At 38.1% G+C, this 144,179-nt stretch overlaps 2 protein-coding genes across 2 annotated transcripts; one reads left to right on the top strand and one right to left on the bottom strand.

Moving 5' to 3' along the window:
* Positions 1-18,995: 18,995 nt before the first annotated feature.
* Positions 18,996-24,917, bottom strand: TDRD15 (tudor domain containing 15). Its single transcript, XM_074153948.1, has one exon. The coding sequence runs from the start codon at positions 24,903-24,905 to the stop codon at positions 18,996-18,998; it is 5,910 nt and encodes a 1,969-aa protein (XP_074010049.1). The 5' UTR covers positions 24,906-24,917.
* A 47,301-nt stretch (positions 24,918-72,218) lies between these two features.
* On the top strand, positions 72,219-108,998 carry APOB (apolipoprotein B). The gene is made up of 29 exons (XM_074153297.1): positions 72,219-72,276; positions 73,921-73,959; positions 76,628-76,743; positions 77,602-77,747; positions 78,735-78,888; positions 79,071-79,226; positions 80,224-80,348; positions 80,536-80,621; positions 81,405-81,624; positions 82,617-82,844; positions 83,030-83,147; positions 83,270-83,416; positions 84,478-84,689; positions 85,045-85,282; positions 85,833-86,009; positions 86,234-86,425; positions 87,140-87,307; positions 88,499-88,710; positions 89,255-89,437; positions 89,664-89,785; positions 90,380-90,590; positions 91,875-92,050; positions 92,186-92,373; positions 92,639-92,784; positions 95,089-95,465; positions 96,377-103,957; positions 104,733-104,847; positions 105,674-105,857; positions 106,995-108,998. Exons 1-29 carry the CDS (start codon positions 72,219-72,221, stop codon positions 108,819-108,821), a joined length of 13,902 nt encoding a protein of 4,633 aa, XP_074009398.1. The 3' UTR covers positions 108,822-108,998.
* Positions 108,999-144,179: the final 35,181 nt, after the last annotated feature.

The following is a 144,179-nucleotide window of genomic DNA, read 5'->3' as shown; positions in this document are numbered from 1 at the left end:
GATTTGGAAAATCCGAGTTAGTCATCTTAGGCTCCAAATGTAAAGCTACTTCTGAAGAGCAGCCCTCGTAGCCTGCACACCGACTGTGGAGCTTTCTAGAACTGGACAGTGACTAATCGTTCTGTCTAACTCAGGGCTATATGCCAGAGATAGGATACAACTACCCTAACTTCAGGCATGTAAAAGTCAGTTTTCTGTCTCTAGGCTACCTCTGTAGTGCAACCAGAAAAGCAGGATGGTTAAATCACCTGCCAGAAGACCTGTTGCAGGAGATGAAGTGTTCCCCTAGATGTGCCTATTTGTCTCCACTGGCTTAGGCTTACACAGATAACTTTTGAAGGTGCACATTTCAGAGAGTTGAAAGTCATCATAGCTGTCTTAACCCATTTCCCATCAAGTTACGTAAGTGCATATACACTTATAGTACTATGAGAAAGATGTCACTTATTTTCACTGACTGGACCATTATGGGAATTACTACTGTTCCATATTTGTCTATTTATTTATCTGTCTGATTATTTTTTTTTAACATGAACCACAAGAAACAACCTGTGGTTTGTGTAGTTGTCAACGAAGTTCTGCATTCCTCAAAGTATGTCACACTAAGAGAAATCCTGACATTCCTGAGATCACAACTCACAAGAGATTTCTAACTTAAGAAAGCAAAAAATAAGTATTTACTTATGTGAAGCATATGACTTTATCCCAGAGGCAAGTTTAAACCAACACTTGAATGGCTATGCTGTGGGTCTTTTCTCTTCTTCCCCTCCACCCCACCTAAACCAAGATCTTTACTAGAAGTCAGTACATCATCTTGCAGCCTAGTTTTCAGAACTATCTTATGTCACAGAATGACTCACCTTTCCTATTTTACAATTTATGTGTATGACAAGTAATATTATATCATACATCATTACACATATGAAAACATGAATACGTTCTACTTACAAATCTTAACCATGAAACATGAAACCGCCATTACCCCAGTTTTCATTTCTGAGACAGACGATAGAGAAAGCCTTATTTGATGTGGACTGCTTAGACAGGCATGTAAAGAAAATAATATTTTTAGATTTAAAGAAACCCCCTGAAAAGTTTCCAATGATCTTAAGAAAAAAAAGTCTTGCTTCTAGTTACGTTAGACCTTATAGGAACAGGAAGAAGAGAAGACTTTGCTTGTGCCATTACGAGTACATCAGGAAGATCAGTGTAAAAATGTTCCCACTTCTTTGGATGACTTAAAAGAGCTGGAAGATGAATTTGATGATCAAGGAAGACTCATTCAGTCCATGTTTGCAGGCTAGCCTGGCATAGAATGAAATATGGGACCTGCTCTGAAACTCTGAAATCTGCCAGAGTAAATCTGGGAGGATTTGCAACACTCCATCACCCATCCATCTCTCTGTCCTTGCCCCAACAGTAAAGCCTCCTCAGGCAACTACCTGAGAAGCGATGTAGAGACCTATATAAACTGGGTATATGGCCAATATTTTTTATTACCTCTGCTAACAAAAATTTACACAGACCCAAGCCCTCCTCACATTTTTCCATGACTGCTCACTGCAGACCACATGGGATGCACTTACACTGAATGCTATCACAAGCTGTATGAAATCCAGAGGCCCCTGAGATCTATCCCAAAACGTCCACAGTGTCCTTAGAAACAGTATACATTCACGGTCACTCAGGAAGGCCAAACAGGCAGCTCAAGATCTCCTGGGTGGTTGCAAGACCTCCTAGCCACCTTTCAGGCTATAAGATAGAACAACCAAAAGCTTTGTAATATGTTGTAACTACCCCCAACACACACACATGCACAACGTAAGCACCTACCGTTGTCCCCTTGTCTGCAACTCCATTACTCAAAGGCAATTCTATAAAAACTACTGTAGATGGGCAATTCTTACCACCCAGAAGCTGCCTACTCAGCCAAGTATGACGTAGCCAAGCACCTCTCTCCAGCCACGCACTTTTTGGTGGTCAAGAAGTATCTTGCATCAATTGAGGAAGAATAAACTCATACACAAAACACCCTCTCCATGCATAGATGCTGTTGTTTACGTCTCATGCCTCATAAAGGTTTATCTTGTTCTCAATGAGCCAAGAAAAAAAATCTGCACACAAATGAAGCATATATGTGTACCTTTGTAATACAGATCAGAATATCCTTTGTGTGAGTCAAGTTTTGTCCTGTAATATAGGAAATAAGAGCCTTCCCAGAAAATCGTGTCATGCAGATTTCTAGTATTTATTATCCCAAGTGAGATGATGAAGTTACTTTTGTTCTCCACACAAAAGTAGGTGCAGTGAAAATTGTGTGTGAGTTGCCAGCACATTTGTGTTTTGAAGGGTTATTGATGTGAATAGCAGGTGAAGTGTAAAGAAAAGGCTCCAGCTGTTTCTTATTTTGAATTCTTCCTTGGTGCAAGCACCAAGAGTAAATACTGGAATGGGAAAAGTTAAACTCATAAGTGTCCCAGTTACACTCAAAGAGAAAAGAATTAAAACCCTTTTTTGTTGGTGTGCTATGCAGTTCTGCAACATTGATTTTATTCACACATAGTGCACAGCTGTTTATTGAGTCTGACCCTTGAGGCGACGCTGAAGAAACACTGGAAATGAAACCACTCAGAAAAAGACAGTTTTCCTTTCCTGTTTATTTGATAGATGTTTGATATTTAAAAAAAAAAAAAATGAGAAAAAGAAGGAAGCACTTCTTATATAACAGTGACTTGCAAATAATTGTTTCAAATATTAGCACAATTATTCCAATACTTCTGATGTTTCCCTCATTTTGTTCTCCAGAACACTTGCTTTCACTAAAAATGAAAAAAGTAGAAAAGCTGCTGTTATTATTGTTCAAGAGACTGTAAAATAAAACTAAGCAATGCCATCCTTTTTTAGAATGATTTAGTAACCAGACCATCTCACTTTTTTATACCGCCTTAAACGCTACTATAACCAGCCTTAAATATGTCATTCCTATTCTGTTTGATTGTTTTGTCAGAATAAGAAATATAAAATACATAATGGATTGAAATAAAGAGAGATTGAGATGCGGTGAGCACATTCAAATCCCTGCAGATCCAATTTTGTAGGTAGGGAGGATGACTGGGAAGTTGTTGCCTGAGTACTTTTAACTAGGCTCCTGCAGAACCTCCCTTACTTAATACAATTCTTAAATCAAACAGTACCATTGCTGGAATATAAAAATGGAAATAAAAATGTGAGCCATCATTTTGTAACCGAAACTTTTCTTTAAATTAATAATACTGAAGACAATAAACGTAGAAAAAAATTATGCCTTCAACCCTCCTTTCTCCTTAGGTGCCTCCAGCCTGCCAGTGGCAAGACTTGCACAGCTGAAAGTAATTTCCACAGCCACCAATTCTGTATTCAGTGCTGGGTGATTCATCATAACACGAGAAAGGTAAATTCTATCAACTTGAAATGGTAGTTATCTATACTTTGAGACTTCGGGGGGGATTCAAATTTAAGAATTCCTTTTCCCTTAGTTTACTTTATATTGCTATAGACTCGGTTCTAGTATATAAGTCAAAAATTGAAATTCTAGGTCTTTGAGTAAAGAGAGATGAGTGGTCTACTGAACAGAGAAAAGAGAAATGTTCTTCTCCTGAAGGACAGTGTGATAAAATCATAAACTACTGTGAGGATGCTACCAGCAAAACTAGTGTTTCAACCCCTGGAAGATTTAAAGAGCCAGGTCAAGGGGACTTGACAGAACACAGAAGCTGAGATGCAACCAGGGACAGAGCTGTCAAGAGCTCTGAAGACAGTTCAAACTCAGTGTTGCTTAAAGAAAGAGACAGTAGAAGATCCAAATGACAAAATGACTGATAGATCAGAAAAGCAATTTCTAGATCTTTGGATTAAGAATACTGAATAAATGGAAAACATTATTACTTTCCAACAGGACGATCATAGGAGTGATATGAAAAATGCAGATATATGCAGATATTAATTTAAAAAAAATATATTTGGCGTATCCAGTTCAGACTTAGTGAGAAATGTTTCCCAGTGTGTTACTTTCAGACTACTGCACCAAGACAAAATGGCTACAGGTTTTTCTTCTTCCTTTTTAAGCCATCTAAGCTGGAGGTCAAATGTTTGGATAAAAGTAAGTCAATGCAAATTTGCCTTTTGTTGTATGTGGACTATCTTCTCCTATTATATTATTTCTGAGTTTTATGTTAAAGTTATAATGCTCTTAATCTTCTCTTCTGTGATATCTACAGGAACAAGGACAATGGTGGAAACCTTCAGCCTGAATAGTTCAGCAGCTTAGGCCAGCACATGTATTCATCAAATGCAAATAATGTCCATGACAGTCTGTGTTATTCTGATTTATTTCAACAACTCTCAAAGGCTGTATTTAAAAAAAAAAATAATCTCAATAAGGGGTTTAATATTTTGCTGCAATTAATGCTCTTCTTTGGCTTAAGCATAATGTCCAATCATTAAATAAGCTCTCCCAACCTCACTGCCCTTTCAAAGTCTTTTCCTCTGAAATACACAGAAGAAAATAGTGTAAATTTAAAAAGAAAAGAAAAGAAAAGAAAAGAGTAAGCTACCCATTTAAACCTGCAGATTATGTAACAGTCCCCTTTTATAAATCAAACCTCAGTATTATAGAGTCAAAACCTCACCTTGAAGAACTATGGATTGCATCATCATAGAAGGTCTCTACAAGCTAATGTAGATAAGAGAATGAACCCTACAGATGTGAGCACAAGCTTTTTCCCACTTAATATTTCACAGTAACACTGGCACCAAATGAACTGCTTTTGACATACAACAGTATGTGAAAGTCAGGCAATTTTCAGATCTTATTTTAAGGCCTAGATTCTCCTCCTTCTAAACATGTTGAACTGTTTTATTGCACAAGTGGTCCACTCTAAGATACTGATAAAGAATAATTAAAAGCAGGAGAACCTGACCTTAGAGTGTTACACATCGCTCCTATACAAAGGGCATTAAAGCACATGGTTTTATTGTTAACTGTGTAGCTCTGTTTTTATTTCAAAAGTCTTTAGTTATTTTTCTAATTATTCATAACTAACTCCATAGACCGCCAAACTGTCAAGCACCAAAGACCACCAATGGCTGGAAGTTAAAAAAGGCAAATTCATAATAAAACTAAAGATGCACATTTGTAATGACAAATGGTCAATTAGCCATACTGAATGATGTCATGTGATAACTTCAAACTAAGACGCAATACCTTTTCAAAATTTGTTCTGAACCTCAACAAAAAATCAGAAGATTGATGTGGATAATACAGAAAGAAGTCGTTAGTCCCGTACTGAAAACTGAAAGCCCATCCTGACCTAGCTGGCCTAAGGCTCTCCAGCTCTTTTCAAAGGCACACAAGGGATGAATGTGACCTACCATCATACTTAGATGCAGTAGTAACCCCAGCAGAATTCACTGGTTACCTATTCACAGCTTTATAAGTAACTGCAGGTTTCATACCAAATCTAGAGTAAATCAAAACCTGTAGCAAATTCCTTAACTGGCTGGCTACTATGCACTGGAAATCTAACTATTTGATCATGAAAGTCCTTTGGGATCTTTAAAACTGATTTTCTAGTATTTATTTATTTAACTTTCATATTCCTTCTATTGAAACACTGCCAGTTACCATTTTTCTACCAGAGCATCTCCTTCCATTCCACAGCTCCCTGTTTCTGCTACAGCCAAATAGAATGTTTGTCCCCAGGCACAAAGCAGATGTCACTGGCCCTGGCTTGAGCCTTAGCTCCACTTATTCATTCTTTCAAATGAACAGTTTTTAAATGTATCTGCTGATGGGATATGGCGGAAGAGGCAACAGGATTGGCATCCCCTTTTTTTTTTTTTCAGGATGAAAATTGGGGAATAAACTAAGCACACTAAAGTGCAGAATAACAGATTACTGCTGTAACCCCCATGAGATCCCTCTGCTCCCCATTCCTACTGCAGCCTCATTCCTCACCTGCCTGCAGCTTTCATTGCTCTGTCACCCCACATGCACCCTTTTAAACCATGTCTGTACGGATTTTTTACCTATCCAAGATCAAGTCCATCCTCATTTTTTCAGCTAAGCTTCTGCACAAACCAAATCATCTGATTCACAGTTTCAGGCTTGCATTCCCTTTATTCACTTACAACTCAGCATCCACATTTACCCACTTTACTCACTTATAATCCCTTTCCAACTAACCTGTCCGTAGCTGAAAAATAGTATTATTGCTGATCAGAGAGGAACACAACATGTTTATGTTCCTGCCCCACTACTGAAATTCTGCAGCCAGATTAGTTACAGGGCAATGGATTCTCACCTCTTTCTGCGTCGTCTTCATTGCACGAAAGTGGAAAGAAAGATGGTGGAGCTCCAACTTAATATTATCATCCTCCATATTAATAAATAGCTAGCCTGGAAAACCAATTTCCTCCATAATTTTGCAGATGGTTATAGATGACACTGCCTATTAGTATTTGCATTTAGAGACTTCCACTTACAGAAAAGCATGCAATTATGTCTTTGCTATGAACTATGCTACACAAAGATAAATGTTATTTCAACCTGCTGCAAATTCTAAAGGCCAAAGAGTCTTTTATAACTAGGTCATTTTTAATGAAAATAATTCGAGATTGGTCAATTCCCTGCCACTTGAAAAGAAGAATCAGGCTGATAGAACATATTTAACTTCAGCAAATTCCATCATTTCATGAAACAATTCAGCATTATGTTGCTAAATCTTACACTGTACACTTCTCTTTTTTCAAAGAATTAAGACTTAGCCTCCCCAGATCAGCTTGGGAAACTTTTCATTGCAGGAATTATCTACAAGAAGAACTGAAAAATAAATGGGATTATTTTATTTTTGTGCAAATGGCTTCTTACGCTGATATCTTCTTTTGTCTTTTGTAGCTTCAGTTTAGGGAAAGTTAATGCAAAGTCTCCACCTGGTGGCCAATCGTATTTTGGTGAAAGCAAAACATTTTGGTATCTGCTCAACATAATATTTTAATCTCTCTCCTACTTAGTCAAGCCATTGCTTCAAATTGGTTGTTATCGTTAAATAGGGGGGAAAAATGCATTTGCAGAAACAGTATCCCTGCTACTAAGTATACAATGCTATTCATAGGTAACTCCCATGTTTGTAATTTTGCACAGATTAACACACTATTTTTATCAGTGTCTTGTTATTGTCTTGTTACACACAATCCCCAGGGAGCTCAAGCAGGTGGAGAAAAATGTGGGGAAGGGTTTGACAAGATAATACATAATACAAACTGAAAAACTCTACAGGTATCCCCTGTCAGAAATCAAAAATTTCATAGCACATTTGGAGATAAGGAATGGGACACCCTCTGAGCTAAAGGAAGCCCCCCCAAAAAATTATGATTAGAGTAAGGAGGCAGTTGGTCAAAGAACAAAGCTCAGAAAACTCATCTAGCAGTATCATTGAAAGTGGCAAAATTTAATCACAATTTTAAAGAAACCTGTTTGTGCACTCCCATTTGCCATGCATGATGGTTGAATGGTCACTTAGCAGTGTTGCAGTGGATGATCATATACCATCTGGCAATAAATACATTTTTGTATTACAATATTGAAGTTGCATAATTATTGGCCAAAAAAAAAATCTGTTCTAAGTAAAAATTTTAAAAATTATAATCATTGTTTAAATGTACTATAAACTACAGTCTTTTGCTTGATGAAAGCATTGCAACTATATTATAAGGTTAATACAAACACTAGATAAGTATATTTCAAACAACAACTTAATTTCTCCTCTCTAAAACTTCCTTGAAACATTCCTGTGCACGATCCAGCTCTTCATCATTAATCTTCTGTTTTGAGCATTTCTGGTCAGCTAAGCCCATCACTAGTACAACTGCTCATTGGTTTTGACAGGGACAAAAATAATAGCATGCCATAATCACCAGGACAGCTTTGGATCTAATGATCCAAAATTAAATGAATGTCTACACTCCCTTTGGCATCAGCTATCAAATCATAACTTATTGGAGATGATACCGTGGATTCACATTGCCGAATTGTAAATTTATAGGCCATTGGTCCTTTAGTCATTCTGAGAGTTTGCACCCTGATTGAATACTTGCATAGAATGCTATAAAGACTAGCAAAAGTTTTTGTTTAATATAAAATATTTTCTAAAGCCACTATAGAAGAGAAACTGTTTCTTCTCATGGAAGTAAACATTACAAATAAGGAAAGCTCATATCATATAATGATATGAGTTTATAATGAACACTAAATCAGAGATCAAAAAAAAGAACACGTTGAAGAGTTTCTATGTGAACGGGACAGAGAACATCTGTGAAATTGTGCAACGCTGCTCATTCTAGAATAGCAAGTGAGAAAACAGAACATCGATCTCAGATCCACGGTCACTAATGCCAATGTAACCATTCTCCTACATCCTTTTCCTTTAAGGCCGTTCCACTTTGTATGAAACACCTTTACAGCCACTGAGGCAGAGAATAGCGAAGTCTCAACAAATATATCTGGACTTTTACAGAGTAGCTTGAAGATTAACCTCCAGGCTCCCTCCTGTACCCATCCAACTGTTGGGTCAGCCCCAGGTATGGCCAGGGTCACCCTCCAGCACGCACAGGTCTGCAGTCCTCAGGCAGTCTGGGCTCACCTCCAGCAGCATTACTGTGGACAGAGGAGAGCATTGCAACCACAGCAACCTTCAGGCCACCCATGGATATGTAGAGTCAAGGTTGTAAAGACAATCACCTTAACTGTAAATTTTTAACTCTGAAACCAAAAAGAAAAATTAAGGCATTTGTGGGGTTACTTCTACCTTTGTCAATTTAATTCTGATGATGTATAAAAAAAGTATGCATCATTACAAAGACCTATAAACTTCTATTATGAGAAAAAAACCCTTTATTTTAAAAATCACACGGAAGTATTGTAGAAACAAGAGCACCTACAAAACATTCTCATATAAGAATGAACAAGACTTTTCCTAGATGCATCATATCACAGAATAAAATAATTCAGAATAAAAAAAAAAAAAAAGACTTCTGAGGTCATCTCCTCAGCCTTACAGGAAACAGCCCAAGCTTGCTCCCTTTAGGCACTTCATCTAATCTAGTTTTAAATAAGCCACATAATGAGGCTTCTACAGCTTCCCCTGGGAACTTATTCTACAGTCTAATAGAACTCATTTTCAGGAAGTTTAAATTATTTTTAATTTCCTCCCATTACTTCTAGTTATATATATCATATTATACTACATACAGTAAAACTTTCTTTGAAATACAATAAATAGTAATTTTTCTTTGTAAAAAAGTAACCATTAGCATCATTAATAAGCTTACAAATTTCAACAAGGTTTTCTTTTTCAAATGAATTTAATTCTGCTGAAAGGTTACAAAGTAAAAACTGAGTAAAAATTTCTCTGTTTATATATATATCAGGTATAATAAAGTGGTAAGGTATCCTAAAAAATTTTTGACCCACTCAAAAATTAGGGATATTAGTACCAAGGAATTATGTTAGGTGAGCGTCTATTCCCTTTAATTGAAAACCTCCATATTGAAAAAGATTTGGAGTGTAAGAATGTCCTGAAAAATAAGAGGGAAGGGGCAAAAACTCACTGTAAGGATGGAACAAAGTCATTGACAAAATAGGATCCCTGCTTATTAATAAGTCCTGTTTAGCTCAGCCAAATATACACTCCTAACCACATATATTCATATAAGACACTTGCTGTGTAAAAGCTGTTACACCAGAAGACGCCTAAGTTCAACAAAAAGGGCTTTTCGGTACTATAGTATCAGTCATCATTAAATCACATAATGGCTGTGCCCTATTTCTGATACTTCCAGTAAAGGATATTTGCTCCTAGTGGCATGTAGGTAATTAGGTGTGCCTATACTACATGTACACTATATTACCATGTATGTATGTGTGTTGCTATAACTTAAGTAGCCTGAATACGATAGGAAGTCGAGTATTGAGCACTAATCCAGTTGCCCAGATGGGACGAAGCTCTTCGTTATCACAGAGAAATCATCTGTTCCCAAACTGAATCATCTAAAACTAGTTCAGGTACATCTACAGTACACTGTGCATAATCCAAGAAAATAATAGCTATCAAGGAGTAACTAAAGTTTGAATGGACCCCTCAATGCCATTTGGTCTGACCCTTGCTCAAAGTGCAGGGGTGACCCGTGAGGGGCAACCTGTACCCAAAGCAGGGGTAACATCAAAGCCAGGGCAGGTTCTCTGGGGCCTTGCTCAGCCAAGGTTTGGTATCTCCAAGGAATGGAAAATCCACAGCCTCTCCAGGCAAACCTGTGCCAGTGCTTAGCTAGTCTCACTAGGAATCATTTTTTTTTTTTTTTGTATCTGACTGGAATTTCCCTTGCTGCAACTTGTGTTCATTTCTCTTCAGCCTTCTACTGTGCACCCCTAAGAAGAGTCTGGCCATGTTTTCTCTGTACTTTCAGTTCAGGCAGTTGAAGACAGTGATTAAATCCATACCTTCCTGGTATGTGGGTAGACTTCCTCACTACACTACTTGCTCCCATTCAACCTGCTGTCCATCAGAAGAACAAACATCTGCTATCGGATACACCCCTTCTGTTCTACAGAGTTGTCTTCTAGCCAGTCAGTTCCCATCTTGTACTCTTGTAGAGGGTTGTTCCACTCCAGGTGTCCCTCCCTTGGACTTGCGTGTGTCCAGTTTGCCAAAAGTGGTCTCTAGCTCCACCTTCCTAATCCATCCTCAAATATGAGAAAGTGTCATTTTTTGTTGAAAACAAAACACCAGCAGTAAACTGAATTTTAAAAAGACATTAAAATATTTCTGAAGAAAACTAACAGCAAGAATTAGGGTGCATGGACTAAATCTAATGAAATCTTACAGCGAGCGCTAAGCAGAATTTTACTGTCCAGGTTCAAATTTGTTATTTAAAACACCTTGCTCAGCAGCTGCTGTACCTGCAGGCACCTGCAACTACAAGCTGCCTCCCTGTCTGATTTCCTGCTTCCCCAGGCTCCGGGAACTGTGCTCCCCAGCATGCACTCGACTGCTCCACTCTCAGCACCTCAGTGCTTATCTCCCACATACACCCAGCCAGAATCTGAGCACGGGCCTTTTTCAACCTACATCGAAAAAGCAGATGTTCTTATTTTCTAGCCCTTAGGGGTCTCCAATTATGAAAAGGCTACTCGGAGAGACCGCTTCGTATAAATCATGGGGCAGTGCTCTTAACCTTTTTTTTTTCTTTGGGTTTTTTTGAGGTTTTTTTAAGAGTTGCCAGAGAAGACAGTAGCAAACACTTACTAATGAACAGCTTCATGCTTAAATCATTCATCTAGAAAACGAGAGATGTTTTCAGCTTGAGAGTGTCCAAACATACCTTCTACTATAGACAAAACAGTGAACAGGTCACAGAAGCAAGGCTTTAGAATGCGTATCTTTATCCCTCTAGCTACAAAATCATATCCTTTTTTCTTTTGCACAAGGAATCCCAAGTGCCTTGCTGTACTGCTTAGGAAAGAAAAGAAACTGCTCTTTCTGAAATGCCACACAGTCTGTAGGTGCCTTCCCCGGGTTGTGGCTATGGGTTTAATAAGAACTTGCTCTTGGAACACCTAGTAGCTGTGCAAGTGATATAAACAGTGAGTATCATATGAAAAACCAGTATTCTTTCTTAACTGATGGATGTGTTTTATGAATGACTGTTCAACGTGTTCAATGAGCTATTTGTAGACGTGTAGCTCAGGGAAAGACACTGCACAGAGAGAATTGCCTACTTACACTAGAAAGGTGTAAAATTTATAATACATTCTCATTCTCACAGTTTTCCATGCACAATACGTAGATTGTCTTCAATCCCACATAGACAGACCAGACTTTTCCCCCCATACAGTCTACAGGAAGCCTTGGAATTTCCCAAAGGTTTCTGTGCCTGGGACAGGAAACCTGAAGATCATACATTGCCCAAGTGCTTTGCTTGATCTAGTGCTGTAAACTTTTTGTAAGGTGTTAGTTCTCAATAAGCACAAAATAAGGCATACTGAGTTTCAGTCTGGCTCTCAGAGGAGACTCCGCAGCCCACACCACGGCAAGAGGCAGACGTTTCAGGATACGCTCTAAGTGACTCGTGAGTCCGAAGGGAGAAATGCCTAAACCAGCCAAGCAGAAACATTGAGTACAGGCACCTGAGATGCCACCCTTCTTTAGCCAACTTATACCGCAATTAGGTTCTTCCATCCACTCATTCACAGCCCTCTAACTCCTCATAAAATTAGAAGTCTTAATTTGTCTCATACTCTAATGTGCTTTATCTTTTAAAACACAAGAGGAGGATCACTCTATTATGAAGTAGGCTGGTGCATTCAGTCCAAGTGAAGAAAATGCAAAGCTAATTCTCTATTTCAGACCAAAGTTTTTGGTTTTTTCTTATTTTTGTTTTTAACTTCTTTCAGGTGTGTGCTTTAATCCCAGAGTTATCAGTCATTGGATCTGTCTTGCTGAAGGTGTCCTGCTTTGCAGAAAAGGATCCAATATTAATTAGGGAAAATAAAGGGTGCAAAACTCGGGGAACATAACTGGATTATGAAAGTCCTACCGTCTGCTCCCAAAGTGGTTTCATCAATGAGTGTTTCATATAAAAATGCATGAGAATTCCTTTGAGGAGAAACTGGAGCATAGGTTTCCCCCCGCCCAAGAAATTGTCTAGCTCCTAGACTTGACTCCTGTGGCTAGAGAAAGAGAGACGTATCACAGCTCTTGAATACTTTTTGTACAGTAAAAAGGCTTCAAGGGGGTAAGTAGCAAGTTTATAGCTTTTAGGTGGGAAATGAGAGATGAAGGTTTGAACCCTTGGAGGCAGAAAGGGGCATACAGGCTTAATGCAAAAGTAAGTGAAATTCCACATTATATGGAATGTCAGATTAGAGGAGATCAATGGCTCCATGGCTTAAAAGAAAATGAACATAATTAAAGAGCTTGATCATCTATTATGTGTTAAGTTCAAACTCCTATGAAATCAGAGTGATTAAACACTAAAGAATTAATCAGAATCAAAGTCTGTCAAATAATGTTTTCTTCTCTTAACACCTTGGTATTCCTTTAAAGTACAAAAAAAAAAAAAAAAGAACATTAAACCCCACTTTCACTCCATTTATTTTTATTTGCAGCAAAAATAATTTCACAGAACTAGGTCTAGTTATATTTCAGGGTCACCCAGTTGGATTTGAAATGTTTACTTCTCACTAAAAATTACACTGCAATCACAATTTTAATTCCTTCATTATGCAGATCTAGACATGTTAGTCCTAGAAACTTTCTTATTAAATCTGCAGGATCGAGATAAGTTGTCCCTAAAGTCAGTTTAGAGCAGAATAAATATTTTCATTATTTTGTTTTCACAATGTTTGTTATTATGGAAAGAATTGATTCTTGAAGAGAAAGAAATAAAAAATGAGATTTTTAAAATGTGTCTAAATAATTAAGAAATAGAAATTTACTGGACATTAATAGGAATGTGCATTTTTAAATGCTTTTGATATCCAGTCTGCAAATATAGTATCTAAGTACCTACAGAAATCAGGAATTTGCCACCAAACATTTTCTTCTATCAGGCCTCCCTCGAAATAGCATCTCCAACCTTTTCCCTCCTCCACTCTGCTTATTCTAACGTTCCCCCTTTTCTCAGAACAAAAGCAGGGAGATCATCACTTAAAGAAGGTTTAAGGAGGGGGTAGGCGTCCTGCAGTCGTCTGCCAAGAGCCATGCCCGGGTGCGCAGAGCCACCAGGTGTCAGTGCAGCTCACAGGACTCATGGAAAAGCAGCATCCTCCTGCAAACGAACGGCAACTCATCCCAAAGGATCTTTAAGAGGCTTAAGATATTAAGGTAATATCACAAACTCCTTCCACGTCAAGCGTTTCCTCCTGCCCCGCACACGCTGAATGCTAAAAAGCATTCCCAGCTGTAACTGGAGCAGCTCTCCCAGTCTCTGCTATTCCCTCTGCTAATCAGCCAGTAAAGCTCTTTACAACAGCAGAGCTGTTATTTCTGGGAATCCCTGCTCCCCCAGGAGTACTCAAAGGGTATCACGACATTTTGTTGCGGCAGATTGCACTGTCCTCCCCCTTACAAACAACTCCTTGAAGAAGTCTTTCCTCCCCTCTTCTCGTACCTCCATGTGTTTCTGAAGCCCATACACTCTGCTATGTCTCCACTGAACCTCATATTTTATATCAATGTATAAATTATAAAACATAGCTGACACAGGCCTTCAATAACTATGGCATGGAGTGTGAGATCAGATAAAATGGTGATGGTTACACTATCTTAAAGCTCCCCTGGAAAAACAAAATAGACAAAAGTACACACACACATCTTCTCCTCCCTCCAATAGCCGGTAGCTTTATGGAACATTATGAAGTGTCAGAACATTAGAAAAACATCTAAACAATCTTTTTAATACAGTTTAAACGTTCAGTGATGTACATCTTTAAAAGTAAAGAAATGCAAACTGTTTCTCAAAGTAACCGCATGCAAATATATAAAAAAAAAATTAAGTAATGCTATTAAAACCTACTAAAACCCTAAATATTAAAATGCCTATCTGGCATGTAAGGCCTGGCTGCCTTTATAGAGTGTGCCAGTGAGAGTACACCTGACCTGTACAAAGCAGATGAAGGTTTGAGCAGAGCCTGCATCTCACCTAGAAAGCCACACGAGGGAGTAGGCAGAACCCCTGTGCCATTTTCACAGCATTCAAAAGCAAACCTTGACACACTGCAAGTAGGTACAATCCATTCCACAGCTGCTGGCCTAGAGGGCAAGGATTGTTCCTTGGCACTATCCCACAAAGAACATATCGATGTACCTTCAGATTTTTTTTTCCAGTGCATTCACCAACCAAAAAGGTCTCAGAAAGCTTCAAAATATTCAGAATCACAGGATATTTTGGGTTGGAAGGGATCTTTAACGGTAATCTAGTCCACCCCCCCTGCAACGGGCAGGAACATCTTCAACTACATCAGGTTGCTCGGAGCCCTGACCAATTTGACCTTGAATATTTCCAGGGATGGCACATCTACCACCTCTCAGGGCAACCTGTTCCAGTGTTTCACCACACTCAGCATAAAAAATTTCTTCCTTGTATCTAGTCTAAAACAACCCTCTTTTAGTTCAAAACCATTACCCCTTGTTCTATTGCAACAGGCCCTGCTAAAAAGTCTGTCCCCATCTTTCCTGTAGGCCCCCTTTAGGTGCTGGAAGGCTGCTATAAGGTCTCCCTGGAGCCTTCTCTTCTCCAGGCTGAACAACCCCAGCTCTCTCAGCCTGTCCTCACAGGAGAGGTGCTCCAGCCCTCTGATCATTTTTGTGGCTCTCCTCTGGACCCGTTCCAAAAAGTCTGTCTTCCCCGTGCCGAGGGCTACAGAACTGGAAGCAGGACTCCATGTTGGGTCTCATGAGAGTAGAGTAGAGGGGCAGAATCACCTCCCTCGACCTGCTGGTCACACTTCTAGTGATACAGCCCAGGATACGGTTGGTCTTCTGGGTTGTAAGCGCACATTGTCAGCTCATGTCCCGCTTTTCATCCACCAGCACCCCCAAATCCTTCTCAGCAGGGTTGCTCTCAATCCCTTCATCCCCCAGCCTATACTGGTATCGGGGGTTGCCCTGACCCAGGTGCAGGACCCTGCACTTGGCCTTGTTGTACCTCATGAGGTTCACACAGGCCCACTTCTTGAGCTTGTCCAGGTCCCTCTGGATGGCATTCCATCCCTTAAGCATGTAAGCCACACCACTCAGCTTGGTGTCATCCGCAGACTTGCTGAGCATGCACTTCATCCCAGTGTCTATGTCACTGAAGATATTAAATAGTACTGGTCCCAGTACAGACCCCTGAAGGACACCTTATCTCTATCTGGATATTGAGCCATTGACCACTACCCTCTGAATGCAACCATCCAACCAACTCTTCATCCACCAAACAGTCAACCCATTAAATCCACCTCTCTCCAATTTAGCGAGAATGTTATGAGGCTCTGTGTCATAGGCCCTACAGAAGTCCAGACAGACGACATCTGCACCTAGATAGACGACATCCATAAGAATGACTTAGGCAAGTTACACACAGAAGATGAGCATTTTATTACTCATGACAAAAAGGTGGAATACTGAATATATCCATCAGTATACATGGGAACATTTTTAATTCCAAACAAATGCAACCAGTTGTTTATCACTTTCATGGATTAAAAAAAAAAAATAATAATCAAAGTAATCAATGACAGTACAAACAAATACAGAAATACATTTAGGAAATACAACCAGATGAAAAACACTATTTTCCAATTAAATTTTACCAAATCAAAGTAGTGGCTTTGCTCAGAATTATGCTTGCCCCAAACCAAGTAGGAAAACACACCTAAAATTCCAAATCCTAAATAAATGACACTTTCTTTCAACTATATTAAAAGTTTAGCCTCTCCTACTTAAAAGAAAAACACTGTTACAGCTGAGCTTGATGGCAGGGGAAGTACCCACTGAAAAAAGAAGACTGGGAATAAAATCTATAACCAGACATCCCAGCAACTTCATCTAACAATCATAACATAACCTTACAATGCACTTTTGAAAATCCATATCAACAATGGCAACAAAAGACATTCTCTATATTTACAGGTGCAGCATAATCCTGAAAATATTTTCAATTATCTAGTTTTTACCTTAAGCACTCTGAGTATCAGACCTTCAGAAAAGGAGTTACTATCACAAGCTAGACTCATTATGAGTTCAAAATAAAAAACATGTTCTTGCAAATAAATCTAACATTTTTGATTTGCAGAACATAAAAATAGTACACACACAGCTTATTTTTTCTTAATCATCCATCATTCCTAGGCTCCATTTTGCAACATTAGGTAAGCAGTGTTCTAAAACTACACACAAATCAAAGCACAATAGACTTTACACCAGAAAAAAAAAAAATCTAAATTAAAACATGCAAGTTGTGTACTAATACTACACCAAGAGGACTGGCGTTTAGGGTATCCGGATGATCTTTAAAAAGAGAAGACACCCAAACACCTGCTGTTCAAACTGAATGATAGCCAAACTGAATGATAGCCAGAATATAGAATTGGAGTTAATTAATCCTACCACATCAGTGCCCCTACATGAAAATTAAGTATTATTTGGCACTACAATGAATGTAGTCCAGAGAAGTAAATTAAAAGTTATTACTCAGCCTGAGCAATGTTGCACAATACAACCTTTGCGTTTTATCCTAACAGCAAGCAGTATGTCAAACTATTGACAAAGAACATACCAGGTAAGCTTATAATTTTAACTAGGAAAAACTTCAAATTCTGCAATAATAAAAGAGTTAATCACAAAGGGTTACAAAAAAACCCTTTATTTAATCACTACATTAATGTAACACTTCTGATACTTTAGCTAATACTTACTTAAGAAATTTTATTGCATGCCCTTTCTCATTCGTTACTAGTGAGCATCTTTTGCTTGTGTGCTGAAAAATATTTGCACGCTTTTTGAATAATTCACCAGCAGAGTTAACTTTGTAAAGATCAGCTAGCATTGTCTTATCTCTTATGTATATGAATTTCCTGGACACATTTCTTGTCCTTTGCATACAGAGATGCATTAGATGTATTGCCTATAATTACGGATGTATTCCTTTTTTCATTTAAATTCAAACAAACAATCACAGGGCATACAAAGAAAACCCCTCACACTTCAGGCCTCTTCATGCTTTATCTTTGTCCAAACAACTGAGGAAGGAGGCAGAGGGAAAAAGTTTAAAAAAATAGAAATTAAAATATATCAGAGAAACATGTTACAAATTCTTATAATTTCAGAATTATATAGTAATATAAATATATTATTATATTATATAATAATATAATTTCAGAACTGAAAAAAAATAATTCTAAGACACATACAGCACTTTTCAGTTCTCCTGAAATTTCCTCCTCCTACAAAGAAGAAAAAAAGGAGAAGGTTCTGGATGCTTCCCTCAAGATACAAACAGACTAAATGTATGGAGAAAACTCCCTCTCCTGATTTGGACAGATGGGTGGGGAGGATGGAGGAGAGATCAGGGGAACAAGCACACAAGAACCTTGAGACACGTTCATGGCATCTTTCTACCAAGAGCTTATTGAAAACAATTCAATGGGGGTCTCTCCCATAAATGGGGATCCAAGCTTTTGGCTTATTGCTAGTAAACCTTCTCCTAACAAGAGAAAGATACATGGGAAATTTGGAATTAGAAACAAAGATGATGCATGGCACCTTCGTTTTCTGAGCATTCAAAACAAAGAGACAATTACACTGTAAACTAGATGTTACTGCAAATAAAGTTTTTTATATATACACATATAGATTTCAAAAGCATTCTGACAGAAAAGTTTGCCAAAAACATGATTGTCTAAATAAATATAACAACAGATCTTGAAGGAAAAAATATACCAAAAGCAGTATCTGTATTTTTTTTTTTTTAATACATTGAAGAAATACTCTCCTAACTGCTGTCTACTTACTGTCAAATATAATTATTTTTACAGTATCTTCACATCATCTTTCTGGACTGTGGAACATCAGAACCACAAGCCTCAATCAGTGCTTCTGGTAGCAGTTTTACACTGTATTAAGTCAATTTTACTTTCCTTATCACAATGCTGAAAAAACTCCAACTTCTCCACAGTATTGTCCATCTTCTACAGTTTTTCTTTTCCTTCAGTGTTACATGAACTCAGATCCTTTGTTAATGATATTCCAGCACCTACTGTACCAGACTTCCATATGTGAAACTTTATCGCACATAGTCCTGTACTTCAGATATTTTGTTTCACTTTTTTTTTCTTTATTTCTGTCATCAAAATAAGAGTTTTCATCATAACTATAATCTGATTCATAAAGGGAAGCACTGTAGCTAGAAGCTGGACACTAAGGCTGCAAATCTGTTTTTTCTGATTTAATTCTGCCAACTGGAATGAGGCAGCACCTACTTCTAGAGCAGACTGCATGGCCAGCAGCAATTAAGGCCAGAGCTAGATTGCTCTCCTCGTACAGAACATCCACCTCTAATTCCATTTCGGAGCCATAGTGTCTAAAATGAAACGTCAGTCCCGGTTTACTAAGAAGCTTCTGAAACAGAAGTTTAGCTTCATCACTCCAGTATTGCCCCTTGGCAGGGACTATATCATGTAAAGAGCAAGGGTGTGCCAACCGTGGTAAGAAAGACAGACTTTCTGGAATAACTTTAAGTTTATGGGTATCAGAGTAGGGGATGACCTTCAGAAAGCCATAATCAATAAATGTAAGAACAACAGACTGACTTGTTACTTCACTAACTTCTGCCCTGTTCCACTGTCCTTCCAGTCCAAACTTGATCAAGCAGCTAGTACCAGGAGCCACAAGTTCTTTTGGCAAAGCTGGCAAGTCGTCAGGAAGGTCAGAGAGCAGCAAAGACAAGTTTTTCATGCAATCAAATAAGACTTCAAACTGGATGCAGAAGTTCGAAGGATCAGTAACTGCAGTTACAAACCCAGGATACCTTCTGCCACCCTGCATCAGCGTCCACGTGATGGAATTTATCTTGAATGATGTATCAGACTCCTTACAGTCTGTATTACTGGATTTTTCTGGTCCAACAATAGTCTGACAATGACTTAAGACTTCATTCACATACTCCTGAAGCAGAACTTCCTCTATTAAAATATCTACTTCCCAGATATGAGAGGATTCCAAATATCTCAAAAACATGATCCTTATTTCACGATCCAGGACTGCATTTATTACATGGACAAACTGAATTTTCTTCATTTTTTTAAACCAAACACATTTACAAAACACAGCTTGTTTAGGAATACTTTTGGTCTTGTCACTGAGCATCCTTGCATTATTTAAGGACACCATCTCACACTCACCATAATCCATGAGAAAAACTCGCATTAACTTCTCCCTGACAAACTTCTTTATCACTTTTGATCGATACCACTTCAAGTTCCTTTCAGATTTTGTCATGCACTCCAATCCTTCTTCAATGTCATCCACTCTAAGCAAATCACTTTTTTGTGCTTCTTTGAGGAGCATTACATTTAACTCATGTAGTATTTGCAAATTTCTACATAACTGTACATGAAATTCTCCATTCTCTGAAATATGAATTACTTTTGCTCCTTCTACCTGTCCAGAATTTAGATCTTGAGGAAGGACATTTAAAGGTGTTTTGGAAGCATTTTTCATCCTAACTATCTTAGTTTTACTTAGATCATCTAAACCATTCCTAGATTTTCTATCTGTAACAAGAATTTGCTTTGGCCTATTTTCCCAATTACACATTGGTGTGTTTCGCCATGTTGTCCTGCCTTTTTTCTGCAGGTCTTGAGACATAGACTTTCCATCACAAATTACATCTACTTCCCATCGCTCTCCATGTTGCTGTATGAACTTGCAAGTGACTTGCTTGTTATTTGTTTCGCTTAGAAAATAGGAAGTACTTTTATTAGTCCAGCCTTCATCAGGACCACTTTTTACTCTGCTAAGGAAACAATGAACACTGAGTCTTGGAAAAGTTAAGAACTTTTTCTGAACCCTGAAGATTTTTGAAGGACTTAAAACTGCTGCATTACCATAGTCAATGAACTCTACCTCAAAGGAGTTTCCCGATTTCAGAGTTTTAATAACTGCTCTATAGTAAAAACAATCTGTGACATGCTCTGCTACGATGAGAGCCCCTACCGTGAGATCATCTAAGCAGTTTTCATGATCTGTATTCACCATGCTTTTGTTTAATTCTTCTGCTAGTTGTGTTACTAAGTTTACATCCTCTGCAAGCTGAACATAGAAACTTGAAGGACTATTCATATGAGAAATATACCCTGCTACTTCAGAATTCACCTGAATATCACGTTTAGGAAGACTAATTAATTTAGGTATATTTTCATTACTGCTTTCCTGCTGACCTGTATAATTTAGTCTTTCATTATGAGATTCAGAGTGAGCATTTACAATTATTTCCTTTGAATTTAAAGCTGGATGACAGAGTGAGTGAGAAGCAGGCTCTCCAACCGGAGTTTCCCCTCTGCGCTCCAGAACAGCAGTGACAGTATTTCTAAAACCTGGTTCTTGACTGTCCTGTAAAGTTAGCAGTTTTGAGGACCCACTACACAACTTTTGTGTGCTACATGCAGTTTGCTCTTCATCTCCAAAGTTCTGTTGACCATCTCCCTGATAATACTTGTCATATACTTGGCATTTCACTTTAATTTTCAATTTAACTTTTTCAGGACTTCTGCCAGTTACTTTGCTAATTTCTTTGTCGTCTTCCATGTGACATATCATTCCTCTATTACTTCCAACAAGTTGTTCTGCATAATTTTTTGGTACCAATTCTTCCAACATTTTTTCTTTAATTTTCTGACTGACTTTGAGTTGTCCATCATACAACTCCACAACAATCTGTCCATCTGATTCTCTGGATACAATTACAGCCTTCAGCAGTTTACCCAGGAATGTTTCCTCAAACCATCTAGTAACTCTTGCTGGAATTTTTGACTCCCTAAGATCTGACAGACAGCATTTAATAGCTTGCATGGGTGTGAGTATTAGGTCAGTGGCAGAGTCTGGAATAGGTATCAACTGGTCTCTCTCTACCATATTCTTATTTCCAAAATCCACAAAGTCAGCGCATACATAGGACGTTGATTCCACAGGAAAAGCCAAAGCTCTGTAAAAGAGACCATCTTCAAAATATCTGGCTAAACATAGTCGCGTATTGCTGGTATCATATTTTGCATTATTTGACATTTCACTTACAACACTAACTTTCTTCGTCAATGCCTCTATAGTTTCAGTGTTTCGATTAAGTTGACAATAGAATTTTGAAGGACTATGTATGTGAGTTATATAAACCTCCTCCTCGCTTCCGATTTTTATGCTAAAAGATGAGTAGCAAAAACTGTACAGAGAACTCAAAGATGCAAGGTTTCTCAGACCAATATATTCAGACAGGGTGAGACCACGCTCTCTGAGGAATTCCTCTGCACTAATAAATGGACTCTGTAAGTCAACTATATTGCATAAACAGTTGGGGCTTACAAGAATAAGAGCATAAATGATGCAAGTCAGTGGTCCTCCAGAAGCAGAAATGAAGTCTTCAAAGTGCCTACTCGCTTCAGACCAATTAAGTGAGTCAGCCTGAAAGGGTACATTTTTAAGTCCACATCGAAATGCTTGACTTTCCAGAGTTAGGAAATCTGGAACAGCAGCTTGAAGATCTTTAAGTAAAACTCTTTCCTGATAACCATAGTCTACAAACACCACATCAACTTCAGTTGTGGATACTTGCTGCAAAACAGTTGCTCTGTACCACTTCCCATCTTTGGGACATTTAACAACACAGGCAACCTGTCCAGGTTTGTAAGGACTGGTATGTTCTTTATAGTAAGTCTGAATTTGTTCCATTAAGTTATTTAGCTCTGGCAGTTTACTTTGCAACTGACATGAAAAATGTGCTGGAGAAACAATGTAAGAACACACCACTTCAAAAGTAGCTCCTGGTTTAAACACACACTCTTTATAAAATATTTTTTTCTCATGTACCGATTTACACCTTTTAGAGATAGCACCTTTTCCAAAACAGGACAGCACAACAGACTCTCTCAGCACTGAAGGCACACTTAATGATTTTTCCATCTGAAATCTCTCTCTATTTCCAGATATCTTATTTTTATGAATATTACAGAGGCTCTGTGCATTTACTTTTTTTTTTTTAAATTTGTGGCGATTCGGGCGTTGACATTTTTTCCCTAAATTTAGAACAGAATCTAGTGTCTTTTCCCAGTATTCAGCATATCCAGCTTGAACCATGCATGTGGCAACATTTCCTTGCTCCAAACCATTCCTGTACCGCGCATTAACAATATACTTGTTGTTTTGCCTTCCAATGACTTGAAGCTGGAGTAGTTTGTTAAACACAATGTGTTTGAAGAAATCAATTTCCCTTTTAACCCATATATCATCAACAGGAAACGTACAAGCAAGTGCACAACACATAGCTAAAGCTGGTAAATCAGAAAACTCAGGAAGCAATGTTTTCACATCGTAACAGGGTACAGTATCTGTGTTTCCAAAGTCCAAAAAAAAAACAGTAATATTTACATGAAGCACTTCAATGACAACACCCCGATAATAACACATGTCTTTGCTATACCTGGCACAACAGAGCAATCCAGGTTCTGGGTTTTTAAGGACCATTTCATCAGCTCTACATTGGTTATATGCATCTGCAATATTTTTCATCAAGGCTTGAAATTCATTCTGATACTCATATGTTTGAATCCAGAAGTCAGATGGATTTATGACATATACTACAAAAGCAGTATGGAAAGAATTCACTTGCATTTCTACTCTTTTGCAGTGGCTTGACAAAGAAATATCCCATTCAGGTAAGCAGTTTTTTGTATGTTTATTTCCTGTACAATTCTTAAATGAATTGTATCTCTCATCAGATGGTTTGTAGTTTACAGCAATACTTGTGATTTTTCTTTCCAGAAGTGATACACATGATGCAGCTGCCTCATTCAGGATTTCTGGATGCTTAGCATTAATTCCAAGATTTTGACTTTGCAGTGTAACATAATACAAGCGTTTAATGTCATTGAATAAATCAACATAGACACACACAGAAGTTTGTCCTATCAAGGCCTGTACAAGTTCTTTCAGCTGAATTTTTATTACTGCCTCATCCTGACTACGAAAACAAGACAGCGCACACGGAAATGAAATCATTGGTAATGCCATGAACTCAACTCTAAGTTTCTGAACACAACTAGATGGCACAGCTTCAATAGTGCCAAAATCCATAAACCAGACTTCCACACGGTCAGAAAGAACCTGTTTTATCACTCCTCTATGCCATTGTCCGTTTTGCCCTTTGGCAGCACAGAGTAGCCCTAAACTATCAAAAGATTTATTACTTTCTGTACTGACAGCTTCATAGTACAAATGCATAGTTTCTGTCAAATATTCCAGCTCTTTCTGCCATTTCTGTATCTGACAGTAAAATTTATTTGGGCTTACTGCAACAGTTATTTTTACATTTTCTCTACTGCCAACAGGTAGACATGGAAAGAGAGCATCTGGAACTGGCCAAGAATCTGTTGGTTTCTCAGAATTAATGTAAGTAAGAAACTCCTTGACTGGATACTTCTGTTGCAACAATTGTGGCACTCTTTTACAAAGCACTTCTTGGGGAAATGCTCTTAATGTTTCTACAATAAGGCAAAATGAATCTCCATCAATACACTTTCCTAACTTCAGTTCAAGGACATCACTAATGATCTTTGGTACTTCTACAATGAACAGTTGGTACGGTGTAACAGCTTTCACATGACCTGTAATCTGTAATCCTACCAGAGATGAAAAATAGTTAATGGCTTTTGGACTCCATTTTTCTCCCAAAGGAAGTATGCTTGCAAAAACACCCCAAACGACCTTTGGAGGCAGGTGAAACAATTCATCAGCAGCAGAAGCAAGATGTGTTTCCTCAACCACCAGCACTTGCCCAGTGTCTATAAGAAGAGCCTCACAAATACTCTCTCTCTTCTCCAGAACTCTTCCTCTATGCCATTTTCCTTCTGTGTCTTCCACCAAACAGGATCCACCAATGTAAACATTACCTTTTACTTTGAATACACGTTGTATTTCATTTTGTAGTATGTAATAGTCAAGCTCACATCCTGCCTTGTATTGACCCTGGAACACTATAACCAAACATTTGGGATGGCATTCTATACTAATTATCTTCAGATTCATATCCACTATGTTTGGCGAGGGAGTCAGAGATTCCATTCTATCTGTAAAGAAAAGGAGTAAGATCAGCCTGATAAGTTCCCTTTTTTTTCTAGTTTGTCAACCTATTCCTCACATTAAATTTGTTTTCAAAACGTTCTAATAGTATATTATCACACTTATGCTTAAAATGTATACTAAACATTTAACAATGTCATGTTTTATGCAACTAGGATACACTTGACACAACTGTCTTTATAAAGACATGCTCATAACGTGAAAAAAAAAAAAGGTACCACTGCACTTGCTCCTGTGGCTAGTCTAATTTTATCACTTGAGAATAATTCGTAATCAGAGATGTGGAACAGGACAGACAACCACAAAGATAGCTGTATTTCTTCTCAAACAAAAAGAAAGAGCGGAAAGCAATTAATGTCATTTAGACAATCTCTGCTCATCTCACAAATGTTGCTTACATCCAGTAAATTTACCTAGTAAATCCACTAAATCTCTCCAAAGGAGATCCAATACAGTGTTTCATTGCACTGGACTTGCAGTTAAAGTTACCTGCAGAAGCACTTCCAGTCTGTTTCTGTTTTTCTTTTTAATATGTGCATGATAAAGGACACTTACCCTACTCGTCCTGCTTTTTCTGTGTTAATCACTCCTTCAAATCAATGACATCTTGCAGAGCTGTACTTTACCATTTACTTAATCTGGCTGTCTATATACTATCAGGTAAAACTGTAGCCTATTTTAAGTTTTCACAGTTGCAAGGACATAGAGAACACATTATCTAGGTCCATCATTTTTGAACTGCCCATCAACTAATGATTGTGCCAGGTGTCTTTTTTTGTACTGTCTCAACACTCCTTTCCTGACAGTTCAAGTACCCTCAAACCCTTCAGATACTTCTCTGACCTTCATCTATAATCTGGTCTTCAAGATCAGCTTCCAGTTCCATTCAAATTTGTCAATGGATCTGTGACTTCACGTTGTTTAAAAGGCTGTGCATGCCCACAATTTGACCAAGCAATTCTATGGAATAAACTGCTGTTCTAATAAAGTCATTAAGGGTAGACAACATCTGTCAAAGACAGTGGCTGAACACAGAAGGATAGACTGGAAATGCACATGCTCAATTTATGAATTCTTAAGTGAAGCTGAAAACAAAACTTCTCGCTTCAACTACACGTTATTAGAGCAAGACTGCCATTGTAGTTTTTATCACAAGCATACATGAAGTAGGTAGTAATAATACAAACTGCCTTCAGATTACATACTGATTCCTATCATTCTAGTTTCACAAAAAAATAAGAATTAATAAATAAATGAGTACTCCTACTGTAAAGCTTACTAGAACATCTCGGGCAGGAGGAAGAAAAATACATGACTTCTTAAAAAAAAAAACCCAAAACCACCAGCCACACAAGAAAACCTCCTAGTAAAAGCAGTACCAAATACCTTCTTAAAGAAGGCCCCTAGGGGTTCTCCACCTTTCCCTGTAATAAAACAGAAAGCTAAATTCTGAGCGCTTTCAATGAAAGAAGTCAGCCTTCAGGAAAAGGTTCTGTCTGCCTGGAAGAAACACCTGAACATTAGAGAGAATCAAACTTTTGAAGGTATACCACTGATGCTTCAGGCCCTCCTGGTTTATTTGCGTTTTGTTTTTTTTTTTTCCTCTCCATTGAAACAAACACTGGTTACAGAAACACATAACAAATGAAAACAATTTGTGCATCAACATTTGCTTGCCCATTGCCACAGCTCAAATAACTGCATTACACCAGTACAGTCACATTTCAACAGTTTAAAAACAACCTTTTGCTTTTTACTCACCTATAAACTAGTTAGGACTTATTAAGAACACACCTTTAGAAACCTCAGCTCTCTTTTTAACAACTCTGCATCTCCCTACAAGGAAAGATGATAGAAAAATCATTAGAAAAATATACATACACTAAATTTTTGTACTACATCTCTAAATCCTCCTCCTGCCCAACAAATGCACCCTGAAAGAGTTCCTCCTATCCAGTTTAATTACAGTGTTAAGATTTCACAAGATAAAATTACAAAACTGAATCCACCTTCCTAAAACCACGGTGAGACAATTTTCTCTTCACTGCAGCTCAACACACATCAGAACATCACACAAATAATCTTCCACCCACTTTTTAAGCAAGGCTGGTCACACATTTGCTTCAACCATCAAAATATATACTCTTACCATGCACTACTACCATACAAGTAAACTTGTATGATAATAATAAATGGGCCTTTAAATGCAGCCAAATGCAGGACACAAGCGACAGCTTAAGGTATCTGCGCTGCTCTCCAAAGCCCCTAGACCGGGGCTGTTTGATGCCCCAGGCAGCACTCGCCTGAGAGGAGCAGGGCCGGGCTCGACTCCACAAGGCGCGGACCGCCGGCAGGACGCTGCCGCCGCCAGGTAAGACCCGAAAGCGAAGACCGTCACCCTTCAACAGCAGCTTCCTTATCACTTACAAGCGCGAAAAAGACACGAGAGAACCATAACCGCAACAGCACGATCATTTCACCCCACACCGAGCCGAGCACTCCTCCCTGACAAAATGGCGGTGCGAAGCCCGGCCCTCACACGCTGCCGGGCAAGGCGCATGCGCGGTAACACCACCGCGGCCTCAGACGCTTCTTGGGTGGAGAATGGGGCTTAGGATTGATTGGCGGCAGCGCGCAGCCAATCGGCACGTCCCAAGGGCAATGGTCCCGCCTCCTCCGGGGCTGAGGGTGAAGTGCTGGGGCGGGGGCCCATGTCCCGCGGTTCGGTGGGTGGCTGGAATTCGTTTTCCTTTTAGAGTTGTGGTTTTTTGTTTGTGGTTTTTTTTTTTTGTTTGTTCGTTTTTTGTTTTGTTTTTTTGATTGGTTTGTTTGGGTTTGTTGTTTGGTTGGTTTGTTTTTTCCTTTATGCTTGTATTTTGCAGCTGTTATTTATGAGGTGGTCTCTAAGCTTTAGAAAAGGTGCCTGTGGGTCACTGAACCTTCTGGAGCCATCTAAGGAGGATTTGAGAGCTCGTATTCTTTCCCATCATCAGGAAGAAATCGAAGAAATTCTCCAGGCTATGAAGAGTACATCTCAGCAGGGTGTAAAGTGCTGCCCTGCTTGCTTTTGCATGCAAGTCTGGCTTTTTCATTTTTATTTTTTTTTTTTCTTCTTTGGGAGGAGTTGTATGGTTTTTTTGCTAAGAATATAAGCTTAGTGAGGTGGTCATGACAAGGAAACTTGGTACAATGATACAGTCCTACAAATATCAACAGATGCTGGCATATCTCTGACTGATTTAATTCTTGGAAATGAGTTCATGCGTGTGTAATAATTCCTAAAGGTTTGCCTTCAATTTTTATGGTTTGTTGGTTTTTTTGCCACAGGTTAGGATTGCTGCATCATAGTTCCGCTTTGCAAAGTTGGAAGAGAGAAAAGTTGCTTGTGCAATTCTTGGAGATAATAGTAGTCTCTAAATGCAGTTATTATATTGAAGTCTGGATAATACATGTTCAAAGTGGTATCATACCTACTTGAATTAACCCTAAAATTTACAGGAGTTATTAATTTTACAGGTAATCAATCATGTTTGTTCCGTTTAAGCTTTTTTGAAAGAGCTACTCAAAGGCTGTACAGGTCTATCACTAATAGACCTTTAGCTTTATATTTTTAGACAAAATGTCTAGTGAATTCTTGTCCAACATAATTCCACTGCTGGCTAATTACTTGGGAAGACAGAGTTTTGCATGGTCTGTTTCCTCCTTAAACAGAGTGTAAGAATACGTGCTCATTCTGAATGTAAAGTTTACTTTCTGCCACAATGTAATGCAGTAGTGTCCTGTGCACTCCCTCTGTACCCCAGTCTTCCCATTTGGGACTTCCCCCACCAACCAACACACTATTAAGCCCATATCAATGTTTTTTTTGTTTTTGTTTTTTGGTTTTTTTTGTCCCTCCTAGGTAACAGCAGTATGCTTCAGGGTTTAAACATACGTACCCTCTCTTCAGGCGCTCCTCCAGAAAGGCCTTCCCACAGGAAGCATCTCACCCTCACCAAGTACCTCTTGCAGAAAGTGCACACTTCAGGAAGTTTATCAAGTCTTAAAAGTAAATGAGTCTGTAACATAACAAGTCTGGGATAGTAAGTAATTTAGCGGCTTAGTATATGCCATGGTTTTCTTTTTTTTCCCCCCATATAACTGTTTACTCGCAGATACTCTTCAGTAAGCTCTCTTTTAAGACTATTCTAAATTTATACGTCCTTGAATATACAAGAGAACTGTTTTAAGGAGATGGATATCCATTGTATCTAAAAGCCTTGGAGATGCTTACAAAACACCTGAGGATATTTTTGTTACTTCTAATAAAAAAGACAGAATACCAGTATATTTAACATAATAATAGACTGATGAAAACAGTGTAATACTGAATTCTTCCCTCATCTAAGGTGTTTAGACACTCTGACTAAATTTATTTATGTAGTATTACTTTGTTAGATGATCAGATTCCACATCTATAGAAACTCCACTAGTATAATTAGGCAGAGTTATATAAGAATGGACTTACTTACAGAGGGGAAAGATAAGACCAAATATTTTAAAGAAGTTACATTCTTGCAAGATTCAAACCTCAGACTGAAATCTAGAACCATAGGTAGGCATCTTGGCATCTTCTACAGCGTGAAAGTGCTGCCTCAGAATGGCAATTCAGAAGAGTCAGGTACGAGCTAAGGAGCAGTCTGGAGGTTCTGAGTACTAAATATTACAAAGGGATGCAGGATATGGGAATGTTTTTCCCTGTAATTTAGACTGAAGTCAGTCCTGTTCTGACTACAGTCCAAAACTCACTCCTGGAGGCAGGGTGCTACCACTGCTTTTTTTCTAGTCAAATTACGGTGTTGATGGCAGCTGTAATCTTACGGTTAGAGCCGTCAGAAACAGGTTCTTGCAGTGTGAGTGAGTTTAAAAAATGCGTACCACTTCCTTGCAGCGTGCCTTAACCATGGGCAGTTACACATGGTGGAATACAGCATGTCCCTCGTTTGAAGTTGTGTTACTGTGAGTTGGGGGCCTTGGGAGGAGGAAAAGCCAAAGGTGTGACCAGACAATTTGTCAGGGCCGACTGGATGCTGGAGCTTGCTTGCCTTTTTCTGGAAGGAAAGATGGGCTTTTTTCTGTTTGTGACTTTGTTACAGAATTTCTTTGCAACATCAGAATGTTACAGAATTTCGATGCAAACATCGTTTCAGGCAGTTAAGGAATTATGTCTTTTCTGACATAGTGTGGGGGTTTTGGTAGGTCTTTGGTTTGCTCAAGAGTTGTATATTTTTTATTTTTTTTTTCTCACAGGCTTGATATTTACATTGGAAAGTGTCAGGTATGCTTAAAGCACTGCCGAATCTCAGAAGCGATCTCCTCCAGTAACATTTGCGACTTGAGTCACTATAGGCCATTGTAAGCATTCAGGGAGCACGCAACAGCCAAAAGCAGAAATAGCAGTGTTGCGCTGTCCCAGAACATCCCTGTAGTGTACTTTTGCAAACTTGCAAAACCTATTCAGTGTTTACATTTGAATTGCAAATGTTATAAAGTATTGGTGAAACTACACATTCCACACTGATTAGTACTAAATCTCAAGGGGTTTTCCCAGCTTTGTTTACCGTACAAGTAGTACAACCAACTCTGAGTTTTCATCTCTTCCACTTTATTGATCTTGACAAATGTTGTGTTGCTGTTGTTCCCAGAAAAAGCTACATTTTCCTTCCTTGTTGTTATTGTGAGGAAGCCATTAAATGTTTTTTGCAGTTTTTTCCAGTAAGGAAGGTTAACAAACCATAGCAAGTTTATTTATATTCTATTGGCAGAAATGAAATACAATTAAAAAATAATTGTATATCTTTTATATGGCTTAAAAATAGTTAATGAAAACTTTTCACTGAAAAAGCCTTCTGTTCTCATGAAATGAAGTGGCTGTTTATACCACAGATTTTTATTCTGTAAGAGATGGTGGTCTGTTTCTGAGTTTGACTACTTTCAGTACACTTCCATATGAGATTCCTTGTGAAGTGATCGATACTAGTTTTCCTTGTGGATTCAAGTGTTGTATAAAGAAAGTAAAGTATTCTTCTAGTACAGTTTAACAGAATATCGTAAATGAAGCTCTGCTGTCAGCTGTCTGCAAGGAAGTAGAACGTAGCGCTGTGTGAGTAAGCACCTGTGTTGAAATCAGATAATGAATAACTAATCACAGTTATAGCTAACTTCCTGCACTTACGAAAATTGATTTTGAGTTGTGGGAATGTAAGACAAAGCTATCCTGTGTTGTAAAAACTAACAGGGATACTGAAATCTATTACCCAAAGGATGGCTTTTGAATAACACAGACATTCCTTTTCCAGTCTGAACACCAACAGTAGTCTGCAGCCTTCTTAAAGTATTCTTGGCAGCTGGTAAATATGTATTTCTTTGATTTGAGCAGTGGAAGATAAACAGAGAAAGATTGCAATCAGTAGGATACCATAAAAAAAAGAGATGAGAGGAATTATCAGCATCTTCTGTTCTGAGTTTTAAAGTAAGTGAGCCTTACTGAATTCCTTGGAGGAAAAAATACTGGGTAATCACCTACCTCCATGGAAGGCAAGAGGTACAGATTACGAGAGGATGGGAGTATCTCCCCAACAGAGGAACAGAGAAGGATTTCAGACTTAATCTTCTACTTAGGTGAGAAGATTCTTGGGTGACTAAATAGATGTATGCTTGTGGTGCTAGTTCTATGTGCTGTATGCTGACTGGAATGAATCCCTTTCTGAAGCACCTGACTTTCATGAAGAATTATATTGAGATCGTAACTGCTTTGATTCCACATGGGGCGAGAAGCAATGTATATCCTGCTTTTAATTCCCATGACTGTTTTGGGATCTGTTCTTAGTACTGCTAAGATTGTTTCTGAATATTAATATCATAAAACTGTTACTAAAATAGGTAACTGTTACACTTTATCATTTTTTAGAAAGGAAAGTCTGTCATAACAAAGTACTTTGAAGTTGTCTCCTCTGGGATTTCATTAGGTCATGACATGCTTAAGGGCATGGGCGAAGGAACTTACGCTACGTGGCTTAGTTCTATCCCTCTCCAGCTTGTTGTCTTGTGGAAATCTGAAAATGTATCAGTGGTTTTTGATTGCCAGAAACACTTTTTATTCCATATAATCAAGTTGCTTTTCTAAAAGGCGCTTCAGCATTCCTTGTAATAGCATTTGTGTTTTTATTTTAAATAAATAGCTTTGAAAGGGAAGATGTATGTAACACAGAAGTATGAGTGAGTGGCAGCAGCAGAAATACAGGACATTTCAAAGTTCTCAAAATGAAGAGTGAAAGCATCTCCAGCTAAGTTAAATCTCACAATAAATGGATCATTTTTTAAGCCCTGATTTATTGTTTAAATTATGACATTTACATTAGAAGTAAGGGATATAAAAATAATCACATCAGCTTTTCCTGAAAGCTAGTGTCTCAAGAACCTTTGACACTGCAAGATCCATATAACACTTTTTTTTTTCCCCTCTGAAGTCAGTCCAAAAGATTCGATATTTTTTGTAGTAGTCAACAAACATGAAAATCATCGGGACTCAGAACAGTCCTCTCAAAACAAAAGCTTGTGCACTTTTTCCTATTTTTGTTTTTGAAAGTGGGTCCTCAATGCGTTCCTAGTTTGTGTTTCTGTTAAGTTAAGCGATGGCCACTAGGTGGCAGGAGCAACCACAAGTTTAGCTGGACGTTTGGAAATGCGCTTGTGCTACTTCAGTAGACGGACAGAGCACAGGAGCGATTAATGCAGTCTGACCTGTAATGAAATATGACGGTGCATGTGCTGCAGAGTTTCACTAGAAGGGTCATCGCATTAATCACAGCATCTGAAACCACTTTAAGTGTTTTCAGGTAACCTGAACTAACTCTTGAAATATTTTTCACTCTATTTACAGTACCTATTTACATAATACACAGTCAAAATTCCATTTAAATGTTTTACTAGATCACGTCAATCTTACCAACATTATATTTTTTTAAGTTATGTTGATATCATAATTTATATGAAATTAGTCATTAACTCAGCAGCTTACATATAAAAAAGCAGAGGGTAGAAAAAGCTTTTACGAAATGGCGGTAGACAATAGTTATTGTTGCTTCCTAAATTACACATTGCACATTTCAGTGCCACTAAGTGTCAGAGCAGAGAGAAGATATGCCTATTACATCAGAAAATATGCCCACTTTTTGGGTGAAAGAACAAATTGAGACAACTTGTTAAACAGTGGAACAAAGCAGAAGGTAGAATTTCTGTTAATAGGAGCCTCCCAAAATAGATGAGTTTTGCCATACAGACTACACCATGCCAGTACGGCTGGGCAGATACAGGCCCACCATTAGTGGTGAGGTTGAGTTTCTCTGCTGTGCAGTTTGTACGGTGCTGTGTGGTAACGTCACACCAATATGTCATCTTACAGGTCAGTTAGGCTCATAACACAGAGCTGTGCATGAGAAGGCCCTGCGCTGCAGTTTTACCTCGGGTACCTGTATCTGCTATGCGGGATGAGAGAATGTCAGGCTCCATCTACGTTAGCAATTCCTTTGGCACAATCAGAGTAGATCTGCAAAGTTAAATGATTGGTGCTGGTGACCCAATATCCAAGTCAACAGGTTTTAAGGGAGAGAACTATTTAAGACTAGCTTTAGTGTAGTCACATTTGCTGGATGTCCACTGGCATTTGAAAAGCATTTTTTGAGTTCTTCCAAAGAATTTGTTTGTGCTCTGTGGAAAAGGTGTGCTGTGCTGATCGAATCAGGGTAAGGGGAATGCTAGGGAGATTCACCTGCCGTTCGAAACTAAAACTAATGTAAAAGCACCCAGAGGGAAGCTATACCTTGGTACTTTGTGCGTAAATTCTTCAGCATGGCGGTGGAAGAGTACGGCTAATGGAGAGGTTGAATGACTATACAGGAAAAGGAGTAACCATCTTCCAAATAGAGCTTTAATAATTTCAGTTCTTTAGATTCAAATAGTTCCATTTTGCTTAGCAAATTCTATATTTCTAAAGATCTAGAGATGAAAAACTTTGTTATTTCGTTTTTTGGGTTTTTTTTAGTTCTGAGTTAATTCTGAGCTCAGTTTATTCTCAGGGGGAAAAGGACATTGCATCTGCAACAGCAATTCTGTTGTTAAAATATTGAATAATGTTTCTGATGAGTGGGGGAGCGAACTGTTGCATGTAGTGATGGTGGGTGAGTTAACTGAATTGGGAGTCATGAAATCACTGGAACTAAGAGATGGAAAAAGACCTGTTAAAACATCTAGTTGTTTCTGAAGAGACAAACTGAATGTTTGAAGTGGCAAACTGGATGTTCCAATAGGTTTTTAACATTATTCATTTCTATGGTCCATGTCGATTAACTAAATTCTGACTCCCACCCTACCAGCTGTGTGTGAAGAAAGGACCACAGCCTCTTGCAGAGTTTAGTGAACACCGTGGATGTCTGCAGAGGTACACATGCGTATCTGACAACACTTGTGTGGTCTTAATTCATACTCAATTAAAATTTTAGCAGACCTGTTTGTGAATTTTACACATTCAAATAAAAATCAAACTTCCCGCACTCTCCATGAAAGAACTTTGTTTTGCTCAGACGTTCTCTACGCATATGTCCACTGGATGCATAATGTTTAAGGAACATAGTTTTTCCTGGAATCTCTATTCACAATTTTCATTTAAATGTAAAATCGTATGTCAGAAAAGAAAAAAACTGTGGTTGCTTAGTTTCTCCATCTCATGCTTCAGGTTTATAATCTGTAAAATTTTTATTTAGGAATGTTGAACATCTCTATTTCCCACTGTAGCAGTGCTCAGCATCTTTCTGAAGCTGGCATCTGTGGTTTAATCTAGTCCCATGTTTGTTTGTTTTTTCTTAAAAGCCTTACAAAGTTAGACTTCAGTGTTAATCATTATATCCGTCTTGTTAAATATTTTACATCTTGTCTCTGTTTACAAACAGAATGAGTTCTTTAAAACTTTTCTGGCATTTGTCATTGGCCATTTGTATGAAATTTGAAATCACAGTGCAAACAATAGCGATGTTCATTACAACATATGCTTGCTTTTTATACTTTCAGCACGACCTGTCCTTTCATACTAGCACTCTCAGATGTTCATATGTATGTGTGTGGCCTTTAGCACTCATTCTGTTTTTAATGAATGACTAAATCCTACCTTAAGATAGGTAGAGGAAGTTTGCTGTGTACTTAGATATGTGCATACACAACTTCATCCATTGAGAGATGAGTTGAGAAATGGATTTTATGTTAAAATAGCTTAAAACAACTTTTGGGGGTAAATTTTAACTATCTTTACAGCATAAAGCAAAATATTTCTGCTCTGTGGTCTTTCAGGCAATATACTGGAAAAGTATGATATACTACAGCAGTTTTAATTGCTGCAGGGTGCTGATCCATCCTTGGAATTGAAGTACAGGATTTTGTCATCACACGTATTAAGGGGGCAAGAATAGGCTGAAAATCACACCAGCACTGGGAGAAAATTTTGTCCTTATTGAAGTCAATGGCAAAACTCCCATTGAATTCACTGCGGCAAGGATTTCACTCTATATGTTAAAGCAATAAGAAAAGTATTACATGTGTAACTAATACTGTGCGGAAAGTAAAAAACAGAAAGATTTTCATTATCTATTTGGCTTTTCATTGTTCGTGCTGCAGATTGGTTTTGATTTTCGAGTTCTCTAAAGCAAAAATGGTACCTCGGTAGTTTTCACTTTAAGGATCTGCTTGCACAAGTGGATCTGTGTGCCTGTCAGCATTGCGTTGAATTTTTCATCTGTGGATTTGATTGTAGGATCAAGACTCCAAAGATGATGGTACCACAACTAAAAGATAGAACGTACTCAGTAGCATGATTTTTCATGTGAAATTCACTCCTGCTTAACCCAGAGCTTGGCCACATTCAGGAAATTATTATGTAAGTCGCACCTCCCAATCCAGACTTTGTGCTAAGCTCTTTTCCCAGCATTCAGTCTACTCTTAAGTTTTCCCTTCTCTGTCATGTAAAGTGGTATTTCTGGGCAGGTGGAGATTTCTGCTTCATATACTTTACTTTTACTTGCAGTGTAAGCCATGTAAAACACATTCAGGCCTTGTACATAGTAGATTTTTGGTACCAGCTTAACTGCCTCTAGTGCAAAATCTAGTCCCCCCTACACTCTACACAGATGTGCTGTGACGTTTACCAGTGCATCGTACCTTGGTTTCAAAACAGCAACATCTAAATCAGTGGCTAAAAAGGCTGAATAAACATGGTTCCAAATATTACCCTATGGATTTCCATATAAATTCTTATAACAATACTTTTTCTCTACATATTTTTTTTTATATGGTAACAGGGAACGTTCTAAACTAAGAAGTCATAAGGCATTACTGGATGCTGTTACCAAAGTGTTTCACTTGTACGTTAAGTGTAGATTGCAAATACAAAGACAGTCATCTTCAAATGAGCACATTTCCAAGGGGCAGTTATTCACAGCTCATGTATAACCCATGTGTGCTCAAAATGAAATTAGCTCTCTAATTCCCACATACTGCTGAACACAAATATCACCAAAGTGTTTGTACTCGTGTTTTATGTAATGCATGATCTTACCTTGAAATACTTAATGTGGTGAGACCAGGATTTAAGATAAACAGCATGCTCTTGAGTAATAGATGATGATGACCTGCAAAGATTGCTACTGCTGTATCTGCAAAATACAGAGGTAAATATGAGGTCAATGAAAGAAACCTCACACACAAATTACATTTCTACTCTATAGGGATTTTTTCTTTCTTCTTGAATGGAGAAAATGTAACACTGGTAATTAGTGTAAAACCTGAATGCTTTTGAAAGTAGGGGCATGTCATAGAAAGGGATCTCCTGATCCATCAAATCTTGTCTGTTGTTTTCACCAACTGTCTTACACTTGACGGAGTCACAGCTCCCAGTTAATAGAAGATACATTATATTGTTCCCTTGGTCAATTCATTTGTAAGTTAGCACACAAATTAATGATACTTAATCTGTGTAGGAGAAGGAGGACTGTGTTTATTACAAATGGAGATTTTCAGGTCTAAATCCTTCAACTTATTGTTGATAACTGCTGTGACATTTTCCATTTTTGAGGATGAATATAACGTTACAATGTTCCTACAGAAACTTTTTTTAAGACCACAAATTACGAATGTTTGATATTTAATCTTATTCATAGGCCTCTAAGTTGCACCAGGGGAGGTTTAAATTAGTTATTAGGAAAAATTTCTTCACCAAAAGGGTTGTCAAGCATTGGAACAGGCTGCCCAGGGATGTGTTTGAGTCACCATGCCTGGAGGTATTTAAAAGATGTGTGGATGTGGTGCTGAGGGACATGGTTTGGTGGTAACTTGGCAGTGCTAGGTTAATGGTTGGACTTGATGATCTTAAAGGTCTCTTCCAACCAAAATGATTTTAAGTACAAAAATCCCGAATCTTTCCAGAATATCTTATTTCCCAAAGAATGCCACTGTGAAACTGAAGTTTATGCTTCAGACAGTTCTCGTAGGTTAGAAAGTGAATAAATGATTTAACTAAGTTAAAATAAAAAAATATTAAGCTCTAATGGTCTTTTTCTAGTTTGAATTTAATCAGATGTTCGTATTTGTGAAGCAAGTTGCTCAATCTTTAGTAGATTTGCAATGTGTAAATCACAATTGACCCCCCACAATCTTCATAAAATGCAACCTGTTAATTCATTAATCAAGCTCTATAATCTGTGGACAGAACTTTGTCAGTTAAAAACAAGACACAAACAGAAGGAATACTTCATTACTTCTACCGTGTTTTAATATTAAGAAGTTATCTCAAGGCTAAATTTTTAGATGATGTGCAAATTTCATAAAATATTATTTTTAAAATAAAGAGGAAAATTTACCCTTAAGAAACTCAGTGACAGATTCACCATTGAATTTGGAAAAGTCTAGGCATTTTCTTAGCGGCAAGTCTGCTTATTTTATGTAAGATTTGAGCAAAAGGGAGACAATTCTTATGTATAGAGTGCTCCTTGGCATGATTTTATCATGAGCCAACGCACTCTTCAAAAACATCCTGGGCATGATTATAGACTCATCTTGGATCAGGGATTATTTTACAATAGAAGACTTGAATGCAGTCACCTTGTTTTGGAGAGTAAGGAAGTTTCATGTTGAGGGTGCAACTGGATTATACCAGTTGAGTGAAGGGGCAGAGAATAATCCCAGGCCCTATGTGGCACACCTGGGGCACAGATGTAGCCTCTGTGTATTTCTAAGAACCTGACTTCATTCCCACTGAAAAGGATACTTCATTGGAATAATGATATTTCAGATATTTCATTGGAAAAACTACATTGTCACTTCCCTAATGTAAAAGAAAGCTTATTAAAAGTAGAAATTACTCAGACTAGTCTGCTTGTGCAGAGAGCACGTCCCTAGTAGAGGAAAGAAAGCAATTTCTGTGATGCTTAGCTGACAGGTTGTTACTGCGCTTTTCTTTGTTACGTGGGATAATGCAGCTTACTGGAAAAGGTAGGAGGAGCTTGAGGGTCACATACATTCAAATGGTCATAGTGGTTCTCCTTCATGTGTTCTGTGTCAGGGCGCTCTTTCAGCTGAACAGGTCGGTGTGATCTGAAATTGAGCATTATCTGTTGATCTGATCCCTAAAATGTTTGCTTTGAATAATTCTTATCATTTCCCCCCACCCCAAAGCATTACACAATGTGCAGTACCTCTAAAGGGCTTTATCAGGAATCTTTTGTAGCAAGAATACTCAAACCTTAAAATGCAAAAATATTGACAAAAATTGACAAAATATAAAATTATTCAAAACTGGGAGTTTTGAAAAATTATCACTGGGAGTACATATCTAGCAAAATAAAAATCAGAATTTAAATATGTATTGAACATAAGCAAGTCTATAAACAGAGGAGTTCTGAACTGGCCACTATGGGTAAACAGTAGGAAAGAGGCGATTGCACAGACTTCACCATGGATTGTGCAATCACGTTGGGGAGCTTAGGCATATACTTTAGTTGCTTTCCTGCTCTGACATCTGCAGTCTTCAAGTAATGTATTTGGTGCTTGCTGAAACCGTTCTGCACTGCAGTCACACCTTCAGTTGCAGTGTCAACGTGCATCAGAGAAAAACTGCTGTGAATTCTCGCAAAATAGCTAGACTGAAAGTCAAACTATGTATTAGGTTCTTTGAGTTTCGGTATTCGCAAATGTGTGAAAATAAACCCCTAAAAATAATAAAACAGTTGGATCCAAAGATTGTTTCAGTGAAAAATACTGTTTTGAAGACTGATGCTTTTCTTAACAGTTTTGGCATTTTTGGGACACCCCCACTCTCTCCCCATCCCCCCACCCCCACCCCCCCAAAAAAAAAGAAAGAAAATGAAAAATACATATAATACATATTTGGGAGCAATTAAAACATTACTAAAAAACTGGAAATCAAATACAAGTATGAAAAATAACTCTTCTTTACAATCCAGAAACTTGCTAAGAGCTTTAACAGATTGGGGAAATTTTCTGCTAAGTAAAAGAAAAGTAGCCTTAGTAAGACTTTTCCAGTTTTAAATTTTCCCTGAATACCAATAAATATGTTTCTGTCACATTAGCTGTGAACTTCTGAGACTCATTGAGAACTCTGTCCTGATCTGCCTTTGTCCTTTGCTTTGATGCTTACAGTGAGACCAGGACATTTCAGGACCAAAATGTACGTAATACGCTGACACAGATTTTGAAGTTGCATAAAACTTCACAACTTAATGGGTTTTAAGGTTCTATAGCCTTTCTAGATTTCTCTCTTAAGCAAATAAATCCTGCCTTATTTGCATTTTGAATGCCAAACTGTCTTCATTGTATCTTTTCTTAGTTCTTTTTAAGCAGACTTATGTTTTGTCTCTTTACAGTGCCACATCAAATGTAACTTATTTACCACATTATTTGCCTTAGAATAAGAGTATTCACATAGATGCTGTTGAAGTCACAGGTGTGGAGACAGCCCAGTCCTGATAAATTTCTTTTCATTTAGAGTCTTAATATCTATCAACACTAATTATACTTGGAGCTGAATCAGAAACCTGACTCTCAGTGTATAAGAAATTCATAGCTACTTCTGAAGTATGTATTTATCTACTCTTTTATTTTTCCCTCATAGGAGATGGTGAAATTTAATGTGTGCTAGTTAATCAGATGGACTGAGCTCACGTTTCAAGAGTGATCTAACACGTGATAAAACAGTGACTTGAGAATAGGGTCCTTGCAAGCAAACCTGAAAGGTAAGGATGTTTTGAGAATTTTCAAGAAAAAAAATCATTTTGCAGACAAGCTTCACAGAAAATAGGCTAAACGGTAATGATTCTAGTCTATGTGACTGCTCACATGAACCTTTCCTTGGAATCAATAAATTAAGTCAGAGTCATGGTAATTTCAGGGAGTGAATCACTGGAGATAAACAGTATACCTGCTGTAATGATAAAGCAGAATAAATGAGGATTGTTCAATCTCCAAAACAGCACCTTGAAACTTGGGAGACTGTCCTTTGAATTTGGTAAATGAGTACACTGTAACTATTTGTACTAATTCATATTAGAAATTGTGTGTATCTAGAAATTGCAAATGTTGAATTTATCTTGAAGATATCTATGCTCCTATTGTTTGTAGATTATTACCATGCAATTCATGATGCTGTTAATTATATTCATTACTTTCCTTGGCCTTCGTAACCGCTAGTTTGCATTTTTCTTTTTCTGGATCAGGGGTATAGATACTGTCTTTTATCATTCATTTTATTTGACTTCTTTGCTCTTTGTTTACCAAGAGCACTGGTCCAAGTCTTGGACTGCTAAATAATTCTTATTAATTACAATACAATATTTCTGTTTTGTCACAATTGGGTATAATGGAGCTAAAGAACACAGGTGTTGCCCTAAAAAAAATTGCATATTGATATCATGACTTTGACCTTACAGATGTGAGTACTCCTTATTCACACAGTTTATCCTACTAATGCCAGATTTCTTGGCCTATGTATTTAATTGCCAGTGTTAATTCCAGGAGTGAGAATAATGAAAGGAACTGAATTTAATCAGTTGATGTTACTGAAACCTGGGAAGGTTAGAGTTAGTGGGTTGTTGTTTTTTGGACTATGGTAAACATTAGGTAAACGAAGAGATAGTTATTTTTACTTCATATACAAAATGCGGCTATCTCTGTGCTGCCAACAGCTCTGTAGCAAGTGACAATGATTGCTTGTGGATGGCTGCTCTGGTTGCATTGTGCCTAAATGTCATGATTAGGTACTTCTTCCTCGCAGCGTCCCCAGCTATAAGGTGTTATTTCTTTTCTGTCATGTGATCAGAGGTACTGCAAACACAGAAAACTGGTGCATGTCCAGTGTTATTTCTGAGTGCTTCTCTGAAACAGCTAATTTTTTGTGATGAATGGCTCTGCACCATGACTGTATAACACAGGCACATATTCTTTGCCCATAATCTACTCCTGCCTATTCCAGAAGAGCAACTTAGAAAGATGGTGACTGGGAGGGAAAGATTTCCATCAGCTCAGTTGAAAATCAGGGTAGAGACAGTCAGAAGTCTGCATGAGCTGTTCAGATGACAGCATTTCTGTTCCTCGCCTTCAGTTGCTACTGTCTCAGTACCTCACTATCTTCAGACTACCCAGATGCCTGTTACATGACTGGAAAGAGAACTTCAGTCACCTCCAATAAACAGCAGATAAAAGTTGGCCGCCCCTGCCGGCACATCCAGCCTGCTGCCTCTGTGAGAGCTGGGAGAAGCGGAGGCAGTAGAAGCAGATCACATAAATAGTCACATAAGGATGTTACAGCCCTTTATCTTCAGCATAAGCTGTCTTCATCTAACCATGACAGCAATGATTGCTGCCTTCCACAGAACTTCTACTATCAGTGGAGCTTAAAAAAATAGCCCTTCTATTCCTCTTTTTAAGTCTGCTTAAGGAGAAGAAAGCAAACTGTACTTTTATGAAATTTCAATATAAGAATAATACAGGAGACATCATTCCACCAGTATTAAAGCATCCTCATAATGTCTTAAAATTAGGGAACAGTCATGAGCCAATTAATTATAAATTTAGATAGGAGAGTGTTAGTGGTAACTGTTATTTTTTGATAGCTTACTAGGTCCTGGAAAACCAAAATACAAACAATCACACAGAAATGAAAATATAAGGAGGGGGTGAATACAATGGGATCAAATATGCAGAAAGCAATGGATTGAACTGAATGGTAAGACAGTGAAGAGAGGTTATAAGGAAAGTAAAAAGACATAAGGAGAAAACCATGTTTGGAAGACAAAGACTATTTTAGAAGTTTTAACTATATCAGGAATAAAAGGATTTCTGTTAATGGTTTTTGTCTGTTTTTAGGAATGCAAAGATATGCTGCCAATAATCATGCAGAATAGGCAGAAGTCTTCTAGAAATATTATTTTCTTTTTGGGAAAGCATATTAGGTGACTGTACAGTAAGGTCATGCCCAAATATTTTCCATTTCAGCAGTAACTAATGAAGATATTAGATGTTAGCCTTTATAATGCATACTTTAAAATAAGCATATAGAGATAATTTGCATCCAGATGTGTTTTGGTTGGGGTTTCTTAAAAAAACCCTCCTGCCAGAAGAGCCCTCTGAATATGTAATACTGATTTCAATACGTCTTCAGATGCTTCTTAAGGACTGGAAGAAAACTCTCATTGTGTAAGCAAGTGCCTGTTTTTTATGCAGACTGTAGCAATCTTTCAAAATAGTGTTTCACAGCATCTTGAAACCAAACTGAGGAGGTGTGTACTGGGTAAGGTGGGACTAGACTAGCCCAGAAGACTTGGCTAGACTGTAGTGCTTCAGAAAGGAGCAGTCAGTGGTTAGTAGCCTAACTGATAGTCAGTTACTAGTGACTTTCCTTGGGACTTTCCAGGGTTCCTTTTACTTGGGCGGAAACTGTTCAGCATCTTTATTAACCTGGATGATGGAACAGAAGGCACTCTTAGCAAATACATGAGTGACAACACATAGAGGGGGAGTGATAGATATGCTGGAGGGCAGGGCTGCTCCCGAGAAGGACTTTGACAAGCTAGAGAAGTAGACTGACAGGAACATTTTGAAGTTCTACAAAACTAAGTACAGGGTCTTATACCTAGAGTAGAATAAGACCATGTGAGAACAAGCTGGGGACTGACTTGATAAAACAAAGCCTTGAAGAACAGGAACTAGTAGACAAGTTGAACATGTGTCAGCAGCATGCCCCTCTGGCTATGAAGTCCTACCTTCTAAGAAGTTGTATTAGCAAGAGAGTAGCTAGAAGATCTAGGGAAGTGATTATTCCTCTATATTGAGCCCTTAAAACTGCTTCTGGAATACTGTGTGTGGTCATGGGGCTCTGAAGTAGAAGGAAGACACTGGCAAACTGGAGTCTGGAGGAAATCTGACAATATGGTTAGGAGGCTGGAGAACATGATGTATGAGGTGAGAGAGCTGGGTTTGTTCAGCCTTAGAAAAAATGAGCTATAGGGTGATCTTGTTGCTGTCTCCAGCTACATTATAGGTACATCTTTGAGGAAATGGAGCCACACACTTCTCAGGGATGAACAGTGAAAGGCTGAGGTAGATAAAGTGCAACAAGGTAAATTCCAGTTAGATACAAAAAAAGAAAGTCTTTTGTAGAAGGGGGTGATCAAACAATAGCACAGGTTTCCCAGAGGGGTTGCAGAATCTCCATCCTTGGAGATTATTCAAAAGTCAGCTGATCTAACTTTTGTCATCTCTGGTTTGGAAAGTGGTTGGACCAGATGGCTTCCTGGGATCCCTGCCTGCCAATTTCCTCCGTGATTCTATGATATAACCAGTAAAGGGGATCAACCATTCAATGCTCCTCTTCCATAATTTATGGACTTTCTTGTACATTGTTTGGATGCTAGGATTCTGTTACTGCCACAAAAATTAAAATAATTTAGCTTCTCTGTGAGAATAAAGGAAAACTATAAACTCAACTACACAATTACCACAGAATCCCTCAAATATGTGAAGGAAATGTAATGTTAATGGCACAAATTTACATAACTTTTTACCTAAATTTGTATCAAATAAGAAAGAAATATCTTTTATTTGGTTCAATTTGAAAGATGCAGATTTTGAAAACATTCTTCAGCTATCTCAGTTGGATGCTTTTAAATTCCTGTAATGTCACAATGTCTCTGTATTCTGAAATAATTTTTAAAATGTTTCCTTTCAGAACAAAAGGATATAGTTCAGTCTTGAAAATACCTTCACACCTTAAGTAGCAGTAACTCCAGTATTGCTAACAGCATTGTCATTCATGTTGGTGCTTTTTAACTAAAATATCCCATGTAACATATTTACAGTGATTCAGGTACCAATTGTTCTTAACTGCCAGTTCCATATAGAAATAATAAATAACTGCCTGTCATAGGAATGAGTTCTTGAAGAGGAGGTAATTTTGGCCCTTTCCAATAGCAGTCAATTGCGTGATCCTTTGGTAGGGTGGAGTGGAGGTTTTCTTACTCTCTTTTTTCTGTTTATTTCCTTCCCATCTGAGGATGAAAGAAATGAACGTGCTCTGAGCCTACCTGCGTGTAATGCAGGAAACCTGATAGTGGGGCAGAAACAAAACTGAGATCTAGTTAGGCCCTATCATAGTCTTATCCATCAACACATATTTGAGCTATGAAACACATGGGCAGAACCACCACTGTATCACTGTATCACCAGCTGCCATAAGAAATTAAAGGGAACCTATTCTTTGGAACTGGAAAGACTTCAGTACCAATCACCTGTAGTGTATAGTGGCCTTGGGGGTAATTAACAGGCATCACAGTGAAACCTCTGAAAACTGAAAAATGGACACAATAATAATGATATTTTAATAAATTTGTACTGTTTCCTGGTAACACTAAGACTATTATCTGGGAGTGGAACATAAGGCATTTGTTTTCTCAACTGTCTCAGTCAGGAGTGTGTGTATTAAAACAGTTGATGAGTGTATACTTGCTCACTTGGTTGTCTCGCTTTTCTGGCTAGATTTTATAACTCCTTCAAAGAATTTTTTTCCTCCTCGTATTTTTATCATCCAGTGAAGAACGAGATGAGAGGAGTACTTACAGTCTCCAGTCAATGGTAGAACAATGAAATTGCCCTAGATATAATGGTTCAGATTCAGTTTTATTGAAGAGACCACAACACTGTCTCCTGGTATTTCCTGTCTGCTGTATGGATTAGGAGGAGCTCAGATAGGCTAGACTCTGTAGATGCAAGTACAGTATAGTAGGTTCTTAGCCAAAACCAACTTTGACAAGCATCTGTGAGATTTTTTTTTCAACTGCAAGACCTGTGCAGTATTTGTGCAGAGAGCAGGAGTCTTATCAATAGTGCTGACTCCACCGCTGTTTATCAGTATTGTGCATGTAGGTTAAAACTGGTGTCAGGGAGTGAATGAACTCAAGCCTGAAACCAGTGTCTGCCTGAACCTCCTGTTTACCCCAGCCCTTATCAGAGAAGTTATAAAGAAGCTGTTCTACCTGAACCCATTTGGATTATAAGAAGCAACAAGAAACACCATGCTTTAATTACTAAGATCCCAGATACCTGGACTTTGCACATAACAAATCTCTGTTGGCTGCAACCTTTGCACAGCACAATAAATACGTCTGCTGCGTGGCAGTGAGCTCATTGAGTTAGTAACAGAAAAACAAAGAAATGGCTTGAAGTTAGTCATGTAAAAATATTCTTAAATGCAGAAAGAGCCACTGCTTTACAACAAATGTATTCTCTAATTTATTTTAATAAAGAAATTACCTTAATAGAGAAAAAAAGTTTTTGTCTTTCAGTAATGTTAATTAATCATAGTTTTATAGCAATATTTGAATTTTACTCAGACACGGAAGTCAGATATAAACAAACAAAAAAGTACTGTTTGGGTAGAAAACCAATTTAATATAATCCAACTGTAATGCCAGGTGTAATATAATACACTTTTTGGAAAACTAAAATCAGATAAAATAATTCAAATTTTATTGTGTTTATTTTGACCTAAACTTTTTTTCCCTGGGGAAAACAGGGAAAATACACATGATATTTTTATAAATTTCTCCTTTGCGTTTTTCAGTCAAGTAAACAGACCTACAGTTATAGTGTTAAGAGTTGGAATTTTTAAGGGAATGGGGCGTGGAAGAGAATTTCTTAAAACGTCCAGGCAGCAAAGTGGCATAAATGGGATTGCTTGAAGTAGTGGCATATATGGAAATCATAAACTGATGTTCCCATTAGGTGCTTTTCTGTATAACAAGATTCTTAGATGCTTTTGGAAAGCTGGCTCTAGCCATTTTATTTTCACTGGTTTTAATTGTTTTAGATTAGAAAAAGAAATGCAAGCTATTAGCAAATCAATATTCTTTTTTCTTTAAAAAAGCAATCCAGGTGTAGATTTCAGAAATATTCATATTTTGTTAATTCCGAGTATTCAAACTTGGTTATTTTCAACATGTTTATTGTTTTTCATGTTTTATAGGGAGATAGTGTAGAATACTGTGCGTGGAAGTTCATTGGACTAACAAAAAGCCCAAATTTCATCCATTTGCTTTTGAAGGGCAAGGTAAAAAATGCCTTTGGGCACATGAAATTCAATGCAGTTTGGATTTTAGGCAACTGAGTTCATTAGAGTTGTTTATATAAATCTTATTTGGGCACCTAAGGTTTTTTGGGTGCTTATTATTTTAGTGAAGACTTAATTTGGTGCCAAGAGTCTTTTATGTTCCCTGAAGCATCACTGTCTTGGCTTCTCAGTGCTGCTCTCTCCCCTAAGACTGTTTAAGATTTACAAACAAGGCATTTCAACGTCAGCTCCTTTAGGAGGTCAGTTCAATCAGTGGTCTCTTAGCAAGTCTGGACACATGGACAGCGTTTATTTCAACACAAAATGCAGCAGTCACAGGCAGTTTCATCCAAAAGTACAGCTGGAGGAAGCATCAGACTTGTGTATAACAGTCTAGAGAGTTAAACCAATTGTTCAGGAAATGGAAATCAGGGCTTCCAGGCTCTCCTCAGTCCAAACATGTTCTATCTGACTTTGCTCAGCTTTCAGATGACTACACTATTCCTTAGCTGATAGAAAAAATCCAATGCAAGCCAATCACCACTCTTCTTACTAGATAATTTAGTAAGTAAATTTGAAGAACATTTTATTTTTACTTTTACACAGATATTTTATCTGTGTAGCATAGCCCAGCATTTCATGATCAGTCAAAATTCCTACTTAGATAAGAAGTCCTGAGCAAGCAAAGAATACAAAGCTAAGCTCTGTTTCTTATAAAGGTAACATTGACAAGGTAACACTATCTTTTTAATTTCTAGGGAAATGATAATAATAGTGATAACATACTGATTCCTTGAATTAACCACAGCTTAAAATACCACTTTCTGAGAAGTGATGCTTAGTCTTATGTGTTCTTTAGTGGAAGAGACACTGTAACCCTTTTGCTTTCCAAAGTATGCAGAATAGAAACAAAGAAATGAAAAACAAGCAACCAAAAGAAATTAAAATAGAAGCATAGAATTAATTGAGCAATTGAGGAAGTAGAGAAACAGCTAAACATTTTCAGTGAGAGCTGACAAGTGTTGCTGGGGTAAGAGGAGATACACTCCTTCAGGTTATTATTCTAGATATCTCTATTATGAGGGGGAGACAGGGGAATGAGATGTAGGTTGTGATGTAGGTATGTACTCAAAAAAGGAGTGAATTACTTCAGGTGATATGAAGATCACTTCTTAATCTGGATCCAGGACATGCTCCTAAAGCAAACCTCCTGCTAACTCTGCTTTGATTCACATTATGGAGCTGTCTTGGAGTGCACAAACTGGATTCCTTTCAAATGAGATTAAACCAGGTGTTCACCTTAAGCTCTCCAGTCCTAACTGATAAAACCAGATCAAAACTAGTCTGAAGTTCAAAAAAAGTGTATACTATGGCTAGTAGGTCCTCAGCATGAACAGTTTTGCTCTGCATGTCCACTCCTTTTGATCTGCAGTACTTGCTGGTGAAGATGTAGCATGGTTAATGCCCAGGAAGAAAGTGTATCTTTCTACTGACTACGTGTGATCCTGGAAAGATTTGCCAGGTCAGTGCCTAAGAATAGGTGGCTGAATAAGCTCGGTGAATCTCATCATTTTTTTCTAGCTTTGCCGTTAGCCACCATGTAAGCCTCCAGCTCCTTATTGTCAATGTGTGGCAAAGCCAAAGTTCAGTTCCAAATGACTACCATAGTTAGGGATTATTTGAAAATTAATACCAAGTTATTTCCTTCCTCAGAATTCATTGTGCACTTACATATTTTTTCCCTGCTAGGAATGTGTTGACCATTCGTTACCACTTCCATGGCTTCCTCAGAATCTATTCTGCCTGGGTCAGTGGAGAGAGCAATATGCAGTTTTTAGCTCTCCCACAGTTTTCAAGTGAATCCCCAGAGAAAGATTGGTCAGAAGACAAGATACGCAGAAGGGAATACAAAAGTGGAAAAAATATGCCAGCTGAAAATAATAACCTCGTATGACAAGATAGGAGACCAGTGTTAGGTAACTGCTGACAGTAGGCAAAGTAGAGAAAAGCAAGGTCTGTAAGAGGTGCTTGAAGCAATGTCAGAGAGAACTGACAAGAAAGGCAATTTTAAATGGAAATTTAACATATATGACCCAGATGTGTTTCTGTAAGCAGAATACCCTGTAACACAGAAAAAGACAGAAGTCAGACAGAGTGAGCTTTGGACAATACCAGTAGTCCAAAAAGGTTAAAACCTACGCAGCTTTGAGGAGCAGTAGATGTGAAATCCAGACAGATCATAAGGGTTGTAACCAAATGCTGGTCCATTTCAGAAATCCATGACCAAAATACTAGATTTATTCAAATAAAAATAAATAAAAACTAAATATTAGCATTCAACTTTCAACTCAGATATAAGCTCAATTTATTCTGGCTACAGAAGTTATTTCATGTCGGCTAAACTGGTCTAGCTGTTGACATACATACGATTAACCCTAAGGAGATGTGAACTTAACCTGACATTGAGTTTCATTTGCTGCAAGCTAGGAGTGAGCACATGGAGAATTACTCTGGTAACTTGGCTGTTCGACTAAGCCTTCATTCTATTCCTAGTGGATAAGCATTCAACCATATGAAAAAAAAATACAAGCATGTACCTTCTATATTATTATGTCTTTTCTTTGGGGTAATGGGATTGATATGTTTTATAATTCACTATAGAGCAGTGGGAATGGTTCATGACCTAAATTATACAGAGCTGCAAAACCCAAGATTTTGAACCATGAAAACTAGTTCCCCAATTTATCTTTAACAAACAGTATTTCCTTACACCTCTTTGTAGATGAATAACGTGGCACTTACTGGCATTCCGAGAAACAAATGGTTAATGGTGAGGATAGCAAAATAACCTTTGTAGAAACAGTGACCACCAATAAATGTTTAACTAAAATAAATTTGCCCTAGATTTCTTTGGCAAAATAACCAGGGCACTGAAAAGTACACAGAAGTTTTCCCAGCCCTTTTCATTCCCTTTTCATGGAAAACAATAGTTTAAAATTAAAGAAAAAGAGCTCCATTCTCAAAATACTTTGCTTTCTATTAGCATTTCTTCATAAGAAATTCTTAAATCTGTGGAGGGTTTTCTAGGAAAAGTTTTGAAAGCTCACAAAATACGTGATGAATCTCAGTTTAAAAGATCTGAGTTCCGTGATTTTCCTTTTTTTTTTTTTTTAATGCTGCATCTTTAACTATAAATATTTGTGGCTTCCACGTAGTGTTGGAAGGGAGCAGAAGTGCAGTCCCACCACTGGGAGGGTCAATGGCAACATGGCACATGACTGCTTTTAGCAAGAGGGATCCAATAGAGCTGTGAACCCAATAAACCTGTAATTTTGGGCCAAGAACTTCATATTTTGGTAGCCTTTACCTGCTGTCACCTGTTCTGTGTGTGGTTTGAGAATCTCAATCTGAGCATGTTCCGTGCCAAACCTTGTCCAAATCGGAGAACTATAACTGTGCTGATTATATAAAGACAGAGCAACCAGGATTTTTCAGCTTAACATCTTTTCTTAGGAGATTTTTTTAATGGATTGAAAGATTTTTGAAGAGCCTACCTAAGGTGAGCTCTGTTCCTCTCTGTGAACGAAAAACTCAAAGGATGAAATCCTGGCTCTCCTGTAGTTGATGGCAAAACTCCCATTGACTTCAATGGGGATAGGATTTCTTCCAAAGTGCACAGAGTATTCCCAAGTCAAAATGTAAGCACACCAGCTTATTAATAAATGCACAATAACACAGCAAGCCAAGGGCAGTATAAATACTTAGACGGAGTGTGATTCAGTTTAAATGCCAATAGCAGACTTACTTTTGGAATCTGTGAAGGATCCAGATGCCACAACTAAGATCTCTCACATTCAGACATCTGGATTCACTGATTGCTATTCAAAAGGAAATAATTAATAAAGAAAAAGTGGCAGAGTGGTGCTATATATCTAATGGCACAGGACTTTATAGTGATTATAAGCTATTTTTTAATGTTTAAGTAAGTGAGAGCTGGATTCTTGTTGTACAGTCCTTATTCCACCTTTTTCCAAGAGAAAGTGAAAAATAACAACTGGAGTTAACAGTGCATATGAAAGTGTCAGGAAATTTTGAAGATGTGATTCAAAAACGTGAGAGAAGATGGAGATGTTAATTAGTTTGCTTTCCATTTGATAGCAATCTCTAGAAATTAGTTGGCATTTGTGTATATGTTTGAGTTAGAGAGGAGTATCCCACTATTGACTGCTTTCTACAAAAAACCCAATTAATATGTGCTTTGTAGATTTGTTTTAGTGTGGGGACATCTTTTCTGTATCCATTGTAACTGTGGCTGACTGCAGTGATCTGTTCATTTTCTCTGTGCTGCAAATGAACACCTCTGCTAATTAACTTGATGCAAATGAGAAAATTGTCTTATATAATAGCTGAATTTGCATGTTACTTTTCAGTGTCATCAAAGAGGAGTCTTGAAATCATTCTTCCTGCCTGCGAAGGCCACAGAAAAGATGCTTCATGCCTTAAAAGAGAGAGAGGGGGAGAGGGAGAGGAGAGAGGTATTTTATGTAAGTTGCTTTTTCTGGGTTTTTTTATCCTATCTTTGGAGGACTGGTGACCCTAACCAGGGGTTGCAGCAACAACCTTTTAACACAGGTCTGATAAGCCTGTGAAGTAACCACCTCTTGTCTAATCATTCCACTGCCATGTCTTATACTGAAAGCATTTGCAAGTCAGGGAGGGAGGTACTCAGTAAAAAATTTTTTTTTGCACTCATTATTACATGACTTTTAGTTTAAGAAAACTATTTTTTCACAGTTTGTAGACTCGTAAGAAGATATATCATGTATATATGACTGCCACTTGAAATTCACGTCTGCTTGTGACACTGAATTGGAGCAGTGCTCATTTTTAAACTGTAGGTATCTAACATGAACAAATGCTGACATCCTCCCTTTTATAATTTATGTTAAGAGGTGGGAGCTTTACACATAAAGTAGATAGTTGTTTACGGTGAGTTCATTGTCCTTGATACAAGCAGTGCAATTTCCCTTACACTGCTTTCCTGAAGGAACGGGTAAAGGATCCTATTTCAGGTTATAAAAAGCAATTTATATTTTATTCAGTCTCCGAAGTAGTAAATATTTTATTATTCACTTAGAAAGAACTGGGAATGGTGACATAAACATAGAAAGCATATAAGAAAACAACTTAGATATCTGTGGAGCAGTAACTTAATCTCATGTTCTATAGCTATAGAACTCTGCTCCTCTGTAGGAGGAGGAGTAATAAAAGTTTAGACTATGTAAGAACACCTAGAGGATGAAATTCAGCTCAGTTAATGTAACTTAAACATACAGTCATTAATTATCTATTTTAAGTGAGTCATCAAAGTTAGACTAGGTTAGATGCACAAAATTAGACGAAGTAATTCTTAGGTAATTAAGGCATTTATAATCTCATTTAATTTCAGGAAGATAAGACTCCTGAGGGATGCGTTGTAAAAATTCTTAGACACCGAAATAAGCAAATAAGCACTTTCTGAGATTTTATAACATCTCTTTATACTTTGGAATTTAGGAGACTGCATCTTATAAATATTTAGTGTGTAGCATTAAAATCTGAACCAGCTGTCCAAGATAGGTTAATATTCAGTGGAAATAAATAGGCACGTTTCACACGAGTCACCTGCTCTATTTTAGATTTAACTTTAGGAGGAGATGAGTTCTGCCTAGAGGTCCCTTTTCCTCCCATTAGTTATGGGAGGAACCTAGGTTCTAGATGAAATACATATATTTGTATTGGAAATGTTTGGTCAGATTAATCTAGATGGCCAATTTAAGAATATAGATACCCAAAGTTTGGTGAAAATAATCCCACTTAATTCCATAGTTGTCGGTAACTAAATGCCATTAACATGTTGCCTGAGGATGTAAGTCAAGAAAAAACAAAACCAATAGCAAACTGGAAGTGTTTTAACATAAAACATCTTGCTATAATGAATGTGGAGTCTTCTGGTGCAGGGTCTCCCTTTACAAGCCTAGGAAGTTTCAAGTAGTTGAAAGTAAAATATTAAGACTTCAGCAGGAAAGTACCCTCCCAGGTTAAACAGGGGTAGACTTCACACACAAGTTAAAAATTTAGTATCTAATGTACACCTAAATGTTTTTTGGAATGAGGTGGTTAAATCAGTAATTTCACACAGAATTTTTTCTATGATTTGCTTTACTCCTTTTTCTACTTGTAACATTGATTAGAGCATCTACTCGGTTTGTTGGAAGAAATGGTCAGGTCCCTTCTCTGCACATAAGGAGATTAAAATATACTAGTAGTTGTTAGAGGAACCAGTAGGCTTGTGCAGCACATCTATTTTAATACTTTCATTTGCATGCACCCGTTCCATTTTGTGTGCTCATTGAGAGGAAGAGATTAATTTGAAAACGGGAATCTTCATTTTGTTCCTTCAGTATGATGTTCTAATAATTCAGCATTTTCTCTGGCCATAACATTTGTAATGGGACTGGTCTGCCAGCAACTGGTTATCTGTGGATGAACTCTGGGTTTGGAACCCTGGAGGAGATCTATTTTTATCCTAACTAGAAGACCACAAGGACTCAGGGCACTGAAGAAACTTAGGAAATATATACTTTAAAAATGAGAAAAGAATAAAAAAGAAAGCAAAAAGAATGGAAATTTTGATATAACACAGCTTGCAAACCTTATCCTAATGGAAGAGATGTGGTACAGAAATCTTGCATAGGTTTTACTGAATTGAACAATTAATACTACTTTGGCTCCGTATCATGTTATTTCACTATGAGCCCACTGCAGTCCCCTTACTCACACATACTTCTGCAAAGCAGGCAATAATCTTTGGGGAATTTTTGTGTTCCTGTCCCCAAGATGCTGAACATCATTTCCTCAAATGACTATTTGCTTACTCCTCGACTCTGAAAACATCATCTGCTGTCTTCAGCTGGGCTACCAAAGAAAGAATCAGCATGGAAGCAGCGGTCACATTTGCTGGCTTTGATTCGTCTATGTCCTCAGGTTATGCTTTTGTCAAAGGACAACCCTGTAGTCCAGAAAGGCACCAATGTCCAGAGACTTCAGTAATGCTTGCAGTGCATTTGACAAAAATCAGTATAGGAAGAACCATAATAAGGCATTTAGTTATCCAGGTTTTTTAGGACACAAAACATCCTTGTCTGCTTCCATGTAACATACTGGTGGTACTGGTGGTGCCATATAAGGGTGATGAGACCATGTCAGCTGTAATGGAGCCTGCCCTGATAGCCCTTGAAGTTTTTCCATCGGGGCTGGCTCTTTTTTATCTAGTAAAATAGATTCTGTCAATCAATCATATTGTGGCAAACACCCTCATATCAAAATATTTTTTATTTAGTTTCTTCTTTTTTAATGCCTTCATTATCTGTTAGGTTAAAAAAATTATGCTGAGTTTCTTTACTTTGATCTTTCTTCTTTTTATCCCATGCACTTTGCTCCTTGACCCCTTCCTCAGTCAGACTGAGCTCGGCTTGGCATATATCTGTGTAGTGAGGACTGCAGTACATGGAGGTGATCTTGAACTTGGTGATAGGGGTTCTGCTCCCCAGCAGAGCCAGAGCAGGGCAGAGTGCAGCTTCAGTGCCCAGCCATTCACCCAGCTTCTAAGGTGGATTTTGCTGCTTTCCCTTAGCTTTGTTATCATGACTGGTAACAATCTAAAATTGCCCTTCCTTCTGTTTTACTGTTAAAAACCAAAATCGATACTTGGATTGTAGCAAGACGCTACAAAACTGTTATCTTAGCAGCTTTACTGATGCAGAAATAATTGATGCTGTGCATTTTTTTAATGTCTATAATTGCAGAAATACATTGTACTAAAATGAATGCAAATTCAAAGACAAAGATTTTTTGGTGGCACTGCTCACTTTCTCTGAGATGTGAAGCTACTGCTCTGTCCCAGAAGCAATTGTTCTGAACGTGTGCCTTTCTCCAGGTTTTCATATGAATTCCCAGTCAACACAGGGCACACATTTCACATGCAGTAAAATGGAACATCAAAAATTATTGCCGTTAAGCAATTTCAGATACTTGAAGAAATTTCACCATTGTGGCCAAGAAATAATGTACACCACAGTTTTCCAAATTTGTTAATGAACACAAAGTGTCTCACTAGTACTTTTAAAAATCCACCACAAAAAAAAAAAAAAGAATGAATGGTACCACTGAGTGGAACTAAGTTATTAGTCTAAGAAGGCCAAATTTTTTTAGAGTTAGGATTCCAAGTCTGTGTTTAGTAGTGGAAACTAGTAGCCTGATTTTCACTGCAACTAACTTTTTAACCAACTTTATAAAATTTAATGGAGGCTACTTGATTCTGCAAAAAAACTCCATTGTGTTTTTTTTTAATCGGTTAAATACGCACTCATATTTAGCACAGTTGGCAGCCTCATTTTAATAATTGCCATTTCTCAAAATCTTGGCTCAGATCTTTTCCATCATTAACTTTTATGACTATATCTATATCAAACACCAATAAGTATGTAATTTAAGAACGTCTCTCTTTTAATTATGTTCATGACATCATGAGTTTTTCACTGTTGAATTTATGCTTGTGCTAGTGAAACAAAATGTACATGTTGTCCCCCACATCACCTGGAAATCATTCCTTGGCTGACATAAGTAGCTAACTGTAAGCCAATGGAAGAAAAATCTTTAAAATATTCATAAGAATTATCATGGCTAATGACAGCATAATAGATTAATAGACTCCCCCTGCAAATATGAGAATAGTCATTACTTTCTACCAGTAAAGTGTCAACATTCATTTACAACATTAAGTGCTTTATGAAGCTCTTTGCATGGCCATTACATTGCCAGAATGATAATAGAAAGATGAATTAAAGTTCAAAGAGAGTTTGATGAGTTCTGCTGTCATTCAGCAGTTCATTGAAATGCCTTCTATTCCTCATAATTCTTTTCTTGCCACAGAATGGTACAAATTATCAAGCATACTCTTAATAAACAGTAATCTAAGAGGTTGGTTTTCTTAATAAAAAGCCCCACTGTTGGAAAAAAAAATTATAAGCATTTTGAGAGAAAAGACAGTGAAGGGCAAAATGGGACCTGGCAAGGTGTGACTCTCAATAGAGGTGGCTGACCCTCCTGCTAAAAAAGTTGGGACGATCCATGGGTGGCTTCTTACAGTGTTGAAATCTACATCTGTGGGAATGACTCTCCATAAATCCTGTCTACCACTTACTCCAGACCTTGTTACATAGTTTAGAGGAAATATTTTAAACATCATTCTTCTAATTAATTAATGCTATGGAATGTTTCAGTGTTTTATATAGAGTTCTTGGGAGCAGCTGGCAAACTTGTGTTTATCAGATAGTTTAGAAGAATAACACTGTCACACTAAACTAGGTACCTTCTTGAAAACTGACTGTTCTAGTCATGTGAAAAAAAACAGGTTTGTTTTGATACTCTTTTGCATTATAAAAGCACGGATTTTTGTCTGAGGTGCGATGAGGCCAATTTCTTTACTCAAGGCAAAATTCAACTGAAGATTTTACGGGAAAGAATCTCAGTGAATGTGTCCAATTGTAAAGTAGTTGCTCTGGCAGAACTCCCAGATTTATTACTATGATTGCATGCATTTTTGCATGTACTGATAGCCCAAGGTACATCATTAATTGTAGAGATTATGGAATCTATATGCAAAGGGGTAATACCCCTTAGGCACCTAATTCCCATTGATAAACTGTTCTTGGTGCCTTTGAAAATCTTGCTTTTTGTCTTTCTCTCTTTTTGAGTATTCCCTGACATAATCATGCATCTAATAAGAAAACGTAAAAAGTGTAATACTGGCCCTGAGTATTTCAATGTCATAACAGTTTAATAATGTGTGTTCTTCTGTGTAGTTGTCAGCCATTGACACTAGACACAGTTCTTATTTTAGAAACAACATTCCTGAAATCTTTGGTGTAGGTTTTTAGTGGGATTTTTTGGCTTTTTGTTTTCTAAAAACCCATTAATGTTTGAGGAAAAATACCATCTGATGTTGCAATGAAGAGCTTCACCTTTCAGGCTAATGTTTAACCTTCAGTATAAATATGCGCAAACAGAAAAGTCTTTCTGTAAGAACTCTGTGGATTTAGTCTACTGATCTTGTCAAAGAAGTAACCGCTGTGTATTTTCATCATTCTCTTAATTAATTTCTGCTTAGCAAAGTTCTGCAGCATTTCTAAAGCATAAAACTGGAAATGACTATTGAAATCCTTAGGATCAGAGTCCTACCCACCATCACAAGAAACTGTATTTTCTTATGCTAGTCAAAATGTATTAAACTAGGCTCTAAAAATATGTAATTTTGGCCCCTTAGATACCACCATTCCTCTGCAAAGGCTTGTAGATTGATGCATAATTTCCAGTCTTTAGCCTTGATGTAACTTTGACTGCTTTATTTTGGGCCTGTAACAACTTCATCCTTAAGTTTGTGTGAGTCATCTCTCTTCCTGTGGATTTACAAAGATCAGTCATAGCCCTCTCAGACTTTTCTAGGGTAGAAGTGTCAGGCTTCTTTGTCCCCTCTTGAAAACATGCTTCTTCTTTCCATATTGATTCTAATAATCCTTCCATTCCCATCTAGGTTTAATTCATGTTTGCTGAATACGGGTAACAAGAAGTGCTTAGAATGTTCTACATGCGGTCCCAGCAGTACCAGGGAAAATAATCAGTAATTAATGTCGTATTCTAATGAGTAATAGGTAATACATCTCTGTCACTAGAACAAATACTTTTACCGGTAGAGCCTAAAATGGCAGCTGCTCTCCACTTGTGCCATACCTCAATATTCACAGTTATCCTGCCCATAAACTATATATATAAATAATTCACTTCCTCTTTTTTTCCCAATATAGAGGTTTCTAGCTTAAAGCAGAAGTTCCTTCTATCTGTTCTTAAATGAATGACCTTTCCCTTTTTACTACTGAAATTCATTATATTCCTAATGTTCTTGTTCTTAAGATCATTTAGTTCCTTCCTGGGTAACCATCTAATCTCTTCTGTGTTGACTATAGGCTAGATCCACGGAAAGATTTCATAGGATTCAGTCAAATTTTTTAGGTTTGCTGCTTTTGCCGAGTAGCTCACTATCTCTAATGGCACTGTCATTGCTGAGTACCTGTATCACTAGAAAGTTCCAAAGCGATTCTGTTCCTGCATGTGCTCCAAGCTTTGATAATGAGAATTGAGGTTGATGTCAATTTAATTTTCAGACCAGGCTTAACAGCATCTTTCTATCAGCTCCTTTCTTCCTGTCCTTCCTTGGCTTTCTTTTTTTTTACAGTACTCATACTTTCCCTCTGGAGTTTTGGCAGTTCTCCCTTAACCCTTCCAAGATTTAATTTTTTTGCTGATCTGCTCCTTTTTCTTATTCATTGTTAGTGTTCTGCTTATTTTAATAGTATTTTCTGACAAGGTTATTTATTCAGTTAGGCTTGGAGTTCTTCCTTTCAAGTTTCTTTCCCTTGTTTAATATGGAAATTCCAAAGTGGTATTGCAGTAAAGAAGTTACATTCTTCTTCCACATACTTAAGATCATGCTCTTCATTTGATTTTTTTCTCTGAGAGCAATTCTCTTTTCGTAAATGCTTGTGGGTGGCTGAACATTTCTGTTTCCTAGGAATACTAATAGTATAATCTGCTATTTTCCTTCCCTCAAATCTTTATCCTCCTCGTTTGGAAGAAAAAAATCTCTGAAATTCCACTAGAAGAATCACTGGAAATAATACCACTTTCTTGAATGTTTTCCCTAAACTGACATAATCTAGACCTGTTCCAGTATGAAACCAGCAGAATCATTGCTTTCCAGCGTACCAAAAAATTAATAGAGAGTTTTTCAGACTTCCTCAGATTCATATTTCATATCCTTACTTTTGGCAAACATTGCATACTTTTATTCACTGGATACATTTTGATAACAAAGTATAATGGCTTTGATGGCTTACTAAATATTTCTCGGTAAGATGCTTCCCAGGTTTTTAGACCTGACATCTCCTGGACTTTAGAGGAATCCCAGCATTTTTCCTCCCTGCTTTTCTTTGGTCCTCAGGTCATGGCATTCTATTTAATCTTGCAGTTCTTTGTACATTATCTTCATGTCTCCTTGGACTCTACTCTCCCAGGCTAGTAAACCTACACTAGTAAACTAAACAGAACTATGGCAACTTTTTCTCACAGCTAAATACCACAGTCAACAGCATGTTTTCAGACCAGCCCAACAAGCACTTTCCCAAATAATGCCCTGGCACCACTTCAAACTTAAGTCAGGAACCATTCCCAATACACATATTGCATGTAAGCACCTTTTTGGTGATGGACATGGACTGTACCACAACCCTTGGCCTCGGAGCCGGAAAGTGATCCTTGGCCCATTTCATTTTTTAGTATAAACAAACCCAATAGTCCTCATCACCCTTTTCCCCTGGAACTAGTTTCATTTTTTTTCTTCTTTACCAGATATTTTCTGTTTGCATCTCTTTCTTATTCTCCACTAGAGCAAATCTGTTTGTCAAATCAGTCTTTCTGTAGTAAGTGGGGTCTTAATTTCTCTTCATGAAATTTACTATCTACATTTCTGGGCATCTTTAGGTGTGTATATATTTTAGTGACGCATTTGCTCTCCTAACTTCTCTGTTCCATCCTGATTTGAACACCACCTTTCCACTCCTCAGATGTCTTTCCCCTTATATTCTATTTCTTAAAATACATAGCTTCATTCAGGTCCCCATCCAAAGATAATATACATTCTAGCTTTCCGAACATACCCCCTCCTAACCATCGTCATCTTCTCTCTTTGGACCCTAACTTTAAAGAAATAGGGAAAAATTCCCATCCAAAGTAGCCTGTTTGTGGTCTATTTGACTGCTGACCATTTGGTGTTTCAATCAAATTCTTATTTCTGTGCTGTGGCTGAGTTAGAAGTCCATCAGCAGTGATTAAAGGCAGAAAGCTTTCAGCACAAACTCAGCTAAGAGCTGACATGGAAACGTTAAGCCCATGTGTAATTTCATTTCAGAATAATTTTTTTTGCCAAAGTGTAAAGTCAAGGGAAAATTTCAAACACTTTCCCAATGTAAATCTCAGATAACTGAAATTCAAAATTAGGCTTTAATATTAATCCTATGAAACTGAATAATAAAAATGCTGACTTCTGAATTTCTGAACACAACTGCCGTTTCAAAGAATTGGAGTAGTTTTACATTCTCAGCTTTACCCATTTCGAACTCTACCATCCATCACCAAGGAACATGATTCTACATTCTACAATCTTGCATAATCTACATTCTACAGTCTTACTTGGGTACATCGGGAATAATTTCACTTAAGGTACAAGAAAACAAATGTCTGTCAATGTAAGTCTGTTGAGAGAAAATTTTATGTGAGATCATAATTGAATCTTTGAAATTTATTTTCGATCCCTGCTAGAATCATGCCTCTTGAATTAGTATTCAGACTAAAAGGTGGATTTCTATAGAATATAAAACAGAAAACAGAAACAGCTACACTCTTTCCCCAACAATGTCAGGTGATTCAGAGAAATGCTGGAAGTTCTCAGGAGTTATAGAATTACGTTCCTCTGAAGGAACCTCTTAGCTCACATACTTAAGCATGAAAATTTGGATCATTTCAAAATTAATTTTTCTGTGATGTAGGTGTCTGCAGGTAATCTAAATGTCTACATTTTCATTACAGTCAGTGTAAATCTACATGCTTAATAAGATGACTAATCATGAGTGTCTGATGCTATTTGAGTTTCCTTATGTTACTGAAGTAATAGCAGTTTTGATAAAGTATCTACAGGATTTTCTTACCCTTTTGAAGAGGCAGCTGAAAACCAGGCAATGTACTATAGTATGTGAGATGACTTAAGATGTCCAAGTTTTGGCAAATATGTAAATTACATCCTTCCTATATCCTTGTATCGTTGTATCTGACTGTTTCGGTCTCTTTTGTTTGTATTTAGATCACCAGTTCAGTCAAGGAAAGAAATATTCTTTTATGTCTTTGTAAAACATTACTGTGATAAGGTCCTAGTCTAGCTAGAATAGGACATCTAGCAGATAAGCTAAACCGAGATGTACATAAATGAATAGACTTAAAACAGAGGTCTCCAAAGCTACCTGTGGATCATGTTTTATACTTTTTTTTTATTTAGTTCATTTAGGTTTTATATTCTGATTTATTGCCAACATTCAAATTTGATGAAAGCAAGATTAAATAGACTTGAGCATCTAGTACCATTTTTTACTCAGTGGATTATCTTCTCTGACCTTCAATTGCTAATCGAGGAGGGTGCAAATCTTCTGTAAGATCCATGTCTTCTCTCAAACGACCAGACAGATGTCCTTGATATCCAAAGAGTCGAAAATAAAATTGGATGGTTATATTTCAGGAACTGATTCCACACACAAGCACTTTCCAAATGTCTTCTAGTACTGGAAGAAAAGGAGGCTCTCAGTGCTTTTCATCTTTCTCTATATTTGTAATTGGTTTGTGTGCCTTTATCTTATCTCTTCTTATCTCCTTTTCAAAGCAAACAGTTACAGTCTCTTCAGTCTCTCAGATTGGAATATTTTCCATGGCTCTGACTATGTCTGATCCTTCTCAGTTTCCACTATATATTCTTTGAACTGGAACCACAGGAACTGAATAATAGCCCTATTGCTTCTATTATTATTGTTACTGTTGAGAACATACCATTGTTTGCATTACTATAATACTGTTATAATATTTTGACACTGTTCTCCATTCTCTTCCTTTGTTATGTTACTGTTTTCCTTTTGCCCACCTCTACACATTGACCACCGCTCTGAATTGCTCACAACTATGTGCACATTCTCTGGCCACCAAATCCTTACCACTACAGTGGAATACATCTTATCTAAGCTTACCCTGAAGCCTACACTACACTAGGAAATGGTGCACAAGCATTGCCTCATGAGCTTTGGGAATGGGCAGAGGGTTATTTCAGGAAGCCACAGAGTAGAGCACTCTGAGGTTATGTGTAGTTTAATGCAACAGAAGTTGCCATTTTATGGAGCTGAAGTGGTGTGTGATGAGAATCTGCTAGATTGTTCTCACAGAGGAATTCTCGATAGGATAGTGAATTACAAGGGCTTAATGAACAGGAGGATAAAGAGATGATTTCAGCAATCTAATGCCAAAGCAAGACTTAGCAAAATGCTAACTAGGAGAAAGGAGAAGTAAAGGTAACATTGGAATAGTGTGGGGTATAGGTGATGTCCTGAAACAGAGAAGATAGGAAAAAGAAATGAAAGAATAACACTAAAAAGTAACATTTTTTAAGTACAGTTGTGGCAATGAAAAAATCAAACAGAGATGCTGGATGCAAGGGGAAAGATGGTGAAAGGTCAAGGAATAGAAAGGCAAATGGTGGAGCAGTCAGGAGAGAAGTCGCTGCTGAGAACATCAAATAAGAACAAAGAGGCAGCTTCAGAACTGAGCCAAATCCTTATATCCGATAGAGTATCATAACTCCATCATTGTCAACCAATTCATCCCTGCAGATAAAGTGACTCTTAGTGTTACATTTCTCAAAGAAACCTGTCATTTTTCATTAAAACTATCTCATAATTGGTGTGTTGATATGCTGGGGTTTTATGCCAAAAAGTATAATTCAGAAATCTTCATTCTTGCCAACTAAATAAATATTTAGATGTTTTATTTAACTTGATTAAGCATGTTTTCAAAGAACTTAAAAAAAATTAACTTCTGGAAGTTTTCCTTCTGTTACTAAATAACATCTGAACTAAATAACATCTGAACAACAGGATGTTCCCTTTTCTTTTCTGAGCCCCAGCTGCTATTGAAAGATGAACTTTAACCTATTTTTGCAGCTTATACCTTATCTTAATGTTAAATGAGGTTTGGTTTCGTTTGAGCGAGCAGCATAATGAATCACTACATTGTTGATAGCAGAGGTGATTGGACAGTCATACACAAACATAAAACAAAATGCTCCACCTTCACTGAACCTTTTATGTAAAGGAGTTTTAGTTTAAGTGGTGTTTGCAACCCGTTATTATCCAGAGACACACATTTTTCAAAGATATCATGGACTGATTTTCAAACCTTCAGACCCCAGAACAGAAGCTGTCTACAGAAGGAATTCAGTGCCCAGTAATTCAGTGATAATCTGACCGCCTAATTTGATACTTAAAATTGGAATCATGATACAAAGTCACTCTAGCCTCTGGAACATCATCCAATGTGTGGTCATTGCCATTAAGGGGTAGTACGCTTCTTTCTAACACGATTCTTTCTGAATGTAGTAGAGTATACAAAAATAACATGATTTTACTGATAAAAATGTATTAATATTTGACATAAGTTTTAACCAAAACTTCAGATTTGGAACCCCCTTGATTTTGGCAGAAGTCCATATTAATCAGTGCACGGAAGTGTGTATCTATAGGCAAGTGAGGAAATAAGCATTCCACATGCAAGATGTTCACAGTAGAACTCCTACTTACCACGTGAAACAATAGGGACAAGTTAACATTCTGAATAAAGACACTTCTCTCATACTGATTTATATTCCATCAAGGTCATATTCCATCAAAACTGAATTTCAGTTACAAATGTAAGTCTTATTAATGTGGGTTTTAGGAGAAACATTTCCTTCTTCAGCAATACAATAACAACCAAAAAAAAAAGTCTCATCCCAGTTAGAAGACTGGTAATTTTTTCTTTTTTAATCCAAACTGATAACTTCCATATGCCCAGTGCAAGTTGTTGAACTCATTGTGCTGAGAACAATGAATTAATTTTTTATTATAGCCACATGCAGGGTTGGATTTAGGTATATGTGCTTCACTGACCCACCACAGACAAACAACAGAAAGTATAGATGACAAAAATAGCCTTTCCTCTTTCCTCCCTTCCTTCCTTCTTCCTCCCCTCCTTCTCCTCTCTCTCTTCCTTGCTTTCTTCTTCCCTTCCCCCCTTCCTACTTCCTTTTTTCCCTCCTTTCCTCCCTTTTGCTTATTAATGCTATATTTTTACCGTTATCTATTGGTGGCTTATCAAGCACAGAGGTATCTAGTATGGCAAAGTTGTATTCTTAACTGAATGAAAGGAGTGCAAGAGCACTCAGAAAGAAATAACAACTCATATATAAGCTTGATATAGGGGATATAAAGTCCTTAAATAGATAATACAGTAGAACTGACAGTAAGGTGACTTCAAACAGGGATTTCTGTAATAAAAGCAATATATGAAGAAGATAATATTTGTCACCGTGATTTTTCTGGATAGAAAAGGAGTAATAATAAATTAACAAGGACAGAAAAGAGGATACTTACTAGTAAAATGAAAAATTGGTGAAGTACAGACAAATGCTTTACTTAATGTCTAAGATTTGACAACACATTTTAGATGAGTTGTACTTGCAAAGAGGAAGCATGTAGTATTTTTCAGCACCACGACATTGCTCTAGGTAAGTAAGGATATCAATGTTTAATGTTAAAATATCCCAAATATCTGTCTTTAAAATAAGAATTTGATTCCTGTCAGTTGTATGTTAATCAAGGCTGATATACTGAGTTTGGAAAGGAACCCAGTCAGAGGGTAAAAAGGCCTTTTTTCTCAGAGGAGTTTTCTAAAGATCAAGAATTTTGGTTATTAGTAGTATTTTGCTGTTTAATCAAAGATGGGTATGGTGTATGTATGGGTGAGCTGAAGATATTTCAGTGATACAATGAAAAGCCTCTAGGGATAAAAGGCAAGGTTTTTTTCTCAAATCTCTGTGACTCTTGGCCTGTCCTAGAATTTAAAATCACAACCACTAAAATAATGTTTCTAATTTTGAAAACATTTTTACCCTGGGAAGGAAGTTGAACCCACTGCTCATTAAGGCTATATTTACAAAGGTGACCAGAAAGTGCAAAGCCTTTGATGTCAGTACCAATAAGCTGAATGACATGTCCCCTTCCTTTCTAACTTTTCAGAGCCTCAAGCCTAACAGGTGCAGTTCATCATCCAGTAATGAAATTTATAACCTGGTCCATATATAGATTAAAGTTCAGTCCCCACCTGACAGACATATCTACTATCACTCTCGTGGCTTCATGTGTTTCGTTATCGTTTCTGGTAATGTCATGCAAAAAGTACTGACTCATTTTTTTTTCTTCCTTGTATAGCATCAGCGCCTTAGTAAAATGAAAGGAAAAAAAATAATCTCTTTCTCCTCCTCAGATGAGCCATTGGGTAAACCTATCTATTTCCTTAACTATCATGTCTGAGTTTAGTCCGCAGAGCCTTCCTTGTGGCCTTCAAGCAGCTAGTATGTCACAGGGGCATCTCCCGCAGTATTAATTCTCTAACATTAGGAGAAAGCTAGTGGTGAGGGCTTCTTATGCTCTGTGAGTCAAGCCAGTCTGTTTGTGGACTGTTCCCTATTGCTAACATGAAGACAGAATTTTTTTCCTCAAGGAGAGCAGTGCCTTGAAAAGGCTCAGGAATGATCTAGTAAAATTCCATGTAATATCATGTAGAAATTTGTGTCGCACAATACCAGTCAGTTAAAACTATCAAATTGGTGGATCAGCTCAGACCCTGAGTGAAGGTGACCTGTCAGGCTCCTTGACTTTGAGTGATTATTGAGCAGCTCTCAAAAGCAGAAAGAAAAATGAACTGCTCAGAGTGGTGGAAAAATGAGCTCCCAAAACAACTGGAAAAGATTTAAACATTACTCCTCAGTGTATTTGTGAGCAGCAGAAGCCAGCAAAAAGAAAAACAGCAAGGCAGTAGTTCTATAAATGATAATTCTTACATTCAAAGCTTCCATTTAATTTAAGGGTAAGTATTTAACTGTAGTGTGCCTATTTGAGGAACATGGTATTCTGTAGAAAATTAACACGTGACAGAAATATTTGAAAAGAAATAATAAATAAAATAAACTGTTTCTGTGTTGATGAACTCAACTCCTAAGTCTGGAAAACAAATTGAGTCTCCTGAGAAGTTTCCAGATGCAGAGGAAAAGCATCATAGAAAGCACAGAGGTGTGTGACTCAATTTTGGGAAAGCAGCTGGAATTTTGCAGGCAGAGATGGCATCCTGGGTACATGGAAAGCCTGTGGAGACAGCATGAGCTCTAGCAATATGAAGATGATGGAGGGTTGAAACCATGGGAGAGCTGAAGCAAAAAGGTGCACAGATTTTCAACTCGGAGTTCTCAAAAACCATGGTTCACTGAACCACTTATGTCATGATGCTCCACTGGAATATGATATTTTGGCAAGGCTGGCAATACTGGAACATTACAACCTGCACAAAAAGGATAAAGAAAATGCCACTGTTTCAATGGAAGTTACTAGAACAGCAGTTTGTAATTTTTCTGCAGGAAATCCCTGGATTGTCATTGTGAAAGTAAATGGGTTATTTCTTAGTCTTACCTTTTTCACAGATGCACTGAACATCTGTACCAGAAACAGTGTTATTAGTACTAAAAGAGACAGTAGGAGATAAATTTTCCAGTGGTGAGCTTAGAAGGGAACATTTGAATGGAAGGTATGGATAAATAAGAAATTAGAAGAGAAGGTAAAAACATGGAAAAATGCTGGTTTGAAATAGAAATACATCAAGCATTTCACCATGTCACCTTCTTGGTGAGAGAGAATGAAGTAAAGGTTTTCAGCATCTTTGCAGAAATCTCTTGGCAGAATTCAAAACTGAATTTAGAGATCCCAACCTACAACAGTTCAAAAGACATTTCTTTGCCTAGACAAAATGAAGGAACTGGGTTGGTTTAATACTTTGAAAGAAGAATGTGAAGAAAAGGTTCAACAAACTGGTATTTTTTCTTGTTAGTGCAAAAAGAAGACAGACCCTTTGCCCAGGAATATACTCAAAAGAACTAAATAAATATGTAAAAAGGAAACATTTTCCACTACCTACAAGGAGAGAAATTCAGGAGGAGATGGCTTATGCCAAATATTTTTCTACTCTTGATGCCTCAGCAGGCTTCTGGCAGCCGTTCTTAGAAAAACAAAGTGTATGTTTATGCACCTCCAGCACATCCTTTGGGAGACAAGGTTTCCTCCAATTGCCATTGGGTTATAGTTAGCACCATAGGTGTTTCGCCAGAAAATACAACCATTTTTCTCTGATGAGGGACATGCTAAGACCTAAACAGATGACACTGTGATCTGGGAAACACAGTAGAAGACTAAGACCAATGTTTCCAAGGAGCTCCCAAAGAACCTGAAGTGCTGAGCCTTGACCTGAATGAGTAATAACAAAAAAAAAAAAAAAAAAAAGGTGAACACCATGTAGTGAGTATATTTCTTAGAAAAGAAAAGAGGAAAGAAGGAAGAAAAAGGAGAGAAAGGAAGGCGAAAGAAAGGAAGGAAAGAAGAAAGAAAAAGAGAAAGGAGAAAGGGATGGAAGGGAAGGTACACAATGATTCTTTGGAATCAAAGCAACTTAGCACCGAGCATAATTGCTTCCATAAACTAACTGTATTGTTGCGTTCCAAGAGTCATTGAGTGAAAATGAGATGCAAAACTTAATAAAGAATCCAAATGAGTTAATAGAAGAGGGCCTTATCCTAAGAAAATGCAATGATAAGCACAAGATAAGATTTCTGGTGGTTGTGTCCAGTGAAGGTGTTGCCATGTCCCTCTCTTAACAGGACTGTCAAAACATTTGACCTGTCTCCAGTGATAGAAAAAGGAAATGTCAGTATCATCAAGCAGAATAAAAGATTATTGTCTATAATGTATAACGTAATGTAGAATATAGAATATATACATAATAATATATAGTAAATATACAATATATAATTACGGGTTAATGGATTTTATGTATTTATATTAGTATTAGCAAAGCCATTGTTGGCATTGCCAAAACAAGCACAGCAAAACCAGTTCCTCACTGGAAAAGACAGGTGTAGGAAGGAGGGGGTTGAGTTTCGGGTGAGTGATTTGATGCAGCTTCCTCTGTGCGGCTGTGGAGAACAGTGTAGTGAAGTGAAGTCTGAAGACAAAATTTGATAAAATAAATTGTTCTTTCTAGAATCAAATCTAGACTCTGAATGCCAGAACTCCTACAACTGAGACTTTACAAAATATAAAGTGTTAATGCACAGTATAGCTAGGAAACAAATTCAAAGCCTAAATCCTATCAGTTTAAGAGGCTCAGTTAAAGTTTGAGTGTTAGGTGGGTCTTGTGTTTAGCAGATTCATATGACAAACCTTAAATACGGCAGAAGTAGTGTGACAAAGATACACACATTCACACTGAAAAGAAAGGGATCAGTGAATGTACCTCCACAGTACTGTGGCAGATATCAAGACATGGCATATGTACCATAAATACATACATAAATTATGTGCCATAATTCCATTATGGAATAGCAGCTATTAAAAATGCTTTCCCCTCCTGACTCCCACCAACACGCTAGGCATTAGCTTACTGTGTGCGGTTTCCTTAGCTTCTCTAGATTCTGCAGGTGACTGTGACCATCAAATCCACCTTCATTATAAGTGATATACTCCTGTGTATGATGTGCCATGGCTTATGAGTGAGAGTTTAAGCAGTTTGAAATTAAGCCATACGCGTACTCAGTCCTGAGCCCTGATCCCTGCTACGTGTATTATGTTTGCATTTAATCCGCATGTGCAATATATACATAGCTGAGCTAGACCATCACACTCCAAGATACATGCTCAAACATGCACAGAAGTTATTTCATTATTTACTTGTTGGATTTTCTGGCTCTACAAATTTCAAATCATGGCTGCATAGTTGGCCAGGTTAATCAGGAAGGCTGCTCCCATCCAGAATTACATGTAGCCATACACAGGACACTTACACATAGGACCAAACCCTTTCTCATGATGACAAAGCAGGAAACTTGGTCACATACCTCTTGATCAAGTGCTGTAGTTCCAATAGAAATGCAGCTGTTCCAGTCGTTTAAAGCACAGTAATGCACCCAAATACATCACTTCTTCATGTATGTGTGAGGAGGCAGTAGCCTGCAGCTAGATTGAACTCCATGAAGGTCAGATTGTCAAATGATCATGCCTTCATCATTTGATTGGACTCCACTGGACAAGGCCCAGAGCATCCTCATCTAGTTAGATCTGTTTTGAGTGTGGGGTCAGACTAGATGACTTTTAGAGGTCCCTTCCAAATCAAGTATATTCTCTGATTCTACAATTGCTAAGGCTTTCACATCCTGTCAGAGATTTTCCATATCCATAACACCTGTGCACAAATTATCTCTCCGTACAAAATTAATTCAGCATAATTCAGTATTGTCATACTTCCTGCATTTCATAAGACCATTGATTCAGTCTGTACACAGCAGGTCTGATGGGTGCATGAAGTAGTGGACTTTGTGAATACCCAGCCCGTGCATGACACCTTCAGTTTATCAAACTTCATATCAAACATATGTGTTTACATATATGAACTGCACTTACTCTGTGTTCTACAAAGGATCTGTGCATGTTCTATGTTTTTCATTTTTAGGTAGTACCAACGTATGGACATGCGGAACATCCTAAACCAATGGCAAGATTTTTAGGAAAATAAGACATAATTGGCAAAATTCAGGAAATGTATGACAGCTCCAGCTGGCTTATTTCATCAGCATTAATAAATGGCCTGCATTTTCCTCAATAAGCCATGAAACTTTATTTCAGTAATGGTTACTTACCAGATGCTGATGACATTTTTATCTCCTTTAGGGAATTTTCCCCTTACTAAATTTTCCTATTAAAAAAAAATGACGTGAAATGCCCACAAATAGTTCCTTTCTAAGTATAATTTCATCACTGTTTTTTAATAATTTTTAATATTGGTATTTAAGTTTTTTGAAGGGAATGGTGAAGAAACTTAATGGTCTCTGGCAGTACCTAGTGCTTCAACAACACTACCCTGACCATGGTGAGCACCAAGGCCCAAACTGTCCCTATTGCCGAGTAATGTGGACTAAATGGAAAAAAAACTTCTTAAGGGAAAAGAAACACGGAACGCAGCACTCACCTCTGATGGCTTGATCCAAAGACAGCTGTAGAACTTCCACTTAGATGTTTAGGTTTTAGATCAGGACCAAATATATGCAGATTAGAGATACACAGCGTATACCAAAGATTGGAGCTACTTCCAGTGCTTCCAGAACATCAGGAGATAAAGTTTGATGTTTCTGTCATCTTTTGTCTTTTCGAGTCTGCACCGATACCCTCTGCATGTCTTTGTCATATAAAGTGCAAAAAATGCAACGATGTAAGACCTGTGATACAGTCACCAGGCTTCAGAAGGTTTCCATCTCCAAAGTTTTCATTTCACTTCTAAAGATGCACTCAGAGGAGAGTGGGGCTTAGCCAAAAGTAGTTGAGAAACACAAAGAATGAAATGAGATAATACGGTTTAAAACAGATTGGTCTGGAAGATAAACTGTGTTCTGAGGTCAAAGCCCACAATTTCACAGAAATAGCTGAAGAACTTCATGTCATCTAACTCCATGTGAATATTAACTTCTTCCAATGAGCTGAAAACATGGGGATTCCTTGATGATTGAGTAAATAAAAGTAGTGTGTGGCATTTTGTAGCACATATTGTGAAAAATATGCTGTCCCTTGACTGGTAATACAGCAATATAAACCTGTCACAGCAGAGTGACATCCATGTTACCTGCATGCGTATGGGCTGAGTCATAACTTCTGTAATCTGTTTATGTCCATGTGACGTCATATTAATACAATCAGTCAACCTCAGCTCGGGCCCAAATAACCACCTGAAGGCAGTGAGGAGGCACAGGCAAAATAAAGAAATAGCTAACAGATCTCTGAATGCTGGGCACTCCACAGCTCTACTTATCTGTAGTGCTAAAGTGAACAAATAAATAGATTTTAAGTGATAGTCAAAACCTGTTGATGTGTAAATGTGCAAAGGAATCAAATGCTATGGGCAAAAGTATAGTATTTTTGTACAATCTCTTTGGTAGAATCAAACCACAAAGTAAAATAATTGTTACATATCAGAACACATGTTGAGGCAGCTGTGGACACAGAAGTAAACAAAAACCTAAAACTTATGTTGCTTTTTGGAAGTAAAAAATTATAATCTCCTGTTGGTTGTTTTATTGTATCTATGATTGGTATAAGCAGAAACTAAAATGGAAAAATCTAAGAAATGCTTTCTTTGTGATGCCTCCAATACTGAAGAATCCGGGAAAGAAATTTCTGCAAGAAATCTCTCTGAAATGGCACACTTTTGTTAATGTCATCAAAGCCTTAATTACAAGGATGATGTCTCCATTACTGGAAAGAACTTCGTATTGTACATCAACCATTTGGTTGAACAAGTTTTGTTGAGGAGTTACATGAACATAGTGCATCCTGGGAAATGTAACCTAACTATGACATCTGAGAGAGAAAGGGTAAGAGGAAATAAGAGACTTTAAGGATAGCTGCTGTGATGCACGGTAACATGGTAACATTTCAAGGGAAAAGAAATTACCGCTTAGCTAAGACAAAATTTGATTTTCTGATTCAACAAGCTAGGAGGAAATATTTTGATTTGGAAATGTCAAAACATTTCAATTTGATCAGATATACAAAAATTAAATTTGCTGAAGAAAATTTTCTTAACTATTTCCGTAGTCAATTTTTTTTTTATTGCAATTAGCTTTGATAAGTATGAGAGAGAATTCAAACTGCTAGAATTTCTCATGACATAGAATCAGTCTTTTTTACCAATATACATAATCATTAAAAGGTTTTTTGTATTTTAAAAGGTATTTTAATTAGGTTTATCTTCTTCATAAATCTATTTTCTTCATTCAGATACATTCTATCATCTTATTTTCATATTTTTGCTATAATTAGAAAAAAAAAAAAAAAAAGAAATTGAATCTAAGGAAACAAAAGACCTTACTTTAAACATGAGCATGACCTGATTTACCAGAATAATGCAAGTAAATGTAAAATTATTTTTAGAAAGGTATATGACAATTTTGGGTTCAACAAAGGAATAAAACTTTTGTTCTCCTGCCTGTAAAGGGAAGATGTCTAAATTGCACAATACTCTCATTTTCTCAAGAACTCATACCATTAAGCCTCTCAAGGTCTATACTGAAAGCATGCTGGAGTGATCATTTCTCCCAGCTATAATTCATGCATTGTACTCGTTCCTATGTAGACGTGGGAAGTTTAGTAGAATATATTGTTAGAGTCTGTAGCTGAGGGATTCTGCTTTTAAAACACTGTTAAAGAAAAAAACCCAATGAACTGGAAGAGTGACTTATCTCCAGTATATGCTCAGTCTTCTGCCTTCAGGGACTCACAGCAACCAAAGCAGAGCATTGTCTGGAGTGCAGTAAGGATCTGGGACTCTCACCTTTGGACCTTTGGCAATTTGCTCTGAGCTTTCTAAACCGTTTGCCTCAGCTGCTTGCTACAGACTATATAAATGGAGGTCCAAGTCAGAAGGCTCATTCTCCCTCTGAGGCGGTAGGGAAGAGGGGAGGGAAGGAAAAACAGAGGACAGGAAAGCAGCAAGAGGGTTCAGGGCTCACCATGGGCCCTGTGCAGCTCTTGCTGCTCTCGCTGCTGCTCAGCAGTGGTGTTCTCACACGTAAGTACTGCCTTTTATATCAGTGCTTTTTGCTGCTTTATTTATGAGCCAATTAAAAAACCCATAATGCAAAAATCAACAGGACAATGGCTTATAGAATTAGGGTAAGCGTGGCAAAGATGTCATCTCTTCCCTTTGTAGGAATGCGCAGTCATAGGAGGATCCCAATGTAGAAAAATTCACAAATGTCACCTGGTGTCTTTTGATCAGATTTAATGTAATTTGCAATTTGTAAGGAATTCACATAATTTGTTTTGGCCTAATTGTTTTTCTGTAATGCTCTCCTTTTAAACCCCCATGGAGATACTGTAGCTTGGAGATATCATACAGATTTATCCCAGCTGTTGCTAACCTATATAGCAGAAAATACGAAGGCGGAGAGCAATCAAGCAAAATGTGTTTGGCAGGCAACACTGACATTTGAAATACAATTTTGTGTTAAAGGGACATAGTCACCAGTAGGAGTAGTAAAAGAAGTAGACCAGTAGAGGTTTTTTTCCCAAGACCAGAAACAGCAGCCTGGATCAGTATGGTGCTGTGGATTGGGAGCTATCCTTGCTTCCCAAGAAGTGGCTTTTCAGAATACGACACTGTAGTGTTACTTAAGACTTCAGGAACCAATTACGCAGTTCTGGTTTTATATTTAGATCTAATTTGTCATAAATACACTTTTGTTGAGCTAACGTTCTGTTGTTGACTGATGTTACACAGTTTTTAAGGATGCGCTTTCTTCTAATGTTTATTATTAATGTTATTACTATTTTAATAATAATAGTAATATTACTGTTGCTATTACAGTAACTAGTGTTAAAATCTATTTCTGTAGAGTGGTCAACCTTAGAAAAAATTCCCAGAATGAAAACTTGGGAAGTCTGCAGAGAATATTGTGAAAAGTGCTGGTATTTATGTGTGATATGCCAAAGATTAACATAGTGTCAAATGAATGAAGCAAATTTACTACATTATATTTTATTTTCTTTTAAATAGAGTCACGTGGAACATAGCACATGATTCTACTTAATTTGAATAGACTTCCAGTCAGTGTTCTTTTCCTCCAGAGAATGAATTCTCAGTATTCAGAAAAGATTTAATAGCAGTGAATTGTAGTATTAATTGTCGAAGTTGTCCTTTTTAAAATGTACAAAAAGCAAGATATAGGCATTCATCCATTATGCAGTATTTGTGTGTGCTCAAATAGACTAAAATGTTGAAGTAAATCACGTTATATGGTATATTTCATCTGTCTACCTCTACATTTTGTGCCCATAGTTTATAAACTTTCTATTTCACAGAACATAGGGCTTTTAGAAATACTTGTTAACCTAGAAGCTGATCCTTCGCAGTTTACAGAAAAGTAATTTAATTCAGTGAGCTAAAGATCCAATTCTGAGGTCTTAGTTCACAATATCAAGGCAATTGCTGTAGCTCTCTTTAGATTTGATTCTGTACTGTCAATGTTAGTAGTAGCTTTGTTATTTACACCAGTGTGCCAAACTACATCAAAAGTTAGTATGAATTAGTAAGGTATGAATTAGTAAGGTCTTGCAATGATAATGTAGTATTTCCATTTGTATCTCCATAGCCCTTGTTTTATAGCTATAAATTGGTTTTCCAGCTTTTAATTCTTGTTTTTATTCTTTACAGAAGAAGAAACGCCTGAAAGTGGAAATCCAGGATGTTCAAGTAACTGATTTCTTGCATCTGCTTTTGTTATCTTATGTCATTGTAGTAACTGAATACATCTTTCAAAGCCTGACTTTTCCTATTCTGTAAATCTCTTTCTCTGTAATAACTAAAACAAAAGCGATGGCAATATTCTGAAGTCTTTATTGCCATTTATTTTAGGTTATTGCCATTTATTTTAGGTATTTAGTTATCCCTAAGTCTTGGCTCAAAGAATTTCAGAAGTTTCCTGAGATGAGAGAAGTTGAAGTCGAGTTTCTAAGCTTTTAAAAAGCTCCCATTAAGAAACTACTTTCAATTGCTTTGTTGATTTCTTAATTGTCAGGTGCAAATTCCTTAATCTAGAAATCCCCGTTTATCAGGTGTGAAGCTTTAGCAGTGAAGTTATGTACATTACACTTCACCGTAGGCTGAATCTCAGTTCTCTTTTACCCTTCGCAGTGACTGCTAAACCCACAGAGCTGCACTTGCGTATCTAACTAAATACCTGTAGAATAAATCATCAACTCTGTCAGCAAGGACAGCAATTTCTTTAAACAAGTCAAGACTCAGGAAATGCTGACTTTATGCCCTATCTTTATAATGAACTCGGACTGGCCCTGACTGCTTGGTTAGATACATAATGTTCCACCATAGGGTCAAAGTACCAAATGAGTTGTTTTGTTCTTTGTCCCTTTGGATTTTTTTTTTTTTCCCTTGTTGGATGCTTTAGCACCATCTCCAGGCAACTGGGTTTATTTCAGCTGCCTGAACCAATTCAAAGACTTCTGGGCTTCATTGCCAGTTTCTTGAGTATTTTTGATACAAAAAATTATTTGGTATTTGTATTTCTAATCCTATAATTTCCCTATTCCTTTTCCATTTATTTCTGTTCAAAAGCAGGAAATGAAGCAATAGTTAGCCTTTTGGCTTTAACATTGTAGATACTGGTGTTGAGAAAATTTCTGAGAATGTATAGTTAAGCAATGTTATAGTACAGGCTAACCAAAAGTGACAGGCATAGTGTTGATTTTTTTTTATAGAAGTTAATTTTAAGGTTAATTCAGTTTTGAAATGTTTGTAAGATGCTCATTACTGTATGATAGCTAGTGTTAATTATATTAATTCTGTTTAGCAATTACATGAAAGTAATCTCAGTTAAAACACCGTTGAAGTATGTAGAGCTTATAAAACTGACAGTCCAAGGAGGAAATACAGGATTTATAGTACTATTCTGTTCTCTAAGTATGCAATTTTGTGACATAAAAGGCAAGGTGGCATTGCCATTGGCCTCTGACATGATAAATATTTTATAAAAGAGTAAGCTACATTCATGGCAGGTATTGGCAGGCAAAACCATACAGATCTGATGGTAGACATATGAGTTTACACTGAGATGACTTTACCTTTTTCTTTTTTTCAATAAAAGTAGATTGGGATTCTGATCTGTTCAGACAGTCACAAATAACCACATGGGAAAATTTAGGAAATTGCTTGTCACTCAGCATCACAAGAACCTCACAGTCCCATGAGCGAGTTGCTCAGTCTAAACAGAGGGAACAGTAACTTCTCTAACACTCACTAACAGTAACTGCTGTAACACCGTCACTTAAAATGCCTGATCATCCTATGTTTAGTTTAAAATGATGCCTGCAATTTTAACGGAAGTGAATTGTAATTGAGGACATTGTTTGGCCTACATTTTGCATTCCAGACACCAAAAGAAGATCTCGTGTCCCTGTATATGACAATGACACAAAATATTTTTTTTTTTTTATTTCTGTCTCTAGTACCATGTTCATTCCTGCTTGTAGGGTTTAAAATTACAGATTTATTGCCTCTGGAAGCAACAGGAGCAGATTAAACACAGGTGAAACTCATCCCTTTGATGAAGCCCATTAAGGTTTGGGGCTTCCTTTGATAAAAAGAGAAACAACCCTAGAAATAATTTCTCCTGCCTTATTCTTACTCATAACTTAGAGCTTTTGCCTTGTTCTGAATGCTCTTCATATAACCAAAGCTTATCTCCATTAAGAAGAGACTACTCAAGTAAAATTTGCTGATTTAATAAGTGAATTAGAGAAGATCATGTTTCGGGAGAGTCTGGGGATGAAAGATACCCTGCAGATTCAGATGAAACAATATTGAGGAATGGTAGTTTTCGTGTTCTATCTCTTTGTGTGTTTATTTGCTTTCAGTTTCAGTCATGTAACTAAGATAAAGCAGCTCCTTGCATTTGAATTTTGACAGAAAAATCTGAGCTGAAATGAATAATTTTATTACCAATTTGAAAACTACCATTTAATTCGTTTATTTTAGAAGCAATAGGGTCATTTTTAAAACAGCTCCACATCTTAGATTTTCTCCTGGTTTTGCCGTTAATGTCAATGTGGCACGATTTGACGTCCAGGTGGGGTCATATTGTCAGATCTCATCAAACAGAGCAGTGGGCCCCAAAACTTATGCCTCCCCTCAAGTTTTGTCTTATTCTTCAGAAAGTATCCAGCTGACATGAAGGCATTACTCCTTTGTCTGAAAGCTATTCTGTAAAAGGAAATAGTGGGAGGGTCCTCATATTTCCTTTATATGTGGCATTCATTTTAGTTACACAACACTAAGCGTGTATTGTAAGTATTGTCATATGCATATCCTGCTCAAATCATAAAAACTCTTTTTTTCCCAATTGCAGAAGACGCAACCAGATTTAAACACCTCAGAAAATACGTTTACTCATATGAAGCAGAAACATCAAGTGGTATCACGGGAACAGCAGATTCTCGAAGTGGTTCAAAGATCACTTGCAAGGTAGGGAAAGAGGAGCAAATACAATTGATTTGGACTGTGTACTGAATAACATGGGAGCTGGCAGCTGGGGAGCATCCTTCAACGTTTTGCCAAACAAGATGCTTCTTTTGAAAGGCACAGGTTGAGAGTCCTGAAGAATAAGCCCTCCCTGTCCTAGACAGAAGGCACTGAGGATGGCAGAAGTCCTTCATACCACTGTGCCAGTGCATTTCAATCCTCATCTGGCTGTACTTTTACACAAGAGAGGGGAAAGACCTGGTAGTTCAGTTTTCCTCTGCTCCCAAGCTGAGTTTACCAATGTCCATCAAACAATTCTAGAAGTTTAACTAAAACAGCTCACTGATGCTAGGAAGACCACTTGATAGCCTGTTGATGGTAACAGTCAAGCCAGGATCAGGGCTGTAGGACGAAAAGGTCCCATAGACCATTAAACTACCCAATGTCCCTCCATCTGGACCAAAACCTTCCCATAATTTTTTTTCTGAAATGGAGTAGCTGTGGAAAATATTTTTTATTTAGCGCACACTGTTCTGACAGAGTCTAAACATTGATCAGTGTAATGATTCAAGTTTTCATACAGTTCTTCTAGTACTATACATTTTCAGAACCTTAGTCACTTGTTTACAATGTGTATAGTATACACCATGCCATTAGCCAAGCAAATACCTGCTTTCATATCTTCTCCCTTGTTCCCTTAAGCTATTTAGAGTACTTTGAAATCTTTCCAAAGAGCTGCTAGCAGGGTGATTCTGCCACTTTACAAAACCCAAGGAATACCATATTTTCAAAACTGTAACTGGATGATCCTGGAAACATGATAATGGAGAAAGGATAAACACATCATATTTGTGTTTTCAGGTTGAACTGGAGGTACCACAGCTGTGCCACTTCATCCTGAGGACAATGCATTGCTCCCTGAGGGAGACTTTTGGTGTTGACACTGAGGGAAGGGCTATGCTGAAAAAGTCAAAGAACTCTGAGGACTTTGCAAATGCCATGTCCAAGTAAGCAATATCAATTATCATCAATACTTGTAGCCTTGACATGGAACAGTCATGGAACATGTGTTTTTCCAGGCATAGAACAGGCTTCATGATGACACAGTAGATTTATAAGCTGGTTCCACAGCAAAACTCTCCCCGATATAACTTAGGGCTAACTTGGCACAGTTCTCAGTTGCTAGTAGGGTAGAGTGTTTCCATCCAGAATTTTCACCTGGCATGTCTTTGTCATTATATCATTTACATCAAGGAACTGTTGGATAGTCCCCTAAAAAATTGCTGCAAGTGGAATGTTCCTTCTTGTAAGCAAATTCTCAAACGGCTATCTACAGCCATTTCAAGATAATTTTCCTTTGCTGACATGGTACTAAGACTGTGCAATAGAAAGGCATTTCAGACTGAAGTCCAGGTTTCCTATCATTGTCTTTTGTGCAACTTATCTTTCCCCCACTTATCTGCTTTCGTAACTTATTGCTACTAGTCCCTCCACCCAGTCCTTGTCAGTGCACATTTTACTCGTGTACCTTCATGCTTGTTTCAATGCCTCAGTGTCCACTCCATCTTGTTTCATAAGCCATAGATCCCAAAACTTGAGACTGTGTTAAAATACGTTTTTAGGGGTTTATTTAAAGACTGCAACTAGTAGAGAACCCTTCCCATCATTTTGTAGCCTATTGCAGTAGTTAATAATTACCTCATTCTAAAAATTTACTTATCTCCTCTCTGAATTTGTGCAATTCCAACTTCCAGCCATTGCTCTTGATATTTGCTTGTCCTTAGATGACGTAGTCTGGTGATATCAGAATGTCCTTGGTTAGAATTTTGCTGCTTTAGTAGTAATATTCTGCAATAGGAACAACAGTGAATAGTAAATAATGATAGACCAAGATAAACACAATGCTTTAGCTATAGCCCAGCAGTTTATTGATAATGTTATTCACTGGGTGGCTTTAACATGATTTCATAATAACATTGGGGTTTTTTGGACAGACATGAGCTAAAATTCAGCATTCAGGATGGAACAAAAGTCAAGCTGTATCCAGAGAAGGATGAACCTCTGAATGTACTGAATCTCAAGAGGGGGATCATCTCAGCTCTACTTGTGCCAACAGAAACAGTAGAAAATGTTAAAACAATTTCCATGGTAGGTATTTTGAAAAGCATTCACCTTATTTCCTTAAATAGAAGAAACCTCACCTAGTAGAGTTACTCCTGAACACAATTTTCAAAAGACCTGGAAATTCAGGTGACAAAGGGTGCCTTTCAACTGGATCAGAAAATGTGGGACAACATGAACAAAGTCACTGACTTATTTCTTCTTTCCAGGATACTGTATATGGAAAGTGTGACAGTGAAGTTGAATTCAAATCTAGAAAAGGAAATGTTGCAGAAGATATTTCAATTAACAGGGACCTGAAAGCCTGTGACAACTTCAGCCCCATCAGAGACTATGTCAGCCCTATTGCCATTGTAAAGGGACTAGTAAGTATACTATTAAAAATTCTATGATACAACATCCTTCACTAAATCACTTAACTACTACAACATGTAAATTTTGTATTTATCTTCTAAAATCTTAAATGGGTGTTCTGCACCCTTGCATTATATCAGACTGGTTTTGTTGGCAGTCAATAGAGAAAAACAAATGCAGAGAAAGAGTGTAATTACCTTCTTTGATATTCTTCTCATGAATTTTTAAAGGAGAGCTTTTCATATATGGAGTTGGTACAATTGATTGCGTGGTAACCTATCAGATCATATCCAGATTTTTAGTTTTGTGGGTCAAAATTTTCAACATTCCCATTTCATGTAAAAAAAAAAAACCACCAAAATCCAGATGTGTATGTGATGTGCAGGAGGAGAGGGTTCTAAATGCTCCGAAGTAAATGGTTTGACATTCTGTTGAGGCTACTTGTGAATCCACAATGATCAAGTGCAGTTGTTTGCATGAATATTGGCAGATTTCTTCCTGGTATCATGGCATCTGTACTTTTGAGTGGTTTCCCTCAAAAAAAAAAAAAAATCAAGATTTCATATCATGTTAAAAAACCACCTTTTATAATTTCTTCCACTTCTACAGCTTGTAGTATAAATCTTTAAAATGTGTGTAATAAAAGTGAAATTAAAAAGAGCATCAGCTCTTCTGAGGAGCCTGAACTACTCTAAAAATTACAAACTGGTTTCTATGAAGGAGTCCTTTGTTGTAGGCAGCAGGGGATCAGTTATGAAGTAACTACTAAGCCAAACACCTCAGTAAGGCCTGAGGGAAAATTTCAGTGAGATTTTTCACCTGAGAAGAGACTTAAGACTAAAGATTGGTGCTGGCACAATTTTGTCTTTGTGTGAGAATGATTCCAGTTATGCACCCTTGTTTCCAATATGCTGTAACTGTTAATATTATGGGAAAACTGTGATAGCCTTTAAAACTATGTTTGTTTCCTATACAAATCAGTAAAATGACTGCCAAACTATTTTACAGAACATCCCGTTATCTACCCTTCTAAGAAGCACTCAATTCTGCCATTACAATATTGATGCAAAGAAAAGGCACATAAGAGATGCTGTCTGCAGTGAAAAACACTTGTTTCTGCCTTCCTCATACAAGTAGGTTGATCACTATTTATCAATATCCTTTCTTTACAAATATTCGTTTTGAATGGTGATGTATCACTTTCTGCCCTGACTTCATCCCTAAATATGCATTTTGTTCTCAAGGAGGCAGAAGGCATGGCAAGACACCTCAAAGGTACTTAAACTCAACTAAAGCACTACATTTTTCTTTGTTTGCCAGAAATCGCTATGGTGTCATGACAGAGGTCAACCAGACACTGAAGCTTGAAGATACCCCAAAGATCAATAACAGAAATTTTGATGGAGGTATAGCTGAAATTCTCAATAATACAAATACAGGGACAAAATACAAATACAGGTCAAATACAGGATCAACATTTTTTTTTTTAAACAGTGAACTCATTAAACCAAACAATTGAACCAAACCAACCATTGAACCAAAACAATTCATAATTTTTAATGAAATTTGATCAATTTAGTCAGGAAAAAACTTGGGGTATAAAATGGAAAAACCTGAAAAGTTTAAAATCACTCTATAATTTTAAATTATCTTTGTCTTTTCATTTTAATTTTGAAATAATTCTTTATAATTAAAAAGTTATAATTCACTTGGAAAGTAATTTTAATCTTATTGGAAATGAGTTTAATGATCCCTTTTTAGCTAACCATAATTTCATATGCAACTTTTAGCTTCAGCTCCAAATTTAAACAGTCCATGATTACTATACATTTGGTTCTGAAATGCACTACTTTGAGATGTAGTTGTTATTCCTAGTCATAACATATTTCTCCTAAGATATATTAAATAAAAGTTGAAAAAGCAACTGTGCTAATATAAAAGGTGGTAAGGAGTCATCTTCATAAAAATTTAAAAGAATTTATGCAAATAGATATTATTATTAATTTGTGGGGGGAGAATTACATTTAAATTCCATTATTTTTAGAAACTATTCAGCTGTTAAGCTTCAACAATTTTGATATAAAACAGCCCACAGATTTTATATTTTTACTGAATGTATGACAGAAGGTAAAAATTAACATAGCTCCTTGATAATGACATAAAGAATGCAATTTCTTTTTAATTGCTAGATGAACTGGAGGAGAAAGGACTTGCACTGGAAAGTATGGATGCCAAATTTCCTAGGCAGGGGGATGCTGTTCTGAAAATTCTTCAGGACCTGCAGAAACTTACAGCCTCCCAGCAGAACCAGCAGAGAGCAAGACTCTTCTACAAATTTGTTTCTGGACTTAGAAGTTTACATAACGCCACTCTTGGCTCTCTTGTACCAAAGATGATGGAAACTTCAAGGTATGTTACAACAGCTCATTGTAAAAGTGCACCACGTGTCAATGCCATAGCAAATCCATTCTAAAGTCGATGATTCACTGCAAGTGGTTTTAAATAAGAGATTAATTAGATGTAAAGAATGTCTTTCGGAAAAATAAGTAACATCAGAATTATCTAGAGAGAGAAATAAGGAAGAGAGACTAAAGCCTGTGGATTTCACATTTTTTCATCAGAAACAATCAGTTGGTAATTGGAACTTGAACATTAAATATATGACAACAGTGTAAGAATTCAAATAGATCTGAAAGTTCTAGCCTTGTATGAAGAACTAATATTGTTTTGGTCATTCCCCCATCAAATCTTCCAAACTTATTGGAGAAACTGAACTATAAATTAGAGTGTAACATCCCCCTACAGGGTTTGCTCTCCCCACCATCATCCCAAGCGTGTATGCCAGGCACAATCCTGTGGATCTGTTGTTATAGCCAAATATCTTTCATGCAGTTTTGCTCAAGGACAATGACTGTAGTTCCGAATTCCCAAGTATGACTTACAGCAAAGAACACAGTTTTGAAAGTGTGATTTTCGGAGCCATGGGAGGGCACAATGCCCTCCACTCCCCACCCTTACTCTTCTGTCCTAGGTGACTTGAGTCAGTTTACACATACTTTGTCCTCAGACTGTAGAGGGATTAGAGCCTCAGTATGGTTCAATATATTATATGATAATACTTAAAGTTGTGGGACAGTCAGTTGTGGAGATAAAAATAAGGTATGTCTGTATAATGATAGTATTGATAATACTTTCTTCTTGTTCATAGCTAATCATGTTATTAGCATAACATGTAAAACTAAAAGAAGCTTCTTTTTGATAAGCAATGGTGTGATTTTCTTCCAGTCACACATAAGCATACGCCATTTACATTAAAAGAACTGTCAAATGTTTGTTTCAAACATGCAGCAATACCTGCAAGCAGGGAATTAATTAATCAAAGTAATCTCTTTTCCTTTCAGTTCCATCACAGTTCAGGCCCTGACTCAGTGTGGAACTCCGGAGTGCTATGGTGCAGTCCTTCAAATACTGAGAACTGGAAACGTGAATCCACTTGTGGTAGACCTGGTCACATATACCCTGGGACTCTTGCCTTCTCCAACACCGAAAAGAATACGGGAAATTCTTAACATGGCCCAGTATCAGCCAAGTAGAGCTTCTTTTTATGGCTTGAGTCATTCTGTTACTAAGTAAGCAATGATGACATGTAATTGTACAAAATAACCTCAAAAAAAACATTACAATGCTTAGAGTAAAACCTAGGAGTAGTCACTTCTTGAGGATTTTCTTGTTGTTCTCATGAATTTGCTCTTTGAATAAAAAAAAAATAGACATTTCCCATTTTCTCCTTTTGTTTCTGTGTTTTTCTCTTTAGGTTCTACAATGAGAAGATGACTGTGACAGAGGAAATAACAGATGTTGCAGACTTCATGGTGTCACTGCTTGGCACCGATTGCTCTGGGGAAGATGAACTCACGTACCTCGCACTTCGGGTATTTTTATTTCCTTCTTTCCTTATGCAGGCTATTATTTTAAATTGTAGTGCATATATTACTCTAGTTCTCTTGTTGGAGAATAAATGTTTATCATCTTTCTGTGTTTTCATCACTGACAGGCTATTGGAAACATGGGTGCAGTAATGGAGAAAGCTAAACCCAACCTGAAATCTTTCCTTAAGACATGTATCAGAAGTGAAGCTGCATCACTTTCAGTTCAGAAAGCCGCCATCCAGGCATTCAGGAAAATGACCATTACTGAAGAGGTAAATTGGGTTACAAGAACCAGGATAAACTGTCTTCAGGTCACCTCGACTGTTCACAGAAGTTATTGAATAGACAAAAACATTCTCATTATTTCATAGTTTTGCTGTCTCCCTTTTAGCTGTCTTAGCTCTTTTAGAATTCCTTTAGTTAGTTTTGTGTCCATCCACATGCTTGAGAAGTTCTTCAGACTTCTGACTTAGTGGGTGTTGCTCCTTTGAGATGTCGTTGCTTTTTATAGGTAGCCTCCATTTAAATAGGAAGTTAGGATCTGTTCCTGTGTCTTAAATGGAGTTCTACTTAGTTAAAGGTGGGTTTAACTGACAAATTGCTACAGCTTTAAGTGGATTTAACTAAGAAAAAATCAGGTCCCTATTTTATACTGGCATTTTCTTGTCATTGTTATTAATAGTACTGGTTAGATTTATGTTTACATTACAGTGACATTTAAGCACCGCCTACAGAATGGGTGTCATTATACAGAGCACTTCAGATTAGTACAGTGAAACAGTTTCAATATCTCTAAGTTTCTAATCTAAGAAACATGCTTTTGTTTCCAGACAATGCTTAACGAGTCTGGGAGCCTGGAAAAACGTGGAGCTCCTCAGATTCAGTTTAATTTAAAGCATTTAATTTTTTAATTATTATTTATTTTCAAACAATGTTTAATTTTTCTGCAGCAGCAGATTTTTATCACCTTCTTTTCTTAAACTGAATGATCTTTTTCCCAAAATTTGAGAATTTGTCTGCAAACCCGGACACTTCTGATTCCCAACAATTAAAACTCAGTAAACAAAAAAGTAACCTGTCAGATACAGGAAATCCATTTTAATAAAACCATCATTCCATAATTTCTATGATATTTTCTATGAAAAGAAGCTTTATGAAAATATCTTCAATGAAACATTTTTGGTCAGTTATAGAAATAAGGTATAGAAATAGTTCCATAGTCCTGAAAAAAATGACATACTGGAAATTATTTCACGCTGTATATTACCAAAAGAGTTTAACAGTATCATCTACTCACCAGCTCATCAGCGCAAACCTTTCTCTAATTATATAGGATCGTTCAGCACTTCTGAAAGCTTTCCAAGAAGGAGATGCACCTACAGACAAACGTCTAGCGGCATATCTCATACTGATGAAAAATCCTTCCCCAAGTGATCTCGCAAAGATTTTGAGAGTCCTCACAAAGGAGAAGAACGAGCAAGTGAAAAGCTTTATTGCCTCACACATTGCCAACATCCTAGACTCTGAAGAAGTAGGCATTGAAGAGTAAGTAGAATTTAGTTATATACTGGTCTCCTAGTAAGAACAAAGTTCTGACGATAATTTCAGTGGTAGCTATTTAGCACTGCATTTTCTGCTTGATTTTTTGACAGCATATTTGTTTTCTTTGTTTGAGCAAGCGCATCAGCTGAGTAAATCTGTGGCTTTGTCAGAGCAGAGCCAGCTTACAGTCTTGCCCATAAGTCTTATTTTTACTGCTAATATGTGCAGAGAGCTAGCCATTTACAATCACTTCAGTTGTATGAATGTCTGGAAGTGACACCAAAAATCCCTCAACTGAGACTAAATGTGTTTTTGGAATTCATACTAATCCCGTTTGTATTGCTATCCTCTTTCCTAGTCTAAAAAGCCGAGTTGAAGAAGCTCTGAAAGGAAACCAGGTTCCAACAGCCAAAGATTTCAGAAAATTCTCACAAAATTATCAGGTCTCCAAAAGAGTTTCTGTACCTGGAGTTGATCCCATCTCTGCCAAAGTAGAGGGAAATGTGGTATTTGATCCAAGCAGCTATGTTCCTAAAGAGACTATGCTAAAAACCACCCTGAATGTGTATGGATTTGGCCCAAGCGATATCTTTGAGGTACAAAAATTATCAAAAACTTTTGCTAGTATTCAGCTGTTTTCTCTCTCCTTTCTGTTTGCTTATAACAACTTTCTCTGAATAATGTATTGTTTTTACAAGCTTTGGGAGAAATCTAAAGATCACTATGCTTACAAGGGGACTTTCATTTGATCTCAATGGGCTTTAGAGCAAGCCATCCGTTACGTGATGTCACTTGCCACTGACTGGATGGACAACACTGTTGGAGTTATTAAAGGCCTCAGCTAGGGTAAAATGAACCCATCTGTAACAAATTGACTTCATGCTAATGAATCATTAGTGGCACACTGAAGTAGTCATAGTAGATTTTAAGTGAGATATGGCTGATGTGTAGGTTTTTTGTTGGACCTCACCACAGAGATAAAACCAATCGTAAGACCTAGTATTATTCTGTGTCTTCCCTTAAGAATCATAGACTTGTAGGATAAACTTTAAATGTATTGTTTGTTCCCTGGGAAGTCTGTCTGTTGCAAAGCTCCAAAGAATTGGGGAAACTGTCTCAGTTATTGCATTGTCCTGTTCATTTCAGCTTGGCTTGGATGGAAAGGGGTTTGAACCAACACTGGAAGCTTTGTTTGGAGAGAAGGGTTTTTTCCCGGATACCGCAAGCAAGGCCTTGTACTGGATTGACGGCAGAGTGCCAGAGCAGGTTTCCAAGGCGCTTTTTGACTACTTTGGTTACTCTCCGGATGACAAGCAGGATCAGGTACAGCATAAAAACATTCTCTGCACAGCACAGGATTCCTATCTTTACACAATAATTACAGCACCTCCCTCTTTATTGTATATAAGCCTTCTCCTCTCCTAAGCTAAAACAGAAATCCCTAATGCTATTACTGGTTTAGATTTCTCAGAGAAATTTTCTTAGATTTCTCAACCTTAACAGATTTCTCATAAATCTGTTTTACTACTTCCTGACTGAATTTTCAGGATCTCATGAAAGGAGTAATGCTTAACCTTGAAAAATTGATAAAAGAATTGAGCAAGAAGGAAGCTCCTGAAGGAAGAGCATATCTGAGAATCCTGGGAGAAGAACTTGGGTACATGAAACTCAACGATTTCAAGTTGCTAGGAAGCATGATTTTAAAGAGCATTAAAACTCTTCAGACTGTTCCTGAAATGGTATGTTTCTGATGCAACAATATGTATTATTAATTTATGTTTTTTCAAAAAGATTTTTTTAAGATTTGTGTTGTTTTTTTCGATGATGTAAAGAATGGATATTTGATAACAGCATGAAAATAAAATTATTTAAAATAAAATATCCAGATTATTCTGAAGGACTATGCAAAACTAATGAAGACTACTGTATAGCCAAGCAGGGTCCTCCTGGAAGATGGGTGAGGGGAAAGAAAAAGGAAAAGCTCAGATCTTATTGTACGATTGAGATATTTACTGGAACTATGCCCAAAATCTTGGTGTTGCCCGTTATGTTGTACTCCTAAATTTCTAATTATTAAAATGTATGTTAAGCAATAATTCATCATGTTTAAAAGAAAGGAAGATGTAGTACAGTTTAGGAATATTTGGTAAAATCCTTCTGTTCCATGTTATATAAACCAATTTACCTTCGTATGTGTGTGTCAAGGTAGACGATCTGTGTGTATCAAGGCAGGTGATAAAATCTAGTATTTGTTTTACACTGAGATTTTGATAAACAGTCTTTAATACATTTTTTGAAGCAAGGAATCTGTAGAAATTAGTTTCTGTACTCTGTATAGATTTAATTTTTTGATTATACAGTTACAATCATTCCATGATCAATTTTTAAAGTACGAAATGTATGTATTCCAAAGTGTAGATTTATTAGTGTTCATTTCCTTGTTTGATTCACAGATTGCACAAGCCATTTCAAAAGGTGTTGACAGGGATTTATTTGTCCACTACATGTTCATGGACAATGAGTTTGAGCTTCCAACTGGAGCAGGTTTGCAACTGAAGTTTGCCTTGTCTGGAATAGCAACACCCGGGGCCAAAGTCGCTGTGAAGCTGCATCAAAAAAGCGTAAGCATCAAAACAGCTTTCTTTATTTTGTCTACTGCTATTACTCTACAATCTCATTTAGAGATAAAAATGTAACACCAGAAGAATTTTAAAGACTACAAAATACTCTTGAAATGAAAAAAACAACTTACTGGAGGTCTCCAGTTAATTTGTGGATCACATTTACATTAAAGTAAGAAGTAATACAAATTAAGTATGAGACATAATAAAATTTATGAATTAAAAGTGTTTGAATAACTTTCAAAAATAATCCTTTAAATATCTCTTTATTTCTCTCTTCCTGCTCTCAAATGAGAATAGTGCAAAAGCTACAGCGTGTGAATTTCCTGTTCAAATGAAACAGTTAATAAAAAATTTTTATGTTGCCAATTAAAAGTGAAAATGTTTATTTTCAATTAAAAGAAATATTGACAATTGAGTTAAATGAAACATTTATTGATCTGAAAGGAAACATTTGAAAATTGTAACAATTAAAGAACACATAACACAAAATTAATTATCCGGTTAAAATTAAAAAAAAATCAAATTAAATATTTCCTTTTTTTTTTCCAGTTTTAATAACTATTTTTCTCCAATTTAGTCAATATTGTATATAAATTTCTCAATAGTTTCAGATCATCTAAACTTTTAATTTTCCACCATATGCCCTATATAAGTAAAAATAAAAAAAGTCCTCAAATTTAGTACTGGTTGCCTTTTAGTTACCTTTGGAATCTTTTCCAGAATTTTGTATTCTCTCCCTACTGTAATGGCCAAACCAAAAGCTTGAAAATAAGCTGTTTTCTGTTTAGAGAAATTCAAGTCTTGGATTCATTTCTTTTTTGTCAAATAGTTTACTCATTGTTTTTGAAAATTGCTATTTTATTTTTTTACAATGGAAAACTGGCTCTTGTCTTCAGATTTAAAAATATATGCAAGTAGCTTCATGTACAAAATCTTTCTGAAGCATGAGTATTTTTACATGAAAGTAGGTAAGGTTCCTTGGTGTTATCATCTTGCTGTATTTGTTACATTACAGTTACCACTTATGTGGTCCCTCTGTTTCTGTGACTTGGGAATCAAATTTTTTGAATAGCAAAACCAGTTATATAAAACCTACTTCTAGATTATCAAGAATATTACATTTGTTTTATAAAACCAGGAAGAAGTGTATTGGACAAATAAATACAACATTTTGTTTTTATTAAATAGATGCAAGCAGAACTCATTGCCAAACCTTCAGTAGCGATAGAGTTTGTAACACACCTGGGAATAAACATGCCTGAATTTGCTAGAAGTGGCGTGGAGATGAATTCCAATATATTCCATGAGTCTGGAATTGAAGCACATGTTAGTGTGAAAGCTGGACAGCTGAAATTCAGCATCCCTGCTCCGAAGACTCCAACAAAGCTCCTCAGTATCAGGTAATGAAAACTGAATGAAAACTTTCAATGCTACTTTCTTTCCTTTTCTTGTTTTTTATTGTGATGGAATTGAGAGGCTAGGGCAGCCATGGAAAAATTTTCAGTTCAGAAAAATCCCAAACATTGTAAAACTGGGATAACTTCTTTTGTAAGATAAACAAATAGCCCAGATAAGTGGCAACTGGGAGTCAAGGCTTACAGATTCTCTAATTTGTCACTATTTTCTGAAATTTTCAACAAGACTCTTAACATTTCATTATTTTGTTTTCTTTCACATAAAAGTATTATAATGGCAATGTGTATTTTTAGATTTAATTTACATGAACTACTTACATTAATTTTGGAGAGGGTAAATGGCTCAGTAGACAGAATTATAATTATCAGTAATAATAGTTATAATAATAAACCACTTGATCATTTAACCACCAAATATTATTTCATTAAGGCCCTACCTTAATAAGTGATTTTTATTCAGAAAGTAAACTTTTCTGAAAAATGTCTGAACACCTGTCCTGGGAATAAATGGCTCGCTTTTCTGTTCCAGCAATACGCTACATCTGGTGTCTCCAGCCAAAACTGAAGAGATTCCACCTCTGATTGAGAACCGAGAAACCTGGACTTCCTGCAAGCCTTTCTTTGCTGGTCTAAATCTCTGCAGCAAATTATTGTACTCTAATGCCAGTGCCACAGAGGCAGCTCCATATTATCCCCTGACTGGAGAATCCAAGTAAGTCCTACTAGCTTTAACTATGTTTATTTTGTGTTAACTAGCCTTCCCTCTTAGGGCTTAGTATCTACGCTACCCTCTCACATAAAGCTTACCTTTAAAAATCTTTAAAAACAAATTAGCAGGAGCAGCTCAAAAAGAGAGCTATTGAGAACTGTATGATTTCTTCTATTTGTGGTCATGGACAAAATAGTTATTTACAAACATTTTCTTACTCTTTCTTTAGATTTGAAGTTGAAATAGAGTCCACAGGTGATGTGAAGGAGTACTCTGCAAGTGCAAACTATGACCTGAAAAGAGAGGGAAATGACCTGATAGACACCTTAAAGTTTGCTATCCAGGCAGAAGGTAAGAATCTGAAAAAGAAATATTGTTTATCTCAATTTTGAGCTGTCATTTAATGGGAAAAAGATTTGTAAGAATAAATCATAATAGAATTCTTTATAGTATAGAATAGAATACTATTTTCACACTTTAACTTGCATTTAATTTCATATATGCAATCACAGTGCAAGATTTTCATTATGAGAGGCTGATTATTTTATCCAAAAATTATTTATCCATGGTTTAAATAAAAGTGTGATGTTGGTGAATGGAAGCAAGGAAGGAGAGAATTTAATGGGTTTTATATAAGCAAAAGAGAAATACCATTTCTGATGAAATAAGGAAGTAAAGCATAGAAATTGAGAAATTATTGCTACATAAACAGCAATTTTTTCAAAGGGAGAATCTGTGGGATGGCAAGTTTACATAACAAAAGTAGTGATGGGATTAATGGATCAGCCCATGGTTGGTTTAGAAGATGAGGAGAAAAAAAGATGACCCAGTTTTTGATTTAGACTCATCAAAGGTGGCGTTAGATCTTCAGGTTTATTTTCCTCTTAAGAAAAGTCCAAACAGATTCTATACTTGCGAATAATCAAAATACATTACATTTTCCAGGTGTAAAGCAACATGAGGCCACACTGACCTTCAGGTACAACAGAGACAGAAAGATTTTGACCAGTGATGTCCACATTCCAGATATCGATGTTGACTTTGGTACAAACTTCAGAATTACTGATGAATCCATTTCTGGGAAGAAAGCATATACTTTTGTCTTAGACTTTAACAACAAGAAGGTTTCTGAAGTTACTCTTACTGGCCAGATAAGGTAACTCAGAAAAACACTTAAGCTTTTACAGATACCTTTGAATAAGATAGCTGAATGTTTTATTGAAGGTAGAACATTTTGGGAAATTTTATCCCATTGTGGAGCAATTGCTTATATAGAGAGACGTAAAAACTTGTCATTCAAACCCTTCTAAAAACCCTTGAATATTTCATTTGTGATCCAGCACGTATACATCAAATAAATACATTCAATACACCAACTGATTTTTCCTACTATATGTGTATATATAATTTGTATTACAACTTCCTTGAGCTAATTCTTCCATGTTTGCACACACATGACTACAAGAATGACATTGTACTAGTGTTATTGCAGGTGTGATAATCCAAGGATATAAACAAGGCAAGGTTTGTTCAGAGAGGTATTATCATTTACTGGTTATGTTCGGCTCTAAAAAAAGTTATTACATCTCCCCATGAAGAAATCTAATGGCACTCAATAAGCAACAAAACCAAAAATAACTGAGAGCTTCCTGTAAAAATTCCCACGCTTCACGATGAGAATATTTCCGGGAACATCTACAGGGGAGCTAACAAAAATGTTCAGCCTGCCAGGGTTTCTAAAATTGTCTGCCTCACAAGCCCATAGTGAAATGAGCTGATCACATTCTTTAATAAACCTCAATCTTCCATGGAATTCTGTGATCTTGATGGTGCCCCAGGGAGTCTTTGTCTTTGCTGTTCATGCAGAATTGCCTCTGATATCAGTGGGAGCTTTGGACAGATGTCAGGGACCTCAATTCCCTTTCATTTGCACTAACATAATATTAGAAGTTTGCTCAAGTCAACAAAGTTACAGAGATATAAAATAAATGTGAATAAAGGAAAATGAAGCCCAGTGGCATAATATATTTTGTCAAGTGTTTTGTTTCTATGTGATTCACAGCCACAGTCTGTATCCTTTAGTAGTGAATTCAGTTTGAGTAAGGAGTTCAGAATTTGGTTCAGGTACAACTTTACCAAGAGAGGAACATATTTCTATCTATTTCAATATTATTATGGAATTAATACGGACTTATTATTCTGTGTATCTGCACAGTACTGTTGTGTGTATCTGCACATTTACTGTAGGTCTCCCAAAGAAACTAGCAGAAGCTGAAAACATTCATTGAAGTGGAACAGAGTTTACAAGTTTGATTCAATCTATTTTTTTATAACATCTATTATACCTTTACTATTGATTTAGATGCTGAAATTGTTCGTGAAATGCAAGTGAAAAATTAGTGGAATGTTTTATATTCACATTTACTTTTTGCTTTCACAGATATGCTGGAATGGAAGAGGCAATGTTAAGAGGCACAATTTCTATTCCTCGCCTGCAAACTGAACTTAGAACTGAAGCATTGGTTAATTATTCACCAACCAAAGGATATATTCAGATGAGCTCAGCTGCAACAACTCACGGAAACTCAGTTTCAGAAAGAGTTCTTTTCAGATATGGTAGGGAAAAAAACATGATCCACGTGTGCAACCTATAAATTTAAGCATCTTGTTAACATTAGTTTACAGTATACCCCTAAATAGAATAAGAATATTGCTAATTTTACCCTTTTCTTTTCAACTCATGATTTTCAGATTCTGAAAAAGTTGAGCTAGAGTGGAATTCAGGCGCCAGTGCTGCTGTGAAAAAAATGTCTTCTGGCTTCCCAGTCGACTTTTCAGACTACCCAAAGACTTTTGAGAAGCATGCCAATGAACTGCTGGATCGGAAAGTGGCTCATACGGATATGACACTGCGACATATCGTGTCACAATTTATTGTGGTATGTTTCAACTTCCAGTAGATATTACAGCTTGATCACGTAGCCCTGGTGAATTCTCGCCTCCCCCATGGAAGCCAAAATGGGAACTACTTGTAAAAGCACTCATCAGATTAAATAAGATGTATATTTCCAACTTTGATCAAGCAAGTCACTTTATCAGATGCCTAGGGCTCAGTACATGGATAGTTACAATGGCTTTCAGATAATAACAAGTGTTAGGACTTCCCAGTAAGTTTACTTTGAAAAACTTGTCTCCTCTTTGCAGGCAACCAACACCTGGCTGCAAAAGGCGTCAAAAGATGTCCCCTATGCCCAGACTCTGCAAGACAAACTAAGTGGGCTGCAGGAACTGAGCATTCAGAAAATTAACCTGCCTGTTATCACCATTCCTGAAGAACTTTTCCTGAAAAGGTAGGGAGAGAAATTAGAATAGTCACACATGAAACTGAAAATAGATATTTGTTCATGTTTTTGTGTTATTTTATTTTACTTTGTTTTATCAAACAGCGTGGAATTGCTGTAAACATTAGCATAAAATTGGAATCATATCAAAGAATTTTAAGACCAGAGAGGTGAAATTATATGGAGGAAATGGTGCATATCTTCAATACAGATTTGACTCAGCAGTTACTCCTGCAGTATATGAATATATTCTGAAGTATTGTGTTATATAGTAATGAGAACTGAACAAAAATACAGTGTTGAATAATCTTTAAGCCATAGAACTAATGAAGCCAAGTTTCCCATAGGTCTGCGTCCTGCATCCCTGCAGACCTTTTGTCTTTGGCTGTAACCCTAATATCTCTACTTTTTCCTGTGCAGTTCTACTGGACAGTTCTTCCCATTCCCCTACACATACTGGTTGACCTTGTCACTTGCTCATAGGCAACACAAGCCATGGTTGTACATATACGGACTGGATGCTTACACTACTTTGGGCCCATCTCCTCCACCTAATAGTTTCACAGAACTTGCACGAATGTAATTACCCTTCAGGCTTTTACCCTTCCGTCAAATTTGATAGAAATCATCCAATATGTTAAAAATTTCTAAAACTTAGGGTCTGACAAACAAAAAGAGAGACTGGAAGGCAGATAAATAGTATATTTTTCTGGTTCTAGGAAATTAGACTGTAAGTCAGCCAGAGTGGATCTAGATTTTTAAAATGCTCATTCACCTGCCAGGATTTGCTCTCATTACAGTTCCTAGCACATATTGTTCTTGCGAGTTAGTGTTCACATCACATTGCTGCTCTGCCTATGCATAAGGATTCAAGGAACAGTGTTGCTTGGTAGTATCTTCAGAATACACCCATAGCTACCCCTGTAACGAAGAGAAACATATCTGTATAATTTTCCCATGAGCTAGGGAAATATTGATGGCTGAAATGAATGCAAAGGACAACAGAAGCTAGTGTAAGATTGGATTACAAAAGCAGATGGAGAAGAGTCCTGCATTTTATCTCTCTTAGCACTGTTTTTCCATGTACTATCTTTCACTGTGGTAACATGAAATTGTATGTTAATGACACACATCTCTACTGCATCCATTGTGTTCCTAAGCTAAGTATAAGCAAGGAAAAGCTGTTTTTTCTCCTATATTCTTATCAGCAGTGCACATAATAATAATAATAATAGGAATTTCTACTGCTCTGTGATGTTGCTTTTTTAACCAACTGATGTAAAGGAACGCACTTCAAAAATGTTTCCTTAGTTTTCGTCTTAGGATGTAGCTCTAAGTGTAAAAAAGAAGATTTTGTAATATAAAAGACCAGTTAGGCAAACAATAAGAACATCTTTGCCAGCTTATTGTTCATGCACAAATTAAGGCCAATTTTCCTCCTGTTTTGCCTTTTCATAATTACTCTTTTTGCCCACAAGCTTTTCAGCTGACGATCCATTTTTTCCAGTCCTAGCTCCTGGTCAAATGGTTAGATTTTTATTTGTTTTTATTGAGAATAAAATAAATGCTGAATATTTGGATGAAACTTAGAAATGCTTATCATCAGAAAGAGAAATTCTTTATAATTTAGGTTCTTAAAACTTCCAATACTAGCAAGACTTTTCATGCATTTCTATAAGAATACATTGCTTTTTTAAAGAAGAATATAATCACCTTTTTCTGGTACTCAGCATGCCACATTGCACAAGTGCGGCAGGTTTTTTGGAGGACTTTTTTCCTACGTCAGCTATTTTCATTCAAATTCCTTCATTTTGAGGATCATTTTCATGCCAATACATCTTTTCATTAATGTTCATAAAGGAGATTTGGATTCTCAGAGTAGAAAATCAAACACAAGATTCATAAAAGTAGTGTATTTAATGCCCCTTGAATGACACTCTCCACCTGGGAGCTGATGTTAGTTAAGCTCTGAACAAAGAATCAGGAACCTTTGAATCCTAATGCAAGGTCTTACAGAAAGAATGTGTTTCTGGACTACTTGACCTATGAGTCTCCTTGACTATGAAGTAAGGGGGAAAAACATTGGCAGAATTCACTGATATTGAAAATGCTTTCAGTAAATTCTGATAGATGAGAGCTTAAAAAATGCTGATAATAATAGATGATCATTACATTTCTCTCTAAACAGAAGGACAGGACATTGATATAAGCATGTGAATAAGCTCAGTATCATGGGAATAGTAGGAAACATGGAAAATGCTGTATGTTCTTCATGGGCTTACAGTTTCTAATAGAGTCACTTTTATTTTCTAGTGAAGGCCGGATCAGATACAACTTAAATAAGGACAATTTTCTAATTAATGTCCCGTTACCATTTGGTGGAAGATCATCCCGTGACATAAGGGTGCCACAGACTGTTAAAACACCTCCTCTGGTAATGGAGTCCGTGGGAATAAGTGTGCCATCTCGGGAATACAGAATCCCAACATTTACTATTCCAGAAACCTATCCACTTCGTGTGCCTTTACTTGGTGCTTTAGAGGTCTCTGCTAATTTGTACAGCAACTATTACAACTGGACAGCAGCATACTCTTTGGCTAATAGCACCACGGAGAAAGCGTCCGGCATAAAGACTACTTATAGCACGAGCGCGGATTCAGTTTTTGAGCTATTTTCCTACAGTGTGAAAGGTAAGAATGTGTGCTAATACTGCAGTGTTAGCAAAACTACTTTAATGACTTTATTTTCCATGTATCAGGTACAGTGCATTCATTTTCCTGTTGCTTATTTAAAGAAAGGTGTCGTATAATCTCACATCACTTTCTCTTTGTTTTTAAAGATATTATGTGAGTCTGTTTATTCAGGCATTAACAGTGAAGTCAGTTTAATTCAATAAAGACTTTTAAGGTCCACATTTTCCTAGATATTCCCTACTGAAGAAAAAGTCCTTCAAACCTGAAGGCATGATTCTACAAACTTTTGTATATCTGACAAGTCAAGTGTTTTCAAAATCAGGTGTGTAAGTGTATGTGTAGGTATGTCCTATTTTTATATATTTATGTAGATGGTTTGTGGTTTTTAATCATTTATGTATGTCTATATACTGCCATAACTATATAGCAGGATTATATCCCGGATTCAGACTGGATAGGTCTTAAGACTACTATTTTTAAGTCAGTTCCTCTAAAATAGCAGTTTGGGTTCTCAAATTGCAAAAGGACAAGCTAACTTCAGTCTTTTCTAAACTCTGCACCATAAATGAAGCATGGTAAAGAAAACATTAAAAACCAGGAATGTTAGAAGATGGGCTTTCAAGAATAACCCATATCTTTGTGTCGTTTCACATAATTATATTTAGTAAACTACTGTAGAGATTTAATTTATTCATACTTCAAAACTTTAGCCCCAAATATCAAAATAATAACAATTTTTACAGAAATAGTCAGGATTTACCAAAACATTTTGGCCTTTAAAGCAAAATGGTATCACAGTAATTGCAATTCAAGCAGTAACATAAAAGCTTAGTGGCATTAGACAAAGTCTTAAAGACAAAAACGTATAAATTACACCGTTACCTTTTGTCGTCTTTTTCTTATTTCAGGTTCTGGAGAAGCATCATATAATAGAAATGGATTCACCTGCGCATATGAAAATCACCTGAAGCACAGACTGTTAACATCAGCTTTTAAGCTGGCCAGGACAAAGAGTTATGAACCTAGCCCAGTTACAAACTACACCATATCACTTACAGCATCCAGTACTCTGGGTCCTCAGCTTTCATTTTCCGGTGATATTGTTTCTGAAAAGACGAATAACGTGAATATCAATAATGTCAAGATGGAAGGGCAGCTGGAAGTGGCTTCTGTCTTTGCAAGAAGCATTTACACTCTGTCAAGCTCATACAATGAAAAGAGACGGGTTTTAGAAGGAAAATCAAGTCTGAAGTTGGATTCTTCTTACCTTCAGGCTACCAATCAGATATCCGGCAGATACAGCGATGATTTATTTTCTGTTACTTCAGTTTCTGATGTACAAAGCGGACTGTTAAAGAACACAGCTTCACTGAAGTTTGAAAACAGCCAGATGAAAATTACATCTGAAACAAATGGGAGGTATCGACATACTGCAGGTGTCAATAAGCTTGAATTAATTTTGTCAAAGAAGATGGCAGCACTTCGATCTGAGTACCAAGCCACTTACAAGCAAACCCAGTATTATGCCTTGTTTGCAGGTTCTCTCAATTCCCAGGATCTTGTTTTCAACACTGATATCTCTATGACTGATCAAAAGAATCGAGCTGCACATAAGTCATCCCTCAATGTAAATCAGTACGGTCTTGCCAGCAGCGCAACCACAAATGTGCAGTTTAGTCCGCTGACAATGCAGAGCGAAATGAACGCCAAACTTGATACTGCTGGAGGCTCCATGTCACTCTCTTCTTCTGGGCGCTATGGTAAAAACAATGCAAAATTCAACCTGGGTGGAAGAGTGAGCCTAACGGAAATAACGCTGGGAAGTGAGTATCAGAGCACCCTTCTGGGCATGGACAACAAACATGTTTTAAACTTCAGAGTTAACAGAGAAGGACTCAAGTTTTCAAATAATTTGCAAGGATCGTTCAAAGAGATTAAGTTGGAGTATACGAATGACTTGAATATTCCTGGCTTATCCTTAACATTTGCTTCAAAGTTAGACAACAGCTTCAGCTTTGACAAGTTCCACAAGCATGTTTTTGACCTGCAACTGCAGCCTACCTCACTCACAGCTAAACTGAGCAATAATATTAAATACACTAAAACAGAGGTTTCCAACAAAGCAGAACTGCTTCTCGAGCCTCTGAAGCTGAACTTGGGTGGCAATGTCAGAGGAGCCTATGGAGCAGATGAAATAAGGCATACCTACACCATCACCTACGCTGAGCTAGCTGCGAACTTTAAAACAGATACGGTCGCAAATGTTCAAGGCGCAGCAGTGAGTCACAGAGTTAATCTGAATGTGGCAGGACTCGCTTCCTCGCTTACTATGAACACAAACTGTGATTCCAAATCTCTCCGTTTCAGCAATGCTCTGCGCTCCACCATGGCCCCATTTTCTATCACTGCTGACATACACACCAATGGTAACGGAAAGCTGATTGCTATGGGTGAACACACTGGAGACCTCTACAGCAAATTCCTGTTTAAAGCAGAGCCTCTTGCTTTCACTTTCTCCCATGATTACAGAGGATCTACCGGTCATAGCCTGAAGTCTAGAGGAAGATACACTACCCTGCTTGATAACAAAGTTCATATGCTTTTTACTCCATCAGAGCAGTCAAGTGCTTGGAAATTGAAAAGTCAGCTAAACAGTAATGTGTATTCACAAGATCTCAGTGCTTACAATGATGCAGAAAAGTCTGGCGTGGAACTTAGTGGAAGAGCTTTAGCAGATCTCTCTGTAATGGATACATCAGTCACTCTACCATTCACATCTGAAGAAGTTAATTTAATTGATATGTTGGGCCTCAGGGGCAGTGTGTCAGAGCTTCAAGAATTCAGCATCTCTGGCTTTGTGAAGTATGACAAAAATAAAGATATGCATGTTATTAACCTACCATTCTTGGAACATCTGCCAATTTACTTTGAAAAAATCAGAGGCACCATTCTATCCACACTGCAGGCCATACAAAGTTACCTGAAGAACATTAACATAGAGCAACATATGAGGAAATACAAGGCAACTTTGGATAAACTCCCACAGCACATTAATGATTACATGGACAAATTAGATATGAAAGGCAGAGTAAGCAGCATGAAAAATAATTTGGTTGCTTTCACAAAGGACTACAGAATAACATCTGATGATCTGCAAATTATGCTGGAAAAAGCCATGGACAATCTTCAAGAAATACTATCTCAGCTGCAGGTCTATCTGATGCAAATTGAGCAATACATAAAAGATCATTATGAGCAGTATGACATTAAAGCGCTTATTGCACAGCTTCTTGATCAAATCGTTGAAACAATGACAGCTCTAGATAACAAATATAACATAAGAATGACTGTAGTTGACACTATTCAAAAATTGCAATTTTTTTTTCACCAGTATTATCCTACCAAAATTGGAAGTAGCACTTTGGCTTGGATTAAAAATGTAGATGATGAGTACAGGATTACAGCTAGAATACAGGAAAACTTAGAACAACTCAAGATTCAGATTCAGAATATTGATGTCAGACGCATTGCAGAAAATTTGAAACAACAGATTGAAATGTTTGATACTAAAGAAGTTTTAGAAAAATTGAAGCTTTCATTACCAATTGAAAAAATTAATCAAGTTCTTGAACAAATCAAAGACTTTATTCTAAATTGGATGGAGGAGTATGAAGTATCTGAGAAGATCAGTGCTTTCCGAGGTCATGTGCACAAACTGATTGTAAAATATGAAATTGATAAGCAGGTATATTTTTTAATGGACAGAATGATAGAACTGCTTAACCAGTACAGAATAAAAGAAACTGTCCAGAAACTGACCACCTACCTGAAAAATATTGATCTGAAGTCATGCTTTGATAAAGTTGTTGCTTTTATTGATGATGCTGTCAAGAAAGTGCAAACCTTTGATTATGAAATGATGATAAAGGAAATCAACAAGTTCCTTGACATGCTTATTAAAAAGCTGAAGTCTTTTGACTATAACCAGTTTGTTGATGACACAAATAACAAAATCCGAGAAGTAACCCAGAAAATAAATGAGGAACTCAGAAATCTAGAACTTCCACAGAAAGCAGAAGCACTGAAACAGTATATGAAAGATTTTAGAGCTGTGATTTCAAAATACATGGAACAACTACGGGACACCAAGCTTGCTGCAATAATTAACTGGTTCAAGGAGCTCATGAACTCAACAACATTTGCTAATCTGAAAGCCAAGGTAAATGAACATCTGGAAGACCTGCGAGAGAGGATTTCTGAAATGGATATTTCCCAGGAATTCCAGTGGTTTCTTCAGAAAATAAGCCAATTCTACAATTCTGTTGTCATGTACATTTCTGACCAGTGGAACATAGCTTTTAAGAAAATCGTTGCTTTGGCTGAAGAGTATGATCTAAAAAACTGGGCTGAAAATTTAAACCAGTTTGTTGAAACAGGATTTAAAGTCCCTGAAATCAGAACTGTTGTAGTCACTATACCTGCCTTTGAGGTTAGTCTCCGAAGTCTTCGGGAAGCAACATTTCGAACACCAGACTTCATTGTTCCACTGACTGATCTGCATATCCCCTCCTATGAGATAAACATTAAGAGACTAAAGGACATGAAAATCCCAATGAAATTTACTACCCCAGAATTTACAGTTCTAAATACCTTTCAGGTTCCTTCCTATACAATTGACTTGAATGAGATTAAACTTCAGATTGTGAGAACAATAGACAAACTCATGTCTGGTGAATTTCAATTGCCAGCAATTGATTTGTATTTTAAAGATCTGAAGATGAGAGATATGCCTTTTTCTGACCTTTCTTTCCCAGAAATACAAATGCCTCAGTTTCAAATACCAGAATTATTGGTTCCCAAGCTAAATCTAAATGAGTTCCAGTTTCCTGACATGAAGATACCAGAGTTCCAGCTTCCACGTATCCCACATACTTTGACTGTCCCTACATTTGGCAAATTGTCTGGTGCTTTCAGAGTCACCTCTCCATTCTTTACACTGTCTACACAAGCTGAGGTTCATAATACTACATCATCTGCAAACAGCCCAGAATTCGTGACCTCCCTTTCAGCTCAAACAACGTCCAAATTAGACTTCCTAGTTTTTAGTGTTGTTGCAGATTCACGTCTCTTGGCCCCTGAGATGAAGCAGCTGAATCTTAAAAATTCCGTGAAGGTCAACCACAGGTTCCTTAAAGTTGATCACACCAATGAAGTGATATTTTTAGGAACTTCAGTAGAAGGTGAAGCTGAAACTAGAGCAAACTTATATACAACAAAAAATTCAATAGGACTACAGAATAATTTAATGGTCAAGCTGCAAAGAAAAATATGGATGCAGAGTGGAACGTCATATTCCCACAGACTGAATATTCCACAAGCTGATTTCTCCAGTCAAGCTGATCTGGTCAATAATATGACAACAGAGGTAGAAGCAGGACACATATCATTTACCTCCACTGGTAAAGGAAACTGGAAATGGGCTTCTCCTAATTTCTCCGATGAAGGCACTCATGATTCACATGCCACTTTCAGGGTTGAGGGCCCCATTATTACATTTTCTGCCAACAACAGAATAAATGATAAATACCTGAAAGTCAACCAAGCTATGAGATATGAATGTGGTTTCCTAAATTATGCAACACTTCAAATTCAATCTGAAATTGAGTCACAGCGTGTGGGACGTAGTGTTCTGAATGTAAAAGGCACAGGACAGCTTGGAGGAATGAAAGTAGAATTAACAGGCTCTCATAATGCTCGGCTCAATGGACGGATTACTGGAACTGTAAATAATGAGGTTTCCTTCTTGGCACAGCCTTTTGAAATTCGTCTATTAACAAACAATGATGGAAATGTGAAAATCAGCTTCCCAATGAAACTGACTGGCAAAATTGACTTCCTGAATAACTATGGTTTTGCACTCAGTTCCTCTGTTCAGCAGGTCAGCTGGCAAGCTACTGGCAGGTTCAATCAGTACAGATATTCCCATAATATGTCTGCTGGCAACAACGATGACAGAATTGAAGCTCATGTCCAAATGAATGGAGATGCCAACCTGGACTTCCTAAATATTCCTTTAACCGTTCCTCAGCTTCAGGTTCCCTTCACTAGAATCAAAACTCCTTGGGTAAAAGATTATTCGCTGTGGGAACAGGCAGGCCTGAAGGATTTATTGAAGACAACAAGACAATCCTTTGATTTAAATTTGAACGCTCAGTATGAGAAAAACAAAGACATGCATGTAATCCCACTTCCGTTAGCAACATTGCATGAAGCACTTAATAAATACATCATTTTCTTCAACAAGCATTTTGAGAGAGGAAGAAATACCGCTTTAGATTTCCTCACAAAATCATATAATGAAGCCAAAACAAAATTTGACAAATACAAAATACAGACATCGCTGAACAAACTACCAAGGACCTTCAGGATTCCAGGATACACCATTCCAATTGTGAATATTGAGGTTTCTCCTTTTACTGCTGAGATGCCAGCCTTTGGTTACATGCTCCCAAAAGAAATAAGCACAACAGGATTCACAGTCCCATTTATTGGCTTTTCAGTACCATCTTACACGCTAGTCTTACCTTCTCTGGAGCTTCCAGTCCTTCATGTCCCACAAGATCTACGCACTCTAAAGCTTCCTAGATTCAGAATCAACAGCCCAGCAAACCACATCTTAATTCCTGCCATGGGGAACATTACTTATGACTTCTCATTTAAATCCAGTGTGATCACTTTAACTGCGAATGCTGGGCTGTTCAATCAGTCAGATATTGCTGGGCAACTCAGTGTCTCATCCTCTTCTGTCATTGATGCACTGCAATTTAAGCTGGATGGTTCAACAAGTTTGACAAGAAAAAGGGGGTTGAAGCTGGCCACAGCATTGTCCCTGAGTAATAACAAGTTTGTAGGAGGAAATCATGACAGTGCTATTAGTCTCACAAAGAGGAACTTGGAAGCTTCAGTGGCAACAAATGCAGAAATCAACACACCAATTTTAAAAATGAATTTCAGCCAAGAACTTTCTGGAAATACTAAGTCCAAACCCACACTTTCTTCAGTGCTAAAATTAATGTATGATTTTAATACTCCTAAATATGGCACCAGCGCTAAGGGAGGAATTGCTCATAAACTTGCTTTAGAGAGCCTAACATCTTACATATCAGTAGAAACTTCTACAAATGGGGACATTGATGGAGTATTTTACACTGGAAATGCATTTTCTGGAAGACTAAACCATGATGCACACACCTATCTGAATGCTAATGGAGCTCGGTCATCTCTCAAGCTTGAGGCTCACTCCAAAGCAGATGGACTCTGGAACACTGAAATGAAAGAAGTACTTGCAGTAGAAGCATCTACACGTCGTGTTTACGCAGTCTGGGAGCACAATGGGAAAAACTATGCACGATATACACCTCTTTTCACAACAACGGGGGCTCAGAGATGCAAAGCAACCTTAGAGCTTGCTCCTTGGGGTATATCAGCAGATCTTCAGATTCAAGCCACTCAGCCAAATTTCTTCCTGGACACGGCCTCAGTTAATCAAGTTGTTGTTGTGAAAATCAGTACTGCAAACCAGAAAGTTGGCTGGAAGGGTGAAGGTCAAATTCAGTCATTATCTCTCAGTCATGATATGCAGTTATCAAATGAAAAATCAAAGGCAAAGTTTGATATTTCTGGATCTTTGGAAGGATACATGGACTTCCTCAAAGACATTAAGTGTCCCATTGCTGAGAAGAGCTTATGGGATATCTTGAAGTTGGATGTCACTACCAGCGCTGACAGAAAACAGTACTTAAATGGTTCAGCATCCCTTGTGTATACAAAGAGTGACGATGGTTACTTTTTCCCCATACCTGTGAATAAGCTGACCGATGGCTTCACTTTCAGTATTCCTGAGTTACACCTGAAGGTTCCAAGCCCTGTTCTCAGCACTCCAGAGTTCAGAGTTCCTTTCACCACTCTCGAGGTCCCAGCATACACCATTGACTTACGCAACATAAAAATTCCACAGACCCTAAACACGCTGCCATTTGATGTCAATTTACCCACACTGCCAAAACTAAGATTCCCCAAAGTGGATGTAGGAGCCAATTATATTACATTAGAAGAATATAAAATACCATATTTTGAGGTGACAATACCTGAATACCAAATAACTGTGTCTCAATTCACTCTTCCAAAGAGTATTTCTCTTGGCAGTTTCCACGTAGATCTGGACGAGGTAGCTAACAAGATTGCTGATTTTGACCTGCCTACAATTACAATTCCTGAACAGAAAATTGAGATCCCCCCTCTCAAAATATCCTTGCCTGCTGGAATTTATATCCCATCATTTGGTGCCTTGACTGGATCTTTCAAAGTTGCTTCCCCTTTGTACAATGTCACCTGGAGAACAGACTTAACAAACAAAAAGGACTCTTTTGAACAGTCCGTTGACTCTACCTGCAGCTCAACATTACAGTTCCTGGAGTATGACTTGAATGGTAAGATACTGAAATTCTATATACCAAAATTTTGGAGGAAATACTGTATACTGGGTTGTTAACAATTATATTTTTTCAGGACTTTATATATGAGAGTGTTGCTGTCTATTTAGCATTGACATTAAATTATATCTCTTTTATCATCAGCAGCATTTTTTGATAAATTATTATCAGTCACAGTCACCCTGAAGGCTAATGACTGGATATATGTATAACTAATGACATACTGTGAAAAAAATGGAAAATATCTCTTTTCTGTGTAGCAGTTTCTTACTTTATATTGTGAACAACATAACATTCTCCTGTTATTTAAGATAATACATATAAAGGAGAGAAGACAGCCTGACTTTTTATCTGTTTCAGTTCAGATGAAGAAATACCTTTCTTTTTCCTTAGGAACTAAGCATATTTGATTTCAAAAATTATTTCAACTCAGAAAACTCTGGAGTCCCTTATGGCATTGAGTTCTATACTTTAAAGTAGTACTAAAAACATGCATCAGAATAGAATTCTAAACTCTCAAGAAATTAGAATCCCCATTTATGATCTGCATGAATACAAAATGTTATATCCATACTGTTCTAAATATAGAGAAAAATGGAATTTTAAAATACTCTAGTTGAACAAATATTTTCATTTCCTTTTATTTGGGGTATTATGGGCATTCAGTTTCTTGATGCATAATTTTACATATTACTGAAACACCCCAAAATTGACCGTCTAACATACAACTGGACATGTATTTTGTACACACATTTGAAATCTTTTTTCACAGTTGTTTCAAACTACAAGTATGAAGAAGGCATGTTTGTTATGAAGACAACTGGCAGCTTTTCACATCGTGACATGAGCGCAAACTACAAGGAAGATCTTACCATTTCTGGAATTAGGTAAAAATTTGTTCTAATATTATTTACAATAAAAAAAAATCACCAATGATGTATTGTAGCTTTGATATCTAATGCCCCGGAGTGCTTTGTTGTTAATATGAACCTAAGTAGCTACCCTGTCATTATCAGCTATGCCTTTTCCCCTCTCAAGCTAGCTGGAAAGCCTTTCCCTCTCAGCATTTCTAGAATAGCTTTCTCAGCAGCCCCATTTCAGAAAACTGCTTAGATATAAACACAGTATTTCATAATCAGAGCAATTCTAGATCTGACCATCAACATAGGCTGGGTTTTTTTCACTGGATCCCTTTGTCATCACAAGCCATTAAAGAGTAATTTTTATTCACAAGTACCAGTGCTAGGGATTGCAGAGTTGGCCTTCTAACTGCCTGTTTTGATCTGCAAGTGTTGTGTTGATACGTCCAAGGGACAGAGCCTCCGAAGGCAAGTACAAATGCAGATAAAAAATACTGCCTATACTTGTGTTGGTGGAAAAAACTGCAGTTAGCTTCTAGAAGTCTGTAGAAAGCTGACAGTGGTACAGCTGCAGGTTTTGTTTTGCTGCCCTAATTTAAAGAACATTCTCAACAGAGCTCAATATAGTTTTATCTAAAACAAGAAAATTGGAGTGATGTCAAGTTTTGAATGTGTTAGGCTAAATCCTAAGAAATGTGGGTAGTAAAACCCTACATTTTCTTTTGATGACAAAGGCATTGTTTACATACATATATATATATGTAAAATAAGAGGTGGTATTGTATTTAGACACACTGCAGCAGGCATGTGCTTTGTGCATTCCTTCCTAGCTGTGTATTCACTGTTGTTGCAGAGTCATGGACAACACTGCATCACTAGACATCATCAGCCCAACCTTTACTGACGTTCATGTGCGTTACCAAGAGACTGACAGGAGCTTATCTGGCTCCGTATCTTCACCCTCTGCTGGGACCTTGGGCTATGTCATTGAAATGGACACTGACATTTTCACAGCAAAAGTTTACTACCGGACTCGGGTAAGTTTGATATGAGCAATAAAAAGCAGAAAGGTTAGGTGTGGTCAGAGGAAAAGTTCCCTTTTAAAGTTTGTGTACGTTTATGTTAAGACATAAATTAACCACTCTTTGTCCAAAGAAAAAGTATACTATCCGTCGTTAACATTTTTGTTCCCTGCACTGGCCTTTCCAATACTAAAAGCAGTGTCTGTGTGAAGGGGCTGTTTCAGGTCCTCCACACAGTTAATTTTGCCCTCTCCTATGATCAAAAAAACATACCCACTGAAAGTGAAGAATAAGTTTTAGTTTATTTTAGATAAGCCACCCATCGGGTTTAACATATACCCCTCAGGCTACTTGTGATTACTATAGAAGTGGCCATTATAGGAATCAGGCCACTGGAAGAGGTTGGACCATCTGTAGAGTGTCTTTTTTAATCCATTAATAAGTTACAATACATTATGAGAATTAAAAACCTAACTAGATTTGCTAACAAAACATGCTATTATTATTATTGGCATACTGCAACAATTTCAAACTTAAAATCTTACCTTCCAGAATGAAATTCTAATTCAGGAGTCACAAGTAACTCATACTTCACTAACTTAAAAATAATTTACTACTGAAAACTGGAAAATTTGTTTATGTAAATAGATTCTCATTCAAGGATCTTTAATTTCTCTGAGTAACTCTCTAAATTATCTCTTTGATTTAAATTATTACAAAATGAAATCTCTGAATATTTTCCTATGAAGAAAATGACTTTTGGAATCACTTTAAAGATTTTTTAATTTAAAGAATTTAAGAATTTAAAGAATGAGTAGGTCCATTTCCCAAGTAATTTGCATGCCTTATGAGACATGATAGGCATTTAATACAAAGGAAGGAAAAATCTTATTTGCAGTCAAATTTTAAAAAAGACCAAACTAAGTTATGTTCTGGTCCTGCTGGTTGAAGAAAGTAGCTTGATACAATATCATTTCTTCCAAAATAACCTTTTAAGACAAGAGCAAACATACAGTAGACAAAAAAATTGTAGTGTATTTGTCCTAATATATAATAAAATTAAAGATGAGAATGTTGAAATACACTCATAAATAATATCGGATTTGTTTTATATAAAAGCTACCTTTTTCTTATCCTGTTCTATATTTTCAGTCTGCTCCTCAAAAGGACATTGAAATATTAAAAAGTGAGATATCCTTCGAGAAACCTGATGTGATTCAAATGAAATTCAACTGGAAAGAGGATGCTGCCAAAGACTTGCTGTTGGGTCTAAAAGAAAAAGTACCTAAAATGACAAATGCAGCCTATAGGTATGTTAATCGGTATCATAAGGAGCATATGGGACTGGAAATTAGTGATGCTGCCTTAAAGATGAAGAATATCATGCAGAATGATGCTGACAAAGCATATGCACTTGCCGTAAAACAAATAGATAAAATAGATGCTCAGCTTCGCACAGCTGCCAATGAGGCCTCTGGCAAATATCAGGAGATGAAGGTCAAAGCTAAACAGCTATATCAAAAAGCAGCAGATCAAGCTGAACAACTTGACTATCAAAGAATAAAAGCAAAGCTTTTGGATGCTACAATTGACATAATAGAAGAGTATCACAAGAGAATAAAGCACCTAATTGACTCAGCCATTGAATTCCTGAAGACCACAAAATTCCAGGTCCCTGGGCTGTCTGAAAAGTACACTGGTGAAGAAATATACCTTATGACTACAGAGAACATAGCAAAAAATGCTGACTTTTGCCTTTCGAAACTTCAGGAGTACTTTGATGCCTTGATTGCAGCTATCAATGAGCTGGAAGTCAGAGTTCCTGCTTCTGAAACAATTCTTAGAGGTCGTAATGTACTAGATCAAATTAAACAAATGCTGAAACATTTGCAGGAAAAAATCAGGCAGACATTTGCTACTCTCCAGGAAGCTGACTTTGCAGGAAGGCTGAAGCAACTGAAACAAGTAGTGCAACAAGTTTTTCAGAAGGTAGAAGAAATGGTTAGAAGCTTGCAATCCAAAAACTTTGAAGACATCAAAATCCAAACACGACAGCTGTACAAAGATGCAATGGCTTCAGACTATGCACAGAAACTGAGATCCTTGGCAGAAGAAGTTAAAAAATACATTTCTCAGTTTAAAGATCTTAGCCAGAAGACGTTCCAGGACCTTTCAGAAAAGCTGCGCCAGCTGCTCCTCTATGTAAAGGCGTTGCGGGAGGAATATTTTGATCCAACTACACTTGGATGGTCAGTGAAATACTTTGAGGTGGAAGACAAGGTACTAGGGTGGCTGAAGGATCTAATAGATACACTAGTGGCCTGGCAGAACCATTATGTTGGAAATCTTGCTGGCTCAGTTACACGCCTGATAGACCAAGTAAGAGAATTGGTGGAAAACTACAGCCAGGAATATTATGACCTTATAAATGATGTTGAAGGAAAAGGAAAACAGAAGATCATGGAGCTCTCATCTGCTGCTCAGGAAAAAATCCGATATTGGTCTGCAGCTGCTAAGAGGAAAATCGATGAACATAACAAGCAAGTCAAAGAAAAACTCCAGGAGATCTATGGGCAGCTTAGTCATTCCCAAGAAAAGCTAATCAGTGAGGCCAAAAGGTTAATTGATCTAACTATAGAAAATTACTCTGCATTCCTGCAGTATATCTCAGAGCTTCTTCGTTGGTTTGAGCAAACGGCAGCTGAGAGCATAAAGCCGTATATCGCTGTTCGTCAAGGAGAGCTTAGAATAGATGTGCCCAAGCCATTTGACTGGCAGTCCATTTACCAAATGCCCCAAAAAAGCAGAGAGGCACTCAGAAACAAAGTGGAACTAACACGCACACTGATTCAGCAAGGCATTGAGCGAGGCTCCAGGAAATGGGAAGAAATGCAAAGATTCATTGACGAACAACTTGCTACTGAGCAACTGAGTCTTCAGCAGATTATGGAAAATATACAGCAGCGCATGAAGAGCTGAATGGACTCACAGAAGAGGAGAAGTAATAAGTTTGTACCACAATGTATTTAAAAATAACAGCAATCAGCATACTGGAGCTTCAGGTAGATACTGTTTGAATCTGAATTTGTAAATGAAAACTGAATAATCTACACTAGGTTATTTTAATAAGCTTAATAAGCCAATAAATGAGTTCTTTATTACATTTTTGTGTCATTCATTACAGCTGCTTTTACTTGGACCGTAGGGCTTAATCCAACGATTGTCAAGGTCAACGGGAAGTCTTTGCTTTGATTTCACTGTATGTTGGATCAAGCCAATAATGTGCAATACATATTGTAAATAGTCACAAAAGCTATGGGATACATAGAATAAACAGGTTTTAAGATAAAGGTCACATTCATAAGCCAGTTGAAGAACGACTTGGAAACACATCTATTTCCCAGCATAGAAAATAGCATGTACCAAAAATGAAGAAAAAAATAAATGAATTCTGGAAATAACATCAAAAGGTGAAAAAGAACATAGAAATATAAGCAGAATAGAAATCTGACTCCTGGAAAACTGTGGATAATAATACCAATGTTCTGTTAAGAAAAATAAATTTATACATGTATCAGTTTTCAGAAAACTATGCCAAGAATTTCAGATGAGTTTTCTTTCTACTGGCTAATTTATGATTCAGAAATACAGGGTTTTCTTACCTGTTTCCCCATGATATTTCTGGTTTCACATCAAATTGTCTAACTTTTACTTACCACGTTTAGTTAACTGTCAAAGTTTCACTGACATCACTGAATGTGATGGGAGTCAAAAAGTTTTCCCCTCTTGTCCCCTAGCCTGAAGCCTATTCATCTAAATGAATTCTCGATTTAAAGGTGAATTTAAATAATGTTGAAGAATTCGCTCACAAAATAGGACTACTTATGAGTGGAAAATGTGTGAACCTGTTATGGTTTGTTTTCAGCTGTGTTGGAATACTATATAGCTAGCCCTTGAGACAGGCATGCTCAGGCTGAAATGATGTTGCCTCTTTGAGAATAAACTCTTTAACAAACGACACTAGAAATTTTGTGTACATGTCTCTTTTGATACTGTCAGTTCACTCTGTAATACAGTTGTTGCTTGTTCGTGAGTGGAAAACAGAGAGCCTGGTTTTGTCCCGTGCTGTTGTTGGTTACATACATGAAGCAAAGGAGCACCGTTTTACAGATATGCGGGTAAGTTGTGTGGCAGCAGGTACATATCTGCAGCACAGAGCAGCCCCATGCAAAGATGCTGGCTCAAGTCCTGGGAACGGGAGAGCCCATGTTGAGTTTATGCAGCAATAACACTCCCACCTCCACAGCTGGTCCTTACCAGTCTAGCCAGCTCTCAGAGCAAGTTGGGCTATATGACTTTCAGATCCCTATTGCCAGATACTATTACCCGAGTAAATCTGCCAGTAATGATTTTTCTCAGATGAGCTACGTTAACCCTAAAATCAGAACCTGACAGGCATAGCGGTATACACACACCTATCTAGCTGTCAGCAGAGTGGGCATCTCTGAGAAAGTAAAGTAAATCTGTTTTCAGAGCTTTCAGCCATCACAAAAATAGCAATAATTCTCAGGTAAAGAGACGGAGTAGTCACATGTGAACTGTAAAATAAGGAGTTTTCATTCTCAATAGAACTAACCTGCGTATGTCACCCTGCCCAGGAGAACCAGGGGTAGAAAAATCCCTGTTTACATGTCCTACTGAGTATCGCAGTAAATAAAGATGTTGGCTGCAAAGCCCTTTTACCTTCATTCAGAAGGAAACTGAAGCCTATGGGTCATCTGATCCTTATTTGATGTCGGATTGCACAACTCATTTCCCTGAATTTCACAAATGTTTAAGCACAACCAGATTTCTCAGGCACTGTCTGATTCTTGCTTCCCTTCATCATGACAAATAGCCCTGTGAAACAGAGAACAATAGAAGAAATTATAAAAGTTATGGGAGGAGAGAGATTTAAAGTTTTGTTTTGTTTTGTTTTCCCCCTCATGGCTATTTATTTCTGTCCATCACCCATAGTTCTTGGGAGGGTTATAAATTCTAAAAAAGCATTTACTTATAAGGAATGGGTTAACTGAATAGTAAATATGCCAAATAGCGTAAATACTGGCTCTCTTTGGCAAGAGTGAAGCTTCCCAAGAGCAAACACAATAGCTTGCACACTAAACTGTGGTTAGAGGTTAGAGGAGATTTCCAAGTCTCATAGCAGCATTGCCGCCAATTGGATTAAAGCTCTCGACCCTGTAATCGATGTGACAGCCATCTTGCCGTCATCCCACAGTAGGTTTGGGGAGGGCCTGGAAGCAGAACATTGCTCTCAAAAAACGAGGTCGTGCTGGAACTTAGCTGTTGTTAAATCCCCGCACCGGAGAGGTCTTCTCAAGCACCCCTTTGAAACTCGGGCGATGTTTTGGCGCAGGAAGGGATGTGTATGTTTGCGTGTGTGCATGGGTACGTCCCACAAGCACGTACAACCAGGTGTAACTTCAATTTCCCTGGCTTTTCCTGTTGGTTGTTGGTTGGTTACTTTTTCTTTCAGATTCAAGCAAATTTTAACCTTATTTTCCATGTAATATGTTACAGAAATGTAGACAAAACCACAATTATTCAAATGATGCTGCAATTCACTCCACCTATGAAATGTTTACGATATAATAATTTGAAATATTATTAGTTCTATTTTGGCGTCTTTTTCAATCCAGTTTATACAATAAGAAATACTATATTTCATTAAATTGAGTTGTGTGACAGATAACTGGGAATCAGCAACTATCTGGGGCTCAGTGACACTGCTTCTTTTCTTTTCTTCCCTATAGTCTTCATCATCTGAATTCTCATAAATGCCAGAGGGGCTTTTCTTTATAATTTACAGCAAGTATCAGACATAGAGCAGAACTGGTTGTAAAAGTTTAATTAAGTGAAACATTTTAACAAGAAATTCAGAGAACAATATGCCCTGCTCTAACTAAGTGATTGTAGAAATAACATTGACAAGAAACGTGTGTGTTCCTAAATGAAAAACTTTTGCAGACGTAGAACAGCAAAAATGTTCCAGAATTTTAGATTATGCAACTAACTAGGGCTGATCTTTTATTATGTGATTTTAAAATACATGTATAATTTGCTGTGTATACAGAGATTCTAAACACGGATCCACCTCCACACACACCATACAGTGCGTCATCCCCCTCTGGCTCTAAGTTATACTATTGATACTTTTAGAGCAACTGTCATTACGGCCTACTGATACCTTACAAAGTTTATATTGAAACATTTAGTTGTTCAGTAAGTGACACCAAATTTCGTACTACTCTTCTGCTGGCAGATTTACTGCTCAAGTGGGAAACCAGAATTTATTAAAGGCCATACGGACATACAGAATTTCTTGTATTCCATTTCCACACAGCCAAATCCTGGCCCAAATGAAATCGATGGCAAAAACTCTATTGGCCTCAGCAGGAGTAGGCTTTGGCCAGTTAGGTGTATAACTTGAGAAGCACTTTGGGAACCTGTAGGACAAAGGCTATATTATTATCTATAAAAAATTTACACAAAAATATCTTTGAAAAACCATGCAGACAGGAAAATTAATCACTAACAAATTCAAGACAGGCCAGAATGAAGGTTGCCTGTGCAACACTAACCAGAGTCTCTTCCTGTATTTTTACCCAGTTTTACCTAGTATCACAGAGAAAGTCTGCCAGGGCCAAGAATCCTGGGTTCTGGTCCCATGCCTCAAACATGGAAATATCCATATACCTCTCATCACCCTTTCCCTCATTTCATTATCCATCCAAGGCATTAAGGGAGGTTGGGACCTCGCAGAACAAAAGCATATGTTGGAGGTTTGCAAGGCCCAACTGGGCAAAGTCTTGAGCAACCCAGTCTGAGTTGAAGGTTGACCCTGCTTTGAGCAGGAGGTTGCACTGGAGGCCGACATCCCAAGGTCCCTTCCAACCTGAGCTACTCCGTGATTCTCTGTGACTAAACTGACGCAGCTTTAGGTTACCATACTTAACACCGTACTTACCCTTTGGTAAATGGTTTATGATCAGTTGGCTTCATCATCATTCTGATATATCATTCCTATCCCTGAAAGGGTTCAAGGCCAGGCTGGATGGGGTCTTGAGCAACCTGGTCTAGTGGGAGGTGTCCCTGCCCAGGGCAGGGGAGTTGGAATTAGATGATCTTCAAGGTCCCTTCCAACACCAACCATTCTATGACTATACAGAGAAGTTTTATAGTATGTTTGTGTGTAAATGCATTATCATTCTGATTGTCACCATGAGGCATAGGCCCCAAAACCAAACTCAAATGCAACCACCAATACTTTCTATCCTACCACTGTTCTGGCATCATTGAACACCACATACGTACGTAACCGGTGTATTTCTCATGAAACCTTTATATCCACCATTCAACAGTTTGGTTAGAGGACTGCCAGAAATTTTGAATGCTGTTGAAGTGGTATTTCAATAGCAGGAAATTGAAATACTGTGGTCAAGGCAAACTAGATCACATACATCTATCTTTTATCTCCTGTTCAAGCAATCTGGTAACCAGTCATGGCTTAACTAAGGGGAAGCAGGTGTCAGGGCAAGCTTGCTAGGAAGCTTGAACTTCTGTCTTTAGACTGACAGTAAGATATTACAACAGCTCTTCCACCATGTTTCTGTTCCAGCTGTCTTCTCTCCAGGAAGCAGCTTCATCCTTAACCATACATAAAACACACAAAACCCCTAGCAAAATGCACTGTTCCCAGGGTATGCCATCTGTCTGATATCATTCTTTGGTATAACACATAATTTCCTTTGACCCTCAATGCCTGTTATAGTCACTTGCATCAACCTGGACCATCTTCTGCAGAAATCTTCCTTAATTTCTCTTCAATATTTCTGGGTTCCAGGCCCACCAAAATTTGTGGGTCGAGGGGATTTCAAACCTGCTTTAACCTTTTCTTTCACCTACTCTTAGAATCATAGAATCATTGAGGTTGGAAGGGACCTTTGAGATCATCAAGTCCAAACATCAACCTAACACTGCCAAAACCACCACTAACCATGTCCCTAAGCACACACTTCTCTCTTTCTGTTACTCATGAGAACGTCTCTGCAGTTGGGATGGGTCAAGACTTGCCCTTGCCTTTATTTTCCTTAAAGTAATTTTTTTTTTCTGTGATCTTGCCATGCGCTTGGATATGTAATTGTGTTCACAACCAAACAGTCAGTCTTATAATAATTGGTATGTGCCTACATGAGTATAATCTTGCGAAATCAAGTGGGTAGTATAGTTAACAATGTAGGACAAATTTTTAATGACTAATGTTGTCATTCCACATAACCGTATCTTTTACTCTTCATCTGGTCCATACCCACTTTGCAGGCATCCTAAATTCCCCTGAAGCATTACAGCAATTGAAATCTTCTCATCCAGTTCGTATCTTTCCTCTTCTGTGTTATTCATGTCAATTTAGACAGAAGTATCCCTCTGCCTTACCAAACCACGGAAGCTTTCCCAGCATGCAGGAACTGACCAGAAAAGCATGCTATGATTCTCACCATTTATATTGTCAGTGTGATTTTGGTAGCTGTTAGGAGACTGAACAGCAACATTAGATCTTCTTAGAACGGCTGGAGAAGGGTTATCTGCTAGTCTGGGCACTGGCAGAGTGAGAGGATCAAGCACACTGAGCACCAATACCACCACCAACTTACTAAACAGAGGTCATGCAAGATGCTTACACCATGCTTCTGTTGTGAAGAATTTGCCAGGTTTTTGCTGTAAGCAGAGACCCACCACGAGTTATAACCACATTTTGATTTTCCAGCAAATTATTTAAAGAGGACATGCTAGAAACAATATTGAATTTATGGATAAATCTATACTGCCTTTGGGATGCAAGGAGAAAGTTCTGGTCTCTGAACAAGTGATATGAACTAGCTCAAACGTTATACAGCCTGTAGGAAACAGAACTTGGAACAACTCTTTATTCACTGTCCAATTTTCTTTAAAGAGGGAATTTTTGGTTGTTTCTGACTGGAGCCAAAAGCCATATGCAGTATATATGTCTGGGGGACCTGGTACTTAATCTGAAGCAAGGGGCAAACCAGATGGACAGCAAAGAAAACACAGAATGAAAATGTTCACTACACCTACCCTACAACTGGCATAGTTAACTTAGAGGAAGCCACTGGGGTGAATAAAGATGCTCTTAATCAAGGAGATGCATAGGGAAAAGTAACAAACATGCAACTCTGAGTGCTGCCTGCCACTTCTATAATTACCCTATGGAAGCTATACCGAAAGAGGCTGGGGACTCCTGGGTTTCTGGGCAACCGGGTTATCCTTACAGAGGTAACATTCTGCTCTGGTTTGTGTACAGCTTTGGCTAAGGATGGAAAGGAAATAGTTAACCTCATAACATACTTTTCTTTCCCCACACATTTCCCCTGCTAGCACTACTTCTGCCACAGTTGAGATGTATTCCAATATTGTTGCCAAGTAGAGGAAAAAAGTGGACATACACCTACTCATTATTTTGCAGTAGTAACTTCTCTGGTATTTACTATGATTACAGGACTTTATTTCTAAAAAGCTTGATAGTGTTTTTATTCAGAACTGTTTTCTGAAAAAAGAGTTTTATGGATGCCTTTGTATTCAATTCTACCACTGCTCTGAAAGCACTAGTAATTATAGCTCTATTGATAGGTTTCATGGAAGGTTTTTATTCTAGAACCCCCAGAAAACACTCCATCTATTAATTTACTGTTTTGTCACCAGTCTCTTAGACATCCCTGCATGGAACCCACTAGTGACTCTGCAATGCCATTTGTTTATTTTCCTTCTAAAGCCTTTAATATTCTTAAGTTTTAAATCAGTGACTAATCTGAGAGGCAGCTAAGATCCAAAGCCAGGAACAAGATGCTATTAGACCCCTATGCTAAGGCAATCAAATCAAGCTTCTGCATTTAGCCAGAAAATCCCCATTTCCCAGGTAAATACTCACTCCCTCACACTTCACACTTCCATTGAGTCTGCATCACATTATGCTCTACTGTCTCTGAAGTTCGTCGTAGGTGTTAATTTAAATTATTTCAAGATTACTACCTTTGAATGTTCTCAGAGACATTAATAAAAAAAGGTCTCACAAACATCTACTACTTTTGTGTTGTGTGGCACTTCAGACAGACATTTCACATTGTTAGCAGGCTGTTTGTCTCTCCATAATGCTCTTTCTCAGTTGTAATTATGTTTGTTTCCTTAATAAGCCTTTGTTTTTCTCTATGGCAATGACTGGCTTACAACTACTTACAAACAATACGGAAAGTTATGCAAAACCATTTCATTTCTAAATTGCAGAACAGGAAACCAGCCAAATTTGAAGGAACACACATCCCTCACACATAGCCCATATACGCAAAGCTATGAAATCAAATGGATTACAGCAGTATAAACCCCACCTCGTCTCTCTCTCAGACACATCTGTCTGTATGTGCACACATCCATGCAAACACACGCACACATACAATGTACATTACTGTCGAGTTAAAAGCCTAAAGTTAATCCTTAATCCTTAGGTCATCCCCTTCATTTCAGCACGTTGAGCCAGCCAAGTCTTCCCAACGTGCCTGTCAGCAGTTAGCTGACGTAACTCTTCCCACTCCCGTCCCATTAATTCGGCAGCTTCACCAATGGTGTTCCACCAAATTCATCATCTAAAGCTTCAATTTTTGTTTAAACACCAAATCAGAAAGTTATATTCTTTAAATGTTGTAGTAAGGCATTTTGACGTAATTTTATTCTCCTTCTAGCTGCAACACACTGGTGAATTTGATGTACAATTTTGTGAAGTGATACGGTTGATCTTATTCAACATTGGCCAGTTCTTCCTCCAAAAGATTTGAACTGAAATTCCCCAGTCCTTTTAGACACACATTTTTGTTTTTAAAAAGTTTGTTGATATTTTTCTAGCCCAGTAACAACCTGGTCACTTCTTTATGGCCATGTGTATGTGTGTGTCATCTAGACTTCCATGTCTTTCCTCTTAAGATTTCCAATGAATGTCACTATCTTTCTGCTTTTTACAAATCGTCTTAATACATACCCCGTGTCTGATTACTCTTACAACATATTACCTATTACAGAGACAGGATATAGTTTTAATAGCTCATGTTCTGAATTGGGGTTTGGATCCAGCTTTGGATCCACTGCATTATTTTGTCACCTTATTTTCTCATATATTAGTTTCCCAGCAGTAAAATGGGAATTTTACTTCTCCACTTTTCAATGGAGTTCTCAGAATAGAACTAATTCATGATCTGGAGATAGTCTAATAACTCTAATGGTGCTGAAGACCACAATGTAGATAGACACACTGTAGTGGCAACAAGAAATCAAGATACATGTATTGACTTCTCTCTCCCATCACCATGTTTATTGTTTCAGAAACTTGGAGTTGATTTCACGTGCTAAATCACTCAGAAACACTCTAATCCACCCCAAAACCATCATACATACCAGGCATCAAACATATAACACTCTCATACAGATAAATGATCCGAGGAAGGGACTCAACGGCTGCTAGCAGTTAATTTATATCGTGGTTTCACTATAAACTTTTAACTTTGGAAATAATCTGCCACCCGTTTCAATTTTTGGCTGCCACATAATGCACCTTTGTGAAGTCAATTCTCTGTCTAATAGAGATGTTTCTTTTTACGGGTGAACATTTGTTTAAAAATAACAAATAGTTATCTCATTTACCGTTCACAAAAAGCATGCCACTTAACCGTATGTAACCAAGCCCCATTTCATCTGGTTTAATGTTTAGCAAGGCATGCAAACTAGTCGATATTACAGGGAGAAGATGATTTATTTAATAAAATTACATTACTTTTTTTTCCATTAAAAAACCAAATAATTGCAACCAAAAAAAAAAAAAAAAACATTTAAAGTAGAAAAGCATAGCCTGCAAAGTTTGATACCGAAAAGTCAGCACATACTGGAAAGTCTGATGCTAAGCTCAGCTGCTTCTTCACCCCGTCTCCACTTCTGCTCTGTATCTGGTGTGCAGCCAGTCTCTGTTTCTGAAGTCGAGTACTCCCTCAGTGATTACTGATATCCCCCGTAATGTAGTTAGCAGATAGTCCATTTGTTCCACTGTGGATAAAGTTGCAACAGAACTTTTTTAAGCACAATTTTTTTTCTGTTGGGGAGGATAAAGTTTAGGATATATATAGATATAATATGTAACATGCAATGTATAATATATACATTTACATGTTATATCTACCTATGTGTATTTTCATTGTGGACAAGAAGTTGAACAGGAGTCAGCAGTATGGTCTTTTGCCTGAGAAGCCCAACGGCACACTGAGCAGTTGCAGCTAGCAGGTCAGGGAAGAGATCCTTCTCTATTTGGCGTTTGTGAGACCACAGCTGTATTACTGCATTTGGTTTGGGGATCCCCAGTGAAAGAGAGCCATGGACATACCAGAGTGAGTCCAGCGGTGGCCAGCAACCTGGTCAGGGGAGTAGAGCACACGGTATGTGAACAAGAGGAGATGGGTTTGTTGAGTCTTCAGAGGAAAAGACTAAGGAGAGACATTATTGCTGTCTTCCACGATCTGTTGCATGGTTATATAGAGTCAAGCTCTTCTCAGAGTGAAAAGACAAAAACCAATAGAAAGAAGTCATATGAAGAAAAAAAAAAGTCACCCTGTGAGTGGTCAAACACCAGCACAGGGGCCCAGAAAGGCTGTAGAATCTCTTCTCTGAAGATGTTCAGAAGTCAGACGGGCACAGTCCCAAGAAACTTCTTCTGACTTCAAAGTTCAATATAACTTCAGAGCTAGCCCTACTTTGTATAGGGTGTTGGATCAGAAGATCTCCAGAGGTACCTTCTACCCTGAATTACTTGATTTCATGATAAGACCTAAACCATGTAAACACCCCAAAAAAGTGAAAGGCTGTGAGTTCACACCAATGTAATGTCAGAGATTCCTCAAAGGAAAGCTTATTTATGAATGTCCCAGCCACAGGAAAATCTTCCAGTGAAACTCACGATCAACCAAGAAACACAAACATGTATTAAACTTGATTTCAGCTCTTCTGGTGCTCCCAAAACTATTTAGTATAATGTAAGTGGAGGAAGTTCACGTGTCCCACTCACACTGGAAGTCACAGAAAATTACTTTTGATGACATTTTATGGTCATAGACTCCCTGCTGTGCTGCTGTTGTTTATCTTCAACACATGTAGAATCTGTTTTCGGGAAAAGATGGGCCAATAAATGTGATCTTTTGTTTTGATGTAATGCATTCCTCTTACTCATTAGATGCCTTTTTGAGATTAACCTAAGAATGTTGTTCTTGCAGTCAACCAGATAAGGCTTCTTTTTTCTTTTGGGGAAGGGAAGGGTGGGATGTCTACAATTTTTTTGGCTAGAGCAACACTGATACTTTATGAAATTGGGCCTTTGTTCTTAAAATAAACACATAAACTTGGCTTAAAAGAAGAAGTAGTAGAATTTGTTTGTTATTAGAATGCACTTGTGATTAGTGGAACAATTAGCCAGCAGCTGTCCTTTTGCACTGTGTGAGATGACCACACTTTCCCCACATATTTTGGAGGACAAGAATGGCATGTGCTATGATGCTAAGGATGTCAGAAATGTTGAGGATGCCTTTTAAATTACATTTACTGCTTTGTGTTTCTCCAACCAAAGATTCACTGTAAGAAAACAAGAAGACTCTGAGCAAGACAAGCAGCCCATGTTCAATGAATTTTATCTCCAAGCTTGTCTTCTAAGACCAGGTTGTGAAGCACAGTTTTTTGGGGATAGTGCCCCCTGAGAAAAGAGCACACAAAAAAGACCATTCATGCACATCTTTCTAGGAGTGTCTGTAACACTACAAAGCGTACACCAGCTACAATCTGCACACCAGAGTTTGGGAACCTGCTGCTTTTAATTCTCTTTTACCTGTGCTGAGCTGCTGTTCTTTAAATTGCTGCTACAGCTACTTAATTTCCCTCACCAGCATTATCTGTTGTTGTTGTTGTTTATTATTATTATTATTATTATTTAATTGTTTGTTCTATCTTGAGTGGTAGAAAATAGCTGTGTCACAGTGATGCACCAGCCCTGGTGATGTCAGGACCATGTCAGAGCACACAGAACATTGGTGGTGGCCATGTCACAGGCAAGTTGGTGACACAGCTAGCTCTAGTGGGCACAAAAAGGGCTGTACCAGCTCAGGCTGGCAGAGTGAACAAGGGTGGAAAGGAGAAGGCAGGGCAGAGTGGAGTGACTGCTCCACCTTTGATGCTTCTATGCATTACAGCTGGACACACAGACAGGGATGCAACCAAGCCACAGCAGGCTCCTGCCCCCTCCCCCTGGGGAGCTGTCAAAGCTCTGTAGGACAGAGAAGTACCCCATCACAGTCTTGCAGGGAGCTGGAAGCTCTCCAGAACCATGGGCACAGGGAGCTCACCACCCTTTTACCATGGGAGCCAAAAGCTGGCAGGCCCCCACATGATCTCCTGGCACCATCCCTGGTGACAAAATCACAGAATCACAGAATGATATGGGGTTGGAAAGGACCTCCGGAAATCATCTAGTCCAACCCCCCTGCCAGAGCAGGTCCACCTAGAACAAGTTGCACAGGAACATGTCCAGGAGGGTTTTGAATGTCTCCAGAGACAGAGACTCCACCACCTCCCTGGGCAATCTGTTCCCGTGCTCTGCCACCCTCAAAGAAGTTCCTCCTCATGTTTAGGTGGAACTTCTTATGTTCAAGTTTGTGCCCATTACCTCTTGTCCTGTCACTGGGCATCACTGAAAAAAGACTGGCCCCATCCTCTTGACACCCGCCCTTTAAGTATTTATAGTCATTTATCAGATCTTCCCCTCAATCTTCTCTTCTCTAGACTAAACAGACCCAAGTCTCTCAGCCTGTCCTCATAAGAGAGATGTTCTAGACCCCTAATCATCTTTGTAGCCCTTTGGTGTACCCTCTTCAGCAGTTCCCTGTTCTTCTTGAACTGGGGGGCCCAGAACTGGACACAGTACTCCAGATGCGACCTCACCAAGGCAGAATAGAGGGGGAGATTGACTTCCCTCGACCTGCTGGCCTTGTCACAACACTGGGGGTTGCCTGGGAGGGGTGTCTCCTTGCCATCAGGGGGACGTGGGATGAACAGCCTTGGCATAAGGCTGGGAGAACATCAGGAAGGGAGACAAGGGCTCTCCATGGAGATGAAATGTGGCTGCTACAGTTGCTGATTCTCCTGTCCTTTGACAGCCAAAGCTCCAGATATAGGAATGAGACCTCAGCCTCTGCCGCTCAGCTGAAGAGTGTTGCAGCTTTCTAAAAAGACAATGATCTAAGATATAAGGAAACAAACAAAGCCCCAGTCAGTACCACATCATAGTCCTACCAGCAGCTGGAGGTTCCTCACAGCCATGGACAAAGGGAGCTCTGCACCACCTACCACCTCTGAACCCCACCACAGTCCTACTGGCTGGAAACTCTATTCACAATAAATCTGCCTGGCACAACTGAACAGACATTAAGCTGTTTAAAGTTAATATCATTGCTGTATAGATTTTAGGGTGCAAAACTCTTGTGCAATACCAGACAGAAAAGCACAGATTCAGGAAAAGCAGTGCAGCCCATGGAAGCCAAATAGTAGCTTTAAGAAAGGGATATTATCCAAAAGGTCACTCATGATTAAGGGTATCCTGTGCTGAAGAATGAGACAGCAATGGCTCCAGTGAGAGCTCTGGCCTTAGCTAACACCTTATAAATACATGGATGCAATGGGAGGAGGAAGAATTTTCTTAAACCGGACTTTTCCCAATATTCAGTACATGCACAGACCTCACATCATGGCTTGACCTTCACTGGTCTAAAACACTTGAAGTAAATTACTTTTGGCAGCTCTACAGCAGGGTCAGCAACCTCCTGCAAGAGCCAGTAACAAAGAGCTCAGGTGCAATAACATCTTAAATCACCACAGCTGCATGTTTGGCGTATGTGAGTCACAGGTCCAAGTGGATGAGTATAAAACCTAAAGGTTCCATCTATATTAGTAAACTAAACAGTGTCAGGGCCATCAAGCCATCTGGAACAATCTGATCGCATCCATAATATTAAACTCTCTTAACCTCTAGAACAGGACAGCCACCTGCATGTTGCCTACTGGCAATGGTCCCTGGCCTGTACTAACTCACAAACCATACCTAGGAATTGTTTGGGAGATTGTTGGTTGATCTGGGCCAAAACCACACCAAGGACTGCTCTAACAATTGAATAACGTGGATGAGTAAGTTACAGTGCCTGCGGCCGTGCCTTGATACTGTTTAATTTACCAGAATACACGTACCCATAGTTTTCTGAATGTGTCACTAATCCATCTGCTGTCCCTACGTATTTTGGTCTCTGAGTTTAGATATTTAAAACATATGCAGCTTGACAGTACCTCTTTACTCTACACACTCATAATCGGTGTGCTGGCATGCTGCGCCCAAGTTTTCCTCCATAAATATACATTTTTTGATGACTGCAAATGAATACATCTCTACTTGGAATAAAAACTCCCATGTTTGGTCAAGCCAAATGTGCTTTCAGAACTGGAGCAGTCTGGAATGCACATCTGGAATGTACAACGGCGTTAAGGGATCCTGAATACCAGAAGAGCAACAAATTGGGCTTCTGGAGCCCAGCATTTACTATATTTCTTGCACAGGCTTTGACTTTCTCTGGTTGTCAGGCCTCTATGGTCACTGCTGTGGTGTGAAGTATCTTGGTGCTTTTAACCCATTAAATCTTGGTAGAATTCAGTAAGTTCTCTGAGTCTGGTCCCACAAACATATGCAAAAGGTAGACTTCTTGTACAACAGCTCTTCTCAAAAAGGAAGGTCTTTTCTTCAACCACCCGAAATGCAAAACCATTCTTAGAAACGTCAGAAAATGTATGCCCAAGCAGGTTGCCTATTGGCAGACCTACTCAGACACTGTCACACATTTTGGCCTCCTACCACAGCTCTTTAAAAGCACACCAGGTCATACATATGCACACCACAGTCCCTCCTATAACTGCAGCTGTTGTCCAAGCAAAAAAGGCAATGGCTCTCCACATCCTCTCCACTCCCAGCATGTTTCTCATGCTCCCTGCTGCAGCCTGGAGAGCAGGGAGGGTTTGGCTTGCAGGGCGGGCAGGGTTCTTAGCACAGATAATGTTGTGATTATCAAAATTTCTCCCTCCCCCTTCTCAATACCAGAAGTACCAAGGGAGGGTATACTAACAGGATTAAGCCTTTTCAGGACTCAAGGGGCCTCTTGGTGGCCCTGAAAATCTTATATGGTCATGGAAAAAGATAATTCATCCTCAGGCCCTCAAAGTTTTCCAGATAATCAAAATGTCACAGAAGTGTTTTGCCAAAGATTTTTGTGTTTACTACCAAAACCACCACTGGTTTGAGCACTGCCTGCTCTACTCCTCACTGCTTCTACCTTTCCCATAGAGAAGAGCATAGGGGGTTATAACTTAGGGGCAATAAAGGCAGAAACCTGAGAATCAGCAAAACAAGCCCAAAACATAACTTTCCCTCTTTAAGATCTTGGCTTCTTCTTTGCTTTAACCTGCTTTCCTTCCAAATACAACATGTTTTTTTGGAACATTAACACGCAACATGCTTTGTTATCATTTAGTTAGTTCATTCTTACTACAGATCCCTAAGCAGATCTCAGTTCTTTATATAAGAAAAAAATCACCTATTGCAGAAAAGCCATGAGCCACAGATCGCTCCCCAAGTCCGTGCAAGAGAGTTTCAGGAGCAGGAAGATTCTACCATTTTTAAGAGATTTTTCCCTGTGGTTTTGACAATGATTATTTTTAATGTGGTGTCAATAAATCCATTCAGATTTGAAGCAATGCTGGCTTGAATAAACAGGAAAAAATTCAAAAATAACCTTTCTCCTGTATATGTTCCAATAAACAGGGTCATCTTATACTCAATAGCAATTATGAGGTGACCCTATAAATGATTGTCCAGTGATTCATGTTATTCTATAGACTTTAGGTCATACACTTCATTTCAAGCTGAAAGTGCTGCAAAGGATATATTAGGCTCTGGAGGAAACAGGGAAAGAATATAGTGTACACTCCATATTGGTATCATGGGAGACCTGGCTGTGAGAAAGCACTTTCCAGCAAAATATACTGAAATTACTGCAATGAACCTGAGCTGAAGAAGAAACTGGAGTGCATGTTTCCCTACTGACTTGAGAGAGAGAGGTCCTCAGCTTGTCAGCAGAAGCAATGACTAGAATTAAATCTCCGTAAATTCTTTGTTTAGCACTAGACAGAAGATTAAGTGTAATAACATTAACACGGTTTTGCTTCACAAGACGATTTACAATGATGTGACACTACATAAGAAGAACCTACATACTTTATTCTCTCACAGTTTTCTTCAGCCTACCTGAACACACTTTCTGCAAGAAGCAAATAGACCTTAATTTTTAGAGAAAGGAAACAGGCATGATCAACTAAAAGTGAACTGACTGTACCACAACAACTTAGAAGTACAGAAATCCAATTGGGAGTGTGTTGGCCAAGGTACATACTATATATCCTTTTTATTTCCTGAGCCATTTTTTTCTGTATCTTTTAGAGGAATCAGTGCTCCTGAAGGAACCCAGACAACCTTTCTCTGCTCAGTTGACTCTGACAAAAACCCAAACTTACCTCTTTGACAATCAATCAAAACAGGCAGAAGTTGAAAGGAAACCCTTCACTAAACTGGGAAGTGTAGTTTGCTCAACTTGATTTGCTCAGTTTTGGAGTTTCCTGATTCTGGGCTTTGCCTTTGCTTTTAATTAACAGCAGATAGAAGTGTCTTGCTCCAGGAAACCATATCTCTATTACTGAAGAGGAATAGGTTCCTTCACAACTGATTCTCTGTCCACAAACACTAAGCACAACAAACCCTCTCTTTTCTTCCCAAACTCACAGCATTGAAAAGGAGCCTTTTTTTCTGTGTCAGTCCCATCTGGCCCATCCTGTCTGTGGGCTGCCCAGACACTGCTGTGAGGAATTGGCTGTCAATCGGGTCAACGGCTCTGGCAGGATCAGTTCATCCCAGCTGGTATCTTCCTGGCTATCTCACACCTCGTATTACATCACCAATGCACCGGTGTCCAATATATGACAAGGAAAGTGCTGAGAAGTCTCCCGAGGAAGGCAGTTGAAATGGGCTGCCCCAGTTCATCCTGCCTAACCCTGTTTCCCACCATACAGAGCTCAGGAGAGGTGACCTGCACGATCTTTCCTGCAGCAGCATCCTGCTCTCAGGGATCTCTCAGACACTGCCAGGGGTTTATACAGCAGGAAGGTGCATGTGCTTTATAATAGTTCATATGCATGAAGGATGATACATCCCCTTTAGATTGGGTTAAGGGCACAAACTCAGATCAGCTTTACTGCACACATGCCCACATTGCTCACTGCATAATGATGGAGGAATGAAATTCTGGCACCAGAACAAGATGCTTGGGCACCAGTGCCCTGCAACTTCTGGGGGGTTATCTTTTTCCCTCTGATTGTTTCAACAGCATTTTCTACTACTCCACTTTCATGTGTTCATCTCCACTTATTATGCAACAGGCAATGAACAGAGAACTTTTGCCTGTGTATTGGCAGAGCCCTCAGTAGGCTGCAGGATGCATCATGGTTAGTGGTTGCTCTCCAGAAACAAGTTGCTATGCTACTGTAATATTATTGCTTATATTCCAGTGGTCTAGTGTGGAATACAAGGTGAGGAGAAACATGAAGTAATAACTTAATAGTAAGGACTGTCCTTTCTTGTGTAAAATGATTCATCACTTCCAGACAGATTTAATTCTCCCTCTTCAGAAGGTCAAGGAGTTTAGGGCAGGTGTGAGAGCTGCTGCGTAAAACAGCCAAAGGGTTATATAGTGCACCTTTTAGTGGGTGGTCCCACCAAATACTTTTGCAAGGGGCCTTCAAGTTGGCCCTAACATGGTTTCCAAAACAAGGTCAAGCGAATGCATTGGAAACTACTGCGGCCATCATTCAAGGAGCAAACCAGCATCAAAACATTACAACTGTGGAGTAAAATGTACCATATGTTAGTGTTGTAACCACATCCAGCTTTACCTCTGCGGCTTTATTAGCCCAGAAGATCCAGACAGCATGCAAAACGCCTTGGCCGAAGTGCTCCAGTCAGTCAGAGGATGGCACTACAGACCCAGCTCCACCAGCTGCCTTCTGCGCTCATTAAAACGTCTGCTTGCCCGTTCATTATTCTGGTTTCATTCTCCATCCTGGCTTTCCCCTGGTTACCTGGTTGGAAACTGTACCCCCTGATAATTCATACGCTCGCGCAGACAGCCCATGGCAAACGTTGCTAAGAGAGGGACTGCCACCTGTTAAGAATCCATGGTTTGGGGATGCAGTGAAGTGTGCTCCTTTCCCACACTAGTATTTTAAAAGGTTATAGATCATGTGTGCATAATAGGCAGAACATTAGGTCACTTGTCTCACTTACAACAATAATCCATTTTGATATGGGTCAGGTTGACACAAAGAGTCCACCCATACCAGATCTATTGACGAAACTGATCCCTTTCCCCCAAACTAATGAAATTTTCAACTAATGGGTACTTAAGTTAATAAAGTGTGCCACACATCTGCTAGAAGCCATTTGTAAAATAAAGCACTGGAGTTCAATTTTGAGATCATTGACATAATGTTTGAGTGGCATCCCACAGGGACCCAGCATGGCACCAAATTAAGGAGAGTAACACAATAAACGTGTGAGAAATAACGTTAGTATATAAACAGTAAGTAGGAGCTTCTCTTTCTTTAAAGGAAGCGTAATACTACTTGGGGTTCATACCATCACTAATGAATTGAACGGGACAAATCCTGATCTCCCCTTGCAGCCAATGAGCATTTGGACAATGACTTCAATAGGACCAGGATTTAACCTGGGGAATTATTTTGACGGAAATTGGCAACAAGCTGGTTCTTATAGTTAAAAAGTATCTTTTCACTGAACTTGTGCGTGGCTAAAATTCGCTACTCCACTCTATATTGTCCTGTCTTTTGTGGAGGAAATTGGAGGGGAAAAAACATTTCAGAGGAGCCTGAGAGATTTATTTTTTAATTCCTGAAGTTACCTAGCTTGATGCAATGCAAGCTAAATGTCTCTTAGCAGGAACAAAGCTCTCCTTTTCTATAGCCCTTGGGGATTAGACACAGGAGTTGTTCTAGAATATCAGCTGAATTTTAATAGTTCACTTTCCTGCGCCACTCACTGCAAACCAAGGAGCAGCCTGGAATAGCAGGGACTGTTTTACCATCTCCAGTGGCATTGCTTTTTTTAAAAAAGGTACTTTTCAAAAATTTCATTATTATAGTTGGCCAACATTTTTGCATGAAAAACATTTTCCATTGAAAAATTGAAAACAAGAAAGTTTTGAGAGTATTACTCATAATCATAATTTTCTTTTTAAAAAGGTACACCAAATACCTGAAAAAATTCAATAAATTTTTTTAATAAAGAAAAATCACCTTACTCTTTGTAGTACTTCTGTCATATTTTGAAGAGACAAACTAGAGAAGTTGCTACATTAGTAAAACTAAAATTGAATTCAAAAACAGTAAGAAAGATTTAAAGCTCTATTTACTAGTTACTCCCTTTCTCAGTTTATACAGAGGAGAGATGGTTGTTGGTTTTATAAGCAAGATCTTTAAAACTCCTCGTTAACATACTCCTAAAGCAGTTTTTCAGTGAAATGGGCAGATGCCAGGTGATGTAGAAAGCTTATAGTGAAGAATCAGCAGACTTTATGCCTTGACTTTGCCAAAGATGGACAGTTACTCTCCCTTTGCAGATGGGACGAAACCTGGTTGTAGACAAGAGCTCCAGGCCTGTGTTTGCTCTGCAGGTCCTGCAGTACAACCCTTCAAAATGCTGTTAAACTGTGATTGCATTTACAACAAACACTGGAAATGATTCAGTGTATATTTTTTCCTAATTTCACCATTTTTAACCTGCTTCATGCATACCCCACATAGCTTAATATTATGAACATGCTGCTTTCCCACTTTTCAATCAGTTGTCCTCCTTTTCAGCTTTTAGCGTTGGAAAACAGGAAACAAATACCCATCCAAGTTCCTGGGCTGAGCCTAAATCTGGCCTTAATCTAAATGTTGTTGAAGCCCCCTTAACCACCCCACACTGGCACACGTTCCCTCTCATCCCTCAGCACATACATATGCTGTTCCAAGAATAATGTTTCTCACAATATTTCTGAGCTTTCAACACTGAGTCCAATTGTCTTTTACAGTACATGTATGGGGGGGTGCTGGGGGGAGGGAATAGCTGGGGATGTGCAGAGGAAGATCCCACTTGAACATCACTGCTGTGAGGCTGTTTTTTCCAAGCTGGTTCACTCCAGGATACGTTCGTGCAATAATGCCATTTCCCAAAGCAGACCATTTCTGTGTTCATCATCTTATATCATGCAAATATATGGGAGCCTTCTGGGCAATTAGAGTGGGTTTTGAACCACGGCCTGCTTTTTTCGACAAAAATAACCCAACTTGAGTGGACTTTGTGTCTGTTGTGTCTGCCATGGCTGCCCATGTCTGAGCATGTGGGTGGGTGGACACAGAGTGAAGTTTAACTTTGGTCAGGGCAATGTCCAGACTGACTTGGGTCACTCAGCTGCCTACCTTGTCTGTTTTACCCTGCTCTCAAATAAACACCACCCTATGGCTTTGCCTTTCCAGGCTTGAGTGGTTGTCAGTGCAAAGTGCTAAATACTTGTTTTACTGAACCCCTCAGCCGCTGAATTTGGCAACTTCGAGTCATCTGGCTCTGTCGTCATGAACTCTGTGGGTTGTTAGGGAGGGATGAATCTGGAAGCCCAAGAGAGGCGAGATTGCAGCAGCTCCATACCCCGGGTCCAACCTGCGGTGGGGCTGAGCACGTATTCCCAGTGGGCACACATACACAAACACACACAGTCACACTCAAAACATGCACAAATGCAAGCAGTTCCCCCTCTAGCTGATCAGGATGAAGGTCTGTTGGTGGAACATATATAATGCATATATACAAATTTGCAATGCATATTCCCCCATCAACTGGGCTCAGACCCCCAGTCTGCCCAGTAGCTGCCTGTGATCCCAGTCTCCCCAGTTGCTGGCACCTGGACATACAAGTTCCTGAGGCAGCAGCCCCACTCCAACTGCTGGTACAGACCATCTCACAAACACACACTTAAGCATAAAGACACACACGTGCCTCTACAGCTCTCCAGCAGCTGGCCAGGACTTCCCTGGCCCCACCAGTAGGCAACTCGCCCATGGCCTCATTCTTAGAGACCTACATCACCCCTGCTCTCTGGCCATTTCACCTACTCAACAGCTAGTCCAGCCTGATCTATGCCGTCAATCGCACACCCACACTCACTGAAGTTGCGTCTCTACAGACTCATAGACCATCTGACCAACAGTCTGACTCCAGGTGCTGGCCCTTAGACCCCCCAAACACACAAATCTATGCCAAATGGGGAGTCCCTCACCCAGGAAAATATTTAGAAACTGAGTTTAATGAGAAGACAGGACAGAATACACTAACCAGGTGGCAGGAATGGCCAGATGAGCATACTGACTAGCAAACTGTTTACATGCAACCAGCTCCTTTTAATGCTTTATCCCTCTGTTTGCCCATGCTTGTTCCTCCCCAGATCACCTAAAGCCCTACCTTTCCCTACCTAAAAAGCACATCATAAGCCCAAGGCAATCCTGAAACGCATCCCATGACATGTCCTGCACCCCTAGGGTAAATCCCACACCCCCTCCAATCCTAAAGGTGCTCCAGCATTGAGTCATGGTGTTTAGCGTCAAACCTGGCCACTGGAGCTGAGGATTTCCTGGGACAGCCCAGGGAGGGGCTTGGATGGAGTGTCCCTTGCTCTGATCTTTAATTCAGGTTCCCACCTGTCTTTGTGCCTCTGGGGTCCTCTGATCTTGTAAAGGTGGCCTGTGATGGGTGGTGGCTCCTGGGTTGGGCTGCGAGGAGCCATAGCTGGGTGTTGTTTGGGCTTCCCCCTCACCACTGCCTCTCTGTGCTCCTCTGAGGGTGTGTGGATAAGCTTTTATCAAGTAAGGTAACATGAACAGTATGTGATCTTAATGAGTTCAAGCATGCTATTCTAAACAAGGACCAATAACAAAGTCCAGGAGGTTTGGGGATCTCAGAAGCTTGACATTTTTTCAACTGGCATTTTTTCTCTGGCACTAATAAAAAATATTCTCTTTCTTTTCAAACTCTGTCACAATTACCCTGTTGCAGAACGTTTCAGCTGTGGAGGTCAAATTTCAGAGCAGTCTGAGTACCACAAATTTTTGTGATCATAAGTCCAAGGCAATCCTGAAACAGAAGAAACAGAACCACAGCAATGTACTAACCTCACCTGCAGAGCAGGTCAATGGTAGGGCCAGGAATATATTCCCAGCTTCCCAGGTGCCAGGAAGGGAGGAAGACTAACCCAACATAGATCTTAAATCTCATACTTGACCTCACCTAAATTCTGTGTGCTTGTTTCTAGCCAGTGAGACTCTCCTGCTTTTCATCTGATTAGACTAAGCCATTTTGATGCCAGGTGAAAGCTGACGTACTTCTCCTGGATTTGAGACTTAGTTATTGGTTTGTTTGTTTTCTCTGCACATGGATCGTCTGTCAATTTTTCATAAGCACATTGGCAATTCTTCCCTGCTTGGACTCACCATTAAAAAGAAAAGAGAAAAAAAAGAGAATGAAAGAAAAGGAAAAAGGAAAAAAAATTCAAGTTGGCTTGTGACTTACTCACAAGACTTACATTTTGAATTAATTTCAACACATCACTTATTTGTTGAGATATTGAGTGATCTCATTTTGTGGAAAGAGAAAAAGGAAGGAAATAAAAAATCACGCAAATTGACGAAATTTACCTCCCTTTCCAAGACTGCTACTTACTCACCTCCCATTCAGTGAGACCTAAGGAGAGACTGGGCTGGATTGCAGCTGTGCTGCAAGGCAGAAAGGCGGCTGTGCCGGCACGCAGGGGAGAGGAAAGGACGGGGATGGGAGAGGGAACTGGGCAGGTTTATTAGGGTTAAGTTGTGGTGCATTTGGGGTAATACTTGTGAGGTGAGAAAAACCAGCCAAAGGCAGAGGCCAGCATGGGGGACCGGTGGACAGGTCAGGACAGGCAGCTCAGTGTGTCTGTCTGCACCCCCAGTGCCATCTCTGGCTCTGGGAAGCCCTGACCTGGGAGAGGGGATGACGTACTTTGGGTGAAGGGTGGGTAGGTTCCTCATACCGTATATTATTCTGTTTCTCTTCTCTTGCATTTTTCTTCCCCCTTCCAAAGAAATTACTCCTACACATTTAATCCCATCTCATGACTGGATTACCAGGTATTTTGATTTAGTCTTCCTTGGGGCTTGTGTGTGCAACGGAGTGAGGATTCTCAGATGTTAACCCATGTCTTGGCTGCTGCTGGGTAGATCCTGGCCAAAAGATGAAATACGAAACCTAAAGATACATAGATATGTGTCTACACCCACCTTGTTGGCTTTTATGCCAGAACAGCACAGTCCTCACCTACCAGTATTTAGTCCCATTTTTTTACCTAAAATCATCTGTCCTTTACCCAGCTATGCTTCTTCCTTTGTACTCCTAGGTATGTGTGAAATGTTGAGGACAATCGAAAATCTTCTTTGGTCACAGAGAGGAAAAGATTGTAGTTATCACAGCAGACATTCCCTGAAAGCCTGAGCACTAAACAGCTTGACCAGGCACTTGACAGCCATGCTCTTGTAGAGGTAAATTTGTGTCTCCACACAACATTGCAATCCAGTCCACATCCAACTGGCTGGTGGCCACTGCACATGAAACACCAAGGGATGAGCAGAGCCTAGCTGCTTTCTGGTCTAGAGATGTCACTTAGCAGTTCCAGTGGTATAAAACCATTAATGGCAGTGGAAGTACCCATGGCTGAAAGAAGTCCATGTAACACTTGGCAGCTCTCATGGACAAAAGGCCCTTCTTTTTCTTTTACTCCCATTTCACATTCAGACGTCCATTGAGTTTAGGGGATTTACACTATTACAAATAAGAGAAGCCGCGCTACAGGATACGGTTCTGTACTATTTGACTTCAGCTGGCATCCTTGGGGATGAAAGTGCTGTAACTAAGGACAGGGTGGGACTGGCCTTTACTTATTTGGACTGATCCTAGCACCTGAGGCAATGGAAAATAATCTCCCCTCCTAGGCTGCAGAGTCAGCAGTTTAAGTTTTAGCAAAATCTTCTTGAAATTGCCAAGTAGAGCTAATAAAAAAAACAAAACAAAACAAAAAAAACAACCCACCTGTCTCTATTTCAAGTGTTTTCATTTTGAAGTATTTCTCTCTTCCATTTTCCTGATTCCTCCCCATGTTTCTAATTCAAAAAGCATTATGGGAATAGCCACCAACATTTTTCATTTATCAAATACAGGGGTTTTGACATACGATATATTTTAACATAAATTTCCTTATGCTTTCTATAAAAATGTATTTAAATAATATTGGGGAGATCACAAATTATTTCCTGGTTAAAACTCATGCCAAAAGTCTACTTGCCCGTGCTATCTTTTGGAGGGAAGAAGTTGCCACTATATCTATTATAAACTCTTCCTTTTTAGGGAAACACCTGCATCATCTGCACAGGGAAATCTGGCAGAACTCCACTTCGACCGCCTTGTGTCTCAGTGTTACTATTACAGCTTGAGGTTAAATTCTGCTGGCAACACACATTTATGTTCTGGAAGCAATTTTTTGTTAACACCTAAGGTAGCTCTTAGCGTCAAGTTACTTAACATGACAATTAGTAGGAATCATAGCAGTGGTGCTCTTTATTATGCCAAATTCCTACCAAGAAACCGAAAAGGAAATTATCTACATCAAATAAAGAGAAGAAACACCATCTAAGCATCATCTGGAATGAGGAAAAAAGTGCCAGACTCCATGAATCCTATTATAAATTTATTTGTGCTGATGATTTTATGTGAGCACTGCTTAGACATTGCATACGCTGTATGTATGTCAGTGCATGTTTTAAAACAGAACTAAAAATTCTCTGTAGTCCTTCCTTTCTCCAAGATGGGGTAAATTCTTGTGTATCTGCAACTTTGAATTGGTACCTACACCCTTACACAGATTTTCTTCTGAAAATCACATTTTTCCAATGAAAGAATATTTGCTATGAGCTTAGCAAAAGGACCTTAAGTACCTCCCAACAGATAATGATGTTTTCAAGTTCAGCTCTCACCTCTCTGGACAAATGAAGTATGGATATCAGACACCCAAACAGTGACTAAGATATTTTTCATGTGCACTTCAAAATTTTTCCCCTGCACATCAATTCAAATGGAGTTTCAATCTGCTAACTGCGCCATACCAATAGCATATATTGCAGATCTCTGGAGTACTGTTAATTACCGCACTGCAAACACAAGGTGAAATCCCTCTGCAAATCCATCTCATTTACCTAGGATGTCACCTCTGAGTAAAAAGCTGCCTGGAATGACTGCACTTCAAGGTATGGGGCCAGGATGTACTGCTATACAGAAGGATGAGAAGAATCCAGATGAAAGCCTTTTAAGTATAAAGTCTCAGCCTTAAATTATCAGTCTGTTTCTGTGGTAGCAAATTGGAAATGGGAAAGAAGATGAGTTCAAGAGATGAGTAGCTGGACCCCATGAGGCAGTCATGGCCCTGACCCTTAAACACATCTTGGTACCGAAATGTCTTTGCAAATTTTGATCTCAGCACCAACATAAGAATACAGAATCTGTGCTCCAAAGGGGATAAATTAATAAATTTCCTAATTAGACAAGCATATTTCTGAAGAGAAATCACAAATTTCTTAGAGAATAAGAGCAGAGGGACAGACACTGCAGGGGAACTGGAATCAGATTGTGCAAGCAGCATAGGCAAACTCCATCTGTAATTGTCATCTCCCTGGTGGGTCACACCATCAAGCATCTCTGAGGTCTGTCATGGTCTCTTTGCTCTGTGGCGAATAAGGATATTCATCAAAAAGCTCCAGGTTCCCAGCTCTCGCACATGGGTGGCTCCGCTTGGGAGTGAAAGGATACAACTGTATTGGAAAATAGTCACATTATAAATCCAGCAAAGGAAGGGATTTTGTAATAAACAGGGAATATCAGAGACAAATGAGAAATAAAAAAGTAAAGAGCCCCCTCCAGTGTCACCACATACATGATTAATGAGACTTAAGGAATTCGCCAATAGACTCTCCAAGCAACTGAGTTTTGTTTCAATGGTATGCAGTCAGGTTGTATTTGTATTCAGAAATCCCAGCTGTACTCGATACCCAGGACTATTCCATATATGTGAAAAGAATTACACGCAACTCAGCTAAGAAAAAAACAAAATTGCCATTCAAACATAGGATATTTTTAAGACCAGGATATTGCTACGGACATTTTTGCTATCCAACAGTTTCTCCCCTCCTCTTTTAGTTGGAATACAGGGAAACTAGAAAGAGCTGAAGTTATTAAAAAGTTGTAAGTTTACAGTGGTCTTCAGAAAAGCTCAGTTTGGCTGGTACAAAATGAAATGAATGCAATTTTTAAAAGAACAAAATACAAATACAATGTGGTAAAAAATGAAGATAATGAGGTTCTGTCTGCCTGACTTTTGTCTTGTTATCTAACGCACATGCTTAGCTTCTCCTTGAACCTGATCTCATTGTCAGTGGAAAGAAGACACAATTTCCCCAGGTACTTTATTTTTCAGACTTCTGGCTTCAGATCTGAAAAGTCCCCTGGGCATCTTGCACATTGGTCATCTTTCCATGTGTTGGAGGCCACACACTGGGTCTTTGAGATTGTGGTAGTAAGACTGAAGACTAATCGACTTCACATCTGTAGAAAACTTAAGGAGAGAAACCTGAATAAATATTTCAAGGGGTGGATAAAGTAGCATTTATACAATTCTGGTCCATTTCTAATACCCGCTGAGATCTCTGGCTGCTTCAGTGTGAAGCCAGAAGTAAACCAAAGTTGAGTTCCTTTCCCATTCATAGTTGTTCTGTCTCTATTTTAAAACAATTTTTTAAAACATTTAAACCATATGGTCTCTTTATAGGTAGTTTACATTTTTCTGCAGTCAAAAATGTATCGATAACTCCGTATTAACTGATAATATGATATGATGATAATATCTTAATAGTTGGATAAGAATTAATATATAAACCAGGAATAGTACCTAGCCTAAAAATCAAGAATCCACATCTTAGGACAATCCAGAAAGGGCTATGGTGGTTGTATGTGGTTTGGATGGAATGTTCTACGAGGAAAGATTATGTTTAGTCTGGCAAGGATTCACTTGAAAAGTGGTTTAATGATAGTATACAAAACACAGACAACTGAAATCTGGACAAAAGACAGAGGTATTATAGAACCTAATTTCTTCCAATACTGTAAGATGATTAAAGTAAAAAAAACAATCAGATCTTATTCTAACAGACAACTGCTGGTCTTGTGTAGCCCTTTAGCCTTTTAAAAATAACCAGGAGAATTGCAGAACAATTAGTAGAACAAATATTTGTTCTTACGAAAAGCATATTGAATAGATTTGGAACACAGGATGCAAGTAATTATTAGAATCAAAATAGGCTAATGTTCTCCTGATGCTATTTGTAAAGCAATTTGAGTTTCATTATTAGAATGTGTATTTAACATATCATTTTGAATCTCATTACATGCTATTTGGACTAAACTTAATAGGATTATTATTTTTGGCATTCATGGTCATGCAATATCCATAAACAATGTTTCCAAACCCTTTAATACAAGAAACAGACATATGGTGTCAAGAAATGAGCAGACCTTTCTGCATTTTTAACAGCACACTTATAACATGCTTTTCATTCCTATATTTCTAGGAATATTTGTGATTGTGTCACTGTTAAAGTATTACTTGTCAATCTCTGCTTATCTGCTCTGCCTTCTATGGATCAGAATAACTATGGCTTGATTAAAAACCTTATTATATTATTTATTGCCCCCAGTTATGGTTCATTTTGGATTTTTTTCTACCGCATTTCTGGAGAATTACTTAATGCTTATGAGGTGATAGAGAAAAAACGTTAGCACTCATCTTGTTCTAAAAGTACAAGAAAAGGAAGCAACATAAATCTTGTTTCTCAAATATGAGAAGTCAAATTGCCTCCTCTCCACATCTAGTACATTTTCTAACATGCACTGCAAAGCCCTCATGACTGTCAGTGGCCTGCACTACAGTGTCTGCACAATGAGGTAATGTCAACAGAGATGTTTGAGATCAACCTTGAGTAGCCCAAAGCCAGAACAAGGTGAAAGCTGCTGTGGCCTTCAGATACGAAACCACCATGTGGGTAGCAACAAAGCTTAGTGTTCTTCCTATTTATCCACTGGGGAACATATCCATTGTTTTTTCCAAGCTATGGACCAGAAAAGAAGGAAGAAGAGAGCTAGAGAGCAAGAGCAAGAACCAAGGGACTGTTGCCTGTGCTTGAGTTCTGCAGCTGCTTGTAAGATCAAACACAGGAGAAAAGTAGTGATGAAATGATGACAGAATGATAGAATGGTTTGGGTTGCAAGGAATCTTAAAGATCATCTAGTTCCAACCCCCTGCCATGGGCAGAGACATCTCCCACTAGACCAGGTTGTTCAAAGCCCCATCCAATTCACTTTAAACATATCCAGTGATGGGACATCCATAACTTCTCTGGGCAACTTGTTCTGTTGTCTCACCACACTCATTTCTTCCTTATGTCCAATCTAATCTTACCTTCTTCCAGTTTAAAACCCTTGCTCCTTGTTCTGCCTCTACAGGCCTAGCTAAAAAGTCTTTCTCTGTCTTTCTTGTAAAGCCCCTATATATAATGAAAGGCTGCAATAACGTTTCCTCTAAGCCTTCTCCAAAACATCAAATGCTTGCTTCCTCCATACCCCACCAATCTCTGCTTAGTCTCCATCATCCACCCCATAGCACCCCTTCAGAGAAAGGCTGAAAAATCACTTCTGTCACTTGCTTCTGCATCATGGCAAGTATCTAACTTGGCCAGCTGGGAATCTGCCACATTTCACTGGAGATGCCAAAGAAGAACACAGGACTTGGACAGAATAAACCTTTTGTAATATGCCAGCAAGAAATGTTTAGTGGTTTGATCCCTGTGAAGTCAGTCATGACTGCCCTGATAATTTGTGCTGAAGGGAGGGAATGAATCTCCTGAAGGGACGTCAGATGGAGCCCTCTTTACGAGACGACGTATTTTTATTTGTTTTATCCATATTACTTAACTCAGTGTGATGTCTGTGGTACCCACAAACATTTGTGAATGGATTTTGTGTGGGAGAAGTAAAGAAAAAAACCTGAATATACATGAGAATATGGTGGGTTTAACCATTAATATGGAGTCAGGAAGAAGTTCGGAAGAGGAACTGAAAACACCTCAGTAAATAGTTGGTGCTGCCTGACATAGTGTATACCAACCCCATCCAAGTGATTTGCTTCTGAGGTTTTTTCCTTTAATCTTGCCTTGGCTAAATCTTTGTGCTAAATTACAAGCTCTTTGGGAGAGGGACTGTGCAAATGTTTAAGGAACACCTACTGCAAGAGGGTCACAATTATGACTTGGCAGCATGTAGGAAATAATGAAGAAAAGAAGAATAAGAATTGGGCTCTTGAAATGGCATTGTTCAACCTTCAGTATCCCACAAAGACACAATTGAAAGTAACTAAATAGTAGGCTAAATCCCACAGGTCTGAAAGGATTCCTGAAAGAATTTCCATCCTCTTCAAAACAACAAAGGAAGCTGCCAGTCTGGCATGTAAGGATAGATTGGTGCCTGGTGGAAGTAAATTCCTTGTCTGAGGCGAACATTTCAATTACATAGCAGGAAATCCTACCGCAAAGGAGTTTCTGCCACATTCAGGAAGATTATAGGGACTTGACTCTATGCTTTGCAAAGCAGAGAACACTGAGAACGTTTATCTGGCTTCTCTGAGCAAGAAAAAGGGTGATGCTGTTCACTTTCTGCCTTTTGTCCTTAAGCAGGTCCTGTGATATGAGATTGTACCCAGACATCAATGACATGTAGCTTGTGGTGAAACTGCCTGCAAGTAAACAGGAAGCCAGGAGAAGAGATGCCATCTCCTCTGAAAATACAGAGGAGCCAGCCTGCAGTTATGCAACCAGAAACTGGTCAGGGATGCGAAGTTTAGTAATTTGTTGTTTCCCACAGTTTGTTAATACATCCTCCAAGATCAAAGCTTTGCAACAAATGTTGTTTTCATCAGAAAATTTTAATTGCTTTATACCAAAATGTAGGCTTTTGTAACTCGGCGCAAGATTTCAATTACGTTTCAAAAAATGTGTGTGATTTTAATTTCGTGTTGTATTTCAGCACAGTGAAAAACTGAAATACTAAGAATTACCGGAGAACTATGTTGTGCTCAGCTCAAGCTTTTGTCTTACATCTGAGACAACCTTTTTAGAACTGAATGCTAACTCATTCAGTAACTCATTGGATTAATGGGCTTCCTACTGACTTCTCATGCGATTTTGGGAAGCACTTCATTATTTGAAAGTGTCTTTTTCCAGCACTGTTTTGGCATAAATTTGCTTAACTAATTAAATATGACAGAAGCCAAGGCAAAAAATAGATCATAGACTCATGAGATTTATAGACAAAAGGAGAATGATGCTGCAAATATGGGCTAGCATGGGACAAAAGGACAAAGACACAAGAAATGGGTTTAGGACAACAGTTTGCAATGGCTTATTTCTCTTTTTCCATTCAGCACCAAAACTTAAGGTAAGTCAAAAAAGGCATCTGATCATTACTTACAAGGCTATAATCAAGCTTGCTATTAAATATGCATTTTTCCTCTGAATGAGAGTAGGATAGTGCTCATAAGAGGTGTTTCAGCGCGAAGTGCTTGTCTCTAAACAGGTTTATACCACTGTGACTAAATCGACAGAAAATTATGACCAGCAAAATTGGTGCAGTCCCAAAGCGCAAAAGGAGATCTCTTGAGGTGTGTATGATGCTGTTTATACTGCATGATATTTTAACTAGAGGTTTTTGTCTCTGTCCATTCACCCAGCGGATGCCATAATGACTATAGGTCCACATGTCCTCCAAATACCAGTGTGTCCTGGCGCCGCTAGTCCCACTAAGAGCGGCAGCAGGTCATACGGTGATGTTGGGAAAAGGGCTGCCACAATGCCAATGTGTCTGCCACCTCTGTCCTGTCTTCACCTGATTTCTCAAGGCACCTTATTACAAAGTGCAAATGCACAAATGGTACGGAAGGAGGGGCCCCAGATTTATTCTGTACTTCTGCCAGATCAGATTTTTAGCTGTACAGCTCTGTTCCCAACTAAACTCTTCTTTCAGCTTTCAAAATGCTAGTTTGGAGGAAGGCAAAGAAATGGAAATTTGGGGGACTATTCATGCAGTTAACGTTAATTTAAATGACCTAGGGGGAAGATGAGTGAAAATAGGAAGAACAGATACAAAGAAAGCATAAAGAAGTAGAAAAGCTTTGGCATACTTATGAATGTGATTAAAATGGCTTTTATCCTGTGCATAAATACTTAGAACATTTGTGCTTAGAAACTTAATAAGGCAAAAACATCATTAAAATAGATTTTGAAAGAGCATTCATATCACACAAGTGTATAAACTTTAATGAGGTTTTCATATCAAACCTGTTTTGTAAAAGAAACCACTCAGAGCTAACGGAGTCTCCATGACAAGGAGTATGTCTCTGCATGAGAGAAGAGAGAATCACATTCCCAGAAAACTCTTGGAGTAAGCTAGTCTGCACTGTCTGCCTGGCCAAATCCTGCCATCTTTAGTGCTTGAGAAGCAAGGAGGCACATAGAGAGCCAAGGGTGTTTGAAGGCACTGGATGGCTCAAGGCTGGTTCCCAGGGACGGGTTGCAATAACAGTATTGAGCAATCCCCGCTGACCGTGAACACAACTGAGCCCCTTAGGTCTGCTCGGGAGACAGGCGATGCTGTACTGAAGGTAAACGCAGCCTGAACAACTCAGGGTAACCCTCAATAAAAAACAACTAATGTGCCAGAAATCCAGGAGCCTGAGTTTTATGCATGTTGGTAACATAGGAAAAAGCAAAAAGCATGAGGCTGCCAAAAGGCGTAAAATAGACATCACAGTTTGCTGAGCAGTCAGGACTATTTTCACTCTTTAACTTTTGTTACAGCAATCCATTCCTTACCATGTTTCACTAGGTTATAAAGCATGGCTTCCCCCTCGAGGAGTGTTTTTCTTTCAGGCTAGATACTGCTCCAGCTTGGCCCACTGCACCTCAACCATCCTGCTGAACTCATGGGACACTGGACTCAATTGCACAGCCACAACTGGGCATCAAACTCATATCATCGTCTGGATCAGAAGTGACTATAGCCAGAAATAAAGGTGTTTCCCACCTAAAGTAACTTTTTCCAGACTTTACAACGTACATCTTGCATCCTCCCGCAGGTTTATTTTCTAATGACTACTTGTAGTCATATAGCTAAGCAAATATATTTGCTCATCCTACTCCTCATTTGAAATTCAAACACGAAGAGTGTGTTCCCAGAAGACTTCATAAATAACGAGGGAGGTCAAAAAGTGAGCCCATCTTAAGACCTGCCTCACTCTCCCCACAGGGGGAAACGACCCCTTGCTGATTGAAGCAGTTTAGAGAACCCTGCCTCTACTACCCTGGGATCTGCAGAGGGGTACCCTATTCATAACATAATCCCAGCTTATACAAGAACTGGCAAGACACTAGAGAGTCAGACGGCCTTCAAAGTGGACACACTCTGCGTTTGCAGTTTACGTTGCCATTCAGTGAGAACGAAACACAAGTCAGTCATTTTCAAATGAAGCCACCAAATCACAGAGCTTGTGTTTCATACGCTTCCACAGACAGTTGTGGTTCCCCAAAGGACTCATTTCCTGGTGGGGGCTTTTTGAAAGGCACACTCTGAGTGTTATATTTCGTTTTCTGCTATTTTCATTTTATGCTGATGTTATTTAATAGGCAGCAAATAGTGAAGCGTGACTTAAAGCTCTGCTTGCCTTGTCTAAGATCTTAGAAATTGTTGCATCCAGAGGGTCACCTCTTCTTGCTTGAAGAGGATACTCTGGGATGTGTGGCAAGTTGTTATATTTTGTGTTTTGGAGTCTTGGGGTTTTTTTATGAAACACAGGGAAGCCTCTCAGAGCACTTCTCTGTAGATGAATGAAATAGTTGGAAAAGGTAGGTTTATTTATGTAAAGTATTCATTTTGATAGAATGTTTGCTCATGTTTTAAAAAGAGAAAAATGTATTTTAGTCCATAGCAAGGATTTGTAGTGTTGGTTCTCAAAGAAGGCAGCTCCAGTTTTGTTAAGCTGGTATAACTTAGTCAAAGAGCTGGTCTAGAGTCTGGCATCAAACATCCTGAATGTCCATTTCACAGACTGATCTTGGAAGAACAGACCTGTAAATGAGATGTCTTAAAGATAACTTCTTATAAGCCAGTAAAAAATGATCAAAGCTATAAAGAAGCTTAGAAATTTATTTGGAAAAGGAGGGGGACAAAATGAAATCAGGAAAAAGTCTGATTTTTTCACAAAGTATGCCTCCTTACCTGCTTCCTATTACTGAAACTCGGATTCAAACCATCTCATTTCAGGCATCTAACTCCAGCAATCAAGACAGAGGAGCCTACACATCTTTGTGTTCCTCCCATGGCCAGCGGATGGAGAGAAGTTTCCAGAGCATGGTACAGTTTCTGAATTGTGCCCTGACAGAGTCTTTTCTCACTGAATGATGGGGCTCTAGAGGCTCCTAGTTGTTACATGGCTCTGGGTACGCAGGATGGGTCTAGGCTGCAGAACTCAGTGAAGCATTTGAAATGTCAGCCTCATTTCAAAATTGCCAATATTCTAAATCAAAACAAGAAGAAATTGTTCTTATAAGTTCTCGAAAATCTGTTAGCCTTTGAGCTCATGCAGACTTTACCAGCAGAGAAAAACAACTGAGAGCTCAAGCTATGATCAGTAGCTTAACAAGTTACCATACATGACTGTGTCCCTGGTTATATGTTGTTAATATCTTTCCACCTCTCCACCAATGCACTTACAGTAATGAGGATACACATCCATTAGGCATAAAAACGAGGGCAGTCTTTCTCCTTCACATGATTTTCACCTTCTTTTCAATCTTACACTACAGCTATATTCAGCCAGTAGCTAGCTTGCAAATAGAGCTTAAACCAAATATTAAATATATGTCATCCATCAAACAGCTTAAATAAACTGCAGTTAGGTTGCCAGGTGACAAGTATGCACATATAGATGTATATGAGCCCCATATATAATATAGGAAAGTAATGGCAACTTAATTTTTAATCTTTCAGACTGCATAGTAATGACAATGAAAGATTATTTTGAATGTATGTTCAGTTCCTGATTCATCAGCATTCATGGATGGCAACTCTGCTAGTATTGCTAGGGGTTTTTCTCTTTTTCCTGGAGTCTGATGGAGTGAATATCTTATTGACATTTATGAGGCCACTTTTCTTTTACTTACTTAAAAGCTGTCTTCCATGCAGGATTGACCATGCCAAAATACACACCTGATTTATGTGGTGGATTTGTTGTAGCACAATTGCCACTACACATAGTCATAAATGATGCAAGAAACCCATTAATATCTCTATGTCAGCATTCAAAGCTGTTTATTTAGATGTAGCCAAAGCCATGAGGTGTCTGGATAGAACCCAGCCAGGACAATGAGTTCAGCCATAGCTCTGCCAAAGAAAAACTCCTTCTTTGCTTCCAGGTGCTTGTCTACCACAGAAATTACTTAACACCTAAGCCGTCATTAGTGACGTTATGAAAACGCCCCAGTTTCTTTAGCCCTTGTCTGCAGAGTGTGGATGGCACCAGCTTAGTCCATCAGAGCAGTGGAGTGAGATTTTCCACTGTGCTCATTTCGCTGGACTGGTGTGCAATTACATACAGAGGAAAATAAATCTTTCTAGAATAATCATTTAGCTCAACAAGCTTTAATCCAGCAGAGCATGCTGGCATCACCTACTTATATAATAAATACATGTCTAATAAATAAATGTCTAAAGGAGGCTTCATGGCAATAATCACATTAACAGGGGTCAGGGTTTTACATCAATGCCTATCAGAGCCCTCTCCAAAGCAGTAGGCTGCTTTTCAGGTCTACTGAGGAGGTTTTGCTTTCTTATACAAGCGAATGTGGTTCACCTCAAGGGAAAAGAAAACAGATCATTTGATCGTTCACAGTCGGCCTGCTCGCCACACTGCTAATCATGAAGGACTCATGGAAATACACCAGGTGGAAGGCACCACAATCTAATCCAGCAGACCTTTCCCTGAAGATGGCTCTGGGGACCAAGTCTTTCAGAGAACAATAAAAAGGTGAGGGAAAGCGCAAAAACAAAATGCAGAAAGATTAATTAAATAAAGGGCATCCTTCCAAAAAAACTGTAACAACTCTGTGAAATGTGTTTTCAACACCACAATACTCCTTCTCTGTTTTGTTTCACAGCAAAACCATTACATGTAAGTGTTGCCTTTGAAACTCCAGAGAAAGACACTGATGAATGTTACACAGCAGACCAGAGGCTGCCAAAACTAACAGATTTCTGTTTAGAGACCCTAAGAGTCAAATCCCTGTGAAGTAGCAGAGCTTGAAGAGTAATTAGCCACAACCATAACAAAACAGTGAGCTACTCACCACTCAAATCTCTATGACTTCTCTGTTGTTATAACTGACATTGGTTTTGCAGGTTGCTGAGAACGGACTATCCATGAAAGAAACGCTTAGCATAAAACCAGCCAAATTAATAAGATTCAAAAAGGTCATTTGTTATGATACACAAAAAACCTGTCAACTCTAGTGAGCACCATTTTACCTGTTCCCACCCTTTAAAGACTTAAGGCAAAATTAACCTAAATACAATCCCACTCATTCTGGTGGAGACACCACCAGAGGTAAGTGTGGCATGGCAATTATAATTTCATCATCAAGGATTAACTGAAAGGCTTTCCTCTGTGTTCTCATTAGCTGGGTAAAAGGAACTTTCTCATCAATTTCTTTATACCTTGCTCAGGAGAATTTTTGCTAATATATTCCTACTTTTGCCCTAAAAAA

This window comes from Numenius arquata, chromosome 9 (genome assembly GCF_964106895.1).
Source record: "Numenius arquata chromosome 9, bNumArq3.hap1.1, whole genome shotgun sequence".
In the NCBI taxonomy this organism is placed as follows: domain Eukaryota; kingdom Metazoa; phylum Chordata; class Aves; order Charadriiformes; family Scolopacidae; genus Numenius; species Numenius arquata.
This window is presented reverse-complemented; position numbering and strand designations above follow the sequence as displayed.

Bases quoted from the DNA above. Each gene is read 5' to 3' on its own strand.
- APOB (XM_074153297.1), top strand. From the start codon at position 72,219: ATGGGCCCTGTGCAGCTCTTGCTGCTCTCGCTGCTGCTCAGCAGTGGT. The intron at 85,283-85,832 runs GTACAAAAATTA...TGTTCATTTCAG, and splicing joins GCCCAAGCGATATCTTTGAG to CTTGGCTTGGATGGAAAGGG. The intron at 88,711-89,254 runs GTAATGAAAACT...TTTCTGTTCCAG, and splicing joins ACAAAGCTCCTCAGTATCAG to CAATACGCTACATCTGGTGT.
- TDRD15 (XM_074153948.1), bottom strand. From the start codon at position 24,905: ATGGAATCTCTGACTCCCTCGCCAAACATAGTGGATATGAATCTGAAG.